Source organism: Sturnira hondurensis, unplaced genomic scaffold (genome assembly GCF_014824575.4).
Source record: "Sturnira hondurensis isolate 20B ecotype Veracruz unplaced genomic scaffold, ASM1482457v3 Scaffold0021143, whole genome shotgun sequence".
Lineage (NCBI taxonomy): Eukaryota > Metazoa > Chordata > Mammalia > Chiroptera > Phyllostomidae > Sturnira > Sturnira hondurensis.
Window position 1 is genome coordinate 31,581,518 of NW_028093774.1, and position 144,179 is coordinate 31,725,696.

Sequence of the window (144,179 nt, forward strand, 5' to 3'; positions counted from 1 at the left end):
ATGACAGAGCATCACCATACTTCCCCTGTACAGCTGATCCTCCATGGAGGGTGGAGGTTTGTGCTAAGTGGTCACAGCCAATCCTTGCAGCTGACTGGCCTAGGTAACTCCCTCCCATTGATCTGCCAACAGCAACCAAGGCTCAACTACAAGAGGAGGGTGTACTGAGCCCACATGAAGGGTGCACCTCGAGCACTCAGCTTGGGTGACAGGGGAGGTTGTGCAACGGGACTCTATAGGACACATACTACATTAGGCCATGCTACCAAGACATGGAGTCAAAGCAGCTCTACTTAAAACATACAAANGCCATGGGCGAAACACAGGTGAGGGGCTGACCGTGATCAGCACCGCCCAGGAAACCCCAGAACCAGCATATATAGAGGACAGCTACAGACCATGACAGAGCATCACCACACTTCCCCTGTACAGCTGATCCTCCATGGAGGGTGGAGGTTTGTGATAAGTGGTCACAGCCAATCCTTGCAGCTGACTGGCCTAGGTAACTCCCTCCCATTGATCTGCCAACAGCAACCAAGGCTCAACTACAAGAGGAGGGTGTACTGAGCCCACATGAAGGGTGCACCTCGAGCACTCAGCTTGGGTGACAGGGGAGGTTGTGCAACGGGACTCTATAGGACACATACTACATTAGGCCATGCTACCAAGACATGGAGTCAAAGCAGCTCTACTTAAAACATACAAACACAGGGAGGCTGATAAAATGGGGAGACAAAGAAACATGGCCCAAATGAAAGAACAGATCAAAACTCCAGAAAAAGAACTAAACAAAAGGGAGATAATCTATCAGATGCAACATTCAAAACACTGGTATAAGGATGCTCAAGGAACTTAGTGAGGACCTCAGCAACATAAAAAAGACTCAGTCAGAAACAAAGGATACACCAATTGAAATAAAGAACAATTTACAGGGAAACAGTAAAGTGAATAAAGCCAAGGATCAAATCAATGATTTGAAACATAAGGAAGCAAAAAACAACCAATCAGAACAAGAAGAAAAAGGAATCCAAAAAGACAAGGATGGTATAAGCAGCCTCTGGGATAACCTCAAGCATTTCAACAGTTGCATCATAGGGGTGCCAAAAGAACAAGAGAAAAAGCAAGAAACTGGAAATTTGTTTGAAAAAATAATGAAAGAAAACTCCCCTAATTTGGTGAAGGAAATAGACATGCAAGTACAGGAAGCAGAGTCCCAAACAAGATGGCAAGAGGCTTACTCTAAGACACATCATCATTAAAATGCCAAAGGTTAAAGATAAAGAGAGAATCTTTTTTTAAGTTTGTGCTTTCTTACTTAATTATTGTTGAAGTACAGTTTTCTGTCTTATATTCCCAGCGCTGCCCACCCCCCCTAAAGAGAGAATCTTAAAAGCAGCAAGGGAAAAGTAGTTACCTGCCTACAGGGCAGTTCCCATAAGACTGTCAGCTGATTTCTCAAAAGAAACTGCAGGCTAGAAGGGATTGGCAAGAAATATTCAAAGTCAAGAAAAGCAGGGCCCTACAGCCAAGATGGCTCTACCCAGCAAAGCTATCATTTAGAATTGAAGGGAAAATAAAGAGCTTCCCAGACAAAAAAAAAACTAAAGGAGTTCATCACCAAACCATCATTATATGAAATGTTAAAGGGACTTATTTAAGAAAAAGATGATAATCAAAACTATGAAGAGTGAAAGGGCAATAAATACTTATCAACAACTGAATCTAAAAAACCAACTAACTCAGTAAGAACAGAGAGAATCATGGATATGCAGAGCATTTGATGGATGGTTGCCAGATAGAAGGGGAATCTGGGGGGATGGGTGAAGAGGTGAGGGGATTAAGAAGTACAAATAGGCAGCTAGAGAATAGCTATGGGGATGTAACAGAGTATAGGAAATGCAGTAGCCAAAGAATTTCTAAGTATGACCCATGGGCACGAACAATGGTAGGAGGGTATTGCCTGAATGAGTGGGGGTGCTGGGTGGAGGGGGGCAAAAGGGGAAAATCAGGACAACTATAATAGCATAATCAATAAAATATAATTTAAAGAGGTACATTCTTAAGGTTAGAACCAAATGTATTTTCTTTGAACTAGGAAATAGTACATAACACAAAACATACACTTATGTAATTTCTTTAAAAGTCTGAATCACATAAACTTCAAAGAATGGTGAATTACTCTAGCGAATTTTGTTAGACACTGTTTAGAAAAAATATTTCTGCAGTTGTATTAGTTTTATACTTACAAATTAAAAAAGATCAATATATGTATAATGCAACATGCTTTTAATATGTACATGGTCTCTCCACTCATCATGTTGATACAAATTAAGAGAAAAGTAACTTCAGTAGTGAAATCAACCAGAACAGAGAATATAACTACAAACCAGGTATTTTCCTATGAGTGCATACAATGGTGACTTAGTTAAGGAGTAATCAACTAAGACAATGAATGGTTTCTGTTTCAAAATTTCCACAAATGGTAATTAAATAAGCTGTAACTGAACATCTAATTGTGGTAACAACTGCAACAAGCTAATGAATTTTCTCATGGTAGTTATATTTTAGTAGAAATCTCATAAATCCTGTACATTGGTGGCTGCCATGTTATTTCATCTTACTTTTAATATTCTCTATCAGTACTCAAATATCTACTTCTTTGGAATCTGAAGCGAATTAAACATTTAATGAAATCTAACACCAGGAAGCTCAAAATCTTACAACCTGAGTGAGTCCTGACAATTAAACATGCTGAATGTAGTGTGTTGCAATGTGCAGATTTGCATCTGCACCACGCAGGTCAGAAACATTCTAGAAACACTCAATTTGTGTTTTACCTCTTTTCTGTTGACTTTTTAAAAAGTGACAAAATCAGAGAACGTTATCTTCCAAAACTATACTATTTTTTTCATCTTTAATCACTCTCCCATTCCCCCAAAACACAACCTTTAAAAAGATATTTTAGCACTGGCATGGTGGCTTAGTCGGTTGGAGCATCATACTGTACAGCAAAAGGTTGTGGGTTCGCTCCCTGATCAGGGCACATACCTAGTTTGTGGGTTTGATCCCTTGGTTGGGGCAACCAGTTGATGTTTCTCTCTCTCTCAAATCAATAAACATATCCTTGGGCAGATTCCTGCCTAGGCCCACACCTACCTCCTCTGCCTTTAAAAAGGTTAAACGATTCTTTTGAGTCAAAATATTTTGATGCCCTTGAAATATTTCTTATGGCTTTGCAGGAAAAAAGCCGATGCCCTTTTATGCTATACTATAGTATGACATCTTAACCAGAAGCCCCTGAACCACTGCAATATTGTAAACTTTGGGGAGTTATGTCTATTCTCCTGGGTAAGGAAGTTCCTAGGATTCATTCATCTGAAAGTAACTCTAAAAGGTTAAAACACATTGCTATAGTGAATTTATGCCTACACTTAAATATAATCACTACCCAACCTCCTAAACAACTGTAACTTCAGATAGTACCATACAAATACAAACATTATTATATGTCCTTTACTGGGTCAGGAGGACTATGTATAGAGAAAGGAAAAACTATTGTATTTTTTAAACGTTTAGTTCAATGACAAAGCTACTAATGGAAAACTGGGTTTGGAACAGTAAAAAGAACTGAAAGGTTGGGTTTTGTGGTGAAGAAACACTGCATTCATTTTTCTTTGCTGTTTGTATGTTGAAGTAGCAATAATTTATCATTATTTCCCTTGGTGGAAAAATCAAAGTATCTGAAGAAGTAAAGGTTGTTTCTTGCTGGTTAATGTGATACAAAAGTTCTTAATACACAGCTGGGTCTAAGAAGACCTTCTGATGACTTTAAAAATAATTAATAATAATCTTCCTCTGTCATCCTCACTGGTATAACTTCAATCCTTCATCTCCCAAATTTTCTTATTTTTAGCCGTTTTACAATGTATTAATTGGCCTTGGTAAGGTAATACATTAAGTTTTCTTGCTAAAAAAAAAAAAAAAAAGAAGGAGAATTGGCCTGTTTTCATTTAAAAAAAAAAAAAGAATTGGCCTGTTTTCATCTGAAGAAAGGGAGAAAACACCAAGAGGCTAGTACAGGAAATGAAGCAACATTTCATGCAGGATAATCGGAGCGGGAAAGTCACTTTGTTATTATATCAATTTAACCACCACCACCCCCCCCCCCGCCAACTGATGAAAGTATAAGTTTTCAACTGTAATTTCAATACATTTTAGTTTTGCTAATTGGCACATTTCTACCTGTTGGTAATATACTTTGAAAAAGATGAGATCAGAAGCCACATGTTTAATATATACAGCAGGTAAAAGGGAAACCTGTGTTGAGGTGAATGAAAGTGGAAATGTTTATTTGTCAATGAAGTGGAGCCTAACGCCTCTCATCATTTCTGCATATAGCATCCTATCAGTAATAACTAACACCTGACTGACACATTATTCCAACAAAACAATAGGGTTATACTCATAACACTTAGAAAATGTATTCTTAAATATTTCAAGCATATTCTGAACTAATATTTAATTTAGAAGAAATATAATCCAAAACTCATGGCACATTACTAAAAGAAATAAAATTAGGCTTGTAAAATTTTAAACTATAAAGAAGTCTTTCTAAGTGCTCCAAAAAAAACAAAAAACAAAAAACAAAAAACCCCAAACAATTAGAAGACTAGATGGCTCAATTAAAAAATAGTCACCTCACCAGCAGGGTTTGCAAGCAAGAAGTATATGAAACTCTTTACAGTCCCTTCAAAGAAAAACCTCAAATGAGTGACATTTATACACAAATATTTACACAATATTTTCTAATACCAAATTCTAACATAAAACTGTACAAATAGCAATCAAAACATTAAAAGGCTTAGACCTCTCATTCAAACTTTATGAATTGAAAGTATACACATCATGAAATTCAAAATTAAAACAGAAAAAAACACCCTTAACCAATTTAATCATTTCTTTCAGAAATCACAAACTGAATTTCCATATGAATTTGTCCAGTCAAGGTAGGCAGTGAAATTATTTTGAAATATTAAAGCACATAGTAATCATTTAGCTAAAATTGGATATCAGCACTGGCAGTATGTTTTCAAGAACAGAACACACAGTTGTACTTACAAATAAGATAAATTTAGCCATATATATATATATATTTATTTACGTATATTTTTAAATGCCTTAAACTCAGAATACACCCAAATTTCGAGGGCTGCAGAATTCTAAGAAATCTATTACCTCTTTCTCTGACTTGCTTCTCTCATCAGGAGAGTAAAGGCCATTTGTTCAACATAATCAAGCCTGCTGAATTGACTTGAGCTTCATCAGTCCAACTTTACCCCTATGCTGAGCAAATTTATGGGATTTTCAACTTTGTGAAGAAAATAAACATTTTTAAGTGAATGAAAGAAATACAGACCAGTCTTTAAGGCAGATACCTGCCTTATTCAGGAAATTATCTGGCAGATAATATAACTATTAGGTGGACATTAACTATTTTTTTGGATGAGTGATCCAGTTATATTAGTAACGTACATTAGAATATAAATTCTACTCAAAATATAAACTCCTTGAGGGCAAGGACCTATTTATTCATTTCTTTATAGTCCAAGGTGCTTTGCCTAGAACAGTGTTTTGCAAATAGCTACTCAATACATTTTGTGGAAAAGCTGAGTTATTAGCTGGATTAATATATTGCCAAACGGATGATCACTAAAAGTACTGCTCTAACTCAGATTATTTGAATTACATTATTGATTTATTCTTTGACCCAAATTTCTTAATGTTAAGTTAGTAAAAAAAATTAAGTGGCTGAAGCAGTACACTAATTGCATAGTAGTCTAGAAGCAAGTTAATCCTTTATAATTAAAAATACATTTGAAATAGTTCTAAAGCTGAGTTAAGAAAAATACCTCTTGGAATCTTAAAAGTTAATGCTAATACTGAGAAATGCTTGTGTAATCTGTAAAAGTATATTCCCTAAGAAAGTAGAAATTATGAGTTTACCTTGCTAAAACAATTAGAGATCAGTGAAATTGTTTAATGTTAAGGTAACAAGAGCCTGCTATACAAAACGAATTTCCTATTAAAAGCAGCAAAGTGGGTTCATCCTATTAAAACATTTAAATGAAAGTACATTTTGAATAGTATGCTATCATCACACAAACTTTTTCCCTCCAAAGAAAATAACATACAACACATCAAAAAAATCTGAGGCATTGCCCTGAGATGCTAGTTAGCACACAAAAGGGGGTGGGACATCAAGAATTTAAGTGGTACAAAAATGAAGTGCACAAAAGAGGTGCAAAAGTGCCTTTTAAAAGTGTGGTTGGTTCCCTACCACCACCATTACCCCCAGAAATGAAGAACACACAGTCTGCTGTTACGATGTATACTTCCTGCATTTTTATAATGAAAACTGTCTCTAATGTGGCAATGCTGACTCATGTGGAAAAGATTTAGTCTTCTTAGATCACACTTATTACAGTATTTTCTCACCTCCCAACCTAATATTTCAGTACTAATAATTTTAACAGAGGAATATTTTAACCTCTTTTCTATTTAAAGACTCTCAAATTAAAAGAGTATATATGCTGTTACTAGTTTAAAATATAGCTTTCTACCATATATTTTACTTGTAATTTAAGATTTTCTTTCAAAAGTCTAATTCAAGGTTTTGAAATTTCTAGAACTAAAAACTCGAGTCTACTTAAAAAGTTAAGAACCTGGCTTCTCATAATAGGGACTTAGTTTTAAGGGCCAGTATATTTGGTAATTAACCTATATACTACGAAGGACTACTATTCATTAAATGCACATTTAGATGTTGCAAAGCCATAACTTAAAACATTATCATACTTCGCACTCTACCACAGATTTAGACATTAAGCATTTATTTGTAAGTTAAGTATGGAATTGGTTTTCTAGTTCCAACTGTTATGAATTTCTAAATATAAATAGTACTTGTTTTTTTCCACTCATGCTGGATTAAGATAAATTAAATACAATTAAGTTACATTTAATCACCTCACAAATAAGAGGGATAATGGAAAGATTTTGCTGGTATGTAACTACTTAAATCTGAGACATTTCACATGACTTTTCCCACTACTCCCCTAACTTTACATTAGTTTTAAGGCTATATATACAAATATGTATATTTCCAAGTTATGGAAAAAACAAATATAACAAAACTGATTATATTACCTTTTATACAAAAAAATTTGATTTTGTATTCCAATGTTATATTTTAATAGTTTTCTAGTGGGGAATCTGCCTGCTGAATGATTAATTAACATGGTGATAAATACAATATTCAACCTAGAGACAAAAATACAGAGGGGCACAGAACAGTAGTCTTTTCAATGTGACAGACTTTAAAATTACTTTCACATGCTTAATCAGAGTGATTTAAGCCTAAATTAAATTAGGTTATTTTTATATCTACAGTTCCTTAAATTTTGAAAGTTATTTTTCAAGGCCAACAGCTAAATATTATCAACATGCTATATTTCAGATCACAAATACATCTTAACTTGGATTCTAAAGACATGGGCCAATTAAAAATCACAGGCAAACACACACCTACAAACATACACACACCTATCATAAGAGTGTTAAGATTGTCAATTATTTTAATTAAACAGTAGGCAAATTTGAACTGATACAATCTTAATGAAATATAAGCAGCCAGAAAGAAACCCATTTAAAAAACAGATTAAGGAACAACAGACTTAAATCTTTTAGTCTTGCTAATGGAAGGGAAACAGTTCCATCTAGGCCTTGAGTAACAGGATTTTCCAATTAAAAGAGACTAAGATCTTTCCCAATGAGAAACTTCTCATTTACAATGGCATGATGTTTTAAAAGGGCAGGGTAAAGGAGGAATTACACATACATGATTTAATTTCTTGTTTGTTAAATCAAGCTTTATTGATAAAATGGAATTCAGAATATCTTACTAGGAACAGCAGCAGGCCCAGCCAATCATGATAGCAAAATGTGGCAGTCTCCTATTATATGTAGGAAGCTGCTGCTTATCAATTAATAATTAAATGTAAGGACTTGTAAAAGAGGTGCAAAGAATCAAGGCATTTTAAGCCCCAAGACTGATATTTTTATGAATATACTGCATGACCTGCAATACTCACGGCAACAAGTAGAGAACAACCTAAAAGACAGTTAAAAGAAAGGACCAGCTTTATCAATAATGCCAATCCTGCTGCCAAGAACATTAAGATAGTTTCCAATCAACTCTCTGGATGTTTGGCTTTATGAGATTTTGGAATTTTTCTCCATAATCAAGTGCACATTTGAATGTCTAGCTGACACGGCTGCTGCTCTCCCTGTCCCAACCCCGAGTCCAAATACATGACTTGAAAGATCTATATATCTGTTGCGTCACACAACAAGCCAAACATTTCTTGCAACTTTGATAGTGATTTAAAGCGGTTCATAATTAAATATGAGCATTTTGTACAAAGGACAATTACACTTTACAAAAAACAAAATCATACAACAAAAATTGCTGGAGTCTGATTTACAACATGAATTATGGTTTGAAATCACGTTTACATAAGTCTCAAATTTACAAAAAAAAAAAAAATCAGTTCTGGGCTAGCTGTTGTACTGCTGAAGTTCTCTGGTGTAACCACTCTCACCCATGTCATATGCCCTTCTTTAAAGTTGATGACAGATGTTTAAAAGGTTCAATGAAGATGAGCTGTACTCTCCTTTGGAGGTCAAGGTAAATTCCATGGCTAGATGAACAGTTTTACCACATATCATCAGTTGCTGTAGAGTCCTTTATAAAAGGAAACAAAGCAAAAGAAGGAACTAAATTAAACTTAAAGGTGCCAAAATAGATGACTTTCTGGATAATGCAGGAAGATAGGTTTTGTAAAGTGGACTTTCAGAATATAAATGTTTTTTAAAGTATATGTAAGTAAGTGTATGTGTGTATATGAAATATCAATATTTAATCTTTTAGAAAATTGTTAACCCTTTGTTTTGTTTTCGAATAAAATACTTAAAGTATTTTATTTGGTCAACCATGGTTGACTAAATGTACTTCTAAATGAATAAAACTACTAAAAATTTCATTTTTTCTTCAAAGAACACAATTTATTTTACTAAAAGATTACTTTTATAAACTTTTATTACATAAGAGATTAAGAACTCAAGTAATGAAATTCAAGGAGGCTTCATAAGGCAATATATAAAATATTTCAGAGCCTGTATGAATGATTTCAAGTTATCACTTTTCTATGCAAACCATAACAACAGAGCTGTAATAAGAAACTTAATTGAGAATGGCATTCTAATATCTATTTACATAAAACAGAATTCTCTACTTTAGTATTTAAATGAATGCTTCATTTAAATATTAAATGAAGTGTATACTTTAGAGGTCTGGCAAAGGTATTTATTTCTAACTATAAAAACTATTTGTGGAGATGGACACTGTGAAGTTCTACTACAGCTGCTGCTTACAAACTCAGAATTCAAGATTCGGAGTAACGATATTATTTCCAACTTCAAAAAAATGTTTAATGGAGGCAAATCTTTAGTTGATTGCTTGTAGAGGCTTAAAAAACCCATGATAATTCAAAGGGACTTTCTTCTTTTTTGAGAGGTGGCCACTCACCATGACTATGTCCTCAATTCCTAGAACTGTGGTGCAGGCAGAGTTCAGAGCAATCAATCAGGTGTGTGTGTAAGAGAATGGGTGCAGTGAACAGCTCTGCAAAAACAGGTAGGAAGGATATGCACTTAGAGTGGAGGGGAAGGGAAAGCAGAGAGAACTAAAATGCTACTTACAGTGTCATCATTTTTGTAAGGATTCAGTCTATTGTAAACGGCTTCAATCACATTCCGCCTAAATTTTTAAAAAATGCAGAAAGTTAATTCTTCTTCAGAGCACAAAACTGTTTGATAACTCACAGCCAAGTGTTCATTAAAATGTCAAAGATAATCATACACTTAAAAATTATTTTAGTTCTGTTTCCTACTGTTAATAAGTGAGCCTCACTTGAAGATAGTTGGGGCTCCAATTAAAAAAGAGGTAAACTTACTCTAAAATGTAACTTTCCGCCAACCCAATTAATGCAAAAACTCACTAATTAAAAAAAATAATCAGCCTATACAGTCTACTTCTATTTGAACTGGTTCAAGCGGTTATGAGTCAGCAATGATGATGCAGGTTTATTTTTATTTTTATCCTCATCCAAGGACATGCTTATTGATTTTAGAGAGGGGGAAAGGGGGGGAGAGAAACATCAACTCAAGAGAGAAATATCAATTAGCTGCCTCTTGTACATGCCCTGACCAGGGACTGAATTCACAACTGAGACGTGCCCTCACTGGGAATTGAACCCATGACGCTCTGGTCTACCAGATGATGATGCTCTAATCAACTGAGTCACACTGGCCAGGGTGAGCAATGATGATGCAGGTCTTAAGATATAATACTAATATGTTCTGATTAATAGTTGAATGTTGTAGTAAAATAATTTACAGATGTTTTACATTTAAGTTTGTGCTTTTTGTAATGCCCCTTTAAAACAGCTTTATTAAAACTGAAATGTGAAATATGACACTTTCCTGACAAGTCTAGGAATTAGTTTTAGAATTGTTATGTTAAAAAAACCTGTAGTGGTATTTGTAAGTTATGGCCTCTCTACTTCTAAAATCAATTTTAAGTAATTTTATAGACAATCATCACATTTGGAAGGAAAGATTTTCAAAAAATAAAAGCTTCAAACAGGAAGCTTTATACTATTCAGTGAAAGAATAAAAAAGAACACAGCTACACTTACAGAACACAGTGGAGAATAAAAAATTAATATATCGTTGTAGGTCAATTATATGGATATCTGAGGTAAAAATGTTTTAAGCCTTATATTATAAAATGGCTTAAAATGTACACTTTAGTTTATAAAGATGAAAGCTTAATATTTAACACCGTATGTCCAGCTCTGAAATAAAGTATAAGGAGAAAAAGGCAAGAAATGCAACCCCTACACCAAAACCCAACCTACCAGCAATTGACAACCAAAACCACTGGGAAAAGTCAAATGTAAAAAAGGGGCCCCAGTGGAGAAGGAGGAAATGCTCATCTCTGGGGTGAATTATTCAGGACTTGACCAGATCAAATTATAATAGGAGTAGGAATAATGACACTTAGAATTTTGTAGTGCTATGTAACTTAATTTAAAAAATTAGGCCTGGCTGGTGTAGCTCAGTGGATTGAGCGCAGGCCTGCAAACCACACGATCGCAGTTCGATTCTGTCAGGCCACATGCCTGGGTTGCAGGCCAGTTCCCAGCAGGGGACTCACAAGAAGCAACCATACAATGATATTTCTCTCCTTCTCTCCTTCCCTTCCTCTCCAAAGACAAATAAATAAAATCTAAAAAAAAAATATTTTACTATATTATCTCATTTATGGTATATGAGGAAATTAGTATAACCCAAACCTCCACTAAGGACAGCTTTCAGTGTCAACACTCTGATACTTATTCTTAACAAATACCATATATCATTGATACTGAGAAACAGTGAACCACAAATTAAATATTCTGAAGATATAGATAATTGCATCACTTTAGAAATTAGGTAAATATACAATCAACAAACACCTAAAATGTACTGAGATAAATCATTAAGAGTATGCAGAATGTAACTTACTTGCTTGCCAATTCACCCCCTGGTGGGAGGCTGGGGATGTTCTCACTTGCTAATGTGCGCATCACATGGACTAAGTCAGGGACGCCTTCCCCCTGCTTCTTTATGATTTCTGGGAATCAGAAGTACTTTTTTTGTAAATGTTATCCAAATTTAATTAAAAAAAAACTGAAACAAAGATAACTTAGGTTTTTAAAGATGGCATTTACCACATGAGATTTTCTAAACTGGTATAAAAAAAATCAAGTTGACCTTTGAACATTTATGACAAAGGATGTACAAAAGGACATAAAAGATATTTTCCATAATTAACTGCAAAGAACAAAAATAAACAAGACAAAAATGTGAAAATAAAATTTCATATTAAAAATCAATATATTACATAAGCAGAAATACATGTGTACAAATGAGAATATTCTCAAGATGCCAACTAGTTATTCCTGATATCAACTTCTCTCTTCAGACTGAAAACATGTTTCCTGAACTTTGCCCTGAAAATACACTGCATAAATTTTTTTAAAAATAGACACTTTAGTATACTGACTATACTAAAGCAAATTATTTTTACACATAATTTTATATTTGCAAAATGATACTTAAGTAGCACTGCAGATTAGGTTATGTACTCAAAACACCATTTTCAGTTTAATTTTTTTGTCTAATGTATTTTTAAGAAATAGATATATAATAGCTTTTCCTTAGTTGATTATTTGAACAAAGCATATAGAATGGGGAAAAAGTCTAAGTTTGATGACAAAATAAAAAAAAACGTTAATACATCACATCACTGTACTTAAAATCATTAATTTCAAACCATTCAGTTACTAAATGGATATATTAATTTGGTCTGCAGTCTTGCTGTGCAGATGCATATTGTTATTCATACCACAGAACATGAAGAATTATGTACAAGCAACTTAAAGAACTCTCCTCTATTCACTTTAAGTACAAGAAGTCTTTACTTGCAGTTTTAGCATATTTGTTCTAAATGCAAGATCATGCCAAAGGTGTCTGTGTAAGTTTAATGTTGAAGTTTTATTTTTTGTTTTTTAATGTTTATATACTAAGATATTTTCTTTGTCACCGCTGGGGGAAGAATATTATCATTCTGGTACTCAATTTGTAAATACCTTTGAAAATACCAATGCATGTAAAGATCTTTCATCCTCTGACCAAATCTCAAAGTATTAATCCATCCTTAAAGCCACATATTAAAAGACAGACAATACTACCCATATTTCTTTAAATGGCTCAAACTATCCTTTGAGAATTAAGGCCAATTTTACCACCTATTATATTTTGCCTTAAAAAAAAACACAGTCTTAAATCTGAATAAAAAGCAAGGATCTCAGATTTGGTTTGCCAAGTTCCTTTATTGTGTAATCTTTAACATCTAGTATATTTATTCTACATGGTTCTAATGCTGAAAATCTGCTGTACAAAAATAAAAGAATTGGATGTTTACCTAAACTGCACAATTTCACAATCTAAAGCTGTGTTACACTTAACATACACAGTCTCTGCTAAGCCAATACAATTATTGGATAGATAACTAGACATAATAGAAACGAACACTGATGATAAAGTCAGTCAATGATAGTTTCAGGTCTAAAAAACATTACTTTTAATTGACTATAATTGATGTATCTGACATCTCTGTTAAAATATAAATTAGGATGTTTTAATTGTGAAGAAAATTACAGTAAGACAAATCCTTAAAAAGAATAATGTAAGACTTTAAAAACTGTTACTATCTCCTATTCCACATGGGACAATATGTTTAAACTATCTGACAATACATACTATAGTAGCCTTGCTTCTTTCTGTTTTTAAAAATAAAAAGAAATGAATTTTAATAAATATTCCTTTAACTATTTTTGGACTATACATTTTAATTAGAATTGTAAAAAGACTGTCTTTCATTGAAGAACACATATGTTTAGAAGATCTATGTTTCGCATACCCACATAGAAACACATTCTGCTCCTCCATACCTCCCTCCACCAAGTCTGAGGGATTCTAGCAGTTATCTCCAAATTAGCAACTTTAAAGCCTGGGCAGTCAGTAGCAAAGATTTTAAAAATATGTACGTACAAGTATAATTTCAAATTGGCTTAGAAGGACCACAACATTAGGCAGTAGGGTTTAAATTACGAGCTAAATCTTTTCACAATCTGAAAGTCAAGTTTTAGAAGGACACAGATTATAGGAGAAGAGCTGAAAACCCTCTGTCCTTTTCTGTGATATAAATGGAAAAGTCAAAAGTATTCAAAACAAATGAGATTTAGAAGCTCATAGCAATTTAGTGAATGTATGTATTTAAAAGAAAAAAAGGAAAGAAAAAGGTACTCAAAGCCTCTTTTGGAAGATAAATGTACTATTTTTCACTTTTAAGACATACCTTTTATACTACAAATAGTTATATTCTGTCTATATTTTTAAATATAATAGTGACTTTAATTAATGAAATATTTATTCTCTAGTTGCAGTCTCATCAAATTTACCTCAGTAAAGGGTATGGTATTTAATTTATGACATAATCTCCAACTGAATGGTACAAGTATAGTAACACTACAACATATTAAAATATTTAGTATTAATGTAAACTGTTCAGGTAGCAATTCTTGCTCAATAGTAAGCAATATAAAACTTAATAGTATACCATAAAATTATGCTCCTAAAGCATATTTAGAATTGCATCAAAAACTTGTGAGCACACACTAAAAAAGAAAAGTAGCAACTTATTTCTAAAATTTGATCCCATTTCATAGTAATAAGTACTACAGTACTTATTCTTGTTTCTTTAAATCAGTGAGAAAACATGTATGCCCAGGTTAAAGAGCCAATAAATTAAACATCAACTTATCCCAATACATATTCTTCTTATGTCTTCATACTTGTCCACTCACCAGCAGTTTGAACCAATGTGATATGATTTGGTACCATTCTAAATATTTTACTGGATTATAAATAAATAACTTACATTGAAATGACTCACTTAAAATATAAAAATTCTAAGACCCTTGGCAATAGTGAGGAAACAAACTCATTGAATAATATATGCAATGAATGAAATACTAAATAGTACATACACACAGTACTAAATGTATCACTATCAAGTGGGGGACAACTATAAAAACATAACAGCACCTCCAAACAGTACTGCAAATCAAAACGAATCACGATTCTAATATCAGATTGATTATAACTGATATTAAACAGAAAAGGGGAAAAAATTAAAGTGCAGACTGATTTTAATAAAGCAGGCACAGCAAGATATAATAGTGTGTAGGTCAATGCTTACATGCTATTAGAGGCCTTTAACGTGCAAATTAATGACATTAGAAACCCCAAATGCATTTCAACACTATTATAGACATGCCAAGTTTTTCTGCTTAAAAAACAAAAACAAAAAACCCCCAAAAAACCCCCAAAACTGCATAACTTACATGCTTAGTGCATATATGCAGTAAACTGGAATTCTCTGGGGAGATTTAGTATTTATACCAAGTAGTATCTGCATTGAAGATCATTTAAATTTTTCACATATTTAAAGGCATTACACTTGAGAGTTACAAACACCTTTCTAATGGTCTCAAAGTAATTTGCAGAATTTTAACAAGTATGCTCCTAGAATTCCAAACTTATTTCTTGATTTCGTCAGCATTTACATTCTGCCAGGTAGAGACCTAGCATGTCTTTCTATTCAGGCCTATGTTTTCTAGGTAAGGCAGTTTATGACTTAGGCAAGAAAGCCTTAAACAGTTTTAAAAAGCTGTGGCACATGAAAGTTGTTAATAACCAGGCTGTGATCTTCAAGTTATTTATAAACACAACAAAACAAAACTTAAAAACTCAGATCTTAAATTCATATACACAGCTTTACAGAAAAAGATGGTAATCAAATTATCACCATCATAAATAATGTTTATAATTAAATAAAGAACAAATCAGACTTTCCTGGCATAAAATTCTTCATGCCAGTGAATTCATCTAGAATTTCAAAGCATACAATCACTTAAGCCTTTTTAAACAAAAATATCCTGAACAGACATACAGGGTCATACTGGTTGTTATTTCTAATATAACTGATAAAAACATTACAAGCATCTAAACAGCTACTACAGAAATGCCCTTTCCCACTTTTGTACACTAAACACTAGATGTCACAGGCATGTAAATATCTAAAAGCTAAAATATTAAAGTCTGATTGTGTTGAGGTTTTTCTTTAATAAAGCTACTTATTTTTTGTTAAATGATCCACCTTCTACTCTGCTTTCCAGGTACTTGTCCAACTCTGCCTCCTTCTTCACTGCTTCTGGCGATACTTTGGGTGCATTTGGAAAACAGATCAATATCACACTCATGTTGTCTCGACTTCCCTGGGAAGAAAAAAGTTTGAGAAAATATTTTGGTTTTCTTTTTGCTCTTGGAAGCCTTGAGAACCTTTACAGCCATGCCAATTATATTTGTTTTAGTAAAAATATATAGTTTTTAAGGAGGAAATAATATATACATATGTGGAAGGGGTACCCCTCCATACACATATAGTATATATAGTACACAGTGTATAATCAACACTAAAAAGACAGGAAAGAAACACTGCAGGTTAAATTCTACTGCAACAATCATTTAAAAAATCCTATGAAACAAAATCACTTCTGAACACTTATTGGTGGCCTACTTAACTTGAAGTGATACCTAAAGACAAATACACAATACACAGACATTAATTTACTTCAACAAAATAGAAAATTCTAGTGGTATTCCTTAAACAGTATTCGACCTGTGGTTACACTATACTTGACAAATTTGCATTTAAAATAAATTATAGTAAACTGTGGGGCTAATTAATTTGCTTAAATACACATATGGAATTAGAAAACTACATACATAAAATTTATAAATCAGCTTTTACCTTCCATAATTCAAAACAATGACGTTTGGAAAACACATTCATTTTTAAAGACACCTCAGTATTCAAAATGCTATAATTAAAATACTTGAATAGATGCTGGACTCCCCATACCCCCCTTTCTATTAGTAATTAGAGTTAACTTCCACATTTTAAATATTTAATCTCACCATATGGGAAAATCAATGTTATATTCTTAGTTTGAGCAAATAATACAAAGAATTTAATAATAAAATACCTTGAGGGAAAACTGCATAAAATGTGGCATACAAAAAAGTATTGAGTAATTTTGAAAATAGAGATACAGAAGAGAAAAAGTGGAATCTGAACCATAATTTACTAATATCTGAATCAGACAATCCTCTTAAGAAAACACCTTTTAATGTAGCTAACAAGTATTTAATATTCAAGTACTACAGAATAAACCCATCAAATAGATGCTACTTTTATGCATATACTAAGAGACAAAGAACATACGCATCACTGTTTGGGTCTCCTCAAATTCAGAAATTAACAGTGTATACTATTAAGTTGTGGCTCTACTGATCTATTGATTTTTTTAACTTAAGTGTTGAATGTTACGTAAATTTGGTTTGGATGTCACATAAAGCTGGTTTCTTTCTTTTCTTTTAAGATTTTATTTATTTATCTTTAGAGGGGAAGGGAAGGAGAGAGGGAGAGAAATATCAATGTGTGGTTGCCTCTGGTGCATCGAACCCTGACAAAAAGTGGCCTGCAACCCAGGCACATGCCCTGACTGGGAATCGAACCGTGATCCTTTGGTTCGCAGGTCCATGCTAATCCACTGAGCTGCACCGGCCAGGGCAAAACTGGTTTCTAAGTATGATCAGATTTAAAGTAGAGCTGGCACTGTACATATAAAAACTACAATTATGTTGACTTTCTCCTTCTGCATGTTAAAAGAAAGGCAAATATATAGCCTGAGAAGAGTTGTACATAATCAACATTTGCTTAAAACAATCAAAGAATTAGTTAAGTGTTACTGACAAAAGAGAACACTAAACTTAAGACTTAGGTTCTAACCTTAGTGCTACCGAATAAGTAAATTATATAAACGTATAGAAGTCATTTTTAACTTCTCTAGGATAGGGAGCAGTTTGTTCCCAGCACACACTATTTGCTAAACTAGGCACTTCGTATGTACACATTAGTTCATTAATTTAGTTCCTTAACAATCCTGAGTTAGAACTATCCTGAGTTCAACACTTTAGAGTACAAAAGTAATAGCAGTCAGCCTTGATTCCAGGGCTATATGACTCTTAAGTTACAGAGCCTTCTCTGGCTTCAACTTCCTCTGTAAAATAAAGGTGGTGATCTGGCTCATCTACATATACAATCCCATTTGATCATCCCAACAACCACATGAGGCAGGGTATTATTTCTTACCTTTTTTACAAATAAATTGACTTTCCGTATCAATAGCTTACCTTAAGTCATACACAGCCACATACCAAGTTATTCTGACTCCAGGTCCCAGACTATTTCTATTACATCACACCAACTGATCACTAATTCTCTTTGTTGGTGCTAGTTTCATGAGACCACCGTCTCAAAGTACTAAATGTACTGAGATACCACATGGTAAGAATAAAATATTAAAATTCTAAAATACTTTTTACTTATAAATACTGAGGCCTAACCTCTCACTATCCTCTTTTAAAAAAGATTGTACATTATATAATAATCTTTTTACCTTTGACAATCTACCACAATATTAAAATACCTTGAGGGAAAAGTAGTCATGCTTAATAAAAGACTAATCATTCAGATTATAACTCCTGCATATTTGGTAACTGGGTAATTTATTTATAAAACATGTTCCTATAGTTTCATAACAGGTGAAGAGTATCTGCAATTATGCCAAAATCTTATTTCTGAGAACTACAGGTCTAAGATGATTAAATACTAGAGTAGTAATTAAGATGGCATAAAATAATTTTATCTTAAAAAGAAAAAGTCTAGCTACCTTATATAAACAGGTGTCGACTACTTCATTGCAAACTTTCTCAAGGTCATCAGTGACTTCAAGTCTGGATCTTACAAAATCACAGAGCTCTTCATTTCCCATAACATCCCAAATACCATCACATGCAAGGATAATGAACTGATCATCTTCTTCAGATCTTTCAATATCATGGACTTCAGGCTCTGGTGAGACAAGCTGCTCTGTAGGACCTTTTCCATGGACACATTTGTAATCAAAGTCCCCCAGGGCCCTCGATACAGCCAGAGAGCCATTCACACGCTGAATCATTACAGAACCACCTGCATTCTGAATTCGTTCTTTTTCCAGCGGATTACTTGGTTTGTGATCTTGTGTAAAGAAGTGAACTTTCCTGTTCCTACAAAGTAAACCCCTCGAGTCTCCACAGTTAATGAAATAAGTATGTTGAGGAGAAATTAAGACACCCACAGCTGTTGACCCACTTCTATCTGCACCATGTTTCTTCTCTGACATAACTCTCATGTGTTCATCAATCTCCAGAAAACCTGTTCTGATTCCATTCTTTACATTTTCCACAGAAGGTGCTCCTGCAGACCCTTTAAAATCCTGGTTATTGGTGATGTGATCTAACAAATGCTCACAGCAGTATTTGGCAACCTGAGAACCAGCATGCCCGTCATATACAGCAAAGAATGACCATGTTTCAAGTCCACTTGGCAAACCAATGACAGCTGTATGTGCATCCTCCATTTCAACTCGCCAGCCCTGCATGCTGCTTAGCCCATATCGCAACCCATTACCCTGCCCCTGGGCATTATGTTTTTCCATCTTTGGCTTGTCTAAAAATGCTCCCATTATGTCTTGATCCTTTAGGTCTGCAAAAAAAGAGAAACAACTAAGTTAATAACTACTTTATAAACAAAATACATATCCAACCACCTTTTTAAGAGTGAAGGAGACAAAGAAAGCTTTCAATAAAAATTCACAACTCTTGTGATAAGCAGTCACTCACTGTATTGCTGACTTGTAATCTGGAGATTAGTAAGGAATAAGCGGAGAAAGACCGATCAGGAACAGCTAAGAGTGGACCACAGGCAGAAAGAACCAAAGCACCAAGATAAAAGTGGCAGATCTGGCACTCTCTTCAAGGCACAACCACTTAAGGTAAAAAGATGACTTGGCAGTGGTCATCAACTTACACAAACTAGGCCATGCATTTAAGGATGCATTGAATGTGTGACTCTTTTGGGGAATCTCGGAAGTTGTATGTGTATATATCAAGAAAAGCCCAATGAATTCACAGGACATACCCAAAGCCTACTAATTCAAAAGTCTTAGTGGAACATTAAAACTTTCTAAAATTTGACTCCAAATTACCTACTCCATTAACCCTCAGAAAAAGTAAAAAGTGACTTAGTCACAAAGATCCAAATCTGCACACTCTTTTCTTTAAGCCTTTGCTCATATCAGTCCCTGTTACTGGAGTCACTTGCCTCTCCTCCCTACTTATAAAAAAGCAAACCTGCACTGACCCATGTGGCTCAGTTGGTTTGACATTGATTGATTAGTCTGCATGTATGCTATATACACCTACACATACCATTCCCAATAAAAGCCATTGGGAGATGGGCTCAAGGCATTACCCACTACAGGGAATCACCACCTCCTTTCCTGCCAGAACAAGATTGTGTCCAGGATGATTTATTTCTTATCTGCAGCAGCCAGGAGGAGCTCCGCTGGCCAGATTTCCTCCCACGGGGCATCATTCTGCAAAGCGAAAGGTCATTGGATCGATTCCTGGTCAGGGCACATGCCTGGGTTGTGGGCCTGGTCTCTGACTGGGGCATGTTCAAGAGGCAACCAACTGATGTTTCTCTCACACATCGATGTTTCTCTCCTCTTTCTCTCCCCCCTCCCCTCTCTAAAAGTAAACAAAATCTTTTTTAAAAAGCATGCCCATCCTTTAAAGTCTAGTTCAAATTTTAATCCTTTCCATGGGTTTTCAGTCTTTGATACAGGCAGTAAGATACTAAATTACCCTAAGTGGTCCAGCTTCAATTTTCTAGTTGTAAAGCAATTATACATACGAAGTCTGTCCAGAAGGTATCCAGCCATGTAATATGAAAAAGGGACATTTTTTGAGTAAGATACAAAATATAAGAAACATTGTACATAGGACAATGACATCTCAGCCCCCTTCAAAGTAGGCATCTAGGGACCTCACACAGTTCTCTCAATCACCATCAGTTGCCCCATTGTATTTTCCTGAACCTCACTGGCAGTCTGAAATATCTCCCCTTTCAAAGGTGATTTTAGTTTTGGAAAACTGTAAGTTGCAGGGTACCAAACCTGGGCTATAGGGGGGCTAAGTCACCAGGGTGATTTGATGTTTTGCAAAAAAACTTTGCATGAGATGTAATGCATGAGCAGGTGCACTGTCATGATGAAATTGCCAATCACTGGTTGCCCATAGCGGTGGCCTTCTAAATTATCTGAATAGTTTCCATGAAGGACTGTTCAAGCTTAACACAAAATTTGATGCAGATTTGTTGCTCTATTTGATCATTTTGAATGCCATGGCCATACAGTACAAATGTTCACTCAAAGGTGTCTTACTGCCCCCACTGACTAGTACAATGAAGTTGTCACTATTCATGCATGCACATTCCAGTCCACTCTCCTTGGCTGCCAGGTTACACTGATGTCATGCAAACCATTCTCATTTTATTAACAATGGCCGGACTTTCCCCGGACAGACCTCATACCTATAACAAAGCTTATATATAACAAAATTAATCTACTATAATCTACTGATATTCTATCAATCTGATGGAATATGTATCATTATCATTGCACTACTCTATGACCACTAGGTATAAATTGTAAAAGAGATAAAAGGGTCTGTGGACAAGCCTGAACGCTTAGCTAATCTAATCCTTTCCAATAATCAAAAGCCAAAACCCCTGGTCTGGAATGGGCCCACATAAGGCAGGGAGACAGCTGGTCGGGATTTAGGTTGGTGTTTAATAAGTAATAGCCTAGGAATGGAGAGACTTGGGGTCCAAGTCACCAAAAGGGTGAAGAACTGACTACAAAGCAATCTAAAAAAAAAAAGATAGAATGACATTGAATAGAGGTAAAGGGGAGATGGATTTTCAGGGGTAGGGAACAGAAAAAAGTACCTCAATAAATCAGGATCGTGATGAGACTAGGGGACCAATGATGCTGGTGATGCTAAGCTGTGAGCTGCTAGGAGAAAAAGTGGAAGAAGAAAAACCCCTAGGAAATGAAGTAGTTTACCTACAACCTCTCCATGTTCTTTTTCCTACTGTGGTCAACCTAATACACAGGCAGAGAAATCTGGCTGGTTGGTGCGATAAAATAATCTCCTGCGTATTCCTGTGACCCTGTTCTAATTCCACTGAGGAAAGGTAAATGATGAAAACCAGCCATCATTCATTCCTTATGCTGGTATTCATCAGATTACCATTCTGACACCAAGTTGATACACATTATGGCAAAGGTGTTTTGACTGGATGATGATTAATATGATACACCTTAATGGTAGACAACATTTAAGAATTCTAAAAAAAATTCTCAGTATTTTATAAGCACTACCTCACTCATTCTCCTCAAAAACCCTATACTCGATGATGAAGATGTCATAGAATACAGAACTCTGGAGCAGGCAAAATATGCCAAACAAATACAACCAAAAATAAATCAAGAATTTGCTATTTTAATTTCAAACAAAGAAAACATAAGAAATAAAACAATAAACAGGATGACTGTCTTTACAAGTTGATATGGGTATAGTCTAAAGTAATAATTTAACTTATGTGCTAAAAATTTTATGCCAAATAACTCATGGAAAATCTATCAAATATACCATATGCTGAAATCAAAATATATTTTGTTCAAATATGCTTAAAACATTAACTAAAAATCAAGTGTTTATTAGACTTTATACTGGAAAACAAAAGCTTTAGAGTTTCCTAACACTCCCACCCACACTGCCCTGGGGACCAAAAAACCCAGAAAACAGACCATATTATCTGACTGTAATAGAATAACAGTAGATACTAGTAACAATGAAAAAAGAAAACTTCAAACATCTGAAAACTGCTCTAAAAGCCATGCTTTTAATCAACTATGCATCAAGTTTCTATATTTTTATAATTACAAAATATTTAGAAACAATAATAATGAGAAAAACCTCATATCAAATTCTAATCAAATATTTTTCAGGAACTTACATTCTTTTAGTAAAAAGTGAAAATCAGTATATTAAATATTCAAGAAGTAAAACAGTACAACCACATATACACACACAAAACCTAAGGAAAGCTAAAGGAGTGTACTATGAAAGATTAAGGTGAAAACTATGAGTTACATGAGAAAAAACGGAGCAAAACAGGTAAACCAATAGTTAGCCTAACTGAGAAAAACTATTATGAAAATTAGAAACCAAATAAGCTGTACTTCTCTCACAGATAGGAGCATGTTTTATTTTTTTATAAAACACAGTGTACAATTAATTCTTTGCTAATAAGTTTGAAAATATAAAGGAAAATGACAATGTTCTTGGAAACAAATTACCAATTTTTTTCCAAGAACTGATAGCCTATAATCTGTCCCTTTGGAACAAAATGAGAAAATTGTTAAAGAACTATCCCTCAGAAAACCCTCCAGAGCTCATTAAAAACAAAAACCAAAAAGAATGAAGAACCATTCTAGGTTTAAGAAGACCAAAGAGATATTACAACAAAGTGTCATGTGTGATTGTGCACTGCCTTATATATATTTGTGTGTGTAAAGAGAATATGCACATGTACACACAAAGAGGGGGAAAATGTTTATCAATGCTAACAATAGCTGGTCATTTAGGTAAATACGGATGTTCATTGTACTTTTTTCATTCTAATTTTCTGTAAATTTCAATTGCTTTCAAAATAATTAAAAATAAAAGTGCACTGGGCAAGACAATTTCATAACCAAGATCTTTCAAGCCTTAAAAAGAACATATAACCCCAAATTATCTAAATTACCTAAAGAACAGAGAAAAAAACTTCCCACTTCTTTTCATAAACCTTCCATAATCCAGATATAAAAACTGACAGCACTAAAAAACTTATAAACACACTCATTAATATAGATGCAAAAAACCTGAAGTAAAACATAAGCATTTATTACAAATCACTAAGAAGGGTTCATTTTAGGAATTTAACTGTGAGCCAACATTCAGCAACCTATGAACACAATATTCATCTTTTAAAAAGTTAAAGGAGAAAAACCTTATGATCATCTCTTCATATGCCAAGAGGTATCTGATAAGATTCATCGGTAATAGGATAACATATATTTCAAGCCAAACAGGAAGCACAGTGATTAGAACAATTCTAAGTGCAATACCTGCTCTTATCCCTATCATTTAGCAGTATCTAGAAATGTGATCAATGCAGTTGTTTTAAGTCCAGATTTTTTTAAAGAGGCATACAATTATGAGGCAAGATCAAACTGTTATTTGCAGATAATAACCAAACGGACGGCAAACTCAAAATCTAAAACATTATTGGGGAAAAAAGTTCAATAAGGTTACCTGGCTATAGAAATAATAACCATCACTTACAAACACAAGTATATCTAATTACAAAATTAACAAGAAATATTCAGTACCTTTAAGAAGAGAGCCTCAGGCCCTGGCCAGGTAACTCAATTGGTTAGAGAATCATCCCGACAGACCCAAGTTGAAGGTTCAGTCCCCAGTCAGGGCACATACAAGAATCAACCAGATGAATGCATAAACAAGTGGAACAACAAATTGATGTTCCTCTCCCCCTACCCCAAAATCAATTAAAATTTTTTTTTGAAAAAGAGAGCCTCAGGATAAAAGACAGAAAGAGTCAATATCATAAAAATGTTTATTCTACTTTTATTAATCAATAAATTCAATATAATCACAACTGGATCTTCTTGTTCCCAGACCTTGATTCCAAAATTCAAATGAAAAAAATTTTGAGAATAGCCAAGAGTTAAAAAAAACACACAAGAATTTGCCATGCCTAATACTAAAACAATTCCAATTACGGTATTTGAATTGATCAGTGGATTATAACTGAGAATCGAGAAAGATAGCTGGAGAACAAAATTTCAATAAATGGTGTTAAAACAGCTAGCCTATTATTTCACTCCTGCCATCCTGTGGAGGGTAGCTGAATCCTGACTGCACATCTTAAAATAAGTACCAGGAGATTAAAGTACCAGCAAAGTAATGGTACCTTAATTCCATATAGTAATGCTGAATCTCATTTAATAAATGCTCCTGTGGTATTTCTCCCCCCTCCAACTATACTTAAGTCATAGCACCTTTAAATTCTCACATCTTACTTTAGTAAAAGGTAGAAATTTCCTGTAAGATCCATTAGTTTGCAGTTCATGGGATCACAGTCTACATTTCTCCAATCTCTCTCAGGAGTAAATTTTTACAGGTTTTTCTGGTTAAATATATTTTTAATAAAGCTCAATCCTAGATTACTCAGTTAAATCAACAATTATTCTGAAGCTTTTCCTTCTACAATGTAACTAATCTATGAAAGACCTACAGTTGACCCTTGAACCACACAGGAGTTGGTGTCACAAGCCATGGACACGAACTAAAGTGGGGGGATTGCTGGAGGGAAGCGGGATACTGGGCGGAGGTGGACAAAGGGGAAAAAACTGGGACAGCTGTTAATAGCATAATCAATAAAATATACTTAAGAAAAAAAGCCCCCCCAAAAGAATATGATCTATAGCATTTATTGAAAAAATCTGTATATAAATGGACCCATGCACAGTTCAAACCCATGTTGTTCAACGGTCAAATGTATAAGGTAGACAAAAGAAGGTTTATAGTTGTGAGTACACAAAACACAGTTTATCCTTGCACTATTATTATTGTGTTATTTTCCATAGACACAACTGTAAACTTACTTTTTGCCTACCCCTGTATATAGAGTTCTTTTGTAAACAAAGGAATACTTGCTATTGAAACAAAATATATACAGACATTTGGTTAACTTGGTTTCCAATACTAAAAACATTAATTTAAATCAGGTATTACACTTTATCTATTATGTAACAATTCTCAGTTGTTCTAAAAAAATAGTAAAAGGTAGCCTATTGTTCTTTTTAAAAAAAGTAACCTATCTGCATCACCAGCTCCTTAAAAAACTTATATACAAAATACCGTAGGCAATATTGCTGGATCAAGGAACTGAATACGGGGTTTGAAACATATCACCTAAGTGGTCAAGTACAGATAATAACAGTTCTTATTAATTTGTACTCCTCTTTTCCCAAATTTCCAGTTTGCTTATTATAGGACTTGAATCAACTTTAAAGCTAAATGTGGGATTCTGGCTCTCTTGAGGCACTTTTACTGACTATCCCTAAAATCCTGCTAATTCTAATCCCACCAGAAGGCCCTTGATTTTTCAAATTGAGTAAGATTTTCTTTGGCCTTGGCTAGTGTAGCTCAGTGGATTGAGCGCGGGCCTGCGAACCACACAATCGCGGTTCGATTCCCAGTCAGGGCACATGCCTGGGTTGCAAGCCTGTTCCCGGTTCCCGGCAGGGAATGCACGAGAGGCAACCATACATTGATATTTCTCTCCCTCTCTCCTTCCCTTCCCCTATAAAAATAAATAAAATATTTAAAAAAAGATTTTCTTTGGCAGTGGCAACTTCTCAATTAGCAGTCATACTTGGGGTAATTCTAGACCTCTGAAGCAACCCATTGAATATGGGGGCACCCAGAAGAGGATTCTGCCCTTCCAGTTAGGAAACTCCAAGGGGGACAGTGCCTATAATTCTGTGGGACTTTTCTGAATAATCCCAAGGTGAAATGGGTTTCCCATTCTATACTGATTCAAACCTGAAGATTTCTGAACAATCCAAAAGACAACTCATGACTATAGTTCAGCTTATAAATGCCTACACAAAGTTCTAGAAAGAAAAAAGGTCAAGGGTACTAATCCTCATCAGAAAATGAAATTATCGTTTACGATTCACTGACATATTACTGAGATTCAAAATTTAGAACTGAAAATTTAAGAAATTTCACCTCTTATCTTTTATTACATTATAATATCTCTGCCTTCTTTGTCTTCATTGTTGTATTCTCTCCTAAGCAGCAGCCAAGTTTTATTCTCCCCACAAATTGTGTTTCTGCAAACTTTATACCATTTCCATTCCTGCTTACTACCTTGCCCCTCCGCAGTCTGAATAGTCTCTTCTATTTTTCTTTTCTTGCTTTTAATTATTCCTTACTCTTGGGTTTAGGGGAATGAGAAGGTAATGTTCTGGGAGCCAGCTGCAAAGGGAAACACTTCAATGAATGCATGCAAACCTGAGTTTGAGAGGTACAAGAGGAGTGGCTGCCACAGCAACATCTTAAAGAAAGCTGGGGGCACCGAGCACAAATCACAGGGAAAAGCACCGCTACAAGTGAGGATGGATGGTATATGTCAGCTGAAGTTTTAATACTCGTGGAAAGCCTGAATCTTGGTTTAAATTTGGATAGTTTTCCAATTATTGAATAATTTTTCCTGGTCAGAGGAGAAAACAGCCATTATTTAAGCTATAAAAGGAGGCTAAATTATTCCTAGCAGCCTGCCTCATGAGATATATAAGATTTTGATTAAGTCCAGAAACCACTGATCAGAAAGTTATCTGCATTCTACTTATAGGAAATACCCAAAAGACAAAAACCTATAGAGACAGAAAGTACAAGAGTGGTTGACAAGGGCTAGGGGGAAAGGAGAATAGGGAGTGACTACTAATGAATACAAGATTTTTGGGGGGGGTATAATGAAAATGATCTAAAAATGAAATTGTAGTAATGGTTGCAAAATTCTGTAAATACACTAAAAACTACTGAACTATAAATTTTAAATGGGTAAATTTTATGCTATGTGAGTTTTATTTCAATGATGCCACTTAAAAAGATTACTATGGCTTTGTATGGTGTTCTGTAGTTTTTTACACAAGGTTTAAAAAGATGGTTATCAATATATGTAGTAATACAGAAAACACTATAGCAATATATATATATATTTCTTTTATATATATATATATAAAAGATATATATATCTTAAAAGAAATATTTATATATATAAAAAAAGATATATATATATATGTATATATATATATTATTTATCTTTAGAGAGGAAGGGAAGGAGAGAGGGAGAGAAGTATCAATGTATGGTTGCCTCTCATGCATCCCCTGCAGGGAACTGGCCTACAACCCAGGCATGTGCCCTGACTGGGAATCAAACCACGATCCTCTGGTTTGCAGGCCTGTGCTCAATCCACTGAGCCGCACCAGCCAGGGCTATAGCAAAATATTTTTAAAGATCAAAAAGTTACCTAAAAACTTCCCAGCAGCCCAATATTTCTTCAGCTTATAACTTCAATTAAGTATTTACTGCCCTCTTCCAATTTAGTATTTACTTAACCTCCTCCAACAAACCAAATTTCATTGAAATGAGTTCTAATGCAAGACTGATACTGAGTTAAGCAATACCCTAATTTAAATGCCCTAAATTAAAACCTTAAAAAATGAAATTTCAAAAAGCAGACCAAAACCGACCAATTGAACCAACCAAACTAAATCATATGAATCTCTTCTATTCTAAACAATATTTCCATAAAGCATGACAGGTCATTTTTTTCTACCAGATTATTATTAAAAAATAATTAGTCTTTGCTGAATTAGGTAAAAACTTACAAGTACCTAAACCAGAGTCCATTTTTACAGATATTAGCTAGTTTCGGTTACACAAAATGTCTGAGACAGAGCTACCACTTTTGATGTCTCATTCATGTTTCATGATTTGTAATGTATCACTATCTTCTAGACATGTGCTGTGACCTGAATTAAATACTCCATAAGGTAGTCTTCTTAAATTTCTACACAGGTATATACTGTACAATTTTTTTTAAATATTTATTTTTAGAGAGAGGGAAAGAGAGGAAAAGAAACAGAAACATCAATGTGTGGTTGCCTCTCCTCTGCCCCCCACTGGCGGCCTGGCCCACAACCCAGGCATGTGCCCAGACTGGGAATCAAACCGGCGACCTTTTGGTTCTCAGGCCAGGGCTTAATCCACTGAGCCACATCATCCAGGGCTCAGTCTGCTATTTTTTAATATGTGAAGCTTCAGACTCAGACTAACCCAGAAAATAACTGATTTCCCCAGGCAATTCATCTTTTTCTTTTGCTTAAAAACAAAACCCCTCACACAGATCATTTAGAAGTGTTTGCTGATAACCTTGTATAATCAAGATGAAAGAAGGGAAAAGTAAAACATTAAATATTTAAGATAGTAAAATGTCATTCACTCACAAAATACGAGATTCTAAATATCTGACACACATGAAATGTCCCCACTTTGAAAAGGATCAAAAAATATGTCTCTAAGAGACAGACTTCTGTCCATATAAGCTAACATTCTTTTTTTCTTAATTTTTTTTAGACAAAGGGAAGGGAGGGAGAAAAAGACGGAGAGAAGCATCAACGTGTGGTTGTCTCTTATGTACCCCTACTGGGGACCTGGCCCGCAATCCAGGCATGTGCCCTGATTGGGAATTGAACCAGCAACCCTCTGGTTCAAAGGCCAGCTCTCAATCCACTGAGCCACATCAGCCAGAGCATATAAACTAATATCTTAAAAGAGAATCATTTGCTGAGTCCATCCATGAGAGGCTTTGTGTATATGGAAAAGGGTGCTGAGAAAGTAACAAAAAAAGGGTTTTTTAAGTGAAAATTTTATCTATTAGCTTTAAAAAATTATATACACACACACACACAGCCCTGGCTTGGTGGTTCAGTTGGTTGGAGTGTTGTCCTATGCACCAAAAGGTTGCAGTGGTTCCACCCCCTGTCTGGCACATAGGAGAGACAACCAGTCAATGTTTCTCTCTTTCATCTCTCTCTATCTCAAATCAATAGACATACCCTCGGGTGAATATTTTTAAAAATACACAGAAACACAAACTACCTCCTACACTTAATTAGCCACACCTCAAATGATATGGCCCAAATGAATTTCTCAACTCTACCTCTTCTGCTACTCTGTTCCCTGTCTCAGGAAATAGATCTACCATTAATCATGGGCTCACAGAATCCTGTGAATGAATTATCTCTCATTTTATATTTTAAGATCCATGAGGGGAGGAATCACACCTTTTTATTCATAGTACTTACCACATCATGACATTTGATTAATATGTAAAACAAATGAATGACAGCCATCATTATGACTTCTCCCTTATCAACAGAAATTCTTTTCCACCCAGGTAATCCCATAGAAGTTAACCAGCAAACAAACTGTATCCTGCCATTTCCACTTTGTCGTTCTATAGACTACAGATCACAGTAGATGGCTCAGTATTCATTGAAGTACTTGTTTATAGAATCAGGAAGCATTTCTACAGATGGAGAAAATGAAGACAACAGATATGGAGTAACATAGCATTAAGCTGTCCATTCTGAGATTGGCCTCTTGGTGTTCAAAACAGCTTTACAGACTGTGCAAGGATAATATTCTGCTGCTTTATAAAAAGTGAAAACTTTATTTACTGCTATATTCTAAAGCATGATGACATACCTCAAAGACGTTTTTTAAAGCCTGTTTAAGTTTTATCACCCTGTTTGCAAAACAAAACCAAAAAATAATATACAGCTTTTCCTTGCTTATCACTATTAATATTTTCATATCTAAATTTTGATAACAAAAGCAAGCTTCATCTCCTAAGCAAGTTTCATCTCCTATAGATAGAATGCCAATTTAATGCAATTTTTACCACTCATTCTAAAGAATAAAGGAGCAATGCTATGAAGCCAAGATATTCATTCAAACTTGCCAATGATTTATAGTTATAATTGTTTGAAACAGCACGACAGTTCTTGACCATATTCTTTAAATAAAAATTAAACCACATATACCATGACTCAAAACAAAACGAAAAAAACCCTGTTTATCTACACCTCTGCCTGAGACATTCATATCTCTGATGAATACAAAGCACCAGCCTAAACTTAAACTGGATTATACATGACCTATGTGCTCTCATAATCTGCTATATTTCTGGCTCACATTCAATTTTGTCATGTGATCACCAGAAAATGAGCAGGGAGGCTAAGATTAACTAGTCATATGTTGAGCACCTATTTAAAACAAATAAAACTTGGTCCCTGCTTTCAAGGAATTTATTTTTCATAAATCTTAATGTAACATGTTCCATTTATAGTATAATCTCTATCATAAGACCAATTAGGTAGCTTGCATTTAAGACTATCTTCTTAAACTCACTGAACATTTCATTTGAATAAAGGACTTAATGAAACCATTTACGTCAGTGGGTTGCAAAGAAATGAACATGAATAAAACAAAACTGTATATGGCTTGTAGTCCTAGTTATATTAGTTATGACTGTATCTTATCCGCTTTTTTAATATTAAAAATGTTAAGTTCTTGTTGAAAAATTCTAAAGGTAGGTGACATGACATGCAATACTGTACTTTTCAAATTTAGTGTACACTTCTACCTCAGAGCCCAATTCAATTACAAGATTCACTTTTTGGGTACAATGGAACTATAGTTGTATCCTCCCTACACAAACATTTTCTAATCCATCACAACTACCAGTTCATTTTCTTTTAGTAGTGGCAAAAAAACTGCAGTGACCTGCATATAATTACTCTGAACAGTCCAATGACATGTGTTAACCTCTGTCCCAATTTCCTCATCTATTAACATACAGGTAATTATAGTATATATCCCATACAGATGTGAATATTTAATAAGATAGTACTTGAAAATTTCTATAATGATGCCTGGCATATAAGTGCTCAATAATGCTAATTGTTATTACTAGCTAATGTCAAAGCTAAAAAAAACGAAGAGGCACACACAAAAAAATCAAATTCATGATTCTGGTTTCCTTAGTAGCATACTCCAATAAATGGATCTAAGCAGCCACAGACTGCCTATATGAAATTATTCATTTAAAAAGTAAATAAAGAAAAATTTATATGTATTTTCTAACTACTAGAAATAGTTTAATAGTTTTGATAAGTTTTAAAGTTTAGCTTAGAGGTTCTAATGAACAGACTATTTACATATTAGACATTTGGCCTTGGCTCATGTAGTTCAGTGGACTGAGTGCCAGCCTGCAAACCGAAGGATTCCAGTTCAATTCCAGGGCACACGCCTGGATTGAGGGCCAGGTCTCCAGTTGGGGGTGCTGAGAGGCAACCACACATATATTAGACATTGGTTTGGTTCACATTAAAATCAGTTGGTAGTTGCTAATACAATGTCTCGTTACTGTGATTCCACAATTCCTCTGTTTAAAAAATGTATAGTTCATTATAATTACAAATGGAAAGAGATGCATGATTATGAATGTCATGTTAAGCTTCAACGCCCAAACACAGGAAATTAACATGAAACCTTTAGATCCAGAATCCATCAACCTAATTTTCTATACCAACATAAACTCTGTCACATTTCAGATTTATATAATCTTCACTCTTAAATACCCAGGTCCAGCCAAAATAAGTAATACAGTAAATATCTGCTCCCAGAAAGCTCTTAAATTCCTCCACCACTTCCTATTGCTATCACTCCCACTTAGGTAGAGTTTGCCTAATACTAACAAAATATCTGAATACCTACTATACTCAAGGCACTGTGATAGGCTTTGGGTATAATAAAAAGTTATGACATTTTGCCCTTCGGAATTTTATAATTAGGTTGAACACAAAATTAGAATTAAAATACAAGTACTTGATTGTCAATGATATGATTCAAGTTCTACAAATAATATAATAGATACTGCTAGGAAGTAGAGAAAAGGAGAGAGAAAATACTCTGGTGATCAGGGAAGGTTTTGTGGAAGAGGAAATATTAGAAATGAGCTTTGATACAGGAGAAAACAAAAGGTGAAGAAGGAAGGGCAAGAATTCCAAGCTACCAATTACCACGAAATAGGATCCACTGAAAGTGTGTGTGTTCCACAGATACAAGTGTACCAGTCTGGTTGAAACAGATCAGTCCTGAGGTCCAATCATGGAAAATGTCAAAAGCCAAACCAAGAATTCTAAACTTTATTTTAGAGGCAAAAGAGTCACTAAGTACAATATATTGAACAGATAAGTAATATGATAAAAATGATATTTTAGGACTAATTTTGTAATGTTTATAAAGAGGTGCAGTACAAGATGCTAGTGGTAAAGCCTGTTAGAGTTCTGAAACCAGGGTTTGGGTATAAGGTAAGACGGAAATTGCTCCAATACAATTCTTCAACTTTAAGTAACCCAGGACCCACATATAAAGCTATAATACCTTTTATAAAAACTCTCTATTTCCTTTTACTGCCCTGGTTGGTGTGGCTCAATGTATTGAGTGCTGGCCTGCAAATGAAAAGGTCCCCCATTGGATTCCCAGTCAAGGCATGTGCCTGGATTGCAGGCCAGGTACCCAGGTGGGGCATGAGAGAGGCAACCACACATTGATGTTTCTCTCCTTCTCCTTCCCTTCTCCTCTCTCTAGAAATAAATAAAATCTAAAAAAAACCACAACTCCCTATTTCTTTTTACAGAAAGAATTAGAATAATTTTTTTCTTATTCTTCCATCTTTTTCTGTAGCAATTATTTTCTTGCCCATTTCTAACCTTGAACTGTTAACTGCTTTTCAAAATACCAACCCTTGTATTTCCTTTACTTACTAAGCATTCTAGTCTGAACATTCACCTTTCCTTTACTGTTTGCTTTTTATACTCTATTTAACCATCTACTCCCATCTAATAATTAACTCCAAACCCCTAACATTTCTGCAGCTTCATAAAGTCCAATAAACCTACTCATACTCTACTTTGTCTTACCTCTTAACTTTTAGTCTATTCATATGTAAGTTCTATATACCCACAACCTTTACAAGCTCTTCTAAAGTCTCTACTCTCTTTCTTATAGTTCTAATAGCTTCCAGACTCACATTTAAATTTATACTCAAAGACAATCCTGTCGCACACACTAAGTCACTACTCTCCCAGGTATCTGACGATTTCATATACTCAATAATAGCAGCTAGCATATTCCTTTGGTAATTTCTTCATGGTAGAAAATATGTCAACTGCTTTACATAATTATCTCATTTAATCTTCAAGATTACACTGTGAGAAAGGCTTTTGCATTTGACAGATAAAGAAAACTGAGGCCTAATGAAATCAAGCAGTTTGCCCAAGATCTGCCCACTGAGAAGTGTTACCTTCTCCTCTCTATAGGCTCCAATGTGGCTCTACAGTATGTGTGTACTCAAAAACATTTCCCTTAGTCCTTCATCAAGGATATCAACACGTGAGAACATGATTCCATTCCTCAACCTGAACAATGAGAGCTGAAGACAAAAAATTAGCTCTGCTGATTTCTGAAATTTGGGAATAAAGAAATGCATTTAATTTCTTAAGTCTTTTCTGAATGTTTTAATAGGGACCCTTGCATTGAAAGGCTTAATTAAATTTATACCCTTAATTCTAGGAATCTGGATCAGAAGTACTAACATTTAACTTCTCAAATTTTAACTGGTAGGAACAAGAAGGCTCATCTAACTGGGCTCATCTAAGCCACTCAAATATTTTGGAAATCATTTTGTATCTGATAATAATTTTAGATAAATCTTGGCATGTAACTTTGATACTCTGAGCCTATGAGTATCTTCATTTGTGCAAGAGATAACACCACATGTTTTACAAGGTTGTGGTAAAAATTATAGCCCAACATAAATAAATGGTAATAAATTATGGCTTTTATTATTCACTTTCTTCTGATCTAAAAGTAGCTTCTTCAGTCTCATAGGATTTTAAGTCAAATGGTAATAGCCACAAAAGCTCTGACTTTAAATCTAGATCCTAAATATGAAAGCATTTGGTCAATAGATAACAAACATATTAATAATTATAAAAACTCAAGCTCCCTTCTTTATTGCACATTTTACTCAAGGAACATTTAAAACACCTCTAATTTTATAAACACAGTACCAAGTCCACTTTATTAACATACAATATCCAGTGCCTTTCCCTCAGTTTCTCACAAAAACTCCAAAGTCTATTACATTTTAGATAAAGGTATACTGAATCTCACTTCTCTTAACTATTCATTTTCTCTAGCTCCTCCTACCTGCCTCAGCAAAACAAAAGCTGGGTAAAGAGATTATTGAGGCAGTACAGAGATAGCTAAGACAAGCAAAGGTCAAAATCATAAGTAATATATTCTGGAGATTCATAATAAAATATAAAATTATTTCTTGAGTAATATGGAGTATATTAGATATAGAAAGAGGAAAAAAGAATATAATCAATCTTTTGATTTTTATATACTTAACCCAAACTCCTTTCATATAAGATGGAAGTAATCCCAGGTGGAAATTCAGAGAATTTATACATCAAGGCTAATAGTGAAATAATAAATGAAGAACATGAGTTTTTAAAATTTTGCCATCAATATTATCTCACATGGAGAACAACATATTCTGGCATAAACTTACTACCCAAGGTATAGGAAGACACAAATTTTTAATCTAGATGCCTCATAACACCTTCCCCCTTCCCCAAAGTCCTTATATTTTACAGGGCCACACCTTGTTTTATCTTCTTGCTTAACCCTTACAGGACTCCTCTTGAGCTTTCTTACATGGCTGCCTTCTTCCTCTGATTCTATTAAGGATGGAAAGTAGTCAACAGTAGCATTTGTTATCAAATTTGTTCATTTGTTATCAAATGTTATCATCTGTTCATGCCCTAATTTTATATACTTGTATCTATCCAATAAACATTGCGACACCTGGGGTGATGGGGAGAAAAAAAAAGTAACATTTAGGGTCAGGTGCCCATGCAAGAGTTAGTCATTTGGGGTGGTCATCAAAATATCAATTTATAATTATTTCTACATGATCACAGACTTACACCTTAAGAAATTAAGCCAGCTGTTATGGCTGAGAATTCCTGGGATAACAGGCTACCTGTGGACATACTATATTTGGCCATGTATAATGTGCAATTTTTTGCCCAAATATTTGAGGGAAAAACAAGGATGCACATTATACATGGGTAATACCTGCGATACCTTGTATTTGTTCTTATGTTTTGCAATTATTCGTCACTTAAAATTTCTTGTACCATGCCCTGGCTGGTGTGGCTCAGTAGATTGCACAGCAAACTGTGAACCAAAGGGTCACCAGTTCAAGCCCCAGTAGAGGCACACACCTGGGGTGCTGGCCAGTCCCGGGTTGGGGGCCTGTGAAAGGCAACTGTTTCTCTTTCACATAGAGATGTTTCTCTCCCTTTCTGTCTCCTTCCCTTTCCCCCTCTCTAAAATTATGTAAAACCTTAAAGAAAAATTTCTTGTACCCTACCGTGTTCAAAAATACATGATAAAATTCCTTTATAATATAAAAAACAAGTATCTAAATATAAATTTTAAAAAACTGAATTAAAAAATCAGAACAAGATTTTTTCCCCCTGAAAGTTTGGGTCAAAAACATGGGTGCACATTACACACAGGAGTGCATTATGTACGGGAGCATGTTATACATGGCAAAATATGGGTATATTAGTCTTTACTTTTAAATTATTAAGTAAATTAACATTGATAAATGTTAAACTAGAATCAGCTACTGTTAGCTATTATAAATAAGTAGTCTAGGTGTAATGTGAACAAATTCAAAGACTAGATTTTTGGTAACTGATCAGCAATATTTGCCATGTGATAACATGATGTTACTATAGATTTCTTTGGGGGAAAAAATAGGTATTAGGGAACAAATTTTCAAATGAAAGTTTATTAACAAGATAAGCAAGACTCAACCAGAACTGACAAAAAAAGCTTCATAATGTGTTCTTGTAATACCCTTCACTTCAAACTATCAAGGGCCACAAGATTGTTGCAACCTGTAGTCTCAACCACCCTTTGTCTACAGGGCAATTTCCACCCCCCTTCCTCCCAAGAGTTTTTCTAGACTTCCCAATCCTAATAGAAAAGTCAATAAAGGACACCTACTGGAATGTTTTTCCTAAAGAACGATCACCAACTTAAAAATTTTTTAAAGACAAAATCCAGACAGAAAATCAGCTCTATAATGCTGAAACATCTAAAGTACATACCAGGCATTTTTACTATACTGAACAATATAGTAAAAAATTTTAACTGGTCAGTACATTCAATAATACATCCATTCCTTTGGCTTTACTGATTTGTGAGCTGAGACTGAAAAGGTTAAAGAACTTGTCCACAGACACAGATATTTTGGAGCACAGCCATGACTAAACAATTCTTGTCTCCTAGTGCAGTGTTCCCTTCAACAGTTTACACTGTAATTATGGTCATCACTCAGCCTTTCAAACTAAAATATAAACATACACAATCAGTGTTAAAATATATATGTACACACATATATATATTAATACTTATGCCATGTAAAAAAATTGTGATGACTACAGCATTCAACCGTGTTATTTCTCAAATATATAAGGTACCCAGCAAACGTTACCAGTTTTAATATACCTCTCCCAAAATGACTTCATTGATGTGAAAAATGTTTAATATTAAATCAAAAAATGTCTTAAGCAACTTCCATGTGCAGTTCATTAAGTTAAAAAGCAATCATCTCTACATGATTGAATGTTAATCGGATACAATGTGAGTTATATTTCATTGGCCAATGACTTAGTTTTTTTCCATATGATGGCCCTAGTAGTGATTAGTTGTCTTTTTCATTTGAAACAATTTTGTTACATTATATTGTGATAGCTGTCACATCAACATGCATTTAAAAAAACATCAAAATTGGTGAATTTTTGTGCAGCCATTTTAATATTGAAGATGGAAGAAAATATGCCACACTATCTGTATATTATGCTTTATTGTATCAAAAAAGGTAAAAACACAATTGAAATGCAAAAAAAGACTTGTGCAGTGTGTGGAGAAGGTACTGTGACTGATCCAACATGTCAAAAGTGGTTTGTGAAGTTTCAAACTTACTAGCAAGTTTTGGCCAAATAATTCTTTGCTTGCGGGGCTGTCTTATGCACTGGAAGACGTTTAGCAGCCGTCCTGGCCTCTCCCCACTAGTAGCCAACTGCAGGGGATAGTTGACCTACTCAGAATATCCAAATCAATAGTCATTGGTGAAAATGAAAAATGCGTTACTTTATGGAAAAACTAAATGGACTTTTTGGCCAACCTAATACATAGGAACAGGACCATAACACAAGGCAAGGAATGTCTGTGCTTCAATTTATGGGCAAAGGAAATATTAAATTAATGAACATAGCATTTATGTTTAGAAAACTGGCAGTGGAGAGGGTCACTATTTTTCTTTCTAATCAGTAAATAGTTACAGAAATACAATCTTTCGCAAAGACCCCAATAGTAAAAAAAGTATAAAAATGAGGGTCTTCCAATTAAGGAGTAGGAGAGCAAGCCCTGCTGGACTTCTGAGGGCTCTGTAACTCCTAAGGTTCAGCAGAATACTGTTTAAAAATAAATACTCTGTCTCTTCATAGCTCTTTGCATCTGAAAAGTGGTTGTGTTTAAGATTTCAAAGTGCAAATTTGAAAAGATTAAGCGTTATTGCTCAGAACGATTTTTAAAATTTCTAATTTCTTCTGTCAAAATCACTTACTGCGGGAAAATAATACCTATCACAGATTTTGAGACCTTCAGAGTAGGAAGACCTACCCCTCCAATCACTCCTTAGAATGCATTCGGCTCAATAATACTCCAGTTAGCAGAGAACTTAAGGTTGGGGGTGGGGCATAGATTTCTTGGCCCGAACAACTTAAGTATGACCTCTGTAGATTTCTAAGTACCATGTGGTGCTTGAGAAAAGGGGAAAATATCTCAGGTGATGAAATTCTCAAAACGTATCTAAAACTACGGTTGGTAGAAGGCTCTCCACAGCCAGAAAATATTTCAAATCTACAAGCAGAACAAAACCATACCTCAACCAAACGCTAACAGCAATAACTTACATAATTTACATGGTTAAAAAGATGACAAGAAATCAGTGTGATTTACTTCAATGGATCTGTTCGATACCTTAATAATGAATGAATCGGAGGCATCGCTGACTTGAGTTCTGAAGGAGCCTCACTTTCACCTCTGCCCCCTATAAAACCTGAAGCAAATGCTACAGAATTTGGTGTTTTGAGGGCAAGTCCGGTCCAAAGGAAGCCCCTCCCCTTCTTTCTCCCGGCCTCCCTCCCTGGGGTTGGAGCCCAGGGAGGGCGGATGGGGGCTGCCGGCGCCCCCTCGCCGCCCCGGAGAAGTTTGGCGGGCCGCTCTCCGTCCGCGCCAGGCCGGCCCACGGCCATCACCCGCGCCGCGGCGTTAACACCCAACCCGCCCGAGGGTCGCGCCCCCTCTCCGGGCCGCTGCCACAAACACTCCGCCCCCGCCTCCCTGCCACCGCCCTCGCGGAGGGTTAACCCCTCGCTGCCCGCCACCCGGCTCGGAGGAGGCCGGCCAGGGGGTGGAGTTGTCGCGTCTCCTCCCGGGAGCGCCCGGGCAGACGCCCGGCTTGTTTACAGGCCCCAGGCCCCAGGCCTGGTCGCCACCGCCGTCGTGCAGGCCCCGCGCCGCCCCCCCCGCCCGCCGGCCCTCGGCCCGACTTCACGCTTACCCGGAGCAGCCGCGGGCAGGCAGGTCCCTGGTCGGCCGAGGCGGCGGCAGCGACGGCGGCCGGGGAGGGGGCGGGAAGGGGGTCACCACGGCTGCCGCCGACCAGGTCAGGCAGGGGAGGGGGCAGAGGAGGGGAGGAGCCGGGCTGCGTCCGGGACCCCGGCTCTCGGTGCCCTCGCGGCTCAGATCATCCGGGCGTTGGAGCGGGAGGCGGAGAGCGGGTCCCTGAGGAGGAGGAGGAAGAGCCGGAGATTCATCGCTATCACGCCCCACCTGTCTGGAGCCCCCCCACCCCCCCTCCCCAACCACCCGTTCCTGAGCTGCAGCCGCCCGAGCACCCGAAGCTGCGGGCCGGGCCGCCCCGAGACCACTGCTCCCTCGCTCCCGCGCGCGCTCCCGCCCCTAGAGCCGCCGCCGCCTCAAGCGCGTCCCCGCGCAGGCGCGCCCACGACGGAGCCGTGCTGCCCCTCCCCCACTCCTCCGCCAGCCCCGCCCCACCTCGCCCCGCCGGCTCAGCCGCCGCTACCGCTGCGGCGCGGCCGAGCCTTCTGGAGAGACCCGGATGTCGTTGGGCAGGAACTGCGGCGAAGGCCGGCCTGCGGGCGGGGGAGGGGCAGCCGTAGGTGACGCCACTCTCCTCCTTAGCTTTTCTCTCCTCCCAGGCCAGGGCCCCAGACCGAAGTTGGAAGGAGGATCCGAATCCCGGATCGGAACTGGGCACCGGAGCTGGACAGTGTGTGGGACTGTTAGAGCAGTGAGAAACCGACTGCCTTTCCAACGCAGGCAGTCTGCGGTGCCGGGACTCAGAAGCTCTCCCTAGGGCGTCCTCGTCTCCCGCGTCGGCACTTGTACCTGTTTGCAAATACACACCCACTCCCCGACCAGAAGCGGTCCACAGAGCCCAGGGGACCGACCCTGCCCTTTTGACCTTTCTCGGGAGCTGTTGCGGCCTGATCGCCGCCAGGCTGCTGTAGATCTAATGCTCCCTAGGTTCCAGGCCGCCGCCAGACCCCCCTGCCTCAGGCTCTACGTCTCTGGAGCCATTCTACCCCAGTCCCCCCCCCCCCGCCCCCCGCCTCCCGGGAAGTCCACGCAAGTGCCCCAGGCACACACTTCGAGTCCCGAAGGGCAGCGTTACACCCACCCTACCACCAGCCACGCACATACAAGCGCTGGGCACGTGCTCTGAGTTATTGGAAGATTTTCTGTCTAGCTCGTGGGATCCCACATTTTATTTAGTTGCACATGTAAGACAGTCACACGATTCTGTCAGTGGGGACCTCCAGCGACCTCCAGAGAGGTTAAATGAAAGGAAGACTTCTCAAAATCTAGAGGATAATCATAAATGTAAGTGCTGCTTCTACGAAGAATTGGAGATCAGCTATACCTAGTTGAAACTGCACGTGCAGGCGGCCAAAATCCAGTTTAGCTAGCTAGACTACGGAAAACCCGACCCACGCTGTTTGCAGACGCCAAGGATAGAATGACAAACCCTACCCGGCCAATGAATCAGAACTTGGGAGCAGTGCATCACCAGCATGGGTTCCCATTGGCTGGGGTGCCGTTCCCTCTCTTGTCAGCAGCTTAACCTGTTCATGGATTTGACCTACACCACATTTGCAGAAACAGAAGATTAAAAGAAATATTTATTTTATAATGCTCTGCTATATTCAAAGACAAAACAAATATGTACTACTTCATTGTAGGAGCCAGGTACTTTAGAAAGAACACTGAAATTGGGTTAGCCAGATTGGGTTCTGGGCAATAAAATGGTACATTTGTAATGAGGCCTCTCCATTTCATCTCAGGAGCTTTCTGTAGAGAACAAGTTGTATCTGCTAAAGACTTTTTGTTGCCCCAACTCTTATTCTGTCTTTTTCTTGTCATCTAGCTGCTTTTAAAGCTGTAAAATCCATCTCCAATTTCTTCAACATTACTTTTTTGGGGAAGGTTCTATTCCTTTCCGTTTTAGGCCTGGAACCTAATAACAGGATCAAACAGTATTACCAAATAGGCACTGGCAGGCCACATCTTTAAGGAACCCCAAATCATTCTACCCAATATTTTAGGGGTTAAAATTGCTTAGAGTAAGGTGAAGATAGATCATTTCCAGGTATATGAAGTAAAAATAAAATTCTGCCCTTAGTCCCTGTATCATGTGAGAATACATTTCCTAATTACTTCTTCACACACTTAAAAAAGAAGGAGAATTAGATCAAAGATCTTTGTTACTCTGCCTTATTGCAATCCTTAATACTTTAGACAAGTAATAGCACGATTAGCATGTTAATGGACTCATTACCATTCTGAAATAGAATTGCTCATGTGGCAATCACTTTTTGGAGTATCTTAGAAGACAAATTTTCTAGTAAAGCAGAACCAGGGCTGCCAATGTCAGTAGTGGCATTGAACTTGAAGGTCTTGCCTGTCTTTTTGCTTCCTTCTTTTGGTCACCCATACCTTTATTCTCTCTGCTCTGTAATTGTAGGAGAATCTGGGTCAATTGTAGCAGAAGACGTAGAAAAAGACAAAATATGAACATAAATTTTTAAGCAGTCTGCACAGTGTCCCACAGACTGCTGATAAAACTGTACGTTCCTTTTTTTAAAAAAATATTCCTTTAACTTTTTTTTAGATTTTATTTATTCATCTTTAGAGGGAGAAGGGAAGGAGAGAGGGAGAGAAACATCAATGTATGGTTGGCTCTTGTGCATTCCTGCTGGGAACTGGCCTGCAACCCAGGCACATGCCCCGGCTGGGAATCGAACCATGATCCCTTGGTCCGCAGGCCCATGCTACACCAGCCAGGGCCCTTCCTCTATTTCTTATTTCTTGTATAGCATGCAGGGGCATTTTGGTATGAACTAGGAAACTCATGGGTTGTAAGATTAACATTTTAAAATTTGGGACAAAGTTATCTTAATATTGTCTGAATAAATATGCTTGATATTATAATATCTCCTTCCTTATATTAAATATTATAATAAATATTCCCTGAATACAATACTAAGGGCAAAACACTTGCCAGTAACTATTTAGAAAGGGGCAAAAGCACATTGAAAAAAAGTGTTAAAAGTTTGCTTTTCTTTTCAAAGTATGTAATAATTAATAGATTAAATGGTTTTTTTTTTAGATTTTATTTACTTTTTAGAGAATGGGGAAGGGAGGGAGAGAGAGAAACATCAGTACTTCAATCAGGTGACCTTTTGACTTGCAGGCCAGTGTTCAGTCCAATGAGCCACACCAGCCTGGGCAAAAGTTCCCTTTCCTTTCCAACTATGAGACTTTGCTTGGGCCTATACATGTTAGGATGTTTACAGTTTTTTAGAAATAGTAGAAAAATGCTGCCATGACTGTTTGGGAGTAATTTGTATAGGTATATTTTTAAAAGTATCCTACTCTGCTTTGAGAATCTATTTGTATTTCAATTATCAAAGAGGAAAAGGATTTTTCAGAAAGATTGGTTTTCAAGTCCTGAATTTAAATGCATGCCATTAGTCTAGTAATTGGGAGGCTTGGGGTGAGGGCAGGGGCTGCAGTGAGGAGTCTAAACTGTACACTCTAAAATGTAGCATGATCAGTAATACTCTCTGCTCTTTTCTTCCACAGTCATGATTTAAAGAAAGGGTTAACATGCCTGGTTCTGAAATTATTACTGCGAATCCACCCAGAAGAGTCACCCCTGAGACAGCCTTGCTTGGGCCTCTCAAAATAAATCTCAGCAATTTAAGTGACGTGCTGCCAAGGGAATTCCTGAGAATTCCCCTCACCTAACCCAGTCATCCTTTCACACTGAAGGCAATCACTATCCAAGAGTTACAAAGCCAAGCAGAACATAGATTCCGATCTTCCTTCCTCCACCTCCTTCACTACCTGTTTCATGTTTTTCCCTCACACATGTCCTCTTCATTTGTCCTCTTCTCTCTTTTCTTATTCCTTTTCTCCTTTTCTGTTTTCTTTCTATCTCCTTTACTTCTTTCCCCATTCTTCTTTTCTTTTTTTTCTTTAGCTTAGTCCAAATTACAGCTTCTGCTACCCAGTTTCCGCCGGAGCAATACATATGAGCAAATATTGCCCCTGAACTAACTTTGTTGGAGGGTGTGTACCCCTCACCCCAGTCTTCCTTCCTTCACCCCTCTGCCCTCCACCATATCAGGTCATGAAAAATTTAGCTGTTTAAAGGACTGTCACAGAATGAAAAGGATTAGAGAATTCCGTCCTGTGACATCACTGGGGCAGCCCCATTAGGGTGGGGCAGAAGGAAGTCAGCAGTCTTCTGCTGCCACTGGGCTCCCTTTGTGCTCTGAGAGAAATGTGGGCACTGTGAGCAACACAGGCCAAGCCCTGGATAGTCTTTAGAATAGGTTCTTGCCTCAGGAGAAGTGTATATGGCCATAGTCTTACAACATTGGTGTGGCTCTTGTCAGACAAGTTCATCTGTTCAACAGATAGTTATTGTGTGCTGTGTGCTAGACACCATGTTGGGTGTGAGGGGTAGATAATGGCATCAATGGGCAAACACCCAGCTCCCAAGGAGTTGATATAATGAAGCATATAGATGAAGAAGTAAATAAAAAATAAGAAAACTGCAGATTGTGATCAGTGCTATAAGGAAATAAATAAGGAACTATATCAGGGAAGTGGTCTTGAAAGTGATCTATATCAGAAAAGCAACTTCTTAGAAAGGTCTCCTTCATTTGAACTGAAGGATGAAAAAAAAGGAGTCAGCTTTGCAAAGAGTCCCGGGAGAGCTTTCCAGGCAGCGGGATCAGCATGGGCAAAAGGCTTTACGGGGGGGAAAGAGCTTTGGCAGAAAAAGGGTTGTCTACAGACCCAAGAGAAGTTTGGCAAACTCAAGGCAAATGTATTATAAGATCATTCAACTGTGGAATTTCACTTTGGAATGTTTGGGATACATAACTAGTTTACAGTTGGGAAACTGCCTTGAGCAGAAGGGCATGATCCATACCAGGTAACCGAGTGAATTGGTCTGGACCAAAAAGCAAAGCATCTTGAAAAATCGAAATTAAAAGTCAAAGGATCTTTATGAAACTATTGAAATCAAGAAGCATTCCACAGCCCCAGGGAGAGTTCTTTTCAGATAATCCAACAGCAGCTAAAAATGAGTAAAACTATAAGCTTTGAAAAAATTGTTTTTCTCCTAGTACAGATAGCTGTGTTAGTGAGTAAAAACTAGCAAAAATTTGGATTTCTAGGGAGTACCCTCCCCTCCCCTGGATTTTTACTGCCTAGTGAGGGCATCATGGAAGATCTTAACTAAACCATACCTTTGAAAGCTGCAACCCATTTTGCATCCTTAACAATAGTGGCCTGGTTGAAAACCAGTGATGAAATGACTATCCTCATAAAGGCTTTTTTCTATATCTGGCTCTGCACTGCTAATTAGACCAACCCAATTTAATTCTCACAACAACTCTTGTGGGCGGTCAGGGTCAAAATTGTTGTTCTCATCCTTTACAGAAAAGAAAACTGAGTGTGGGAGGAAGAGCAACTACCCAGAGTTACCAAAAGTAATTACGGGTAACCAGGTTGTTCCCAGTAGCCTGTGGACCATCCCCAGCTTTTGTATGCGGGTAACAAAGGCAGCAAGGAGAGTCAAGGAGTGGAAAGAGCTTGTCATGGTATGTGGAGCTGGCTTGTACTAGCTCAGGAGAGCTGGCTGTTAAATTTTTAGGAATCTTGCCAGCCGTAAACTTCCAATCAAGTAAATTTTTTAAAAAGATTTTTTACTTATTTATTTATTTATCTTTAGAAGGGAAGGGAAGGAGAAAGGGAGAGAAATAGCAATGTATGGTTGCCTCTCATGCGTCCCCTGCAGGGAACTGGCCTGCAACCCAGGCATGTGCCCTGACTGGGATTCAAACCGGGATGCTTTGGTCCCCAGGCCTGTGCTCAATCCACTGAGCTACACCAGCTACACCAATCCAGTGAGCTACACTACCCAATCAAGTAAATTTTAAACAAAGATAGTACACACTTAAAACTCATCCTCAAATTATTTTAATGTATTTTACTATTACCTATACTTGAGATTACTTATACGTATGTGTATGGTAAAAATTCTCTGTAATGTGTTACTTCACATCTCTCCCCGACATTGTATTCAGTGACTTTACTTTAGTAGCTCGAAATTGACTGTGGAGGGAGTATTTACACCATGCAAGTCAGCAAATGACACAAATCAGGGCTTGACTTCTTGCTTTGTTGATTGTCTAGACTGAAGAAAATGATGGAGAAAATATTAATAATGCAGATTAAACTTAAAAAGCACCTTGTGTGTATAGCTGTTAACACAAACATCCAATTCAGGGAAGAAGTCACTCTTACATATGTAAGTCACACTTACATAGATAAGTATGTTTCTGTATAGTACATTTTTGTAGTTTTATTTTCATCTTAAATGAAAACATTAGCCAACAGGCACGAGAAACTCCATTTGAAGGGTTGGTTGTTGGACATTTACCAGCATGGTGGATCTGTATCCACCATGCCAGGGGGGCTACTTACTGGCTCTATGACTTTAAGGAAGTCACTTAGATTATTAGTCCCAGTTTTATTCTTCACAGAATACTTCCTCTCTTGATGTATTGTGAGAATGAGAATAGATGGGGTATCCTTGACCACCGTGTCCTTCTTCCTCCTTACTGGTAGGCCCCCCTCTAACAGTGGTTTGTATAGGGGCACATATTCTCTCAATCTCCCTTGCAGCCTAGAGCAGAGTCTTCTGGATCTACAAGTCAGCACACACTGCTATGTCTTGAATGGGTTATAGACATGACAAGATATCGACTCTTTAAGCCCTTAGAATGTATTTTTTAAAGGTTTTTAGACAGAGGGGAAGGGAAGGAGAAAGAGAGGGAGAGAAATATCAATGTGTGGTTGCCTCTTGAATACCCCATACTAGGGACCTGGCCCACAACCAAGGCATGTGCTCTGACTGGGAATCAAACCATCAACCCTTTGGTTGGCAAGCTGGCACTTAATCCACTGAGCCACACCAGCCAGGTTTAAACACTTACAACATTCAAATGAGGTTCGGCTTCTGAAGCCCTGAGATGGCCCCATCCAGATATAAGTCAGCCTCATCCACGTAACCCTTTGTGTCAAAAAACATTATCTATTTGTATCATGATGCGAAAAGAAGTTGGGAAGCACTGGCTTTAGGCATGGGTAATGGGATGCAATTCTGATGATGGAACCTGAGGGGAAAGTCCTGGGGAGATAGATGTGGGAAACATTTTTCTACCTAATAAAGAGAGTCGCAAGAGAGAAAGCACCTTCTTCGGCAATATATTGTCATGCTTATATGTGAACCTGGAACTTCTGGGTCATCTTGCAAAGAACCCATGTAATATGGAGGAGGGGAGTGAGGGCAAGAGTCTGGGTCACATTTTTGAGCTATTGAGCCCCATCCCTGAAATTGTCTATCTTGGGAACTTTTGGGTGCAGGGGTGGATAATAAATGTTTCTCATTGATTAAGCCACTTTTATTTTTGTATTTGGTCATTTGCATCTAAATGCACCCACACATGGAAGAAGAGCTGGTGTAACCCTGACCCCCTGTGAGTGCTCAGAAAGTTTAAACACTAAAACAGACCCTTTGCCTTTAGAAAAGCCGCTGTGGTCAGATTCTATTGATCTTTAAATATTGAAGGGATTTTTTTTCCAGCACTTAGATTCACTTTTAATCTTTATCTTGATTGTTACTTTGTCAACGTAAGAAATGCCCAAACCTATAAGAGTTTTTTATGAGTTTATCTGAGTCAACTGCTGACAACTGCCAGGAAGCAAAACCTCAACGAATTGAAAAAATGCTCCTGAAAATGGAATTTTGCAACTTATTTTATACATTACAACAAAAAGAGGAGGCATAAGTGGGTTACCTGAAATCCACTGGTGATAGATCAGGGAGGTGGGAGAGAGCAAAACAGGGAAACCTCTGGCGTTGGATAAGTAAAGCAATAGACATACTTCTTCTATACAGGTGAGGGTAAGATGGTTAACAGTCAATTAATACAATCATAATAACAATGAGGGAATTTGTGGTCTCCCTTTGCAGCCCTGCCTGTGACTGAGGGGTCCAGAAAAAGGAAATTACTTTCACATTCCAAAGGTATGTTATCACAGATACAAAAAGACAATAGGCAGGCTTATTTATGGTAAAGACTGACTTTTGTGGGGGAAAATTCTAGCCCAGGACATGGCTACTTGCCCATAAACTGCTTTTAGTTAGTAGGTTTTAATTTCAGCCCACCCTCTGTGGTTACTTTAGGTCTCCGAGTTTGTAAGTCTGCCATGCAGTTCCCCTGAGCTTGTTGGGTTGGGTCTGTGGCCCCTCTTTAGTCACCAGTTTTAGGAAAGAATAGTAAAAATGATCATTTAAAAGTGAAGCCAAGGCCCTGGCTGGCGTAGCTCAGTGGATTGACCGCGGCCTGTGAACCACACAATCGCAGTTCAATTCCCAGTCAGGGCACATGCCTGGGTTGCAGGCAGGCCAGTTCCCAGCAGGGGACTCACGAGAGGCAACCATACATTGATACTTCTCTCCTTCTCTCCCTCCCTTCCCCTCTAAAGATAAGTAAATAAAATCTTAAAAAAATAAAAATGAAGCCATTTTAAGCTTGAGAGCAATTAAATACAGAGATACAAACAATCCATATTTTTTCTCTTGTAGGATGTAGAGCTCCATCACAGAAAAAGGTTGAATGACATCTTTGTGTGTTCCACAGAGTAGAACTAGACCAATTCACAGGAATTGCAGAGAAGATAATTTTAGTTCAATATAATTTTAGTTTAGATGGGAATGACCTAGAACAGCAATTATCAACCAGTGTGCATAAGAACTTTAAAAAATATTTTATTTATTTATTTTTTAGAGAGAGAGAAAAGGAGGGAGAAAGAAAGGGAGAGAAACATTAATGGGTGGTTGCCTCTCACATGGCCCCCACTGGGACCTGGCCCATAATCCAGGCATGTGCCCTGACTGGGAATCGATCTGGCAACCTTTTGGTTCACAGCCCATGCTCAATCCACTGAGGAACACCAGCTAGGGCTTCATAAGAATTTTTAATACATGGCATACCTGACTATTTAGTCTGGGGCACCGACCTCTGCTCCCTTTCAGAGATGTCCAAACTTTTGGCATCTCTGGGCCACACTGGAAGAAGAAGAGTTGTCTTAGACCACACATTAAATACACAAACACTAATAAAAAACTGATAAGCACACACACACACAAAGGTTTGTGCATAATTTTCCTGATATCTGCCACCACAGAAAAGCAAAAGTCTTCCCATGATAACCCTAATTATGAAGTGGCTCTTTTGATAATCTTTTAAAATCGTCGAGCAGGTCCCACGTTTGTGATGACTAATATAGAAAATGTACATATCTTAGTAGTAAAACTTAGTATAAAACTTAGTAATACAACTAAGTAATGTTTTAGTAAATTTATGATTGTGTGTTGGGCCGCACTGATAGCCATCCTGAGCCGCATGCAGCCTGCAGGTCGCAGGTTGGACATCCTGCCTTAGATTGTCAAAAACAACAACAACAAAAAAAAAACAGCCAACAGCCAACACAACAATAGTTATCCAGTGTGAATGAATCAAAATTATACCTATTTTTGTCAATCAGCAAAAAGTATGATTTTTGGTGTGCCACAGAATTTTAGTAAATAGTTTCCATGTGCCATGAGATGAAAATGTTGAAAATTGCTGACCTAGAATGTGCCAAGCTTCATATCAGGCCCCTCCCTTACGGGTATTATTTAATTCTCATAATACCTTTGCAAAGAAGACACTGTTTTTCTATTTCACAAAAGAGAAAACTGAGGAACGGAGAAGAACTGCTTTGCAGACTTAGGAGCACCCAATTTCAAAATCCCTGCTTTTTCTGTTGCAGAAGCTGACTGGCCTTGTCGATAACTTGCTCTCTCCCTAAGGCCCTTTCCGGTGCATTTTCACATCCAAGAAAAAAGAACAGTTCCAACAATGGTTTCTTTACTGAAGGTGTCTCGGTGCAATGGGAAAGGAGTTATAATGCACATCACACAGAAAAATATTTCTCAAGTTCTATGTCAAATCACTTTTCCTAGAGTTTTGCTTCCAGCTATCACCTCCTCTGTTCTCTGGCTCTCTCCCCGGAAGGAAAATTTCTCTCTTCCCTTTGAACACAATCTTCTTTCCTTTTAACACGCTCCTTAAAGATCCCACTTAGCAAGACAAATGCTAACACAACACTTACTGACCCCCAGCCCACACATCATTGCAGAGCCTATCAACCTGCCGATAGTACCAACATGGCAGAGCAGCAGGTAGTGGGGAAAATTCAGATTAGCAACAGAGACTGAATACTTAATCGCCTGTGGTAGGGACCAGACAGGTCACTGTAAGGTGAGATGAGGCTGGGTGTGGGGGAAGAGTGGGCAGTAAGAACCAAGGCCTGGTATGGGGTGGGGGGAGGAAAAATGGCATGTCAAGTGACAGACAGAACTCTGGGAGGTCCGGGGCACAATAAGGAAGGAGGAGAGTGTTATGTAGGCAGGGTATCTGCAGTCCACAGTAAAAATTTGGTTTCAAGCGTTGTAGAAGAGCACTGGAGACGAGGGGGAGTGACATGATTCATTTATATTTTGCTCTTGATGCAGTATAGAGAAGAGATTATAGGAAAGCAAAAGTGGAAGTAGAATGATCCTTTCATGTCAGTTTCATAAATCCTTACAAAGGAGGCAAAATTAGCTTTCAGCACTAAATGGCATAGAGTGATTACGTTTTCATGGTACAAATGTGGTCTTTTCCCCAGATAATGTGTTCATTATCTGGGAACTATACTTAATAGATATCGTTGCCAATGACTCATCAAGTAACCTTTCTTGGTAAGTTTTGTAAAATGTAGCAAGGTGTAAGTCATAGGAAAAGGCCAAGAGTCATTAATATCCATTTAAGTGATTTAATGTAGGTGAATACTTACTGCCCTCAAAAATATGCTCTAAGAACCTTATTACGCTCTTCCTCATCACTCACTACTCTCCCAACACACATTTGAAGGTTGAAGGCTAAAATTCTACTAATTAATTTATGTCTTGTGTATCCAGTGAGGATGATAATTTAGTCATTCTTACCTAAGGCAGACATTTACATCTTAATATGAAAGCCTTTGGATCTTCTAAAGTCAAGTTTTGATACTTGGTAAGCAAGTTGCTTTAACATGCATTGGTGAGAAGGGGTAAAATAAATTTAAGAAGGGGCCTTGGCTCATTGGATTGAGTGCCAGCCTGCAAACCAAAGGGTCGCTGGTTCAATTTCCAGTCAGGACACACACCTGGGTTGCGGACCAGGTCCCCAGTGGGGGCCACGTGAGAGACAACCACACATTGGTGTTTCTCTCCCTCTCTTTCTCCCTCCCAACCCCTCTCTCTAAAAATAAATAAACAAAATCTTTAAAAAACTTAAGAGGGGGGTTAGTGAAGACTTCAATAACATCAAAGATGACTTCTACTTCATCCACAACCATGCTTAGGTCCAGTCTTGCTCATGAGTCTTTGAAATAAATACCTATACTTTATGTATTCAGTCTTATTTGCTACTGGGTTTTCTTCATTTAATCTAATGGTCATATATTGGTGGCCTCCAAAGCAAACCTGGAATAGGTCTTTGGCAAAAGACCATGACAAGTTTTATGTTTTATTTTATAACTAGTACATTATAGATAATCTAATAAATATTTTGTAATAAAATTATATGGCTCTTATATTACAATTATAGAATCTATAGTTTCTACAATGAGGAGTCAAACAATCATTCCTGCCTATGGGCCAAATTCATCCTATGCATTAGATGGTGTAAATTGTAAGCACCTACCACTGGAAAAGAATCCATCAATCAGAACCAAGCACTCATCAAGAACCTACCATGTATCAAACACCACTAAACGCGAAGAGGGATGCAAATAATAGCTGCTGTGATATATTAAGCCTCCCATTTACCAGACTCTTAAATATGTCCTACCAATTCTATTCAAAATATCTATTAGAAATAATTTCTTAAAATTTCATTTTATGACAATCATAAGTTCTTAAAGGAAATATTTAATAAAAGGATGCATCTGTACCTTTGAAGACCCACATATAAATCTCTTGGGGGTGAGTAAAAGTAGCGACCTTTGTTTAAGTAGACAAGACATACAGAACTCTTTTGTGTTGTCAATCACAACAAAAGCATGGGAAGGGTAAAGGAAACGTTATGAGTACTTGAAACTTGCGATGCCAACAGAGAAAATTTTGAGTTGATATAAAATGCCAGTGATTTGTAAGGCCTGGAGAGCCATGTGTCATCTCTGGATTACGTACCGTAAACACTGCTGTAAAAGCAGTGGTCAGACTGTGTAGAGTCATCGCTCAACTGGTCAGCACATGGCAGTTCCGCCTGAGTCTGAAAGCAAAAACTAAAACACAGAAATGCATGGAGTTGGCAATATAAAATTGCTACTGTCCTACACATGGATTCCCAAAGGCAATGTTACAAAAGGGTGTTCAAAAGCCCATAAATACTCCTTGTAATTTTATCTACTTTGGATTGGCTAGATCCTTCTTGGTTATTTAATATTTTTTGAAGCCTATTAAAGGTAAGAACTTTCAATGACTTAGCACTAAAATGCTCTAGATGATGTAAATCTTAACCTCCACCTATGAAAAGAATTAAATTAGTTAACCACCCAGTATGAAATATATGTCAAACCCTATTAAACATTGCAAGAGGTGTAAAGCATAGTTACAATTTATTGAGCATTTCCTGTTTGCTAGAATCTTAATTTGTACAGCATCTAATGTGATCCTGACAATATCCCTTCAGGTAACTCATATCACTATATTTCCCATGTGTGAAATGGAGGCTCAGAGAAGATAAGCCACTTGTCCAAATAGAGCAAGTGGATAGAATTTAAAGCCCATGTGATTCTAATCCGTGGTGTTTTTTTATAACACAAAACTGAAGTTTAAAATACAATCTTGGTGTCAATTAAAACATTAGGTTATGCAATAAAGGAGTAAGAATACGGGCTTTTAGTATTGGCTCTGATGCTGTGCCACTGTGCGCAACTTGGGAACATGGTTCCATGTTTTTGAATTTTAAGTTTCCACATACATGAAATAAACATCTTGAACCAAACGATTTCACAGTCCCTTCCAGCTTCAACATCCCACCACTCTATAAAAAAAAATAAAAAAAAATCCCTGGCCCTGAAATTGAACACCAATTTCCCCTGTATTTGGGTAACAGTAATCCACATATCTTTAGGGGGGACCACCCCTTCCTCTCTCTCAGCATAATTTCTACTTCTGACCTCAGAATCTGATGCAAGGTTGAACACATGACTTAAGTGGACAAATTAGAATAAAGTCCAGGAGTTGTTTGTGATTCATTAGAAGAAATTATCCATGATTGCTAACAGTAAGGATAGTGAGTTAGTTCCATGCTTAATGTCAGATCTTCCTCTGAAGTGTTCAGTTTCTTGAGGCAATATATTCTCTGTTCTGCTAAGCCAGTTTAAATAAGTGTTGGGTTGGCCAAAAAGTTCATGTGGTTTTTTTTCCATAAAATAAAAGACACACCAATAACTTTATTGATTTGGATATTTTGAGTATATAGGCTATTTCCCAAAAGGTATAACATTGATTATTCTCAGTTAATGTCTGGATTTGATCGCTATCAACTTCAACTGGTCTACCTGACCATACAGCATCATCTAGCAAGCAAACTCTAGCACGAAACGTTGTAAACTACTTTTGACATATTCAATCAGTTGCAGCACCCTCTGTGTACACCACACAAATCTGTTTTTGCATTTCAGTTCTGTTTTTACCTTTCTTAAAATAATAAAGCATAATTGCCAAAATGCCCCTTATTTTCTTCAGCCTTCAATATTAAAAAAGCTGTAAAAATCCACCAGTTTTAATAAGTTTTTTTAAAAATGCACGTCAATATGACAGCTGTCACAATGCAATCTAACAAAATTGTTTCATATAAAGTTAAAGAAAACTACGCACAGAGACTTCCAGTCAAGATAGTAGCATAGTTAAACATGGCATGTCTCCTCACACAACCACATCAAAATTACGACTAAATTATAGAACAACCATCGCTCAGAACCGTCAGAAATCAAGTTGAATGGAAGTCTGACAACTATAAAATTAAAGAAACCACATCCATCCAGACTGGTAGGAGGGGCAGGGACGTGGAATGGGCTGGTCCCACACCTATGTGTGGCAGATAAAAATTTAGGAGGGATATTCCAGGAGTGAGGAGCCCCAGCCCAATGCCAGGGTTGGGATTCCAGTACCAAGAAGATTAGTTCCCACAACTCCTGGCTGCAAAAACCAGTGGGTACTGAGTTTGTGGAAGAAAATTCTAGAGTCCCAAGCAGTTCCTCGTAAAGAACCCATACACAGACTTACTCATACTCACTCCCTCTGAGCTCCAGCACCAGGGTAGCAGTTTGAAAGGCACCAGTGGCATAGAGGGAGAGACTGAGTGGCATCAAGGTGAGAGACGGGGGACAGCTTTCTTCCAGAGAGAAAGGTGGGCAGGGGCCACTGTCCCTTTTCTGAGCCCCCCCACCTCTCCGGACCCACCGAGCTAACAGGTAGGTGCCATATATGAGATTCCATCAAAGTGGCTAACTAACACTGTTTGCCCCACCCTGGAGATACCCTGAGGTTCCATCCCACCCAGTTCAGGGGCCTACCTAAGTTCTTAACAGAGGCTTTTCCAAAGATTGGTTGGTCTTGGCTCAAGCTTCACAACTTCCTAAACCCACTTATACAAACAACAGATGGCCTCAGTGAGTCCTCAGCCCCATTACCTTTTGCTAAGTGGCCCCAGGCCCAATACTAGCAGCGGCCAGCCTGGGTTCACAGCTTGGCTTTGCCTGGGAATCTTTAAGCCCAGCATAAGAAGCAGTGATCTTAGATTGCTTTATAGCCAGGTTAGGGTGGCCACAGGCAAAACACAGGTGGGGGCTGACCAGGGCCCGCACCACCTGGGGAAACCCCATGGCCAGGGCAGCCAGTGGACAGCTACAGACCACATTGGAGGACACCCCCCGCCCCCGGCCTCCTGCACAGCTGATCCTCAACAGAGGGTGGAGATTGGTGGCCAGTGATCACAGCCAGACCCTGCAGCTGACTGGCCTGGGTAAATTCCTCCTAATGACCTGCCAATAGCAATCAAGGCTCAACTATAAGATGAGGGCATACTCAGCCCACACAAAGGGTATACCTCAAGTACCCAGCCTGGGTGATAGAGGAGGCTGTGCCACTAGACTCTACAGGACACCTACTACATTAGGCAATCCTACTAAGACAGGGCATCATAGCAACTTTACCTAATACATAGAAACAAACATAGGGAGGCTGCCAAAATGAAGAGACAAGGAAACATGGTCAAAATGGATGAATAGATCAAAATTACAGAAAAAGAACTAAACAAAAGAGAAATAAGCATTCCATCAGATGTACAGTTCAAAATACTGGTTATAAGGGTGCTCAAGGAATGTAGTGAGGACCTCAACAGCATAAAAAAGATCCAGTCAGACACGAAGGATATGCTAATTGAAATAAAGTACAATTTACAGGGAAACAACAGTAAAGTAGATGAAGCCAAGGATCAAATCAATGATTTGGAACAAAGAAACAAAAAACAACCAGAACAAGAAAAAAAAAGAATCTAAAAAATGGGATAGTGTAAGTAGCCTATGGGACAGCTTCAAGCATTCCAACATTTGCATCATAGAGGTACCAGAAAGATAAGAGAAAAAAAAAACAGGAAACTGGTAATCTATTTGAAAAGATAGTGAAAGAATACTTCCCTAATTTGGTGAAAGAAATAGACATGCAAGTCCAGGAAGCACAGAGAGTCCCAAACAAGATGGCTGCAAAGAGGCCCACTCCAAAAACATCATCATTAAAATGCCAAAGGTTAAAGATAAAAGAGAGAATCTTAAAAGCAGCAAGGGAAAAATAGTTACCTACCTACAGGACAGTTCCCATAAGACTGTCAGCTCATTTCTCAAAAGAAACTTTACAAGCTAGAAGGAATTGGCAAGAAATATTCAAAGTCATGAAAAGCAGGGGCCTACAGCCAAGATGGCTCTACCCAGCAAAGCTATCATTTAGAATTGAAGAGCAGAAAAAGAGTTTCCCAGACAAGAAAAAACTAGGAGTTTAGCATCACCAAACCATTACTATATACAATGTTAAAGGTACTTATTTAAGAAAAAGAAGATAAAAACTATGAACAATAAAATGGCAATAAATATATGTATGTAGACAACTGAATCTAAAACACCAACTAAGCAAACAAGAAGAAAAGAGACAGAATCATGGGTATCCAGAGTATTTTGATGGTTGCCAGAGGGGAGGGGTTGCAGGAGAATGGGTGAAGAGGTGAAGGGATTATGAAGTACGAATAGGTAGTTACAGAATCACCATGCGGATGTAGAAAGTACAATATAGGAAATGGATTAGCCAAAGAATTTATATGCATGACCCATGGACATTAACAATGGTAGGGATTGCCTGAGGTAGTGGGGGGTGTTGGATGGAGAGGCAGCAAAGGGAGAAAATCAGGACAACGGTAACAGTGTAATTAATAAAATGTAATTTTAAAAAACACAACTAGGCACTACTAAGCACTATGTTACAGATGAACTTTTTGGCCAATAAAGTTTCGGTCTATTGGTTCATAGCTGCTAATAAGGATATGAAGAAATGGGCTGGGTTTGCATTAGGAGAAGACTTTTGTGAGAAAAAAAAAAGCTATGCCCCAAATCTGTGAGTTGGAAATAACTCCCTTAGCTGGATTGGAAGCAAAGTATGAAGCTGCAATCAGATATCAGGAAGGAAAAGCTGTGTAGGACCTAATTGTCGCAGATTTTGAAAGCCTCCAGGAAGATTTTAGACTTGATGGTTATGTCAGATTTATTTTCCAAAAAATACCTTTATGATGTTTTCTTTTTTACCTCTCCTCTTCCCAATCTTGCCATTTTTGGACCTTTTCCCATTGATTTTGGGTGAGGTTTTGGAACTTCCTCAACAAATAGAATGCGATTAAAGTAACACTATATTACTTCCAAGGTTAGATCAATAAAAAGCATTATAGCTTCTACCTGATTCTTTCTCTTTTAGGACATTTACCCTTGGAACTACACTCCATGTTGTTCTGAAGCCCAGGTAGCATGGCATGGCCATGTGTAGGCATTCTAGTTGACAGCCTATGTAATAAAAAAATTATCTTTGTCCCTACCTCCCTACCTCTAAAACCTTGGAATTTCCTAAGTGTTATGAGTATCTTTGTTACTTGTTTTGTTCCCTGATAGGTGACTAAGGATGGGCCCTTAGATAGTTTAAATAAAGAAGATGGCTCAGGACCAAAGGTGACCACTCCAGAAAAACCACCTATCTGACTAGAGGGTTTGGCTTTTGAGATTTGACCAACCTACGAGGAGGATCGGGGAGCTGGAGATTGAGTCACATGGCCAATGATTTAATTAACGATGCTCCTGTAATGAAACCCTGATGAAAACTCTGCACACTAAACTTTGGCTAGATTTGCACAGTTGGTAATACTCTGCATGTTGCCACACAATGACACACTGGGAGAGGAGGCCCAGTGTAAGCACAGGAAGGGCCGAGTCAGAGATTGAGATGTGAAGATGGAAGCAGAGCTCAGAGTGACATGAGGGGTCACAAGCTAAAGATTATAGAAGTCGGGAAAGGCAAGGAGACTGATTGTTCCCTAGCGCCTCCAGACGGGAGATGGCACTATAGACAAATCTTATTACTTCTGACCTCCAGAATTATAAGACAGTGAATTTGTATATTGTAGACTGCTAAGTTTATGATAATTTTCGCTACAGCAGTATTAGGAAACCAATGCAAATACAGTAGCCTCCCTTATATGCAGGGAGTAAATTCCAAGATCCCCAGTGGATGCCTGTAACAGTGGATACTACTGAACCCTATATACTATGTTTTTTCTTATAGGTACATATATAATCTTTCGCTTAAAGGAAGAACTTTATGGCTTCTCTTTGGTATGTCTGAGTTGCCAGAATCACTACTCTTGTTCTTTAAGGCCATTATTAAGTAAAGTAAGGTTTACTTGAACACAAAAACTGTGAGACTGTGACAGTCGATCTGATAACCTAGACAGCTATTAAGTGACTAATGGGCGGGTAGCATATACAGTGTGGGTACAGTGGACAAAGCAATGACTCACACTGAAGGTGGAACCAAATGGAATGGCATACGATTTCATCACATTACTCAGAATGGTGTGCAGTTTAAAACTTAATCACTTGCTTACTTCTGAAATCTTCCATTTAATATTTTCAAACTGCTTTTCTAGGGTTACCATGACAAGGTACCAGAAACTGGCTGGCTTAAACAACAGAAATTTGTTGTTTTACAATTTGGGGGCCAGAGGTCCTAAATCAAGGTGTCAGCAGGGGGCCATGCTCCCTCAAAGGCAGTGGGGAAGGATCTGTTTCAGGCCTGTTCGAGCTTCTGATAGGTCCTTGGTTTGTGGCAGCATGGTTAAAATCTTCCCAGGACATTCTCCCTGTGTGTGTCTGTCTTCAAATTTCTGCTCTTTTTGAGGACAACAGTCATATAGGATGAGGGGCCCACCCTTCTTCAATATGACCTTGTTTAAACTCATTACCTCTTCAAAGACTCTATTTTCAAATAAGGTCACATTCTGAGGTGCTGGGTTAGGACTTCGACACATGAATTTTAGGACAACACAATTCTACCCATAACAGGGTTGTAGGTCCCAAGAGACTAAAAACAAGGCTTGTCCAGAAGATGGGCAGGGTAGTGATAACAGCTACTTTTATTCTCACAGGGACTCTCTAAGGTGGGGGGTTTTATTTTCTGCTCGAAGATGAGCAATCTGAGGCTGAGAGGGGGTAGGCAATTTCTCCAGGTTAACGCAGTTCCGCGGGACGGAGCTGGGAGCACACCCAGATTTGTCTGGCTCTAAAGCCCACGCTTTTCATTACCTCCTGGAATTGTGAAAAGAACAGAAGACCTGGTTTGTAAGCCCAGTTCTGCAACATAAGAAGCATGAGACATTCAATAAATCACTTAACTTCTCTAGGGCTTCATTTTCTCTTCAGCAAAATGAGTCTAATAATAATATGTGCAGAAGTACAAGCACTTCATGAACTGTAAAGCATCCTACCACTGTAATGTGTTATTAAGAGTGGCATCAGCATAAGGCAAAGACAATTAACTTGTTCTCAGTGGAGAATGATGAAATATTTGTGTTCCCTGGGTTTTTCAGAGTTTGTGTTCCTTTTACGACTCTCTACCTTCCTTGTGGGAGCCTTTCCATGAGCCCGTACACCTATCTCCTGATCTTCTCCCCAATGTAGACCTGGATTTTGTTAACTGCTTGCTGTGAGTGGACAAATAATTTTCAGGTTACTTTTTTAAAAACAAGTTTTCTAACTTAAAACCATTGTTTTATTGAGATGGTCTTTGGGTAGCTGTGGGGGAAAAAAAAGTGTCCTAGTTCAGACTGCTATAACAAAGTACAATAGACTGGGTGGCTTATAAACAACTGAAATTTATTTCTCTGAGTTCTGGAGGCTAGAAGTCCAAGACCAAGGTTCCAGCCGATTACCTGTCTGGTGAGGGCCCGCCTCTTGGTTTATAGATGGCAGAAGGAATAAGAGAGCTCTCTGAGGTCTTTTTTTTATAAGGATGCTAATCCCATTCAGAAAGGTTCTACTCTCATGACCTAATCACCCCAAAGGCCCCATTTCCAAATACCATTATTTGGGGGCTTAGGATTCAACATATGACTTTTGGGGGGGCATGCAAAGACTCAGTCTGCAGCATACAGAAAATGGACCGCTGGATCTCTTCAGAAGCTTGTTACATCTCTGTCCTTTGCCAGCTGGTCTGTTGTCAAACTGCAAAAGGGCAAACACACAACCAAACAAAAGACCCATCGAGTCATCTGACAACTTCACATAAATCTATTTTTTAACTTAGCTTTTATTTACTTTTTAATATTGACAAGAATACATGTTTATTATGAAGAATTTAAAGATATACAGTAAGTACAAAGAAAATAAACCCCATCAGGAATCCCACATCTCATATCTGCTCCCCTAGAGAAAGCAACTGTTAATCTTTTGGTTATTTATGAAAAATTGAACTTCTATGAACACTTTCTTTTTTAAAATTATTATTATTGTTGTTCAATTACAGTCACCTGCATTTTCTCTCCACCACTTTCCTCCACGAATATTTTGCTTCCTAAATTCATTATTGTATTTTGAGTGTTTCCATTAAAAATCAATGACTTGATTTTTAATTATTACATAATAACCTGGGCTATAAATATATTCCAATCCATTTAACCAATTCTCTGTGAGAGAAGATTCAGATCATTTCTATGTTTTTTCTACTCTAACCAGAGCTTAGAAAAATATCCTTTTACTTGAATATATACACTCTAAGGATATACCCTGAAAAGCGAAAATACTGGGTTAGAGCATTCTTTATATATTATTGTATCACTCAGGCAACAGAAAACGTTGCAGGAGTTTACTGCAAGGCGTTGGGCATCCCACAAATTTGTCAGGCAAGCTAGAGCCTCAGGCTGAGAAGAGGGGCAGGAATGAAGGAAGGCTGTGCAGCAAGAGACCCAGCCGAGGCCACACCACAGATCCGTGCAGTGAGGATTCTCCTGCCGTTGTCACTGAGGCTGAATGGGAGCCGCACTTGCTTTGCTACCACTGCTGCTGCTGAGCCTGGACATTGAACACTGGACATCAGACTCCGTGCGGAAACCACAGCCTTCAGGTCCTCAAAGCTGGATGAGGCCACTGCAGCCAGACAGAGTTCTGTTGTCTCCCTGCGTGACAGCATGACAGGCAGCAGACATACAGTCTTGGGTCATCAAGGACCCAAGTCAAGGGGATGGCAATGAAAGTAATTGTGGGTTGCACTTGGGGACAGAGAGTACCCTGGTGGTTATACCTCCCATAGAGAGAGATGAGCTCTGCCTTCTTCCAAGATGGACAACATGGGAGAGTCCACTCACTGTCAATTTGATAGGCAAACAAATAGTACCTTAATATTATCTTAATTTGTACTTATTTATTTGCTAGAGGTGATGGACCTTTGTTTTGTTTTGTTTTGTTTTTGTTTGTGAACTATATAATTGTGTCTTTTGGTGACTTTTCTTTTCTTTTTAATTTTATTTTAATTGTTGTTCAAGTACAGTTTTCTTTTACTCCCATCCCAGACTACCCCCCCAGATCCTCCCCACCTCCCTCTCATTTCCACCCCACCTTAGTTTTTGTCCATGTGTCCTTTATACTTGTTCCTGTAAACTCCTCCCCTTTTCCCCTGAAATTCCCTCCCCTCTTGATGACTTTTCTATTTGAATAATTAGCTTTCTATTGAAGTACTTACTTGTCTTTTTTATAAGTGCTCCTTTAACTGTGAGATTATGAACACTTGGACAGCTATATATGTTTCATCTTTCCTCCAATTTGAACTTTAACTTCATTTAGAAATTTTTAATTTTAGCCTGTAGAAGTTTGCCAATTTCATAGAGTTAAGTCTATCATCTTTTTTCCATTATGTTTTCTTACTTTGCTTTTAAATCAAGAGTTAGATAAACATTCACCTACATTTTTTGGTCAGTCCAAGTTAATCTAATTTCTAAATCTTTAGGTGAACTAGTCAAACTGTTATACATTTGCAGAAGGCAGATCTACATTCTAGATCAGGAGAGAAATCCAACAAAATCTGGAAGAAGCCACACAGGATTCCCTTTAAGGAAAGGTGTTTTAGTTGTTTTAATTGCCTCCTTCTGACCCCATCAGTGAGAGAGGGGTTCCTGCTTCAGGATTATGGGGATGGCCAAACACCTGACACCTGATACTGGACAGACAAGATAAACAGGAGTTTATTGATCATAAATCCTTACAGGATGGGGGAGGTGCACAGTGAACGGCATGCCAGGCCATATGGGGCTTACACGTGGCTGACCAAGCAGGGGCCATGGAAGGTAGACTTTATAGTATTAAGAAGGAGTGGTACACCCCGATTCCCACAGGAGGATGTGATTGGCTTGTATGAATAATTTTGTGAGCTGGCATGGAACTGAATCCCCTTACTCAGGCATGGCAGGCACTGGGCCCGGTCCCTTTGATAAGAAGTGTTGTTTGCCTAGGAGACCTTATCTACAAGAACAGAGTAGGGAGGGGAACTTGCATTTAGGCCATCAAGGGCCTCTGGATTTTACAAGATATCAAGGCAGCATATAATACTGAGCCCTAATTTTAAGACTTACACAGTAACAGCACTTCAGGACATTGGTTGATGACGGACTCCAACGGTTAGAAGGAGAGAAAATTCTGGGAGAGAAACTCAGGTCCCACACAAAAGTTATTTTATACCTTCAGAAATTAGAGATTTCAAAGCAAAATGGCAGAAGGAAAACAAATTATCAAGTCAGGTTGGGGGCTGGGGGGTGGGCCAAATGGGGGAGGCAGGTCACAAGGTACAAACTTCCAGTTACAAAATAAATAAGTCTTGGGGGTGTAATTACAGCCTGGGGACTGTAGTTAATAATACTGTATTGCATATTTGAAAGTTGCTAAGAGAATAGATCTTAAAAATTCTCATTACAAGAACAAATTAATAACTATATACAGTGGTAGATGTTAACTAGACTTATCACGGTAATCATTTTCATATATATACAAATATCAGATTGTTATGTCGTACACCTGAAACTAACAAAACGTTATGTGTCAATTCTACTTCAGTAAAAAGAAATAAGAGAAGAAAGGGTGGAGACAGACACGGTGAGAGTCAGAGGGTTGAGCTAAGAAGGATCCCATCCATGGAGTCTCTCAGGAGACTGCCCGACTCATGCCCAGTGAATTCAGTAACAGAGATAGTGTATATCTGTAACTTAATCTGCCCTCTACAAAAAGTATGTGCCCTTCGGTCAATGCTGCACTGTGCGGAAAGGAAATGAGAGAGTGAATCCCACAGTCCCGGGCTCTAGAGACCCACATATCCTGTCACTCAGGTGATGACAGCTGGAGGAAGCAGCCCGAGAGACTTCTGGGGGCTTCCCAGGGATGTTTTGTCTAGGCTGACATAAGGTGCTGGGTGGTGCTTTCCAAACAAACCCAGGGTCGACAGCAGAAGGTTCAAGGTCACGTATTATTCGCTTTTCATCAAGTATTTGATGAGCACCTATCAAACACTCAGAGTTTTGTGTGAAGTTGCATAGGACAGAATCCCTCCCCTCAAGGAGCTCCTAATATGCTAGGGGAAAATAGTACAATTTTATATAAAATGGCAATGTAAGAAAGTGTATTAATATGTTTTAAGAAGAAGAGCGTAGAAAAAGAATGTTATAATAGGAGTCAGTATATTTCCCTTATATTGCTTACATTCTATGCTTTAAATCACTTACTATTCAAAACATATGTGGTAAGACAATTTTTTGTTAATTTTATGAAATTTATTGGGGTGACATTTGTTAATAAGATTATATAAGTTTCAACTATTTAATTCTATAATGCATTATCTGTATATTGCATTTTGTGTTCACCACCCAAAGTCAAGTTTACTTTTATCACCATATAGTCGACTCCCTTTATTCTCTTCTACCCTCCCCCCCACCCGCCCGCAGGCCTCTTCCCTTCTGGAAACCACCATACTGTTGCCTGTATCTATGAGTGTTTTTGTTTGTTTGTTGTTTTCTGTTTTACATCCTGTATATGAGTGAGATCATATGGTCCTTGTTTTTTCCAGCGGGACACTTTCTTTACCTCTGAGCTGAATCTCTCGCATACCCACAACCGAACGATGGCTGAAGTTTTTACTGCTTTAGAATGTGTACATGTTAGTCCAAGTGTGTACAGGCACCGTTAAGGGGGGTGGGGTACAGTAGAGAAGTCCCCTCACCCACTTCTCACTTTGTTCTGAGAAAAATGGCAGCCCCCGAGCCTGTCAGTGTTCAGGCTCTCCAGTCCTTCAGCCACCCTTGCTGTGGCCATTCCTCTTGCTCCCTTCTGACCCCACCCCAAGACCCTTTGGAGCACCCCAGGGCAACACCTAGAGAAATAAATTAGGCTTTGGTCCCTTGGAGAATAAGCCAGATAAACCCAGAGGGTCTAAGCCAGCTGGAGGGTTTCCTAATATACCTTTTTTCACTCCAGCCAAATTCCCGTCCAAGGGTAGAGTTTGAATCACACTGGGTAGGTTTCTGTCCTTCCTGTCCACGGCACTTGATCGTATCAGCATTGGCTCAAGAGTTCTGCCCCAGTTTCATGTCGTTCTTGGTCCCTAGGTCAGTGAGGGGCAGTCGTGGCTGTCCCTGTCACCTGTGGGGATTTTAACTAGACAAGCCCAGGTCCTGTCCACAGGCATTGTGGGTTAGAGAGTCTGGGTCTTGTCCTACAAAATCTATGTGTCAGAGTTCAGATGAAGAACAGGCATTTACTTAACATGAAGGGAAAACTTTAAACAATCATAGCTGAAATCATAGCTGATCAATAATGTCATCGTCCTTTCTGTGAACTCACTGTTACTGGAAGACTTCCAGCAGAGGCCAAATTTATGAATCATTACTCCTCTTTCTCCATCATAAAGCATAACTATTCCCTAATGCAGCTTTTCTACATTATCTCATTAATCTGCATAAGTGCCCTATGGGATAGATGTCATTATCACTCTCATTTTGCAAATGAGAGAAGTGAGACCTAGGGAGTGTAAATAATTTGCCTAAGATCAAATAGTTAAGAAAAAATGAAAGCAGGGCTATTGTAGGGATAATTCCTGATCTGCTACCCCATGTGTCCTCAATTTGAAGGCATGTGCTGACCTAGGAAGATGGCTGGGAGCCAAGGCCATTTGTCAGTTTATTCAGGGATCCTTAGATCTAATGGAGATCAGAGTGGGGTGAAGTGGGGTCACCAAAGCCAGAGATTTTGCTGCTGCAGATTTTTCTTTGATAGTCCCTCTTACCCATCTCAGGCACTCAACTTCTGCTTGGTAATCACAGAGGAAATAATTGCTACTGTTTCCTAAAGCCTTCCCATGTGCCCAGGACTTTTGTGAACTGAGTTCCATGAGCTCATTTAATCATTACAGCCATCCCAGCAGAAAGGTATTAGATTCGTTTTACAAATGCAGAAACTGAGGTTGAATGTTACATAGCAAGGGTCACATAGCAAGCCATGAATCAAAGGCAGGTGGTCAAAGCCTGTGCTTTGCAAAGAGGTCTCTTTTGGGGCAGTGATGTTCTGAAGGGAAGGTAGGATCTAAAGGAATTATTTGCACACTGGGTGTCTCCCACTATCTCTGTGTAGACAATTGTGTAAGCCCAAGGGAGCACTGCGAGGACTATTTCAAACCCAAAGGTAACATTTCATCGGCGAATTTGCAACCAGAACAGTTAATACATGTAAGAGGCTTTAAGATTCCTGAAATTCAACTGGATATTAGAGCCACTGCAGGTACATAAAACATGCTGAGATGGAAAGAATTGTGTGTATGTGTATGCATGTGTGCATGCACGTATACATGCACATTTATATGATTGCATGATGTACATCAGGAGCATGGGGTGTGGCCCTGTCTGCCACTGTACATTTAAGAAAGTCCAAAGAAAAACTAGGCAGACCGAGGGCTCTTTGAGGACATGCTTTTACTTTACAGATGAAGCAGGTTGACTGAAACTTAGGTCTTCTAAAAAGCCTTGAAACCAACTCCCCTTTCCTCATCCTCCAACCTCAAGCCCTCTTTGATAGCTATGAATCTCCTCAGGCTACAGTCATATCACCACCCCTGTCCCCCACCCCTGTCCCCGAGGGCCCCTGAGTTTCCCAGAAAGGTTTGAGGTCTGCAGTGCTGGCCTGGAGACCCAGGGGAGGCCACAAGCTCACGCTCCTGGGGTCTCTAAATACCACTGCCACCTTTCAGGGCTTAGAACCACAGAAAAATCAAGGCTTCCAAAGGGCACACTGGTTTTCCTTTCTGCGCTTAGGAGTACAGCCTTGTTTAAAGCATGAAATAGAAAATTGTGTCCACTTTGCTTAGAATCGTACTTTCAGTCCTAAAGGGTGCCTCTTGATGTCCTCCTCTTATGCTTCCTAACACTGAATGTGCCACCTGTGTTTGTACTCCTCTGGCCGTACCCTCCCCAGTGCTGAGGGTCTGGAAGTGCACAGAAGCCTTTAAGTACTAGGTACTATGGGGAGGGAATGCCTGATGGCACAGGCCTTTTGAGTAGGCAGCCTTTTTCAGGAAGTTGTTAATTTGGCACATGACTTTGGACTCAGAGAAACTTGAGTTTAGATCTTGACTCTGCCCCTGAATCACTGTATGCTCTTGAGAAGGTCACATGCTTCTCTGACTTTTGTTTTCTCCTCTGGAAAAGGAAGGCACCAATGCCTGCTATGCATTATATGCTAATATATATTATATGCTAATATATATTATATGCTAATGAGCACTATGTATTTCCAGAAGGAGGATGATAAAAACTGAACAAGGAACCACATTTGTCATTTATAGCTCATTGTGAGTGAGTTTAATCAAAACCTTGCCAGAAAATATGTGATAGGGAATTAGAAGTTGAGGGCTCTGGAGGTGACCAAGTCTGTCTCTGTCCAGTCTGCCTCCAAACAGAGTATCTGCACAGCTTGGAGCAAAATTGGGCCACGTCTCATATATCTGAGGCAGGTGGACTGATCACAACTCGAGCCTCACAACTGATGGTTGGCCCAGAGATCTCAACCTTCCACTGAGTTCTCTTTACCGCTCTTACTGAGAGACTTCTTACTTGTATCAGCCACGGAAGGATTTTATCTGTTTGTCATCTTCAATAAAAAGTGACTCCAACAACGCAGTGTAAGGTTAATGTGTCCCAAGAAGCAGACCTGTTCTCTGTCTGGGTTTGTTTCCCTTTATTGCTTTTGAAATCCAGCATTCCTCTTTTTGTTGCTGGTTTGAGTTTCAGGGCAGTACTGGTTTCTCTCAAATGGATTATTATTTGGAGTTAATTGAAAAAAGAAGCTGGCTAAAGAAGGGTCAAGCTAGTCCTAAAGATAATTACAATAGGAATAAAAGGGTCACACATAAGTCAGACGGGTACCCAAACCTGGTTTGGATATTCCAAATATTGACTTCTGAGCACCTGTGTTTCAAGGTACGCATAAGGCAATGCCTAAAATCTTACAATGGGTGCAGTGTGTCAATGAGGTTGAATAGAACAGAGCTGAAATGTTGGCTGTGATTCCTGGTGCTTCCAAGATATCCCCACAGTGTATCAGGAATAGTGTTTACAGTCAGGGCAAAGCCGTGAATCATACAGAGTTTGTCTCGAGCCCGTCTTTTCCATATCCAGCTGGGAAACTCGGACCACCCCCTCACTAAAATCACCATTGTGGCTTTCCACCTCAGCCTGCCAGAGGATCTAACTTATTCGCATCCCATTTATTCAAGCCCCGATTCTGTTTTTAAAACTAATGCTTTAACATATGACTTCTTCCTATGTAAAATATTTGGATTTTAACGAGGGTCTTCTGTTGAAACCAAACAAGTCATCCTAATGGTGGAAAGCCAGGCAGTAGGATAGACACTTCAGGACAGATTGTCCTTCAGTTCCCTTCAAGTCCTGCACGTAGGCAGCTGTCCGTTCTGGCTGGGCGGGGCTGGTGCAGATTTTTGCTGTGGAGTCAAGGTAGGTCAAAGGGCAGCAGTGCACCAAATGGAACCGAGAATAGAAAACAGCACATGGAGATGGTATTTTGTCCATGGATTGGGGATTACTATCCTAAGCAGCCAGGATTTTTCCAGTAGAGTTTTATACAGTAAAACAAATGTGTTCTGCACTTTTAGTGTTTAAATAAACATGGGGGATTTATTTCTGGCCATAATGTAAATTGGTGATGTAGAAAGTTATGAAAAAAGAATGCATGCTAAAACTTCAGGCCTCCTGGTTTCTGTCAGTGTGCAGTGTGCTTAAATACCACTGGTTTCTATATAAATAACTAACCTCTTAAACAATATTTGTAAGATATTTTACTTTAAGAATTCCCCCCCTTAAAAAAGGTACTGTTAATTCAAACAGAAGTTTATGGAAACTAACATGAGTAAACCAAGGGTAAAGTGCAATATATTCCCATTTGAGCTTTTAATTTGCTGTATTTGTGTTTAGAATTACAATTGAACACATGACCCAAGATGTCCCTTCCTAAAATGTACCCTGGAATAGTGGCTTTCCAACCTGTTTTAACTTTGACCTTCAGTAATAAATCTCTTTTACCATGTGATCCAATACACACATATACACACACAATAGAAGTTTCATAAAACAAAGCTTACACTTGTTACATGCAATATACCCTGGTGTTTCCATTCTATTCTCTTTTATTTATTTTTCTTTTTTTTAATTGCTATTACTACCCACCAGCAAGTTGAGTCCCACAGTCTGAAAAACATTGCCTTAGAGAAACTTGTGTGCACATATATAAACATGTTCTTTGCAGCATTGTTTGAAATAGCAAAAAAGTGGGAAATGCATAAGGTTAATGATAAACATGTGCAAAAAATAACTGTAGGGGTATAACTTGCATGGGGTATTAGAAAAGGACTTTCATAAGAAATGACATTTGGATTTAGACTAGAAGGCAAAGCCTGAAAAAGAGTATATTGTACACTGAACAAGCCTTGAATAAGCAAAGAACTTGGAAGCTTCAAGTAACTGAAGGAGGCTAATGTGGCTGTGTTACAGTGAGCCAAGAGGAGAGAAACATGATGAGATTAGGATGGTAGGTGGGAGATAAATTCTGTAATACTTTGAAGGCAATGTTAAAGATAGTAAATTTTTATCCGGGTGTGATGGGTTGCCATTGAACCATTTTAAGCTGGGAAATGATGTGATTAAATTTATTTTTTCAACCATTGCCCTGGCTCCTATATGAAGAATGGATTTTAAAAAAGGATGGATACTCTGGTTTCTCTTCAGATTATATAAATCTTTTGCCTTTTAAAAAAGGATGGAGAATTGGGGCCTGGGTGGAGGGGTGGTGGGTTTGAGAAGAGAAAAGAGAAAAAAACTCATGGATGCAGACAACAAACAGTGTGGTGATTGTGGAAGTGGGGGGATGGGGGAGGGGAGGATGGGAGGTGGAGGAGGGTGTAGGGGGATAAATGGTGATGGGAGGAGACTTAACTTGGGGTGCTGAACACACAATACAGTGCACAGATGATGTTTGTGGAATGGTGCACCTGAAACCTGTGTAATTTTGTTAACCAGTGTCATCCCAATAAATTCAATAGAAGGAGGGAAGAAGGATGGAGGAAAACCTGTTAAGGAACTGTTCTAAAAGTCTTTGGTGATTTGGTTAGAGTGTAAACAAGGAGAAGTGGATTAATGCAGGGAATATTCTACAGGTATAATCTATAGGACTTGTTGATGGTTTATTTGGGACTGAATTGGTGATTAAAGGAGAAAGATGAGATTGAAGATAAGGACTATGTCAAGGATAATATACGTAGTATTCCAGCAAGAACATCTGGGTAGATGAAGATATCATTTAGTGATGAAGAACACCAAAGGGGAGCACATTTGAGTGGGTAAAAATTAAGAGTCTGATTTTGTAAGTCTTAAGTAAGAGGTACCTGTGAGCCATTTGAATATAGAAGCCAAGTTAGCGACTATGTATGAAAAGCTGAATCTTGGCAAGGAGGTCAGACTTAAGATACACATTTGAGAGTCAGCAGCCTATATAGATGATAGAACACAACAGAAGAGAGGAGAGAGAGAGACCAGGCTAGAGCCATGAGGAGGCTTGAGGAGGAGGAATCTGACCAAGAGTATGGCCATGAGCGACAGTAAGCCGGGAGTGTGAACTCTCAGAGGAGCCAACAGGGGAGCGTGGTTTAAGAATTAGTCAGTAGTCAACAGTTAGACATGAGGAGACAGAGAAGTGTCTTTTGAATTTAGTGACATGAATGTCACAGTGACCTTAGCAAGAGCTGTTTTTTAAAGATCAGTGGGGATAGAAGAATACAAGGAAGAGACAGTGAGTGCAGATAACTCTTGTGAACTTTGGCTGGAAAGGAGAGAGGAGTGATAGCAATACAAGCAGAGGAAAGCGTATCATCAAGGGAGGCCTATTTGTTTGTTGTTTGTTTGAGACTAGGAGATAGAAGCGGATGTTTGAATGGTGTTTGGAAGGTTGAACTGGAGAATAAGAGGCCAAAGATACAAAACTGAGAAGATAACAACCAGAGCAAGGTCCTTGGAGGGCAGGAAGATCATGTGTGGCAGAATGACTTTCGATCTGCGGAGGGAGGTCTCCTCCGTTGCGGCAAAAGGAGAGGAAGAGGGCCTGTTGGTGGGGAGTTCCTGTCTGCCGAATGCAATATTCACTCTCAAATGAGTTCAGAAGGTGAGTCAGTTTAAATGATTTAGCTACAAGTAACAAATATCCAACCAAAAGTGGCTTAAACAAATAAAGTTTTATTTTTCTCCCTTAATGTGAAGACCAGGGCTGAGTAGTTCCAGGGATGGGTCAGTAGCTCAGCAAGGTCATCAAGGACACAAGCCTTTCTAGTCTTCCATCCCATCATCCTGCATGTGATGACAATACCTCTCCCAAGCCTGCAGAATGGCTGCATCTGTAAAAAGAGTTGCATTCTCAGAAGAAAGCATCAAAGCAAAAAGATGGAAAGGAGATTTTTTTCTAAGGAAACCCTCTGCCAAATTCCTCTGAGGCCTCACTGGCTAGGACTTGGTCACATACTCACTCCTCGACTAATCTCTAGCAAAGGGAAGTGGAAATACTATAATTGGCTTACCAACCACTCATTTAGCTCTGCCTTGTTTATGGAGTTTAAACTAGCCCAAACCTGTGAAAACACTCTGTAACAATAGAAATCTAAAATATTTAGATATTTTCCTTTTTGTCTATAAACAAAAACATAGACATTCACACCAAACTTTATTTTTTTAGGTCCAATCAAAGGAAGGTGAAACAAGTATACCAAGAAGCAGATACTTGGGAATTATAATTTATAGATAAATATATTTATTTTATGATTGAAAATGATTTAAGTTTATAGCTATGTATTTGGCATAGTTAGAATTAAATATCTTCATCCAGAGGATGAAGCCAGCCTTACACCCTGGTTGCATTTAGAGAACTTATTGTTCTACACTTCAACATTAATAGAAATTCTACTTTTTATAGTACAGTTGAATCTACTTTATGAAAAGCTACAGGAAATGAGAAAGAGGGGCAGGAAGTAATCCATTTGTCAGGCTTACAAAAGGATTGTTAATGATGGTTATCATGGGGCTGCCTGGAAAGTGCCCCCTGGAGTTGTGCACGATGTTGCAGTGTTAGTTGTTGAGTGTATAGTGGAATCTGGTACATACTCTCATTGGGCTAGTCCAACATTTTATAAGGATGCTAGGTATAAACACAGTAGAGGAGAAGTGTTTGATGTGACAGCCAGTAAGAGATGTTCACTTGAGGAAAAATGGATGTTAATTTACAATATTCAATAATGTTTTGGTAAATATTAGTGAAAATGTTTTTCTACCAGCCTAACGAATGAATAAAACATGAGTGCTGATCCTTTTAATCTAAGCTATACTGTTTACCCTTTGAGGTCAGCATGAAAGTTTTCACCTCTTTGTCCTTGAAATCCAACAAAATATGTAACTGAGGCACAATTGTAGACACAGATAAAGGAAATTACTCATTCGAAAGCGACTTCTCACTACTGTGAATGGCAAAGATTCAGAGGGAATAGCTTTGATACCAACTGGTGTTTGCCATCATGCATTTTACCGTCTTAAATATATGAATTTCAAGGTAAAGAGGAGAAATCCGGGAGCCTTGCCATGGAGAAAGTCAGGTATGCCATCTTCCTCATTTTCAAGTCATTAAATGACTGTTGTCATTACTCCCACTGCCACATTCTACAAAATGACTTAATTCAAAGCATCTCGGACTTCCGGCCAAGATGGAGGCGTAGGTGGAAACACTGTGCCTCCTCCCACAACTAAGTTTAAAGACAACAAAGTTTTAGTAACAAAAACGCAGCCAAAACACAGAAAATTGAACTGTACAGAAGTCCGACAACAATGAGCCAGTCAGCCAGACCTGTAAGAGGGGCGGAGCCAGCGGCGGAGCAGGGTCGGCTGAAAAGGTCCGTTGGTTGGACGGGACCCAGGAGCATCGGTGGGGGCGGTTGGTGGGTTCCAGACGTGGGGTGGCAACGGCGGACCCAGTGAGGGTGAAAGGCGGCTGGCTAACTGGGGTCACACATTCGCATGCAGATAAACCAAGCGAAGGAGCGAACAGTGAGACAGACCCCTCAGGCCAGGGCCCCAGCGATGGGAAATAAAGCCTAAAAGCACCAACTGGAACAACTTTCGAGGTCGAGGTGCCGGGAGAGGCTCCCAGGCTCACAGAAAGTTCGCTGGAGAGACCCATGGGGTCCTGGAGAGTACACGGGCCCACACACCTGGGAACCAGCACCAGAGGGGCCCAGTTTGCTTGTGGGAAGCCGCAGAGGGGACAGAAATCTGAGAGCGCGCAGAGCAGAGCAAAGCACCATTTTTTTCCCCTCTCTGACCCCGCCCCCAAATATAGTGTCACAACCCAGAGACTGGGTCACCCCGCCCTGGTAAACACCTAAGGCTCCACCCCTCAAACATAACAGGTGCGAACAGACTCAAGAACAGCTCAAAGCCCCAGAGCCTACAATTCTAAGGCAACTTATCAGATGCACAGTTCAAAATACTGGTGATCAGGATGCTCACAGAATTGGTTGATTTTAGCCACAAATTGGTTGATTTTAGCCACAAATTAGTGAAGGCTAAACTGATTGAAATGAAGGGAAATGCACAGGAAACCAGTAGCGATGGAAAGGAAACTGGGACTCAAATCAATCTAGTGGACCAGAAGGAAGAAAGAACCAAATGGAAGACAATAAAGAAACAAGAACTCAAAAAAATGAGGTGAGGTTTAGGAACCTCCAGGACATCTTTAAACATTCCAACATGTGAATTATAGGGATAGCAGAAGGGGAAAAGAAACAGCCACAAGTGGAAAACTTATTTGAACAAATAATAAAGGAGAACTTCCCCAGTTGTCAAGTTGGACTCAAGAAGGAACACACCAAGGCACATCATGATTACATTAGGCAAGGTTAAAATGAAGGAGAGAATCCTAGAAGCAGCAAGAGATAAGGGGACAGTCACCTGCAAAGGAGTACCCATCAGACTGTCAGTGGATTTCTCAAAAGAGACCTTACAGGCAAGAAGGGGCTGGAAAGAAGTATTCCAAGTCATGAAATCCAAAGACCTAGAGCCAAGATTGCTCTACCCAGCAAAGCTTTCATTTAGAATGGAAGGGCAGATAAAGTGCTTCTCAGAGAAGGTCAAATTCTAGGAGTTCATCATCACCAAGCCCTTATTATATGCAATGTTAAAGGGACTCATCTAAGAAAAAGAAGATAAAAACTATGAACAGTGAAAGGACAGCAAACTCCCAGTTACTAACAACCACAGCTAAAACAAAAGCAAACTAAGAGGACAGCTAGATTGGGAGCAGAAACATAGAAATGGAGATCACATGGAGGGTTAGCAACAGGGGAGTGGGAGGAGGAGAAGGGGGGAGAAGGTACAGAGAATAAGTAGCATAGACGGTAAGTAGAAAATAGACGGGGGGAGGGCAGGAATAGTATGGGAAATATAGAATCTAAAGAACTTGTGACACATAGACATGAATGAAAGGGGGGGATGGTGGGGGAGGGGTGTGCAGTATGAAGGGGAGTGAAGGGGGGAATGGGACAACTGTAATGCCATAATCAATAAAATATAATTTTTTAAAAAGCACCCCAATACAGGCCAAATGCCCCCTTTCTAAAACTATACTTAATTCTTTTTAAAGATTTTATTTATTTATCTTTAGAGTGGAAGAGAAGGAGAGAAGGAGAGAAGCATCAACATATGGTTGCCTCTTGTGAGTCCCCAGCTGGGAACAGGCCTGAAACCCAGGCATGCGCCCTGACTGGGAATAGAACCACGATCATGTGGTTCGCAGGCCCGTGCTCAATCCACTGAGCTACACCAGCCAGGGGACTATATTTAACTCTTAATGGAACTATGTTATGAAGGCAAGAATTCTTATCAGGAGTTTATGGTGTCTTCGTTAAAAAAGCTTCTCTGATATCAATATTTTGAAGCATCTCTTGATTTAGAATATTATAGCTTACATCAGTGTAAAACACCCCACAGTAAGATTTATGAAAGGTGAAATGTATTAATTTCTTCCATAAAGCCAAAGACAGGTAATTGCGAGGTGAAAACAGAGGACCAGTCAGGCATTTTGAGGTGGATCAGTTCAGAAAAATTTAGTAAAGGTAGTTGAGAATCTGTGTTCATATTTCCTTGGGAAGTCTTTGGGTTTCCCTGAAGATGCACATAACACAGGTTAAAAACTGTCAGCTTAGCCCAACTGTGGTGCCATCTCACGGATACAAAATTAGGATTCTGTAAACATGGACAGAACCTACAATGTCTGCAGTAGGTGTTCTTCTGGGAGTGAAGAGGGAGAGGGAATCAGAGAAATAGTCAATAATAGTTGCAGAGAATGGAGACCCAAGCTTTCTAGAGAACAAAAGTAAGATTGCTGGGCCATGTAGACCGCTTGCTGAAATCTGTAATTGAGATTTTGCTGCAATACCAATCTGGATTGCTTTTGTTATATTTATGACAACACTTAGTCGCTGAGGTATAGGCACTAAGATGTTGTTGCATTTAGAGTCTTCAAAAAAAAAAAAAGGAGAACACAGTTGAAGAAGAAATCCGTTTGAATGGGGAAAACCTGAGATCGGTTGCAGGCAAGGGAGAAGGCATTCAGAGAAAGAAGTGACAGAGGTCTTATTTTCCACTGGGTTTTCGGCACCCAGGACAGAAAGAATGAAGGAAAGAAGGGGAGGGAGCAAAAAGGAGACAGAGAAAGAGAAGGAAGCAAGAGAACAAAGACACACAGATTTACAAAGTCTGTTGGAGAGGAGAGAAGATTCAGTTGATGTTAGGCACATATTTTGGGGGGTTCCTATCAACTGTATTTTTTCTCTTTTCAGTGCCAGCTACACCCTGGCACTGTCATGGGTGACGACGGACGGGCTTAACCCGAGAGATTTTGAAGACTGTCCTCCCTTGACTCTGTACATTTCCTATTTTTTTCTTTTTGTCATTAATCTTAACAATAGGCACATAGCCTGATTCTCAGTCCAGTCCAGCTCAGCTTGCAGTGCACGAATGAAGTATAATGCTTTCTAATTTGCTCAGATGTTCTGCTGCTACTTTTCGAGTGCGAACCAGTAGATCTGACCTAGTGCCATCCATGTGGTCGTGCTTAGGCTTCTAGTCACCTCCGACTCGCATTTGTTAAGACGGTCAGTTTAATGGTGTAATAGGCACAGGAAGGAAATACTGCTAAGTGGCCCAGGAAGAGATTACACCCACGACTTTGATCTTTTTACACAGTGTTCAGCACAAAGGGAAAGGGGCAGTCATTGGTCTCAGTGGCTCCTTTTCCAGATCTCTTACGCAGTTCAAGAAAACCAAGCCTAAAAAGTGCAATTTTCTCCCTAACTCATTTCCACCACAACGCTCATGAGAAGATTTAATTATATGACAGTGAATGGTGAGAACACAGAGCCTCACTCTTTTCAAGTAGACTTTTCATTTGCCAGCGGCTTGATGGCTGGCACTTCTAGAAAGATCTCTTTAAAATCTAAAGAATAAAAGATGTCCTAAATTTGAGAATCTGTGAGTTTCCTGTTCACCTAACCAATGTCCTACCAATTGTGAAATGGAACAAGGAACAATAGGACAAGTTTAAAATGATTTCTGAAAAAAAGCTGAACACTGTTAAAAGACATGACAAAGGATACAGATGAGCAGTGGAGGGCTGAAAATGTCTAGTAAAATTTAATGTACGAGTATGGGTCGTTTGGCTCCACAGTTCTTTTCTTAGGAAATTAATGCTTTGGGAGTAATTACTACAAATATAATGTATAAGAGAGAGGGATTGTAATGACCTAAATATCCACCAACTAGATTTGCTGAATACATTGTGGTACAGAAAATATAGTTGATTACTATGGAGCCATCAGTAGAGACGGTGGAGTGCTCCATTTGTCGATGAAATAGGCGTCCCTAATGTTATGTTAAGTAAAAATGCTGATGGTAGAAGAGTGTGACGCCATTGTAAAGAACGTGGACGAGACGTACCACACCACAGCGCAGCAGGGTAAGGGGGGAGCTCACTTTCTTCTTTCTCTATATTGTTGATTTTTTTTTACAATAAACATTCATTGCTTTAAAAATCAGCAGAACCGCTAAAGCTATTTAAACTTCCATCAAACACAAAGAAATGAAAGTATTTGTGTGAGCTAGTAAGAATTTACATAAAAGGTAATGCTGTTGAAGCTCCCCCCACACCCTTTTCCCTTCTGGTATTGGAATCCAAGGTCAGCATCCCTGTGGCAGTGACGCTAAAGGTTGGATGTTTTAAGAACTTTGTTGAAGAAATTCACAGGCCTGAGGATTTTGAGAAAGTCTGAAAAGCTGCCTCCTTTTATGGTGCTGTGTGTGTATGTTTGCACGCCCTTAGCCATAGCTTCTCACGCATCTTTTCCAATGAACCTCAGAGCCTCTGGGTGAATGTCAAGGGTGTGGACTCTTTTCACATTCTCTCCCTCCCTCCCTCCCTGACCCCCAGATCCCCAGAGGAAGTCCTCCTTTTAGAATGTGCACTCAGCAGCAATCCTGGGAAAACATCCCGTAGAGGAGGCTCTCCCTTCCTCTTGCCCGGGACACTCTCCCTCCTCACCATCTTCTGTCACCTGAGGCTAGTGTCCAACTGCTTGCTTTTGTGGATTGTTGTCTCCCACGATGACTACCTTCCTCTCACGACCTTCCCCTCATGACCCCAGAAAAACATTGCCTTCTGTTCCCATGGCCCCGTGGAACCACACTACCATTGTGGCAGGGCTGCTTTCTCAGTTAGGAGGAAGCAAAACCATACCATGGTATAGATGATCAATACCCTGACAAGTACTATGTCACTGAGGCCAGTCACATCTTAGAGAATTCACCTGGAATAAACAGTCTGTGATAGTGTAATTTTAGCCAGAGTTACAGACTAATAAGGAAGATATTTTGGGTGGGAGGAAGCCAGTTATCACCAATATAAGGACTAGAAGCCTTGTTTCCTGGTTGCCCAGTCCAGGGTTCTTCTAGTAATAATACACTGCCTCTTGTTTTCTTCTTGATTGAGATTCACCATTCTCAGCACCATTTTATAATGTAATGAAAATTCCAACCCTCATCACTCTAAAAGGAAAATATATGTTGCCAAAGAATGTACATATATTGTATATATGTACACAAAGATGATTTGAACAGGGTTTTTTGTCATTGCGGTGTCTCAAAGGCCTATTCCATTAAAGGCCATTCCATTCCATTAAGGCCTATTCCATTCCTTAAACAGTATTTCCTGTTTAAGGCAAAAAAAATATCAAGATACTTTAACCCCATCTATACTGTTTGACAGATAGCAAGATAGCGAGCTTCGGAGCCAGACTCCCTGGATTTAGTGAGCGTATTACTGCAAAAGTCAGCTCAGCTCCATGTTAACTATGTGACCTTGGGCAAGTTTACTTAACCCCTTCCTGTTTCCATTTCTTTTTCTGTAAAGCACAGACAGACAGTGAAAGTACCCACCATAATTATAGGGTTACTGCTAGCATTAAATGAGTTGATGCACATAAAATCAGTTAGAACAGTGCCCGGCACAAAGTACTTAATAGATATTCCCTATTATAATTTGCAGTTGGAGAAAAGAAAGGATAGGCCATAATTTACATGTACATTTAGTTGGATGCTCATCAGCAAACAATATGTCAAATATATTGGTGAGAATAATCAATTAGAAAAGCTTAAAAAAACTATAACAAAGGCTTGCATTTCTGGGCATTACAATATGCAAATACAATCATTCAGTGCAATCACTAAAACAAAGTAAGACTATTGCAACAGTAAACAACAATGGAAGAGAATAGAAATTCTTGAAGACAATTCTAAAATAAACATGAATTTAGTATCTTACAAAATTGACATTTAAAATTCGAGAAATTGAGCTGCCCAGTAAATAGCAGTGAAACAAATGGTGAACAATTAAGGAAAGTTGTCAGATCAATGTTTTATAATTTACACCATAATCTAGATGAATTAAAGAGTTAAATTTAAAAACAAAATTGAAAATACAAAAAGATAAAAAATAAATATGGATAATAAAGATAACATTCAGTCATCAGGGTGATAAAGGGCTTAATAAGCTTGAAGTTAAAAGAAGCTAAAAAGAAGCAGCTTAATTTAAATACACAAACATTAAAATAAAGATTTGGAAAAAAGTTGCATATGGGGTTAAGAGCTTTAATATATAAAGATTCTTAAAATTTATCTAAGAGAAGTCATCAGGGATAGTGGCCAAAAGTTCATCTGCTGAAGTACACATTGGACATTTTTTCATAACAGAGAAAAAGAGAACAAAACACAGGATTGGGTAAATAGATTGTGTTTTTTCCATATGAAGGGATAATATGTAGTCATTGGAAATGACATCTGAAGAAACTATATAGTGATACGGAAAACTGCTCACAGTGTAGTAAATGAGAATACGAGCTTATACAACAGAGCAATACCAACATTTTAATACGAATTTTTAAAAGGCTAAAAATGTACTTTAAATTGTTAACAGTTATTTCTGAGGACAAAATTGAGGATTATTTTCTTTTTCTCATTTAAAATTTTAACTTTCTACAGAGAGCATGTATTATTTTAGTTGAAATGTTGATCGAAATAATTGTGCACCCACATGCAATTTGTAAGAAACAGTACAGAGATCCCAGGCACTCCTGACCCTTTGCCCCTCAATGGTAACCTCTTGCAAAACTGTAGTAAATATCACAACAGGGATATTAACATTGATACAATTAGTTCATCTTGTACAGTTTCTTATCTTATTGCACTCATCTGTGTGTGTGTTTAGCTCTATGCCATTTTATCACATCTGTAGGTTTTGTGTATTCACCGTCACAGGCAAGATACAGAACAGTTCCTTTGCCATAGAAGCACCCCTCCTGTTCTCTCTCATACCCACACCTACCTGCTTTTCCTCCTACCTCCCTCCTAATCCTTAGCCCTGGAAGCCACTAATCTGTTCTCTATTCCTAAAATTTTATATTAAATAGGTTAAATAAATGTTTAAATTTGTTAAATGGCCCTGGCTGGTGTGGCTCAGTGGATTGAGTGCCAGCCTGCAAAGCAAAGGTTGCTTGCTGGTTTGATTCCCAGTCAGGGCACATGCCTGGATTGTGGGCCAGGTCCCCAGAAGGGGGTATGTGAGAGGCAACCACACATTGATGTTTCTCTTTCTGTTTCTCCCTCCTTGCCCCTCTAAAAAATAAAAAAATTCTTTAAATTTGTTATATAATTTAAAAATTGGAGTGTTAAATAAATAGAACATTAAATGTTCAAAATGTTAAAATGTATTAAAGATCGGAATGTAAATGTTAATATTTAAAAGAAATAGAATAATACAGTAGGACTGGCTTTTTAAAAATGCAGCATAATTCCCTGTAGAGTAATCCAAGCTGTTGCATGGGTCAATAGTTCCTCTCTCTCCTCTCTCTCTCCTCAGCAGTATCTCAGGGTATGGCTGTATCACACACAGTGTGTCGAACCATTCAGCTGTTGAAGGACCTCTGGGTTATTTCCAGTTTGGGGCTATTAGGAATAAAGTTGCCATGAACATTTGTGTATAGGTTTTCATTTGGACATAAGTACTCATTTCTCTGGGATAAATGCCCGAGAGTGCAATCACTACATTTTATGGTATTTCTGTTTCATTTTCAGAGAAGCTACCAAACTGTTTCCATAGTAGCTGCACTACTTTACAGTCTCACCAGCAATGCACGAGTGCTTCAGTTTCTCTCCATTGCTTGCCAGTGTTTAGCGTTGTCACTAATTTTTATTTCAGCATTCTGATAGGTGTGCAGTGATATCTCACTGTGGTTTAAATCTGATTTACCTGATAGCTAATGATGGTGAACATCTTTTCATGCACTTATTTACCATCTTCATTGAAATATCTATTTATGACTCTGACTCATTTTAAATTATTTGGGTTTTTCCAGTGTTGAATTTTTATTTTTTATATATTATAGCTACCAGTCCTTTGTTGCATATGTAGTATGCAAATATTTTCTCAGTCAGAGTTGGCAGTTTGTCTATTGATGAAATACCTGTTCACCTGGTATTTCATCAAGCAAAACTCTATTTCTTTTTTTTTTTTTTTTTGGCCTATGGATGTCCACTTGATTTAAAAATTTGTACAAGGAGCATTTGAGAAATTAGGTATTCTTGACAGTGTAAGATGGCTGGGTTATGCACAAAGTTAGTAGATGTCCAAAGGCCCATACTCCAACCTTTGGGTTATCTGTTGCACCAAACAGAAATAAATTATTTGCATTTCTGTCAGATGAGAATCTGTAAGTTCACCTCTACTCCTACAGAGCTGTAAATAGCCCAGAAAACAGAAAGTCAAGCTCAGCATTACATTGCTTCTTCCCAAGTTCAGTAGTGTGCCAGGAACACGAAACTAAACTCTAGGCAGTGAGAATGCTCAGGTCTCGAGCTTTAAATGATAATTTTCAAAGGCACAGGTAATGATACAAACTTCTGGCTCATGGTAGAATGCTTGGCATAGGGGAAACCATTCATGCTGACCAGTCAGCTGAACAAGTTCCTCAGTATTTTATGTTCCAAGTGGATGTGAGGAATGCTCAATAGGCTTAAGTGAAATCTTCCTGGGCAGCAGTTTATAACCAGGGAACTAGCTCAGGTGGCCTCATTGGTCACGGCAAAATGCAGGGACAACTCTCTACTCCTCACTACTGGCATTCTAGGTTCCCTTTTAAATTGCTGGAGTCCTGCCTCCTGGCCGATAGTTCCTGGAATGCTTTCTTCTTCATCTCAGAGCACATTCATGGGCCACCAAACCCCATGGGGACTGGCCAGTTAATAAACATGCCTGTGTTCATGACTTTTCATGATGGACAACCCTAATTTGGATCCAGGAGCTGCAGCCTTGACTTCTTGGTTGGCAGGAGAAGGTTCTGGCGTGAACTAAAAAGAGGACTCTTTTTCCTGGTGCACCAGCCTCCAAGGATATGTGGGGAGCTCTCATTTCTACTGCTTGGAGCCTTTCAAAGGCATAATTCCTGATGGTGTATCTATTACCTTGCTCTGAGGAATTCAAAAGAGCCCATTTATTCATTAAGTAGTGCTTCTGAACCGTGCTCCAGGATAACCCAATCCTGCAGGTGGCTCTGTTCATCCATCAAGGTCTCAACTAACTTCTCTACCCTTCAGCTCCCCTTCAATGACCTGAAGGTGGTTTCTGTTTCTGGAAGATGTGATTTCTCCACCTCCTCATCCCTCATACACAGATCTTTTCATTAGAGTCTCCTTTTTCTTTTTGCAAAATATAAACTATAACACCACAATAAAAGAAGCATCAAACACAAATGTACCACTGTTTAACACAAAATTATAAAGTGAAAAATCTGCAAAACCGCTGAAGCAAGAAAGAACATTGCCAGCCCAGAAGTCCCAGTGTGGCCTTTTCCAAGTTCATCTCCTTCTTCCCTTCTCCCTGTGGAGGGAACTGCTATCTTGACATTTAAATTAATCATTTCTTTATTTTACTTTGTAGCTTTACCAATTTTGTGCAAATCCCAAAATAGTGTAGTTTAATTTTGCCTGCTTTTAAACTTATAATGAATGGAGTTATGGATCTTGCTTCTTTTATTAACAATTATGTTTATGAGCGTCATTCATTTTATTGAGCCTAAATTTAGTTTGCATCCACTCATTGTTATATAATATTAGGTGATTATAACATTTATTTATCCAATTTTTTATCCATTCCACTGTTGTTGATCACTTAAGTTGTTTCCAGTCTTAGGTGGATAGGAATAGTACTACTATGTTACTATAAACATTCTTGTACATATTTTCTGGCTCAGATGTGTCAATAGTTTGTCCAGGGTGAATATCTAGGAGAGGACTTGCTGAGTCATAGTGTGTAGATATCTCCAGCCTTGTTAGATTATGTCAAAGAGGTTTGTCCACTTCCTCTCTCGCCAGCAGTCCCTGTCACTCCGTGTGGGTAGGCATGCTCTTAGAGTTCCGGTGGAATGGCCTATGGTGGTTTCCTAGAGTGAGGCCTTTCTTCTTTGTGCCTGTGGGTCCTTGAACACCAAAAACAGCCCAGTTACTTAGAGCTCATGTTAGGTCTTTGAATGCTTAGAATAACTTTGTAAAGCATAAATGTATTTGTTGCACTCAATGACATTAGAAAACAGGAACTGAATCTTTATGGACGATCCTTTATGCAACAAATCGTATTGTTCTTTTGGGCTTCTTACAGACTTGGCTCAATTTATTATTTCAGTATTTCACATAACTGTAGTCACAACGTAGACATAATCTTGTGTTTTGCTCAATTCCCTTAAGATATTATGAACATTATTTTCTTTTTTTTAATATATTTTATTGATTATACCATTACAGTTGTTCTACTCCCCCCCTTCTTTCCCCTCCACCCGCACACTCCCTCCCCCACCCTTCTCCCCCCCTTAGTTTATAACCACATGTCTCAAGTTCTTTAGGTTCTATATTTCCCCCACTATTCTCACCCTCCCCCCTATCTATTTTCTACCTACCATCTATGCTATTTTCTGTGCCTTCTCCCCCCTTCTCCTCCTCCCACCCCCCTGTTTCTAACCCTCCATGTGTTCTTCATTTCTATGGTTCCACTCCTGATCTAGCTGTCCTCTTGGTTTGCTTTTGTTTTAGGTGTGGTTGTTAATAACTGTGAGTTTGCTGTCCTTTCACTGTTCATATTTTTCATCATCTCTTTCTTATATAAGTCCCTTTAACATTTCATATAATAAGGGCTTGGTGATGATGAACTCCTTGAACTTGACCTTATCTGAGAAGCACTTTATCTGTCCTTCCATTCTAAATGAAAGTTTTGCTGGATAAAGCAATCTTGGCTGTAGGTCTTTGGATTTCATGACTTGGAATACTTCTTTCCAGCCCCTTCTTGCCTGTAAGGTCTCTTTTGAGAAATCCGCTGACAGTCTGATGGGTACTCCTTTGTAGGTGACTGTCCCCTTATCCCTTGCTGCTTCTAGGATTCTCTCCTTCATTTTAGTCTTGGCTAATGTAATGATGATGTGCCTTGGTGTGTTCCTTCTTGGGTCCAACTTCTTTGGCACTCTCTGAGCTTCCTGGATTTCCTGGAAGTCTATTTCCTTTGCCAGACTGGGGAAGTTCTCCTTTATTATTTGTTCAAATACGTTTTCCACTCGTGGCTGTTTCTTTCCCCCTTCTGGTACCCCTATAATCCGGATGTTGGAACGTTTAAAGATGTCCTGGAGGTTCCTAAGCCTCTCCTCATTTTTTTGAATTCTCATTTCTTCATTCCTTTCTGGTGGGATGTTTTGTTCTTCCTTCTGGTCCATTCCATTGATTTGAGTCCCAGTTTCCTTTCCATCACTATTGGTTTCCTGTGCATCTCCCTTCATTTCAATTAGTTTAGCCTTCATATGTTCCTCTAATTTGTGACTATATTCCTCTAATTTGTGACTATAATCTACCAGTTCTGTGAGCATCCTGATAAATAGTGTCTTGAATTGTGCTTCTGAGAGGCTGGCAATTTCTCGGTCGCTTAGAGTTATTGGCTCTGGGACTTTGAGTTCTTCTTGCGCCATCTTTTGGGCTGTTCGTGCCTGTTCCATAGCAGGATCAGAGCCCTAAAGTGTTCACTAGAACAGGGCAACTAAGTCGCTGGGTTGTGACGTTGTATGTGGGGGCGGGGTCAAAGAGGGACAATGGCTTCTCTCCAGCGCCCGCAGCCGCAGTCGCCGCCGCAGTCGCCGCCGCAGCCGCCGCCGCCGCTGCGACCCCCACCAGCACCGCAGCCACCACCGTCACCAGGGCCACGCGCCCCGCTCCTCGGCACGCGGGTGTGCCACCACTGTCAGCCCTCCACCACTGGGTTTGCCCCCTGGGGCCTGTGTGGTCTGTCTCACTGTGCGAGAGTGTGCGACCTTGGTCAGTCTGTTCCGCACCCCGACTAGGTCCGGGCTGCCTGCGCTCCTAGATCTGCCCTGGCTGACCCAGCTCTGCTGCTGGTTCTGCCTCTTACCGTCCTCGTTGAACGGTTCGTAGCTGTCGGACTTCCGTATAATTCGGTTTTCTGGCTTCTGGATGTGTGGTAGTTCACCAAAACTTTTGTTGTATCCAAACTTGGTTGTGGGAGAAGGCACAGTGTTTCCACCTATGCCTCCATCTTGGCGGAAGTCCTCTGAACATTATTTTCTTACCTGCTACATAAGATTACTAATAATTATCGAACACTGTGTAATATTTTGCCAATAGTGGTAGTTCAGGGGGTGATAATTCAGGGGGCAGGTTTCATGCCCTTCAATCCCATTCTTCACTTACCACAAGCAACCCCAAATATTCAGTGTAGGGAAAAAGAACATTTACTCTGTTTAAATTCAGCTGTAAGACCCCTGGCCGCCCTGCAACACAATCATGTATTCCCCTCTCCCCCGCCACTGTGTGGGAATGCTGGCAGGCCACTGACTGCCAAGGGCGTGTAACTGACTTGCTCCTTCCCCTGTTGGTGAGCCTTCAACGTGTGTCCAATCCTTTGAAATTTTAAGTGATGCTCATTCATATGTCCATTTTTCTGCCGGTGGACTATTTCCTTAGCATAACTTCTTGGAAGAGGGTTAATGAGTCAGACAGGAATGTTTTCTGAACCTTGATATAAAATACTAACACATGCTACAAAAGTGGTGTTCCAATTTATAGTTGTCCCAGGGATGAATGAATGTACATACTATACGCATCAGTGTCCTTAGTTACAGACTAAGAAATGTATTGGTCCTTCCAGAGGTCCAAGGGGTGCGTCTTGGAGGCTCCACCGCCACAAAGGATGTCCACACCACACTATGGGGTTGCTCCAGAAAAGACAGTGTTGCTGTCATCAGGAGACGCCGCTGCAGCTCACCTGCTGCGTCTGGGCACTGGCTGATGCGAGAAAGTTTGCTGACCCCCCAATTTCTGCTGCCATCTCCATCAGAAAAAGAATTCTGTGCATCATTTGCTTCCTCCGGTTTCCCTCTTGTATAACAAATGCTTAACTGGATATAGTTGTAGGTGACCTGTCTACGTTCCTGTTGCAAAGAAGCATGGGAAAATGAGTTGTGTATTTTCCTTAAGCATCAGGACTTATAATTTGACAACTTCCTCAAATATAAGAAGGTTGTTCAAAAGATGATGGTGGCTACCGACATGATATATGTCTGCCTCACCTTGCTAACTGCCAGCATTGGATAACTAAGTTGTTTTTGCTAATAAGAAGAAGATAATTCTTCATTTGTCTGATGACTAATTAAATTTCCTTCCAAGTTTCTGTGTGCTGATTTTACACCCACTCAGATGAACCATCAGTCCACCTTCTTCATCTATTAGAAATCTTATAAATATTTCTATTAGAGATATCTAGAATATATTTATTAATATATTTATCAATGTATTTCTCACAGATGTATAGGAATATTTACATACCATAGGAATTAACTTTAGTTGTTGATTTTTCACCTTTCAACATCTAAATGTCACAATCATTTCTATGCAAAGTGAAGGTCAAGTAGGCTCAGCTTTACCTGGCCTTTGTGCCCTTTCATTGCCACAATATCGTTTATTCTAAGAAGCAGCTAGTCTATTGACATATACCCAAAGAATTCTAAGTAACTCTAAAAGAAGAAAAAAAACGAATCCAAGATTTCAGATATTTGTTTGATGTCTTCCCACATCTCATGAACTCAGTTATTTTAGGAAGCATAAAAACATTATGCCTTTAAGTGGCTAAAGATATTCATGTCTCAGGTGGTATATTTTGAAAAAAAAAAGATAGACTTGACCTTGACATTTTCTCCTATCTTCAATAAGGAGTGATTGATGAAAGAGGCAAGGGAAATAATATTTGTTCTTTATGTCTAATCTTTATCCAAAAGATCATTAGTTTATAAACATGGACCTCAAATGAGACCCAAACCTAATTCTACATTTTATAAATGGCCATTTTTAGGTAGGGGGTGGGGGATAGCTAAGTTATTTTATTAAGGTTGTAAATACTTTAGCAACAGAGTCAGAAATTGGATATTTCTTAATTTTGTCCCTTACTGTTAGTATCTCACATGACCTTTACACAGAATTGTACAACTGCCAAGTCATATTCTCAGAGCCAGGGCACCAGGGTAACATTCTTTGGGGCACCGGGCCACGCTCTTTTCTCCTCCACCAATAACAGTGAAAAAGGTGCAGGTTACCTCATAGACCTTTGGGCAAATGCCTAAATCCTTCTGGATCAATCTGCCCATGCTTTCTGACACACAGAACTTTGCCCTTGTTAATGCTGCCCATGATTGCGAATGTCTGTGGAGGGCTTTGATGGATGAGTGGCATTTTCCACCACTTGGTGAATTGCGTGCTCCCATAGATAATAAAAACAAATCCAGCCGACTTGATTGCATTTTAGAGAAGGGGTGATAGAGCAGGGAGCAACCAATCAGAAGTATCTAAAGCACCAAATTACGCCCTAGAGGAGTCATCTTGTGTATCCTCGGTTCTGTTTCCATGGTAGTAAGGATTGCTTAGGATATTCAAAGGCAATTTAAATGCATTTAGGCCGCAGCATTCAAGGGGATAATCTTAGAAAAATCAGAGGTGAGTAAACATTAACAGCTAGTAAAATAAACAGTATTAAACACCACACTCCATCTTGCTTGCTTTTTTTAGTGAAAAACAAATTTTTTTTGACATCTGGAAATTATGTCTGCTTCTAAGTTGGGCTTAGAATGACTCATTTCAAGATAGTGCCACAGTTGCCATATGCTAAAATACAGAAATTCAGGCTCTTTATTTTTTAAGTTTAATTTTTCAGCTCAAAGACATGAATTCACATTACCATTCTCCCCAGGGCTAGCCTCAACAGTGTGCAAACAAGGCTTGCAAGGATGCCCCCACCTGAAAACACAGCTCCTTAATGATGTGATAGCACCGGGGGTTCATTTTTTTGAAAGTGCTGGTGACTTTTCAGCCTTTCATACTCTCCAGGGAGAATTCAAAGTCCCCTTGGAGAAGGAAGCTTAGAATGGCACCCTAAACATCACCAGCTGTGATCTGCTAATGCCCTGGCAGAACCCTGGAAAGAGAGGTCAAGATAAACAGAAAGAGAAAAGGAAAGAAGGGACTGAACACAGGAAGGGTAGGTAGGAAAGACAGAAAGCCCATTCACTAATTTTCCCTTTGGGCATTTCTTGAATTGCAATAATGAGGCAAAAGCCTCCTGTTGCTTTATTTATTTTATAATGTTATCTAACAAATATTTTATGGCACTTGCTAGATGTGAGACACCATTCTCTGTACTTTACAAATATTAAATAACTTATTCCTCATAACAACTTTAAGAAGTAGGCACTTGTATTATCTCTGCTGGATAGGTGAGGAAACAGGCACACAGCAGATGGTATGAGGGGCCCGAGGTCACCAGCTAGTAAGTGGCAGAACTGAGATTCTGCATGCAGGTCCAGATGTGGCTCCAGAATCCCACGTTTTAACTGCTCCATTCTGCAGTTAAATGGACTGCAGCACAGACCACCAGGAGGTGGATGTTTTCACCTCTCTTTGAAAGCTTTGGTATTTGGGGATGTGTTGAGAAGAGAGGTCCGTTTAACAGTACCAGCTGGCTCCTAAAATTCAGCTTCCAGGTGAGAAGAGAGGTCCGTTTAACAGTACCAGCTAGCTCCTAAAATTCAGCTTCCAGGTGAGAATATCAGAAAATGCCTGCAGAAGATTCAGGAGGCTGTCTGCTTTGTGGAACATTTAGAGAGCGACAGCAGCTTGCTACCTCTATGTTCATCTTTCAGTGGATATTTTTTTAAACGCTTTTATTTATTTATCTTTAGAGGGGAAGGGAAGGAGAGAAGGAGAGAAATATCAATGTATGGTTGCCTCTCGCGAGTCCCCTGCTGGGAACTGGCCTGCAACCCAGGCATGGGCCCTGACTGGGAATCAAACCGCGATCGTGTGGTTCACAGGCCCACGCTCAATCCACTGAGCTATACCAGCCAGGGCTCAGTGGACATTTTGAAGTTGATCAGATAAGAATTTTAGTTTTTATATAAAAGAGAGGTTGAACGCCCCCAGAGGGCAGTTGGGCATTTGCTTGATGACCCATGATGGAAAATTCACATTTTGTTCATTTGAAAACAGAGAATAGTGGGATGGGGAAAAAAAAGTAGGGAACTCAAAGTCCTTTGTAGAATCTGAAACTCTTCTATGTGGCTCAGCATCATGGGAATTTTCTTGGCCTGTGCTGTGAAGGTAGCATGACCCTCTCTCAGTGAGGGGTGTGAGTTAGTCACTATTTCCAGCCATACAATTGCTTCATTATGTCCACACCCACATTTTTCTGTTTACAGCCAAAGAAAAGGCCCATTGTTGATGTCAAATCACCATCTGAAAACAAGAGTATCATAATTCACCTAAAATATCTTAGACTGTTCTGGGGAACAGTATATTTTATTTGAGATTGGAATGCAGTTTTTAGTTATCCCTTATTTAAGAAAATGGTGTTAAATCTTTATAAGTATTAAAAATACCTAGATTTTTAAGGTATTAAAAATTATTCTTCACAACCCTCAGAACATGTGTTTTACTTTTCAAAAATGTTGTGTGTTTCGCATGTTAGTAGTTTATCCACGAGAACCTGGGTTTGGGTTTCTGGGCTTTGAGAGCTGAAAGGTCTGAAATGGTCATGAGCCATTGTTCAGAGACCATTGCATCTCAAAGTTTCAGCAGAGGGATTTGCGCCACCGCCTTCCAAACTTTCCTGTAAATAAAAAACTGGTGGTGGAATGTTGTTACTAGCATCTTGTGGAGTGAGGCTAGAGATGCTGCTAAATATGCTACAAAGCACAAAATAGGCCCCTGCAGCAATGAATCACTTGGCCCAAAATGTTAATAGTAATGGGGCTGAGAAACCCTGCAAGAGAAATTTTCAAAATTGTAGTTGTAGGACTTTTTACATAGATGCTTTGTTTTATGTTGCTTGTCTTATAAGTCATTTGTATACACAGTCAGTCCATCGTGGTTGTTAACCAGCTCATGATAGTGCCCTGTTGGGATTGATGTTCAGAGAAGCTCTATATCTATCAGGACTGTAGGTTCCAAACTACACTAAAAACAATTTTGTGAGCTAACCCATGAATCCAACCTCTTTTTAGAACTTGAAAAATATTTGCTGAGTTCTAGGCTTGGAACGAACTTTTGGAATGCTCCTTATTGAAACCTTGGTGCTGCCTGGATGGCATCTCTCAGTTCAGAACATTGGCATAAGAGTTTGTGTCTGCACCGGCCAACTTCATGTTCCTGAGCACCTAGGCATTCTGAAGAATAGGTCACTGCTAGGAGGACGTTCTGTTGGCCGAGTACAGAGTATCCTGGAGGTGGTGGTTAGGATGATGGGCTTTGGGTCCAAGTGTCATCACTTTTGGATGTGTGGTCTTCCAGCTCTTATAAATTTATAGATACTCGTCTGAAGATAGTGATTTTTACAGCCTTGCTTGAATGATATGAAATGGTTTATCCAAATCATGTGCTTCAGTACCTGGCACCTAATAGGTGTTCAATTAACAGTAAATCTCTTCTCCCCATGTATTTTTCTTAGGGAAAAGTATTCCTTTCTTCGCCAACTCATGAAAACAAAACATCTAGCCTTTTGGAAGGGTTGGGAAGGGAGCTTCTGTCCTTACTTCCATCTGTTTTATTCTTTTCCAAGGGAGGAAGGAAGACCCATCTGATGAGTGAGTTTTGAGGAAAGCATGTTTAATATTTGTACAAATGGAGCATTTGTACAAATGAGACAAAGGTTTCCCTCCCAGTGGACACAGCCCTCTGACCACAGGGCTTCATTAGAAGACAGTATTTTTATATAACACAGACTCAAGCCAGCTGGCTTGGCTAGTGGAGTGTGGGCTGGGCTTCCGCTCCCACCTGCCCCTCAGCTGGCACCCTGTGCAGGATACAGCTTACATTCGTGTGTGCGTTCTCATCTTTAGAACTGCCTTGCCTGCAAATAGCATCCATTTTCCTCTGCCCCTGGTTCTGTGGGTAGGCTCGCATGGGTCAAGGCCCAAGGGCAGGCTTCTAGAGGCAGGCCTGACTCTACTTTGTGCTTGACAGGTGTGAGGCTGGTGGCTATTTCCCCTGTGGAAAAGTTGCTGTTCAGCAAGTCTTGTCTGACTTTGAGGGTCTAGAAATCTCAACCTTGGGGAAGCCTCATCCCGACTTCAGGGCCACATGGCGTTCTCCACCTGCCTGCTAGCTCTATTGCTCTATAGAGGAAAGGGGTGGGATTAGCATTTCAGAAAGTCCAAAAACACAGTCATCTCTGCATCCATTTATTCATTTATTCCAGAAATGGTTTTCAGCATTTTCATGTGGCAGGTACAATGCTAGAATTTGGGGGTAAAACTTTGAAAAGACACAATCTCTGCTGTAAAAATGCTCACAGCCCAGTGGGGAAGAGAATCGAGTGACAATAACTCAGTGCAACCAGTTCCCTAGCAAACACGTATGTGAGGTGCTTCGGAACACGGGATCAGACTTGATCAAAACTCACTAATCTTAACTTGACAACTTTTTTCAAAAGTTAACTTAACTCAGTCTGCAAGGAGCAGAAAAAGCCAGGCTCCTCCCAGGAGAGGCGACGTCTGAACTGAGCGCTGAAGGCTTCGAGGGAGCCTTCCAGGCACGGTGGAAGTCAGTGGGAGAGCTGCACGTCAGTGGACAACTGAAGGCAGCATTCCAGGGACGGCGGACAACTGGATGAATGACAGTGGCACTAATTAGGGAAGAGGGTGAGAGGGAGGACTGTTTTTGACTTGTTGCTTGACAGTGATGTCCTGTGTGTCGCCTTTAGTTGTCTAGTAACTGGGAGGATATAGAGGTTTGAAGGGAAGGAAGAAAAAGAAAACCATATCTTCTACTGAAAACTAATACATGCCAGATACTATATTAAATGATTTGTATGCTTTCTTTCATTTAACTTTCTCAGGCCCCATGAGTTGTGTATTATTATCCCCACTGTACAGGTAAGGGAAGCAAGGCCTTTCTCAAGGCCACACCGTGGTAGAGGTGGAGTCCAGGTTGCTTGTGCCAAAGCCCACGTTCTTTCCAGGATCTGAGACTGCTTCTGGGCGAGGTGGTGGAGCCTGGGGTTGCAGAACCCGCTTTGGGAGGCTCCACCCACAATGACAGCGCGGTCTGCAATTGCATTTGTCTTATTAAGATTGTATCCAGGTCTGCTTGTCACCGCAATATATGGCATACGGTTTAATTGATATTAGGTTTTCCATCTGTCTTTCCTTACAAGTCGAAATTGGGGCTAGATTTCAGTCGGTTTTAATGCCGTTACTATGTCGGGTACAACAGTTTGCTGGCTGACTCTCAACCAATCACAATTTAATCTGCTTTGATAGAAGCATAACATTTTCACAGCAGGTGGACTAATAGCTGACCACGCTCACAGCTTAAATTTTGTTTCAAGAAGACAAAACGTTTATCCCATGAGCTAGAATTAGTATGTGCACAATAAGAACTGCAGCTGCTGATGTCACAAAGAAACCAGTTACCTGAATTTATTTTTGAGGTTGCTGAAGTTGGTAGGCAGTCCCCGTTTACTCGGATGGGAGTTGTCTCTGTCTGTCTGTATCTCTCTCTCTCATCTCTGCCTCCATTTGTCTTTTGTCTGACTGTTTGTCAATGCATTGGAATTCATCTGTTAAACTTATATTCTCAAAACAGAAAATGAAGGCTTCCTTTGAGGAACATTTTATCTCACCATATCAATAGGCATGGAGGACTATCCGGACAGCTCAGGTGTCCTGATTTCTATGCATCTTTTATTGAAATTAAGGAGGAAAAAAATTCTATTTAAGTAATCTTGGACACAACCATTGAGTAATAAACACAGTTCTTCCAGTAGAGGGCAGTGCTGACTTATTCATGGACACTTTCCATAGACGATGCAAAAGTTAGTAAAGAAAGCCTTTTCTTCCTCCCTCCCTCCCTCCCTTCCTTCCTTTCTTCTTTTCCTCTTTAAAAAAATCCTCGCCCAAGGACATGCTTATTGGTTTTAGAGAGGGGAAGAAAGGGAGAAAGAGGGGGAGAGAAACCTCAATGTGAGAGAGAAACCTTGATGCAAGAGAGAAACATTGACTGGCTGACCCTTGTAGGCATCCTGACTGGATACCAAACCTGCAACCTAGGCATCTAAGCATGTGCTCTGACCAGGAATCCAACCAGCAATGCTTCACTTTGTGGGATGACACCCAATCAACTGAGCCATGCTGGTCAGGGCTATTTTTAATTTTTTGAGGAGCTTCTTGCTTATGAGGGAGAATATTTTTCCCCCCAGACTTCTGCAGTCTGTCTTTTCCCTCATGGAGTCTTGCTCATCCCCCCTCCCCACCCCCTGCCCCCGAAACTGCCGACCTTGGAGGATCTGGATTTTTAAAGTTATTTTAATAGATGCTTTCATTATGGAAGTTGACAATATTCTTACACACAACTGCCTTCATCTTGGCTGATCTATGCTGATTGATCTTGAGCCCATACCATCAAAAGTGACTATTGTGATAAGGTCATTATCTCTCCAAAACATGTTGTAGAGAAAGGAGTGGGGAAGGGGGAGCGAAGGTTTGCAATGGCATGGAAGGAGAGAAGGAAAAGCTTTTTAAGGAAATTTAATCACTTCAAGTAACAGTCTCAAAAGCATTTCCAGATAAAAGGAAAGTTTTGTAGGCAAGCCTGGAAAGTAAAACACTGAGGAGGAAAGCTGTGGTCTTTTTCACTTGCATTCTTGTTTTAAAATGATATTTGACTTCTGCCAAGGATAGCAGGCATCAGAGCATGCAAGGTATTCCAGGAATTAGAGAGGCTAGACGTTCTGCTGCATCACCTCCTAGAACTTTCTCCATTTGACAATCCATTGTTCTCAGCCATGACCTAGTTTCTGTGTACTCTAACTGGGGCCCTGTGAGGCTTGTGAATCGAAAACCCTCTTGCTTTTAAATGCTTAAGAATAAGAAAATTGCTGCCATTGGTGCCTGTCCAATACATGTAAGTGTTAAGTCGGAAGCAATTCAACGTTTTGAAGCTCATTTCTAGTGTAATGAATCAAGAATAGCATCGGAATATTTTGTGTAATTAGACCGTGATGTCTTGTTTTTGTTCTATTTTCAGCCTTATTTTTAGAGTGTTGTTTACTATGAGGATGTGAATCATTGCTTGGGTAGGGGAGGATTTAGCCTCAGACTAGGATTTGGTTGACCAAAACAGATACTTTAGGTGAGAGTAAGTTTGCGTGTCGCCAGAATCATGTTGCAGGGTGTTGACGTAGAGTATATGATCCCAGTCTTTTTTCTCTAATTGTGAAAGGACCCTGTCTTAACCGATGGACCGTTGTCTTGGTTTGTGGGGCCTTGCGTGATGGCCACATTCTTTAGCACCGTCCTGGTGTCATTACAAAAACACTGAGACTTGAGGAGAGAGAGCTGCCAATGCTCCTTCCAAATGGAAAGAGAGAAAGGGCACTAAAGCCATAGTGATTCTCTCCGTGTCTCCTGGCAATTGCTTGTTTCCCTGTTCGAAAGGAAATAATGCAGCTTATGTTTCAATCAGCTTTCTTTAATTACTGAAATTTTATATTTAAGCGGTTAAAAGTCTGTCAGCTCATGAGTGGACTGATCCAGGAGAGACTGGGGTTCTACTGCTCCACCAGCCTTCAAATAAAGGGGGGATCCTTTATTTGTTTTTCTGTCCTTTGTTTGCTCTGAGCACTTTGGCTCCAAGTTCTGTGCAGAGTAGGAAGAGGCAATTCTGACGCCATTTGTGAAAAGAACTTGTTGAGCACCCTTCCCAGGGGCAGCAGATTTAGAGGCTGGATTTTTCTTACCAGTGAAGAGAACAGATGAGGACAATTTTGCACTATAAAGATATTAGTTATAATAGTTGCTTTTCTGATGAGAGTAAGGGATTATTTAAACATAATTGAATCACAAAATGAATTATGCCTTTATTCAGGTAAATTGAAATTTCTGCTGTTAAAATTTGTGTATTACTTAGTTGTTTTCATTTTCCAGTGTATGAACTGCCATTGAGGTGAAATGACCATGTAGTTTTATTATAGTTTGTGTATGTCAGGGTTCTCCACAGAAACAGAACCAATAGGAAACACAAACACACACATACATATACATATGCAAATATGTACAGAGAGACTGATTTTAAGGAATTGGCTCATTTGATTGTGGGGGCCAGCAAGTCTGAAATTTGCAGGGTAGGCCAGGATACTGAGACTGAAGGGAGAGTTGATGTTGCAGTTCAAGTTTAAAGGCAGCCTGAAGCCAGAACTCCTTCTTTGGGGTAACTTGGTCTTGTTTTAATTTAAGGCCTTCAATTGATTGGATGAGAACCACCCACATTATGGAGCCTAATTAGCTTTTCTTAAAGTGTACTAATTTAAATGTTAATTACATTTAAAAATCCATTCATGATCTCACCTATAAGAGGAACCTAATGAACAAAACAAACAAAGGAGCAAACTAGAACCAGAGGCATGGAAACAAGGAACAGACGGACAGAGACCAGAGGGGAGCGGGGAGGGGGATAAGGTGAAAAGAAGGGGAAAAGCCTACTTAAAGGACAAGTATAAATGACCCATGGACAGGACAGCAGGATGGGCATTGACTGTGGGGGGAGGCTGCATGGAGGAGAGCAAAGGTAGAAAAACTGGGACAACTGTAATAGAACAACAATAAAATATTTAATAAAAAAGTCCAAGTTAGACAAAAATAAAAGATAGAAATATAAAAACACAAAAAATACATTTATAATAACAACTAGACAGGTGCTTGACCCAAAACTGGATACCATAGCATGGCCAAGTCAACATATAAAATTAACCATTACAGCATATAAGTTAATAAATGCATGTACATAAAATTATATACATAAATTTATGGTAAGTACATACATGGGAATGGATGAGACATTTGTACTGAACCAAGTCATCAGATTAAAAAGCAAAGACATATTTTTGAGACATTCAGAGCTCACAGAGAGTTCTTTTAAAAATTTATTTTTAAAATATTTTTATTTATTAAATTGTACTGATTTTATTTTATTGATTATGTTCCTACAATTGTCCTGATTTTTCTGCCTTTGTCCCCCTCTACCCAATACTCCCCACTCCCTTAGGCAGTCCTCCCACCATTGTTCATTTCCATGAGTCATGCATATAAGTTCTTTGGCTACTCCATCTCCTGTACTGTACTTTACATCCCCATGGCTGTTCTATAACTACCTATTTGTACTTCTTAATCTTCTCACCTCTCACCCATCTCCCCATACTCCCTTCCCCTCTAGCAACCATCAAAATGTTCTCTGTAACCATGATTCTGTCTCTCACAGAGACTCCTTAATCTCTAGAGCTGACAGATCAGGGGATCATATTGTTTGGGTGGGTTTCCCCCAGTCCTGGCCTGCTGTTCCACCTCCCACTGCCATGGTTGCCCTTTGCAGCTCTGTTCCCCTCTCACCCTTGCAGCAACTGGAGTTTGTGATGGAGAGTCCAGTCTACCCATGGTATGGTCTGGCTTGCGCCACCAAATCTAACTCACCTCTTATAAATTTTACAGAAGGGGAAACAGGCTCAGAGGAAACTCTTAAGAGTTTTTGCACTGTGGTGAGATTTAGAGTGGTCTTTTTAAGGACCTGATTTTAAAAGTCATTCATCATAAAGTAAATAAAACCCTTATTGCAAAGGTGACAATCCAGTGAAGGTGACTCTTGAGCAGTATCATTCCAAGTTGTAAGGTTAGCTAGCTCACAGCTTCCTCAAGGATTCCCAAGCCATAACAATTCGGTTCATTACAATTTAACATTCTTATTGCTTTCACGTGTGAGGGGAACTCTATGGGTATAGAATATACAAGTTTATAAACAAACTCCCTTTCAGGTTGACATTTAAGAAATTATAATTATGGGAACAAAAAATAATAATGATAATAGTAATAATTACAAAAGAATGAACCACTGTGTACCAGCCTCTGTCCCATCACATGCACCTTCTCATTTAAATCCTCCTCCATATTCTTTGTGGGGACAGACAATGAAATAATTTAATCAGGCTCACTGGGGGGTACAGTTACTAAGTCCCGCTGGGTGGGCAAAGGTCCCCCACATCCGAGCTCCTAGCGCTAGTGCTCGTGGACAGTTACGGCCCAAACTGCACTTTCCCCTCCAGCAACTAGGCAAATGTGATTTGCACGGCGCTTCCGAATTTTAGTGGACATGGGGCCAATTTGACTCAGAAAGACTGGGTTAATTCGGCGGGGGTTGGGTGAGGTGAAAAACAATTTGGTTTGCTCGATTCCTGTAGTTAAAGAAGGATAACAAGAGGAGCCCGCGTCTTTCGGTTGAAATATTTGTGCTCTTTCTGTTGACACAACCAGAGCCTAGAAACCTATCCTCAAAACAACTGCTAAAGAATCGTTTTTTGATATTACGAATCCATGCCTTTTGTTCCAACTGCAACCCTTTACTGGACGCACACGCAGGAGGAACCAGTGTAGCAACTGCGGGGCGGGTGCTCTAGGCGCGACCTTCGGGCGCACCCCACGCCCACGCGAGCAGTCCGACTCCCAGAGGTGGCGCGGGACTGGGCGGAGCCTGGCGGCACCGCTCCCGAACGGGCGTGGAGGCGGCAGCATCCATCGTCTAGCGCCGCCGGTCTTCCTCCCGCGGAGCCGGGCGCGCGCGGCCGCCATGAGCTGGGACTTTCTGCTCTCGCTGCTGGCGCTGTTCGCGCTGCTGGCGTTCGTGGTGCAGCTGCTGCGCTTCCTGCGGGCTGATGGCGACCTGACCCTGCTGTGGGCCGAGTGGCAGGGGCGACGTCCAGGTGAGGACCCGCAGCCATCCCTCCAGTGTGGGAGGCCGGGCCCCCTGCGGCGGAGTCTGCGCTGCCGTCGCGTCTCTCTGGGTGGCGTGCAGCTTCCGAGTCGCAAGGCTGAGCCTTTTCCAGGGGCTGCGGGTGCGGGAGGAAGTGGTGATGCTGCCTTTAATCTGCTGTGCTGGTCGGCTGGACTTGCTTTGTCGCCAAAGTAATAGAATACTGGAATGGGCGGGCTCCCTCAGGGCCCTCGGTTCTTACCTGGCTCTCAGGGGTTCTGATGCGGTGTCGGAGGACGGTACTTGGAGTAGTGCGCGCGTTCCCCTGGTTTGTAAGGGAAACCCCTTTTGATGACAGGAGCTCCGTGTTTCTACTTGATGAAATTGTTTATCCACCACTTTTCACTCTCCTGGGGTTTTGAAATGGCAAAAGTTGAAATTCTCGAGAAAAAGAAGACCTAAACCTCTGTAAATTTAAGAAAAGGTTTTTATTTGGGCCAAATTGAGGACATGCCCGAGAGCAGAACTCCAAGAAGCCTTGAAACAGTTGACTTGGAAGAGTGTGGGCTGCTTATACAGGTAGAGGGGTAAGCGGGAAGTACACACATTTCAAAGATTAACAGTTTTACATCAGGTGGAAAGGATGTACAGGTAAGGCTGGGCTGTCCCCTGCTGGCACAGAGGAATCTGAAAATAGAGTTTGGAAACATTTATTCTTCAACGCAAACTTTTATCAGGATGCAGAAAGAGCAGGCAGTGCTTTCGATAATCATTTCTTTTTCATGTTGAAAAGTATACATGATTATGCCCATGACATGTATCCAGCAAAGAGTTTGAAAGGCTCTCTGGCTCCTTTAGTTACTGAGTTTTAGAGTAGTTAAAACATTCTTCCTTTCTCCATGTGACCTGGGCTTACCTACTTACTCATTGGAGTAGGTAAAAGTATATTCCTGAAAAGACCTGGACTGTGTTTTGATGGGAGTAAGAAAATTATTGTCATACTAGGGGTGTTCCTCCTGTCCCACGTGTGTCTGTGCCCTGTTTAATATTTGCTGGTGGTTAACTAACACATTCTCTGTACTCAGTATGTGTTACAAGGACTCATACAAAGTAGTCTTTGTTAATTTTACTTTCCAGGTAGAGAAACTAATATTCAGAGAAATTTAATGACCTGCCCAAAGATGTGCTTTGGATCCATAAGGGCTGGGGGAAGTAGGGTTTTGCTGGACCAAGTTTCCTGAAGGAAAAGACTCATCATGAAGAGGTTTGCTTGGGAGCGAGGTTATGCTTTTAAAATGGAGCCAGGAGAGAAGGGAAATGGTATTGCTTCTGTGGGTTGAGAATTGGTTCTTGGGGACCCAAAAGGAACCTGCAGGGATGTCCAAACTTTTGGCATCTCTGGGCTACACTGGAAGAAGAGTTGTCTTGGGCCACATTAAATACATTATGACATATAATCACAAACAAATCTAAATGTTTTAAGTAAAACTACGATTTTGTATTGGGCTGAATTCATAGCCATCCTGAGCTGCATGCGGCCCGTGGGCCACAGACTGGACACCCCTGAGAAGGTACAGTGTTTTGTGTCCCTAGAAAGCTGAACCCTACTTAACGAAATCTTTCCCCTTAGTTTTTCATTTTTGGTGGGACATGTGCAACACCGGCATTATTGACTTCATGGAAAATACAATACACATATGCAAGGTCAATGCTACAAAACCATGGCAAATTGATGGCTGTGATTGGCAGACTTTCTCTTGATGGTTTGCTCCATTTCAGCAAATAGAATGCACGTGCCTACTGGCTGCTTTGTGGAAGTTTGTGTTTGATCCTCAGTGCTTCTGGGTTAACTTGGATTTTGAGAATGACATGCAAATAGTTTGTATTTTATTATTTAGTTCTATACAAATTATTCAACCCACTAATTATGCCAAGCTCTGAAAAGGAAAAAGGTTTGTAATATCTAGCAGCCAGTTAAATTAAAAGTTATTTTCACATAGTAAGCAAATGTTAAAAGTTAAGGGGACTAAACATGAATTTTAACAAATTTATTTAATTTTTTTCAATGTTTTACTTTTGCTGGAAAAATAACAATTTTGGAGGATTTCTGAATAGATTTAATTACATTGCTATTATGTAGTTATGATTTGTTAACTTTCATATGTAGTTTAATACATTACTATTTATCTGAGTAATCACATTACATTAAAAGTTATTCAGCAAATACAGACATAAAGTTAAGTTAAATGCTAATAGTGTTTCATTTTTAACTTTTAATTTTTGAATTTAGCCATTCTTGCTGAAGAGTAAACTTTATAGAACATCTTAAATATAAGGCACAGATATATGTATAAACAGAGTGTATCAGCGGAATTACAATTCCATGGGGGGGTTGTTAGGGAAAAAAATAACAGGACCGCTGGGAGTGAGGGGTAGTGAAAAAAAGTGAAAAGACCACGAGGACAGACTCTGGTCCCAAAGTAGCTCAGATTGGAAAGATGGACAAACTCTTATCAAGATGATAAAAAATTATCCTCCTCATCTTCTCTAAAGGTTTATTATTTTTGTCACTTAAAATATAAATAATATGCTCACATAATTGAAAATTAAAAATATAAAAGATATACAGTGAAAAATAAAACTGTTTCCAGGTCTTGCCCCACCTCCTCAGTATGCCTCTCTGGAGACAACCACCATGTCCCACCGTTTATATGTTCTTCCAGAGAAGTTCTCCGCATTTCTAAGCATATATCTCACATGGTGACATTTAAGGGTGACTAATTTTAGATATTGCACGTTGATCCAGAAAAAATATCTGGCACAAGTCCAGAGCAGGGCAACTCTCAACAGCAGCCCGGGTGAGGAACATCAGGTTTTACTTGACAGGAAGCTCAAAATGAGGCAACTGTGAAGTGAGTGCCAGAAAATTTAGGCAAGCCTGGGAAACATTTAGTGTCTTGAAACAGCAAACTGCCAACAACAACAGATGTCTTCTGTAACCTGGGTCAGCCTTTGTGCTGGGCATTGGGGACACGGCAGCGACTGGTCCAGCCACTGTCCAGGCCCTCACACAGGCTGTCTTCTGGGGAACAAGGGAAGCAATTTAGTCACCTCACCCTGCTCTGAACCGTACAGACCCTGTGGGAATCCTGTGTCCTGCTCTGGCCAACTCCCTTCAATAGGGACATTGACCAGCTAGAGCCTGAGCAGAGGGGTGGGAGCAGAAGAGTGAAGGAGAAACCTGATGCCATGTCATCTGCGGGAAGGTAGCAGCAATTGGAGGTGTTTATGTACCCTTAGAGAAGCAAGAGAGGAGAGAACTTAGGACAACGGTAACACCTGTCTTCAAGTGAATGAGGGGTTGTCATGTGCAAGGCAGGCTCCATCTATTCTTTCTGGTGTCACAAGGCGTCAGATGCTGGCGGGGAGAAGTTAAAGGCATAGCGCATCCGGGTAAGAATCTTTGAATGCCTTGAAGGATTAGACTGGTCCAAAAAAAGGAGTGAGTAATTGCCTCAGAGGTCACTAGCTTCCTCATCCTGTGAGGGAATTAAGTAGAGACTAGTCGACCTGAGGAGAGAATTCTCACACTGAGCTTGGAATTGAACTGTAAGTTTCTTTGAACTTCAAGAATGTGCTTTCAGAGGCTTTTTAAGGGAGGCCGTTGTATATACCAGATTCTGTGCAATTTGTAAATGTTGGTGCAAAAAAAAGTTTTCTTCCCCAGGAAGGTGCCAGAACTATAGGTGTACTAAGGTAAATGTGAGCCTGGGGATTTTCATGGTCGAATTTAAATAATATTTGCATTTGGGGGCAAAAATGAAATCTTTGTTAGTTCTATGCTGGTTAGTAAAGAGCTACAAACTCTATTTACCCCAGAGTCCAAGTTTTGCAGAACTGTGGATCAATGAGTGATGCAGACTTTGACCAGCAGTGTCCACAGTGTTGTGGATGAGATGGACAAATTCACACAGACCGCAGAAGTCCTGGGGAGAAAAAGGGACGGCACAGCTGCTCTCTGAGAAAGCATGTCTCGACCCTTGCCGGGACAGACTTTTATTGCTTTCTAATAGTGTACATCAAAGAAGGTTTTCATTCATTATGCTCAGGTTTGCTTTTGGTGATTACTTTTTACAGATAACAAAGGAAAGGATGTTACTGATTACTTCTTACAGATTAACAAGGAAAAAATGTTGCAAATGCAAGGGAATGACAAGAGTGATTGGTAAGGCTACACTCGTCCTTGGAAGAATTAGCACAGACTTCAGGAAGTTACTTTAAAGATATGCAGTAAACATTTCTGCTTCAACTCAGGGTGAACGAGTTTTAGCAAGAGCAAGCCTCAAAGCAGCCTGGGTACAATGCAGGCCTGGTTTCCCACGGGAAAGCTGATCTGTGGGTCTGGCTCCTATGTGCTGACCTGCGCCTGTCGATTTTCTGATAGGGCTGGGCTACATTTGCCATTCTACACGGATAGGTTCCCTATAATGAGTAGTTGATGAATGAAGAAATGACTCTTTGAATATACTCGTAGTTTTCTATTCCTGAGAAAATCCTTCAGGAAGGTGGCCCAGTTGTGCTCTTTCCATGATGTGAAAGCACATCATGTGATGGGAAAGCATCATAGCCCAGACATTGTAACAGGGATGTTTCCATCCTTGGTTCAGATTATTTACATGAAACCTCCTTTCCTGAGGACAAGTTGCTTTTTCTTGAATGGCTAAAAAAACAGTTGGGTTTTAAAACATTGGTTTTAAAATATGGGCATCATATGCTAGTGGTCAGAGTGTGGCCTTTGGAGTGAGATATACCTGGGCTCATATCTCAGCTCTGCTAGGGATCTTGGGTGTTTATTCAGTGGTTATTTGTGGAGTCCCATCTATATCACAGTGTGCTAGGCACTGAGGACATAGTAGGAACAAGGAACAAGGCAGGCAGAACAAGGCAGCCATAAGGAAGTTTGTAGTCTAATGGGATAAATTAATTTCTGTAACCTTCAGTTTCCTTTTTTATAAAATTGAGATAATCCATAGTTCATAAGGTTCTTGTGAGGGTTTCAATAAGATAATGTTTTTAAAAACACATAGGAAGTAATGGAAAAATGTTAAGCCATTATAGTTAGTAACCTCATTGCCCCTGGCTGGAGAAATTGAAACACACAAATTAGTGAGTGAATATCTTACGTTTTGCTGCCAAAAGTCATCTGTTGAAGATTTTTAGCAACGATTCTTAGTTGACATTTTATTAAGCACTGAGTATGTGTCAGACCCTGCTGTGAGAACCCTGCCCGTTTTAACCTGTTCCTCTCAACAATTCTGTGGCAGACTTTCTACTATTTTCTAGTTGTAGGAAGTTGAGGTTCTGAGTTCTCACATAGGTGTATGTCACTGCTATGTACTGGAGCTGGGTTTTGAACCCCGGGCCGCTTCTGGAGCCCATACCGTCAACCTGACAGGTTCCAGGATCACTTGACTAAGTAGTAAACCAGTCTCCTGATTTTTTTTTTTTCATTGGTTTAAAGTTTCCTGGTAGGTTAGGGTGGACATATAGCTGTTGTATATGGAAATTATCTTTCATTTATTTTACAAGTAAGACTTTTTGAAGATCTTCTTTCTTTTTTAAAGATTTTATTTATTTACTTTTAGAGAGAGGGGAAGAGAGGGAGAAAGAGGGAGAGAAACATCAATGTTGGAGGCATCTATGCACTGCCTCTCCATCACCCCGGACTGTGGACCTGGCGCACAACCCAGGTCAAACTCATTTTCCTGGTTTTTAACTTCCCTAATTGAAAACCAGAAATGTGTATGTTAAGTGACACCTGGTTTGCTATTTTTGACAAATGACAGGTATTTTAATAAACAAGGCACACAGGAACATTGCATCATAGTGACTCACGTTATACCCTCATTAATTGGTGGTATTGCTTAAAACACTTCTTTTTCTTTGCTAGTCTTTGGATATGGGTGGTAATTCACAGCTTATTTTCTTCCTTCCACCCTCACTCTTTTCTCAACAGAATGGGAGCTGACGGACATGGTGGTGTGGGTGACTGGAGCATCGAGTGGGATTGGTGAGGAGCTGGCTTACCAGCTGTCTAAACTAGGAGTGTCCTTGGTGCTGTCGGCCAGGAGAGTGCAGGAGCTGGAAAGGGTGAAAAGAAGGTGCCTTGGTAAGTAGATCTAAATACAGCAGCTGTGCTTCCTGGAAATAAATCAGAATCCACATTCTGAATACAGTTTGGGGAATTTCAGCAGGGAGAGTGGGATTTTCTCAGACAGCACAGCCTGGGTCCAAATGTTCTGAGTGTTTGACCTGAGTCCTCTTCCTTTCATCATCTCTTAATTGGCAGCCCTGGCCTTTCTCTTCTCTTTTCCTGACACATTTCTACTTTTTAATTTTTTTTTAAAGATTTTATTTATTTTTCTTTAGAGGGGAAGGGAAGGAGAGAGAGGGAGAGAAATATCAATGTATGGTTGCCTCTCATGCGTCCCCTGCTGGGAACTGGCCTGCAACCCAGGCGTGTGCCCTGACTGGGAATCGAACTGCGATCGTCTGGTTCGCAGGCCCGTGCTCAATCCACTGAGCTACACCAGCCAGGGCTACTTTTTAATTTTTTTAAATTGCACTGCCTCTTGGTGTTTGGGAGTGACCACCAATTCTCTCAAATGTTGGTGGGTTTTTAGAAACCAAATAAATGCCTTATATTTTTGTCTTAAAGAAGGAATAGTTTGATTCTTATGTATGACATACAGGTATGTAACCATAGAAATTGAATTAGAAAGGATCCTGACTCATTTAGGTAAAATGTCAGATACTGTAGTCATGTGGGATGGCATAAGATTTCTGTTATAAAGAATGAAAGAATAGGTAGTGAATTAAGCTTAAAAAAGGCAACTTGAGATAGTATTTTTCATGTCAATATATAGTGCAACAAAGTTTATTTTTGTTCCAGTTTTAGTGTGGTTATGTTCACATTGAAAGCAGCCGGAGGTATATAAAGTTATTATTTAGTATCTAAACTGAGATAATTTTGAATTTTCCAGCAGACCATTTTTTTGGTCATCTACCTGTCATTCAGTAGAAATCTTTCTTTCACTTTGCTGATGGGACTAACTATCCAGGAATGAATGTTAGTTCCCAAAGTCCTAAGGGCTGTTGCGTTCTTCCCTGGGCTGTTCCTTGCAGCAGTTGCCCTGCTGGGAAGACCTGCACGGGCAGAGGTGAACCATGTCAGCATTTCCGAGGTGGAACGAGGCTGGATGTTTTCCTTGTATCTGCCAGACAACTGGTACAAACTTTTTTCTTTCTTTTAAAACTGTTAATGTTTCACAGTTTACTCCTTTGTCCATCAGCCTTTATACATCTGATGTTTTCTCTACTTGCTTGTTTTCTTATTGGCATTACTTGTACTCCAAGGTTAGAGTTCAAGACAATTAATTTCAGTGTTTTTTTCTTTTTTAATGGACAGAAATAGAGAGGGCCATTACAGCCCAGCATGATTCTTGGTTGGGAATTCCAGGATTCTCTACGTCCCCATGTTTGCCTCCTGGAATCCTCAGCCTCCGGAAGGAAAGCTGTCATGCCAGTCGGGCTTGAGCTTCTCACTGGTCTTAAGCATAAAGTTTGTTTTTCAATATGTGAAAAAGAGCAACTGATGCTGTGAACCTGTCATAATACAAAAGTATTTCTGTACTTTAAAGAAATTGCTTCAAAACTTGTGCTTTTTTTTTTTTTACCATGTAGTATAGTCTTGATTTCCTCTAGCCTGTTCCAATGTTAGACTGTTTATATAGACTACTATATGAACAGTCTGACTTTCATAGTCTACTCTAGCTACTTCCCATGAAGAGACACCTAACTCTAGGTGAGTGGAGGAGAGCCCTTCTCCTTCCCGTGTCCCCAGCCAGCTTGTTGTCTGATACGATGTTGCCGTATGGCCACCAGTCCTCTTGATCACTGAGAGACTCTCCTGCAGGGCCACTCAGAAGTGAGTTTGTTGCCAAGTCTGATTGTAAGGATGGGTGTTAGATTTAATGTGAGTGGCAGGGAGCTTGAATGAACTATTGCGTGACTTCCACACTAATTTTTAAGTGTCTTTATTTAGAGAATGGGAATTTAAAAGAAAAAGATATACTTGTTTTGCCCCTTGACCTGACTGATGTAAGTTCACACGAAGTGGCTACCAAAACCGTTCTCCAGGAGTTTGGTAAAGTAAGTAGCATTTTGAATTGATAAGTCTTGCTTTGAAGTAGTTGCAAGAGTGATTCCCATCTGTGGTGCTGTCATTAAAAGGGCTTTAGGCAAATGGGTCCATGCAGTGAGATCAGGGCTTGTGAGTTGGGCCTCTTAATTTCTGAGTCTTTGGCTTTGTGTAATTACTACTTTTCATAATTTAACAAGTACTAACCCCTCCATAAAGAACAAAAGAAGCTAGAACCTCAGTGCCTTTTATTTTTATAACACTCGCTACTTTCCATAAAGAGTCACCTAAAATAGGAATTAATTCCACAGGTGAATCCTGTTTTTTTTAAAAATATTTTTATTTCTGACTTTTGGAAATACACCATTCTGATTCAGTGATTCTTCAAGTTAACAATATAAGTAGTCAGCCCTAGGTATTCCATCAATCTCCATTACAGGTCATCCCCAAAGTGTCCCTTTTCTGATTTTATTTAACTAGATCGACATTCTGGTCAACAATGGTGGAAGATCCCAGCGTTCTCTCTTTGTGGAAACCAGCCTGGATGTCTACAAGGAGCTCATAATGCTTAACTACTTAGGGACAGTGTCCTTGACAATGTGCGTTCTGCCTCACATGATCGAGAGGAAGCAAGGAAAGATCGTTACTGTGAATAGCTTCATGGGTATCCTATCTGTGCCCGTTTCTACTGGGTACTGTGCCAGCAAACACGCTCTTCGGGTAAGGCTGCTCAAACTGACTTGCACAGAACTGACCTCAATGTACACAGGGGATATGGCCCCCACTGTAAGAGGTTATTGGAACTATGCAGTGATGCAGAGAGACAGAGACTCAAGGAGGTCTTTGATAGAGGACATTCCCAGAAGATGCCTAAAAAGACTTGAACCTCACATGCCTTTTTCTAATTCAACAAACATGTACTGAGTACCTGCAACTATGCCATGCGCTGCAGCAGATCCTGGGGATAGAAAAATGACGAGATACGGTCCCCACCCTCAAGAATTGTATAGTCTAGTCAACATATCACCCTTTGCTTTTTCCTCATTTCTACCACATCTTCATGGCACATTTGGGGTCTGCCCCTGATTTCTTCATATACTTTGGGGTGTAGTATTCCTCCCTACTCCTGGGACTTCTTTTTCCTCCCCCCTTCTACCCCTTTTAGGTGGGGTTTATTTTACCTGGCCTAAATGTATAAGCACATCAGAAACAGGAACCACCCACTAGAGGATCTGCCTTGTGCTTCATAGCCCTGCTGGGACCAGCTTTGACTGTCTTTACCCTGGGTTTATTGGAAGAAGACAGTCCAGTCAATGCAGAGGATAGGAGAGAAGCTTGATTTGGTTTGCTTAACTTTTGAGTTGTCAGTATTAGAAATGAGTGAATTTTTAATGTTGGGTAAGAGTGGATGTGAAGAAATGTTTTTAAACTGTAACATGGAAAAAATTAAGTCATATGGCCAAGAGGAGAAGAATGATTAAAGACTTCTAATTTGTAGTTAATGCCGTTGAAGGTCAGTTCACAGAGAATGTTTCGCTGTTGGAATAATGAGACGGATAGGTGAATGATCATCAATTTCAGGAAAATGTGAAGATTTGGTTCCTTGGGACATCCTTTCTGTTATGAAAAGCAGACAGTGAGGAAAGGGACTGCTACGTGATGATTTCCTCATATTTGGCAACAGGGCATCAGTCCCTTCCTGCAGAGCAGCTGGGCAACTCGGAGGCTGGTAGGTGAGGGAAGGCGGCTCCCCCTTCTGTTTGGCACCAAGTGTGTCGTACGTAAGACGTGCAGGAGGCCCTCAGACACAATGTGAGTTGTCTGGCCTGCCCTCCAGGACTCACCGTTCTATTGCTGGCTTTGATCCTCTGACACAATGTGTCAGATAAAGGCTCTTTGAAGAGCATATTTCCTTGTCAGATGCCCAGTGAGCTATAGAGGGAACTTGTTTATCAATGAAAAGTTCACACTATCACGTTATACTAGATGTGACTTCAAACAGGAAGAGATTTTAGTGTCTCGTGTACTGGCTCTTATGGTGTCTCTCCTCTCTCCTCTTTGCTAAAGAGTGGCAGAAAGTTAAGGGTATGGGAGTTCCTTCCTTTAGAAAGCCTTTTTCCTGTCCATCAGAGTTAGACACTGGCAGCATGAATCTTCATAGGCCCTGTGTTTTTGTTAGGGGTCAGAGTTAAGGGCTGATACCTATTTAACGTTGTTAGATCATAAATAAATGTACCCTGCGGGTTAGCTCTTCAGGCTTTTCAATAGTTAACTCAGTTTATAACAATGTAATCTTGGGCCATTTCCCAAATTAGGAAAAGAGATTAGGGAAAGTAGATGTTTACTCCCTGTTTGGTTTAGAAGTGGCAAGTGTATTTAAGTCTAGAAGGTCTTACTGTCCAGAAAAGATGAATGTTGGCTGAAACTAATTGTTAAACTAGTAATAAATAGAAAAGGTTGATTGATTGATGGATTGATTCATTCCTCCCTCCCTCCTTCCCTCCCCCCTCCTTCCCTCCCTCCCTTCCTTCCCTCCTTCCTTATCTGAGGACATGTTCACTGATTTTAGAGAGAGAGGAAAGGGGGCAGAGAGGAAGAGAGACAGACAGACAGACACTGATGTGAAACAGAAACATCAATTGGTTGCCTCCTGTACATGCCCCAACTAGGGATCAGACCTGCAACCTTTCTATGTCTGGGATGACCCTCCAACCAACTGAGCCACCTGGCTAGGGCTGAATTCTTTCTCCACGAGAGTTTCTGTTAAGTACTAATCATGCCCCCCCCCCCCCGACCACCCGACCCAATGCTGGCACCATTAGACCACTTTGAGAAATAAGAAGAAACCAAACCTGAGTGATTCTCAGTGGAGAACACGCACCCCTTTTGGAGTGAGATACGGGGATTGGTGTAAAGCGTGTGTATCAGAATCTCCAGGGGGTATTTTTTCACCTATCCAGTGCTTGCCCACCTTAAAAATCACTGATGGTATGATCCACCACTACCAAACAGGTGAACCATTCATACCTGGAAAGAGCTGAAAATGCTATTCTAGATGGCCTCCAGTTTTATGGTTAAAAATACCTAATAAAGTTGCACAATCACATTTCCCGTTAGTCGCGCATTTCAGAACGTGTTTTGATAATGTGTTGCCATTGTCCTTCATAGTTGAAGAACTATGTAGGTATTAATTTGCTTAAACATGAGATGTATGTCTGTAATTATCTGCTTTTTTATTTTGTCTACTAGGGTTTTTTTAATAGCCTTCGAGCTGAACTTGTCGAATACTCAGGCATAGTAGTGTCTAACGTGTTCCCAGGACCTGTGCAATCGAATATTGTGAAGAATGCCCTAACTAATGATGTCACACAGGTAAAAAATTCTAGTTGGGATATAGTTTGAATGCTTTAGTAGTTATGTATTGGTGTTACATCACTATGTCTCAGGGTTTTGTGACTTATTTCCAAACTATAAATCATGGCATAAGGAAAATTGTGAAAGTTAGCTGATAGTGTTTTGATAGCCAGTTTTAATAAAGGCTAAAGAAATTGTTGGATAAGTAATCCACTGTTATGGGATTAAAAAAAACCATTTTCTACCCATTCACAAAGTATAGCAATACCGAAAGGCTCTGTGTGGCCGAATTTTAGTATATTAAACATACTGTGCTTTTAAAGAGGAATTGCATGAAGGAGCTTAGAGAAAGCCTTGTTCTGTTATGGTAATTTTAGGTTAGCTTCACCCCGGCCGGTGCTGCCCTCAGCTCAGATTGCACAGCGTGATTTTTCAATGAATAGCAAATGTCTGACAAAGACTCCAGTCCCTCAGTAATACAAAATCCCTCTAAAGGCCACGAAACTTTCCTTTTTCTCCATTAAGGTCTATTTCTACTGCGACATCAATCTGTATATGTTGCTATGTAAATGATCCTAGATATAATTTATATTTTCCACACTTCCTGTGGAGGCTCTAAGGCAAATTGAATGATCATCCAACCGTAGCAATCAAGGGACTTAGAATGTAGATGTGGTTATTTTAATGATCTGTGTGAGTGCAGATGAGTTACTATCTTTCTGGGCCTCAGTTTATTTATTTATAGAATGATAGTGGGTTGACTAACCGTAGTGGATATGCCCAGTATGGAGAAACCACTTTTATCTTTTTCCTCCATTTCAACCTCATGGACTCTTATGGAGTTTTTTTAAAGATTTTTTTTTGAGGATGTGTTTATTGTTTTTAGAGAGAGGAAGGGGGAGAGAGAGAGGGCGAGACAGCCACAGACAGCAGCGTGAGAGAGAAACATTGATTGGTTGCTTCCTGTATGCACCTCGACCTGGGGATCAAACCCGAAACCTAGGTGTGTGCCCCGACTGACAACCTTTTGTGCATGGGACCGCACTCAACCAAGTGAGCCATCCAGCCAGGGCTGGACTCTTTACGTGTTAATAGAATTTAATTTGTTAAATGTATGTACGAATTTGCTTAAAGATTTTTATTGCTAAAGTGATATATGATTATCCTAAAGTACATTAAGATGATACAATTCTCATTAAAAGCAGAGAACCTTCATCTTTTAGTTAGCCTGCACAGTCTTATCTGGTAAGTGTATACGATTCCTGTTAGGCTTTTTGAAATATTGTACACACCTGTTAGTACCTATGGGAGACTCCTAGGCAGTATGAGGTCACATAAAAGAGTCACTCAACTAGATGACTTCTGGGTCCTTTCTAGCTTTAAAGTTTTATGAAATGCCTTAGATAAACACTCAGCATTCACTTCATCTTTAAAATGTTTCTTAGTCTGTAGGTAGCGACCCAGACCAGCCCAACAAGATGGCCACCAGCCGTTGTGCACGGCTGATGCTGGTCAGCATGGCCAATGACCTGAAAGAAGTTTGGATCGGAGAGCAGCCTTTTCTGTTGGTGGTATATTTGTGGCAATATATGCCAACTTGGGGCATATGGCTAATGAACAGACTGGGAAAGAAAATCATTGCGAACTTTAAGGGTGGTCTGGTAAGAACAATTTACACATTTCTTAATACATATCAAACTTGTAGGGAAGCATGACATTTTCTAGTGCTTAAAAACTTTTCTTAATCCTCTACTAATCTCATGGTATCAATACAAAAGATATAAAGAGTATTCTATCCCTCATGCTTATCTGTTGGCTTATTATAAATTACTCCTGGTCTTGGAGAAAGAAGTTTACTTCAAGGTAAAGTCAAAACAAAGATTGTCATTTTTTTCTTTTACACGTACTGTTTGACCAGCTGTCTGCCGAATGCCCTTCTCACAAACTCCCACTCACCCTACGGAACAGCTCTGGTGCCGCCTCCCCGGGTTGATACCTGGCCTCCCGTCCCATTTCTCCCCAGAACTGTGTGCGTGCCAGCCCCGTGCTTACCTCTGTTGAAGCGCTCGTGCTGTTAAAGCTGATGCAGCCTCACCGGGCCGTACTGGCTCCTTTGCACTGATGCAGAAACGCTCTGCACATCCGAGATGTGCCTGTGCCTGTGTCTAAAAATAGGCGGATCGTTCATTCTCTCAACACTCCTCCTTGTAGAAAAGCGAAGAATATTATGAACTATTTCTGAGAAAATTCAGACCATCCAAGGAATTTAATGTGTATAAACAGCACAGGAAAGGTTAAGGAATGAAGCCAAAAATTGTAGAGATGATTACACAAAGAAAGGTTACTTTTGTGGATGGTTTTTATTGTTGAAGCGTTTCTTCCAGTGATACTACCTTCTTACAGAAGTAGTAGGAAACAGAATTGTAAGGTGGGATTACCATGTGTATAACCTACCACTAGTTAAGCAATCCATGAATTGTTGGATGTTTAATTTGCTCCAACTTTCTGCAGGACAGTAAAAATGAATTAGTGAAAAAGGCAAAAATGCTTAAAACAAAATGCTGCACTAACCCATCCAGAGCTTGAAAAATCATGAAGGTGGTGGGGAAGAGGGCATGGCTATACATTTGCTCCCAACTTGTACTGTGGACCCGTTTGCTTTGGGCCAAATCATGTGTAAGTGTTTGGGTAATACTGGGGCTTGGTAGTGTGGGATGGTTCCAAAGGTAGATCTTCATCAATGATTACATCTGAGTTTTAAGTTTGGAATATAGGTGACATGGTTGTGTTGTGCCCACTGATGGGTAAGAGTCGAGAGGGACATGCCACCTTACTAGTGAGGTGACACAGCATCCTGAAGCCAGGCCGCATGGGTTGAAATCCCAGTTTTGCCCTGTTCAGTCCCATGACCTCAGGCCAGTTAGTTCTCTGTCAGTAATGTCCCCATCTACAAAATGGAGATTAATGATGACAACAGCACCTAGTAATAGAATTGTCACAGGATTGAATGAGTTAATATGTGGAAAACTCTTAAAACACACTGTGGACTATTGTACTTATTAAGGATTAGCTGTTAATACTTTCATTTTGATGGTAAAAGGATATTGAACTAATAGATAGTGTGAACATTAAAGAGTTAAATAATATGGCAGAGAGACACATATAGAAATAATTGTTTCAGAGGGGAAAGAAGGACCAGGGTCTAGAGCTTCAGTCCCACTGTCACAGATGTTACAATGTTTTATTTTACACAATATTTAACTGTAAAATCTAAATGTTATTCAGTAAATCTAGCACTTGATGGTCTTTCTCTCCTTACCACTGTTTTGAATGTATTGCTTATTATGTGGTCTTACTGCTTTATCACTTTTTTAAATGATGCACTGGGCATCATTTCATTTCTCAGTACTATTTCTGAGACATCATACCTCATTCTTTATACAAAACCATTGGAACTTTTAAACACTGTTTCTCATTTTTTTAACTCAATTCTCTCCTCCCTGCTTCTTTCTTCCACATTGTTATTTCTATTTTATATACCCATCCCCTTATTGCAATTTGTTTATAACCTAACTTAAGAGAATACCAATATCGCTTTATGCCAGACTAAATGTACTTGGGAATAATACTTGAATTTGTTTCTGTCCTTTAGGCTAGGAACAGTATGTCTGGAACTTTGTTTTGGTAAATGTTTATTATTTTTAGAGATTAAGAACAATAGCTATATTCAATTTTATATTTTATTCTTCTGTCTTAGTGCAAATTCTTGGAAGTAGTAAATGCATGTGTTCCCAAATGAAATGTTACATCTTAGGGATGGTTGAGTTGCCTTGTTTAAAAGCAAAATACTCAAAAGTTCACAAATCATTTGAGAGTTATCTGTCAAATATTTCAATTCTAAATATTCTGATTCTTTGTAATTATTACGGCAAGTCAGTGTACGTATGATAGGCTGCTTCAGGAGAGTGATCAACAAAATGCATTAACAGAATGTTAATGTTCAGCATTAACAAAATGACATGAGCAGATGCTTATCCGTGATAGAAGAGATAACGATTCCAAGCTTATTCTGTAGATCTAGCATTAACTATGATTTTTATTCTAATTTAAGCATTTGCCCAGATTTTATCAATAAAAATTCTCAACAGTGAGTCATAATGATACAGTTCCTTAAAACAGAAGCAATTGTCAAAAACTGGGGTAAATACAGGGAGGGACTGATTCGTATTACTATCACTCTGTTACAGGGCACATTTTCTTTTAAAACCCAGAAGACAAAACATGACTGATGGAGTACTTGCATTTTCAAGCCACTGGAGGAAGAACCAGAAAACGTGAAAACAGCCATCTTCTCTTGAACAGAAGAATAACTTGTGATTTTACTTCTTAATAGATACGACTTTTTTTTCAACATGTAATAAACAACAAATAAAAGATTGCCATGAATCTTGCAATAAAGAGTAATACATACTACATTCTTGAAAAAAAAAGAGAGCATTTTAACATCCTGTAGCATTTATCCTTAAAATCTAGGTTATCGGAATGATAATCAAAGAATTACAGTAACCCATTTAACGTAAATGTATGGAATATTACACAAAGCTGAGTACTGAGTAATAAGCAGATATAAACACCTGTTATATGCCATTTGCTGTACTGAGGTGTTTTGTATTCATTTATTCCTTGTAACAGCACACTAAGGTAGGTGGTCATATCCACCTTTATAGATTAAAAATGAGGTGCCCAAAGCAAGTAGGTGTTGCTTTCCCAAGGTCACAAGGCTGGTAAGGGGTAAAGTCAAGATTAAACACCAGGAAGACTCCATCGGCAACTCCGTACTCTAATTTTACTTTAATTTTTAGCACCTTGCAGTAGCGAACGTGCATAGACCACAATAGAAAATCAACAAATATTCCCTAATTATCCACTGTCAAAGGGGGCTTCACAGAAGAAAATCGTGGTTCTTTATAAGCACTGACAGTTTAGCTATAGGCAAGGTAATGCACATAACTGTAGAACAGTTGTTGAGAAAGTTGGAGGCCACCCTGGTGGCTGTCCTGGGGAAAGGGGAGAGATGATGTGTGGTGAAGGCGCACCATGGGGCACAGCAAGTAAAAGCAATGCGATAAATGCACACACAGCGATGTGGATGTGTCTTAGAAGCTTGGTGATGCATGAATAAAATGAAAAAACTATGACAACTGTGCTAATACACACTGAAATTTATGTGCATAGAAGGTAGTGCTCATTTTGTAAGAATACAATGAAAGGATAAACACTTAGATATAATGGTTGCTCAGGATGGGGAGAAAAATGGGGGTGTAGGATGGGGATAAAATGTAATGAGAGAGGGCTGTTGTACCACAAGTGGTGAAAACTGATTAATCAACACTGCGCCTGAGGTAAAAACAAAAGATGGATTGTTGGAACAACTCTAGAATGCTACAGAGTAACACCATGTGGCATGGTACAGACTGTAAGTGCAAGTTCAGAAAAGGGTGAGATTTGCAGATTAGGTTAGTGTTGAAGCTCCTTGTTTTGTTTAAAATTTTTAAAAATAATTTTATTAATTATTTAGATTTTATTTATCTTTAGAAGGGAAGGGAAAGAAAGAGGGAGAGAAATATCAATGTAGGGTTGCTCCTCCTGTGTCCCCTGCTGGGAACTGGCTTGCAACCCAGGCATGTGCCCTGACTAGGAATCGAACCGCAATCCTTTGGTTCGCAGGCCCATGCTCAATCCACTGAGCTATACCAGCTAGGGCTAAAGAAGTTTTTTTATATAGGACTTCCGGCCAAGATGGAGGTGTAGGTGGAAACACTGTGCCCCCTCTCACAACTAAATTTAAAGACAGCAAAGTTTTAGAAACAAAAATGCAGCCATAACAGTGAAAATTGAACTGTACAGAAGTTTACGACGACAAACCACTCAGCCAGACTGGTAAGAGGGGCGGAGTCAGTGGCGGAGCGGGTTGGGCTGGAAAGACCGTTGAGTCCAACCAGGTGTGGGGTGGCGATGGGTGGATCCAGTGAGGGCACAGGGTGGTGGGTTGACTTTGTCTCACAGTCGCACGCAGATAAACCAGGCAGAGGAGCGAGCAGTGAGACAGCGCAAACCAGGGCCCCAGCGATGGGAAATAAAGCCTAAAAGCACCGATTGAAAAAACTATCGGGGTCGAGGTGCCAGGAGAAGCTCCCAGGCTCACAGAGAGTTCGTTGGAGAGACCCACAGGGTCCTGGAGGGTACATGGGCCCACACACCTGGGAAGCACCAGAGGGGCCCAGTCTGCTTGTGGGAAGCTGCACAGGGGACAGAAATCGGAGAGAGAGCAGAGTAAAGCGCCATTTTTTTCCCTCTCTGACCCCACCCCCACATGTAGCGTCACTACCCAGCAACTGGGTTGCCCCGCCCTGGTGAAACCTAAGGCTCCACCCCTCATACATAACAGGTTCGAACAGACCAAACATTAGGACTCAAGAACAGCTCAAAGCCCCAGAGCCTATAATTCTAAGTGACCAAGAAATAGCCAGCCTTTCAGATACACAGTTCAAAATACTAGTGATCAGGATGCTCACAGAACTGGTTGATTTTGGTTGCAAATTAGATGAAAAAATGAGGATTACACTAAGTGAAATGAAGGAAAATGCACAGGGAACCAATAGTGATGGAAAGAAAATTGGGACTCAAATCAATGGAGTGGACCAGAAGGAAGAAAGAAACAACCAAACAAACAAAAGAATGAAGAAACAAGAATTCAAAAAAGTGAGGAGAGGCTTAGGAACCTCCAAGACATCTTTAAACGTTCCAACATCCGAATTATAGGGGTACCAGAAGGGGAAGAGGAACAGCCACGAGTGGAAAACTTATTTGAACAAATAATAAAGGAGAACTTCCCCAGTTGTCAAAGGAACTAGACTTCCAGGAAATCCAGGAAGCTCAGGGAGTCCCAAAGAAGTTGCACCCAAGAAGGAATACACCAAGGCACATCATAATTACATTAGCCAAGATTAAAATGAAGGAGAGAATTCTAGGAGCAGCAAGAGATAAGGGGACAGTCACCTGCAAAGGAGTTCCCATCAGACTGTCAGTGGATTTCTCAAAAGAGACCTTACAGGCAAGAAGGGGCTGGAAAGAAGTATTCCAAGTCATGAAATCCAAAGACCTACAGCCAAGATTGCTCTACCCAGCAAAGCTTTCATTTAGAATGGAAGAGCAGATAAAGTGCTTCTCAGAGAAGGTCAAATTCAAGGAGTTCATCATCACCAAGCCCTTATTATATGCAATGTTAAAGGGACTTATCTAAGAAAAAGAAGATAAAAACTATGAACAGTGAAAGGACAGCAAACTCCCAGTTACTAACAACCACAGCTAAAACAAAAGCAAACTAAGTGGACAGCTAGATCAGGAGCAGAAACACAGAAATAGAGATCACATGGAGGGTTAGCAACAGGGGAGTGGGAGGAGGAGAAGGGGGGAGAAGGTACAGAGAATAAGTAGCATAGATGGTAGGTAGAAAATAGACAGAGGGGAGGGCAAGAATAGTATGGGAAATATAGAATCTAGAGAACTTATGACACATGGACATGAACGAAAGGGGGGAATGGTGGGGGAGGGGTGTGCAGGGTGGAGAGAAGTGAAGGGGGGAATGGGACAACTGTAATGTCATAATCAATAAATTATATTAAACCATACAATTAAAAATTTTTTTAATAGAGGGGGAGTGAGAAAGGGAAACATCAATGTGAGAGAAACATTGATTGGTTGCCTTCTGTACACACCCAGACCAAGGATCAAACCCGTAACCTAGGCACATGCCCTGACTGGTAATTGAACCCATGGCCTTTTGGATTGTGGGAAGACGCCCAACCAACTGAGTCACACTGGCCAGGGCACTGTGGAAGTTGTTTGTAGTGAAGGTGTGACTTGAACTGAGCCTTGAAAGGGTACACTTTAAGGGAGGCTTCAGGAGATCGGGGTCCAGGTCAATCTTGTTTTCCTTGTCATCGAACCTGCGGTTGGCAGGTTGTGCATTGTGCTTGCCCACGTTCTGGGTTTGTTGTGAGCATGTAGGCTAGGCTGAGGACAGCTGAGGACATTCTAATCTTCAGCTGAGGACATTATTTTCATTGCTTTTTTAGAGAGAGAAGGGAGGGAGAGAAACATTGATGTGAGACAGAAGCATTGACTGGTTGCCTCCCATACACACCCGGGCTGGGGATTGGACATGGATCCTACATGCCTAGACTGGGGATTGGAACCTGCAACCTAGGCATGTGCCCTGACCGGGGATCGGTCCCACAACCCTTCAGTTACAGGAGGACACTCCAACTAAGCCACACCAGCCAGGTCAGCCAGGCATTCTTTGCCTCCAGAATGTCATGTATGAAAACTCAGACTGAAATTAGCATGGTATGAGGATAAAGGAAAAATGAATTCAGTGTGCTTAATTACATCAGCCAATGAATGAATGGTAGCAAAGGTATAATTTTAAATGATTTTTAGAAATTCACCTATGGTGTTTTTTATAGCATGTCATTACTATCTGTATAAGCCCTCTGTCATTCTCAGGCTATTTTGCCAGCAGCCCAAGATGGAAAGGTAGATTTTTGTCAAAGTTCATTTTCTCAAATACAGTCAAGAAAAGTGAAACAAAGTGTTCATATATTGACTTTAAAAAGTATTATTTTGCACTGACATCTCATTTCCTGATTATTATCTCCAATGGTCCTTTGAAATAAGAAGGAGATGATATGTTCCATTCTACCAGTGCTGAAAGTGAGGCATAAATGGGTTTGTGCAAGAGGATGGCTGGTGAGTTGGTAGAAAAGTCACCAGGAGAAGCTATGGCTTTAGGGTTTGTCTGCTATAGTACTGGGTGCACAAATAAAATCACATGAGACCTTAGTTACAGTCAATTATTGACAGGCAGGTTTAATAAACATCCTATAATTTTTAACACCTTTACTGAAATATAATTGATGTACAATAAATTGCATATAAAAAGTCTGTCCAGAAGATATCCAGCCATATGATATGAAAAACAGAAATATTTATTGAAGAAGACACAAGAAACATTGTACATGAGACAACTGACCTTTCAGTCCCCTTCAAAGCAGGCATCTTGGAACCTCACACAGTTTCCCAATTGCCGTCAGCTACTCCATTGTATTTTCCTGAATCTCATTGACAGTGTGAAATCTATTCTCTTTCAAAGGTGATTTTAGTTTTGGGGAAAGCCAGAAGTCGCAGGGTGCCAAATGTGGACTGTAGAGGGGTTGAGTCACCTGGGTAACTTGATGTTTTGCCAAAAAACTGCATGAGAAGTGATGTCATGATGAAGCTGCCAATCAGTCACCAATAGCTGTGGCCTTCTGAATCACTGAGTTTCTAGAGAGGAATGTTCAAGCTTAATGCAAAATTTGATGCAGATTTGCTGCTCTAGTTGCTCAGTGATTTTGAATGTGACCACCACACAGTACTCACATAATGTCTTCTACTTAGGACATTATGACTTATGAAATCATCAATGCACATCACTGATGTGCAGTCCAGTCCACTCTCCTTGGCTGCCAGGTTACATCAATGACACACAAACTGTTACACTAACAATGGCTTTTTTTGGACAGACCTCATATTTTAAGTGTACAATTTGATTAATTTTATCTTTCTCCTTCCCCTTATTACACTTTCCTCCTCAGCTTAGTAATTACATACTTTCTTTTTCTATTTTTTAGTGGTTATGCTATAGGTGATACAGCAAAAATCTAATTACTTGATACTTTAAAATTCTTTCTGAATAATACAAGGATCTAGAACTCTTTTAACTGTTAATTCCTGCACCAATTTATATACTGCTATTGTTATATATTTTGACATTTATTTTAACCTCAAACTATTTTATATCATCATCAATATAGGACTAACCATATATTTATCTTATTACTATTCATGCTGTCCTGTATCTCTGACCTACTTCAGGATCATTTTTCTTCTGAAAATATGTTTCCTTTTATGAGAATCTGCTGTTGAACATGTCTTTCTGAATCTGCTGTTTGAAAGTGTCTTTCTCCTCATCCTTAGAGTTGTTTTCAGCAAAAGGCTGAGTATAGTGTCTGCAGTTACTATCTTTTAGCAAATTGAAGTTATTCCACTGATTTCTGGTTTCCACATTTTCTATTGAGAAGTTGTCAGTTTGCTAATATTGCTGTTGCTTTGATAGCAATGTCTGTTATGTCCTTCTGGCTGCTTTTATGATTTCCTTTTCATATATTTTTTTCTTATGATGTGCTGTGGTGTGGTTTTATCATGCTTTGCTCTTACAGGGATTGATGGCTCTTAACAATATGATAAATTCTCAAGTCATTATCTCCTAAAATGTTGCTCCAGCTAGATTCTCCTCTCCTGGAATTCGAGTGACTTGTATGTCAAATCTCATGGCAACCCTATGTCTCTTAATCCTCTCATTGTATTTTCCATTCTTTTGTGTCATTTTTCATATCAGTTACTGGGTTGGCCAAAAAGTCCATTTAGTTTCTTCCATAAAATAAAAGACACATTTTCCATTTTCACCAATAACTTTATAATAGATTTGGATTTTGAGTATGTCGGCTATGACTTGCTATTGGCTTCTAGTGGGCAGAGGCCAAGGATGCTGCTAAACATCTTCCAATGCATAAGACAGCCCCACAGCAAAGGATTATTGGGACAAAATGTCAATAGTACCAAGAAACTCCACAAACCACTTCTGACACATTTGATCAGTCACAACACATTCTCCATAAATTGCACAAACTGTTTTTTGCATTTCAGTTGTTTTTACCTTTCTTGAAACAAGAAAGTATGGTATGTCCAAAATGTTGCATGTTTAAAAATGCACACTGTTATGACAGTTGTCACAATGCAATCTAACAAAATTGTTTTGAATGACGTTAAAGACAACTAAGCACTACTAGAGTTATTGTTTGGAAAAAACAAAACAAACTTTTTGGCCAAGCCAATATTTATTTCTGACCTAACTTTTAGTTCACTAATTCATACTTTAGGTGTATCCAATTTCTATCAATTTCTATCACTGAGTTTGTAAACTTGATTAATGTATTTTTCAGTTTGGGACTTGTCAATTCCTCTGTATTATTTTTAATTTTCTGCAGAAACTTTAAGTTTGGTGTTTTATATCTTTGTACCAAACATCATAATTACCAAGCCTGTGTTTAAAAACTCATTATCTGGATGCCCTGTGGGTCTGTTCATATTGTCTATCATTTCTCTTGGGTTTTGATCATGTTGTTTTACCTCCTCAGGTGCTTTAGATTGTCCAATATCAAATACGAAAATTTATAAAAAATAACTTGAAAGGTCAGTCCAGAGAACATTTACATTTGCTCTGGGTAGTGGCTAGCTTTGCAGGGTCACCTTAGTCCAGTTTTAGGGATTGCAGAGATTCAAATAGCATCTATTTTTTGCTCCCCCTTAAAATTAGGATGTAGTCCTTGAGGTCCCAATCCAAAGTGTGGTCAGTTTCTAAAGTCTCTCCCTCCTTCGTAAAAGAACCTTGGACTCCAATTTTTATCTCTCTAACTCTGCAGTGAGGCTATAAAATTGTTTAGCTTCTCAGGCTCTCAACCATTTCCTCTTAAATGGCAAATGCTCCCAGAAAAAAAAAAGCAGCCCAAATGCTGAGCTCAGGTCTCTAAATTTTATTCTTTGGATCTTGTTGATGGAATTCTTCATTATCTTCTTATTTCTCCAATTCCTTTAAGTAGGTTTAAAAATGTTATTTTTGCCCAGTTTTGCTAGTTGTTCTTTGTGAGATCATTGCTGTGAATTACCTATGCACTACTAAAGTAGAAGTCAGAAAAATAGGTTTTTAGGGAAATTCAGTAAGGTCACTTTGTCACCCTATAAATACATCAGATGGAAATACAAGTTACTTATATGTGATCAGTGCTAAGGAGAGAGGTTGAGGGGGGTATATATGGAATGGGGCAAAAGTATGTTTGCAGTTGTTCACAACAGCAACACAATAGTAAACTCTGTTTTGCATACTGACAACTGTAAGCCTACAGGGGATTACATTGTTCATGGCAGGGTGTCAAACTCATTTTCACCAGGGGCCACATCAGCCTCGCAGTTGCCTTCAAAGGGCCGAATGTAATTTCAACTCCTTCACAGTTAGGGAGTAGTTACATTTATACAGTCCTAAAATTATTTCACCCCTTTGAAGGCAACTGCGAGGCTGATGTGGTCCCTGGTGAAAATGAGTTTGACACCCCTGGTTTATGGTGACTACAGATTAAGAAGAGGGGGCCTGGAACCAACTGGTGAGAAGTTCCAAAATTTAGAGGTCTGCTAGAAAAAGGAAAGCAGCAAAAGAGATCAAGCCGTCAGGGAGACAGGAAGAAAACGAAGATAATGTGGTATCACAGGGGTCCCAAAAGAAAAAATAAATGTAAATCGAGGAGGGCTCAGATGTGTCAAATGCTACTTAGAGGGCAAATAAGATGAGAACATGGAAGTGACTAGTTGATTTGATAATCCGAAGGTAAATAGTGACCTTACTTAAAACTGTCTTTGGGGAAATAGTAGAAATGAAATCCAGACTGAAATGGTTTTATAATGGGGTGCATAGTGAGGGTCCTCTAAAATAGGAGAAACGGCCCCTACCACCCTTCACCCGGGGCAAGGAAGAAGTGGATGATACGTTTAAGATGCTCTGGATAACAGTGGCAAGTCCATGGTGGTACCTTTCTTAAATGGTAAGAGTGTATAGTGACTTGTGACATAACCAGGGAAGGTGGATGCCCACCCCAGCTGTCTGTGCACCACAGGGAACTCTTGCCCTGAGTAAAGATGGCAGGTGAAAGAAGGTGGAAAATACCGGGGAACTGGCAAAAATGGTGCATCATAGGAGGGGCCAGACATGGGGTCACACAGGAAGTTCTCTGCCAAGCATTTATAAGGGCATGAGGCCTGGAGATGCCGTAAGGACTGGAGGAAGAGCAAGCTACACGGCCTGGGGTAAGAAAGAGAAGACCCGCTGGGAAGCTTGCCTGAAGATGGTGGCAGAGCTGATGGAGCCATGCAGGGACTTGACCACACAAGCATATACTCGTGGGAGATGCTTGGAGCTGAACCGTGACTGGGAATGCTGAGCTACTTCTGCTCCCACTCTCTTGGGATGTGTGCCTCCTTGGACTCCACCATGACCCAGTGCAACGGGCACATGTTTCCCTCAACCACACTACATGGAGGGTGAGAAGACTATACCCGAGATCCTGAAGGAGAGCTGCTGTTGAGAGGATGCCAACTGTGAAACCCACAAAAGGGACGGAGACATGTTTGTGCAGCCGGCTTAAGAACAGATAAGGATAGGGGGAACTTCTGGTCATGCTTTTGCTTACAACCTGGTGGGGAGCACGGAAAGTGCTGGGTCTCGTGGGAGAACAGGACTCTGAGCAGGAGCGCTCTTGGCCCCCTCAGAGGTTGGAAAGAGGTTAATAAAAACCCATTTCTTTCAACACTAATTGTTGAGTTATGTGTTAAGGTGACATGTGGTGGAACCCCAGTTTAATCGGTCACAGTTAGACAAGGGAAAGATGAAGAAACCTGGCTATAAATGAATAAGGACATGGAGCAATTTGAGGAGCAGGTAAGGTAAAGAAAAAGCATGGCTTATCGTTATGATAACAATGAAAACCTTAAAACAGCTTAAAATGTCCATTAATTGGGGGGTTGCTGTACCTATCAATGTTATACAGTCATTAAAACTAATAATTACATAGAGTGTTTTTAATAAGAAAACTTTCACAGGTGACAAAAAATACATAAAACTGTCTAGCTAGTAAATCTCAATTATGTAAATCATAAACCCAAAATCTGAATTCAGCTGTAACATCAAGCCCTGTCTTCTATATAATTATACTGCTTCTCCAAAATTGGCTAAGATACAAAACTCATAAATTCATTATTTAAAAACTAGTCCGAAAGTTATCCTTTAACATTGCTGGATCAAACTGTTCCACATACGAAATAAATGGAATAGTAGTAATAATAAACTAATCATTACATTTCAAATTATTTCAAACATTTATAAAAAGAATGTATTACTGTATTACCAACTTAGGAGGCTATTATACATTTAGGTGAAAATAAAGTAACAGGTAGAGGAAATTAATGTCTCAAGTAATTCAGATTCATTGTTTATCCTCATTATAAGTACCTGCAAAAAGTTTCTAAGGAGCTAGAGAAGGAAAGTAAAATCCTGATGACATGAAAAATTTTCTCCCAAGATCTCTTTCTGTCTTTAGTTCAATACCTTAAAGGCACTAGTAACTGCTAGTCCTGTGGGTCATTTTTCAGGAGTACATTCAGTTGAAAAAAAATGCGTAAAAAAGTCTACAGAATGGCCCCCAGGAATCATACACAAATTACCCTAACTTTGCTGGTCCGGGGAGTATTAAATGATAAATGGGATAAATCCCTTTCCTTTCACATATATGAAAAAGATACTGGGAATAAAAAGGTTTTATTGGAAAAGATTTTATTAAAAATTATAAAGGTTTCTGAATTGAAGTATATGAAAAGAAGATAATTATATAAAAACATTCAGACCATGCTAAATGTTAAAATAAAATGGCACAAAGTTTGAAAATACTATAAAATTTAGCTGTATTTCAAATAAATAAATATACTTTATATAACCTTGAATAGCTTCTGTTATCATTACTTAAAAACAGTAATGTGTCTTTTAAGTATGTAAAAATTACATAGTTGTTGGCTTTATAAGGCAAGTCATCTATCACACATTTAAGAAAGCCTTAAACAATTCATTATCTAATTTTATACTAATGTTTCATAATTAACAAAGCCTACCATAATCCATAGGACAGAAAAATTGGCCCATAGTTTTAACTTTCATGTAAGACACACAGTTTTTCCTTCTGGGCCATTAAGATAGCTAAGAGAGTCAACTTTATAGAGCTTAGCTTAGCTTTTCCCCAGGCATCTGACTTGCGGGAGGAGAGAGAGGTCCATGAAGTTTGAGAAATCATCCTCACTCTCCGAGAAAGAAAAGATAAAGATGTTTCATTTGGTGACAACACACGCGCAGGTCAAAATGAGCTCTAATACAAGTGTATATGGAGAGGTTTTGATGAGTAAACTGGATATCCCAGGGGAGGATCAGCTGCTTGTACTGTAAGGTTTCTTAAAAGTAGCGGATGAGCTTGTATACTATAGCGTTCCTCGTCATCGTTTGTGGCATAAAGCAACTCCCATGAAAGATTGGCCCACTGACCTCTGACAGCTTCGGCATTTAACTTCCCAACTTGGATCAATAGTTCTTGAAGGGTAAGTACTCTCCCAGTGTAAACTCCCTTTAAGTATGAAAGGGGTGGGAAGAAAAAAAACAAGGTTATGTTCAGGCCTTTATATTTTACTTATAAATGTAGAAAAGATTCCATTGTACTGAGACAAACTTAAACAGAAAGTGGTATGTTAAAATGTATACACAAGTTGCTTGTCTTCAGAACTAAGAGTCACCTGATAGCATTTCACTCAATGAAGAGAAGAGCAAAATCTCACTGTTTCTCTTTCCTTTCTTTAATATACTTTACTGATTATGCTATTATAGCTGTTCCATTTCCCCCCCCCTTTATTCCCCTCTGCCCTGTACAGCCCCTCCCACCTGTGTTCCCCTGCTTTAGTTCATGTCCATGGGTCATACATATAAGTTTTTTGGCTTCTACATTTCCTACACTGTTCTTAACCTCCCCCTGTCTATTTTCTACCTACCATCTATGCTACTTATTCTCTGTACCTTTTTCCTCCTCTCTCCCCCTCCCACTACCCCACTGATAACCCTCCATGTGATCTTCATTTCTGTGGTTCTGTTCCTGTTCTATTGATTGCTTAGTTTGTTTTTGTTTAGGTTCAGTTGTTAATAACTGTTTGTTGTCATTTTACTGTTCATACTTTTATCTTTTTTTCTTAGGTAAGTCTCTTTACCATTTCATATAATAAGGACTGGGTGATGATGAGCTCCTTTAACTTGACATTATCTGGGAAGCACTTTATCTGCCCTTCCAATTTAAATGATAGCTGTGATGGATAGAGCAATCTTGGATGGAGGTCCTTGCCTTTCATGACTTGGAATACTTCTTTCCAGCCCCTTCTTGCCTGCAAGGTCTCTTTTGAGAAATCAGATGACAGTCTTATGGGCACTCCTTTGTAAGTAACTATCTCCTTTTCTCTCACTGCTTTTAAGATTCTCCCCTTATCTTCAATCTTGACTAAAGTAATTATGATGTGCCTTGGTGTGTTCCTCCTTGGGTCCATCTTCTTTGGGACTCTCTGAGCTTCCCAGACTCCCTGGAAGTCTATTTCCTTTGCTGGATTTGGGAAGTCCTCCATTATTTGCTCAAATAAGTTTTCAAATTCTTGCTCTTCTTCTTCTCCTTCTGGCACCCCTATGACTCAGATGTTGGAACGTTTAAAGATGTCTTGGAAGTTCCTAAGCCTTTCCTCAATTTTTTAAATTCTTGTTTCTTCATTCTGTTTTGGTTGAATGTTTGTTTCTTCCTTCTGGTCCACACTGTTGATTTGAGTCCTGGTGTCCTTCCCATCAGTGTTGGTTCCCTGTACATTTTCCTTTATTTCACTTAACATAGCCTTCACTTTTTCCTCTAATTTGTGACCATATTCAACCAATTCTATGATTATCCTGATTACCAGTGTTTTGAACTGTGCATCTGATAGGTTGGCTATCTCTTCATCACTTAGCTGTACTTTTGCTGGAACCTTGATCTGTTGTTTCATTTGGGCCATTTTTTTTTGTCTCAGTTTACTTGTAGCTCAACCCCCACAGGTGTTTTCAGTCGGAGGCTTTGAGGTTTTATTTCCCTGTACTGGTACCCTGGGTTGTGCAGTCTCTCTTGCTCCCCAGTTGTTCCTCCCAGTTTATCTGCACATGAATGTGAGACCTGGTTTGCCAGCTGCAGCCCTGCTGAGAGTCCTCTCTATCTGGCTGCACATCTCTGCCCAGCTGCACATCTCCGCCCCTCCTACTGGTCTGGATGAATGTGTCTACTTTAACTCCTTGGTTGTTGGATTTCCATACAGTTCAATTTTCTGTTGGTACTGGTTGTTTTTTGTTTCTAAATTGCTGTTGTCCTTCTTTTGGCTGTGCAAGGGGGCACAGTGTGTCTACCTATGCCTCCATCTTGGCCGTAACTCCTCCTTCTCTTTATTTTTTTTCTCTATTCCTTCGTCCCACCTGGCCTCAGCAATGCATGTCATATACACTAGTCAGTGGGCAATCATACAATGGGCTCTTTCCCAAAACAGTTTCACTAAAGATATAATTTACAGCCCATACAATTTACTTAATGTAAAGTGTACATTTCAACCATTTTTAAAATGGTTTTTTCAGATATGTACAACTATCACCAGGCAGTTTTAGAACATTTGCATGACCTCAGAAAGAAACCTTGTACGCTTTAGCTATTACCCTCCTATCTCTTCATTCCCCTAGGCCTAAGCAACCAATAATGCACTTTGTCACTCCAGAGGATTGCCTATTCTGAAAATTTCATATGAATGGAATCATATAATATGTGCTCTTTTATGACTGGCATCTGTAACTCAGCATGTTTTCAAGGTTCATTCATGTTGAGCATTTAATAGCACTTTATTAGTTTTTTTATAGTCAAATAACATTCCACTGTATGGAAATACCACAATTTGTGTATTCATCAGTTGATGGACAATTGGGTTATTTCTACCTTTTGGCAATTACGAATAACACTGCTATCAACATGCACATATGTATTTTTATTTGTAGTGATGTTTTTGTTTCTCTTGGTTATATCAGGGAGGACCCCTCCCAAAACTGGAATTATCTTTTGGAGGGCAGGCCCCTTGTAGTACAGGTTTCCCCTACTAGATAAGTGCTCTAGAAACCCATCTGTACCAGTGTACCAACTGGCATAGTTGTGAGAGGCTATGTTTGGCTTCAGTGAATTTTTTCTGAAGACTCTTTCCATGTGCTTGCCCATTTCATGATGGGTGATTTACGAGCACACCTGCCTACACTGTGCTGAGTGTTCAGTGTTTTTTGACCCCAAATGGCATGACCCCCCATGCCCTACCCTCCCTATTCACCTGATCTCACCTCGAGTGACTTTGTTTTGTTTCTCTGGATGAAAACTGTCCTCAAGGGAAACGTTTTGCTAATGTGGAAGAGGTGAAACAAAAAATGGCAGAAGTGCTAAAAGGCATCAAAATCGATGAATTAAAAAACTGTTTTCAGCAGTGGTAAAAACCTCCTGAAGGTGTATTGTATCAAATGAAGAGTACTTTGAAGATGACTGAAGTTTTAACATGTAAGAATACACAATTTTTTATAAATACCAGTTTTTTAGGGTCCTTTTTCATTTACCTAGGAGTAGTATAACTGGGTCAGAGGTAATTCTATATTTAATTATTTAAGAAACTGCCAGGATGCTTTTGAAGGTGATTGCACAATTTTACATTTGTGCCAGCACTGTATTAGAGTTCCAATTTCTCCACATCCTTGCCATCACTACTATGTGACTTTTTCATTTTAGCCATCCTGGTGTGCATGAAGTGATATTTCATTGTAATTTTGATTTGCATTTCTCTGATGAGTCCCGGACTAGGGATTGTATGCACCTGAACTGGGGATCGAACACACAACCTAAGTATGTGCCCTGAACAGGAATCAAACCAGCAAACTTTCGGTTACAGGAGGACACTCCAACCCACTGAGCCACACTGGCAATTTCTTTTTTTTTCTTTTTGAAAAATATATTTTATTGATTATGCCATTACAGTTGTCCCATTTCTCCCCCCTTCATTCCCCTCCACCCTGCACACCCCCCCACCACTCCCCCCTTTCGTTCATGTCCACGTGTCTCAAGTTCTTTTAGATTCTATATTTCCCCTACTACTCTTGCCCTCCCCTCTGTCTATTTTCTACCTACCATCTATGCTACTTATTCTCTGTACCTTCTCCCCCCTTCTCCTCCTCCCACTCCCCTGTTGCTAACCCTCCATGTGATCTCCATTTCTATGTTTCTGCTCCTGATCTAGCTGTCCTCTTGGTTTGCTTCTGTTTTAACTGTCATTGTTAATAACTATGAGTTTGCTGTCCTTTCACTGTTCATATTTTTTATCCTCTTTTTCTTAGATAAGTCTCTTTAACATTTCATATAATAAGGGCTTGGTGATGATGAACTCCTTGAATTTGACCTTATCTGAGAAGCACTTTATCTGCTCTTCCATTCTAAATGAAAGCTTTGCTGGGTAGAGCAATCTTGGCTATAGGTCTTTGGATTTCACGACTTGGAATACTTCTTTCTAGCTCCTTCTTGCCTGTAAGATCTCTTTTGAGAGATCAGTTGACAGTCTGATGGGCACTCCTTTGTAGGTGACTGTCCCCTTATCTCTTGCTGCTTCTAGGATTCTCTCCTTCATTTTAATCTTGGCTAATGTAATTATGATGTGCCTTGGTGTGTTCCTTCTTGGGTCCAACTTCTTTGGGACTTGGAGCTTCCTAGATTTCCTGGAAGTCTATTTTCCTTGCCAGATTGGGGAAGTTCTCCTTTATTAGTTGTTCAAATAAGTTTTCTACTTGTTGCTCTTCCTCTTTCCCTCCTGGTACCCCTATAATTCTGATGTTGGAATGTTTAAAGATGTCCTGGAGGTTCCTAAGCCTCTCATTTTTTTGAATTTTTGTTTCTTCATTGTTTTCCATTTGGTCACTTTTTTCTTCCTTCTGGTCCACTCCCTTGATTTGAGTCCCAGTTTCCTTTCCATCACTATTGGTTTCCTGTGCATTTCCCTTCATTTCAATTAGTTTAGCCTTCATTTGTTCCTCTAATTTGTGACTAAAATCAACTAGTTGTGTGAGCATCCTGATTACCAGTGTTTTGAACTGTGCATCTGATAGGTTGGCTATCTCTTGGTCACTTAGAAGTATTGGTTCTGGGGCTTTGGGCTGTTCTTTTTGAGCCATAATGTTTTTGTCTGTTCGCGCCTGTTATGTATGAGGGGAGGAGCCTTAGGCGTTCACCAGGGTGGAACGACCCAGTTGCTGGGTTGTGACGCTGTATGTGGGGGTGGGGTCAGAGAGGGGCAACAGTACTTGTTCTGTTCTCTCTTGGATCTTGGGCCCCTCTGCTGCTTCTCACAAGCAAATTGGGCCCTTCTGGTGCTGGTTCCTGGGTGCATGGGCTTTTGCACCCTCCAGGACCCTGTGGGTCTCTCCAACAAACTCTCTGTGAGCCTGGTGGCTTCTCCCGGCACCTCAACTCCGATAGTTTTTCAATCGGTGCTTTTAGACTTTATTTCCTGTTGCTGGGGCCCTGGTTTGCACTGGCTGTCTCACTGCTCGCTCCTCTGCCTGGTTTATCTGCACGCAACTGTGTGATCGTATTCAGCCAGCTGCCCTGCGCCCTCACTGGGTCTGTCCGTTTCCACCCAGCACTTGGGATCCTCCAACCATCGCTTGTATGCTTGGGTCTGTCTAGCCACCTTTTCCAGTGTGACCCTGCTCCACCAGCCAACATCTCTCCACCAGCCGCTGGCTCCGCCCCTCTTACCAGTCTGGCTGAATGGTACGTTGTTGTCAGACTTCCGTACAGTTCCATTTTCTGTGTTTTGGTTGCATTTTTGTTACTAAAACTTTATTGTCTTTAAACCTGGTTGTGTGAGGAGGCACAGTGTTTCCATCTACCCCTCCATCTTGGCCGGAAGTCTCACACTGGCAATTTCTGATGTCTGTTTTTCTCCCCTGGTGTATGAGTCAGACTTTCCTATTTTTTTTTTTGTTTTTTCCCATGTCTCATAATTTTTGTTGAAAACTGGACATTCTAGTTAACACTGTAACAATTCTGGGTACTGATCCTCTCCTCCCCTTCAGTTAAGACTTGTTATTTGCTTAATAGTTTAATAAGTTTTTGGATGACTTCAGTGAAATTAATCCCTACGTCCCTGCCAGGTGTGAAGTCTTCGATGTTGCTCCTTTGGGAGTGCAGCCTTGTGAAGGACCACAGTTACACTGGGGTAACCGTGGTTTTGGCAGGGCTCTCTCTCTGTTAAGCATTCACACCCAGGTGTTCAACACCCCTGATGGATCTACATTTTCAAACCTGGGGCTCCATAGACTGATCCAATTAAATTTAGGATCCTTTGAAAGAATAGCTTTGGGGATAAATATTTGAGATTTGTTGTGACCCCAGGAGTGGCAGGGGTGGGGGAGGGGCTCTATTGTTTCTTTCTGGGTTCTCTCACTCAATCTATCCAACCTACAGTTTAGATTTTATCTTTAATGAATTTACCAACTGCCTCTTAATTACTGTTCACTACAACATCCATAGTTTTTGAGAGAATCTTAGGCTTCAATGTGTCCACACTGTTTTGCAACTAACATTGGTTCTTTTGGAAAGGGATTCATTTTGTTTGTCTGTTTGTTTAATGGTTTGCTTCTCTAACTGGGCAAACTTTTTGAGCCAGAGCTCTGAATCTGAAGGTGAGATAATGATGTACTTCTCTCTGAGTGATACCTCAGCTTTAGGAGATAACCGCTTGGTAGAGGAGGAGCAATAGCCTCGGGTCTTCTTTGTCCTATCTCTCCCAGCATGGAATCTCCACTGCACGGGGATGCAAGGGTGATGGGGCCACTAGTATTCTCAGTGACTCCATGTCCAGGTTAAAGTCTCCACACATTGAGCTGGACTGTCCAGAAAGGAGTTCTCACCTCCTGACTACACATGCTCAGAAGCTAGCCTCACAACAGGTTGCCGAGAGTAAGACGAGAACGGCTGAAGTCCTGCCTCTCAGGAAAAGTCCTCCGACTGGCAGCTGAGGGGGGTGGGGAACTCTGTGTTCTTGGCCATGCAGTCTGGACGAATGTTTCTATCTTACCGAGCTGGGGGGAAACAGGCCTTGGTGCAAATACTGCAGTCTCTTACTGTGCTTACTGGGTGTTAGTTGATTTTCTTGAATAAATATTTCTTCATTTGCTGTATGCTTTTAGAATAATTTGCAAAACTTTAAAGAACTGTTTTTAAAAATAATTTTCATTATTTTCATTTGGGAGTACATCTGCAGAGCTTCTTAGGCTCTAATGCCAGACAAGGAGCCCATAATAAGCTTGTAGCATTGAGTTTTTCATACTCTGCCCACTCAATGACATTTTAAATGCAATTAGAACCAGTACTATACTTTAAAAAGTTATTGACTATTTGGAGTGAATTTCTTCATTTTAACTTTCTTAATTTTCACAGGTCAGACATGCTTCAAATGAAGTAGAACTATCAGCAAAAAAAATATTTTGCCACTACAAATTAAGTTTTCTTCTGGAGTCAAATCCAAAGTGATAATTCATACAGTTGAATTTGGCAGACATACAATCCTTTTAGTCAAACATGCTATAGCAAACTGCATTTATTTGACTACCCTATAAGTCAGTTATTACACAATGACTGCACAACATTTTTAATTGGCTCCTATTAAGTTTGTAAAAGTAAATATTCAGTCATTTTACAACTGAAGTGATCTGGCCATAAAGTCATGATTACAAATGTCTTAAAACTGTAATTCATATGTAGAATGTCATATCTCTATCACCAGTTCAAATACTTTATAACCAATTTCTGCTCTTGAAAGTAATATACAAAAACTCAGTTTTAATCTTACCATATTTGGATCATACCCCAGAGAAAACAAGTATGGTTTTTCTTGTAAAACTGCTTCTTTCCACTTTTCATCAGATACCGAACCAATGTACCAGTCATTTTCATATTCTTCAAGGTAGTTAGTTAGCTCTTTAAAATCTTCTATTGGACCTAAACTTGCTTTATCAACCATCAGTTTCAGAGTATACCTAAAAAATGCAGAAGCAAAGAATTTTACACTTAAAAATTTTTTATCAACCTTATAAATGAAATAGATTTTGTTTTATCAATATTTTGAAGACATTAAACTGAAGTGATATATATTTCATATTAAAAGTGTGAAATGACAGAGTTAAGAAATCCAAATGAAAAATAAGTTACCCACCCAAAGAAAACAAAATTAATAAACTAAAGTGTATTCCTGATTACCACAATACATACTAGGCAATTTTTTCAGTTTTAAGAAAGTGATTACTTTTCAAAATTAGAAGTGATGGTGTATCTCCTTCCAGGTTACTAAAAAACTCAACAGTTTCCCGTCAGTGTTACAACCTGAATAGAATCAAAATGAATTACCTGAAAGCTTTCAGTGCTAGCTGGAACAGTTCTGGCTTTTCGGTCAGCCAATCAAAGGCAACAGACCAAGGCAAAACACCACTGTAAACTCTCAATATATGAGCAGGAGTAGGGTCCATATTGCACACTCCAAACAAACTAAAATAACAAGTCATTACTACATGAACATAAAAGTCTTTTAAAACTCTGTCATTTGCAATTTCTTCCAGCACATCTGGGACATTTTCTTCTGAAGGAAAACATTCCAACTGCTTTAACACAAACTGGTACCAGTCTTCTGGAAACAATAAGCTCATCTCCCTCATTTTGGACTTAGGCAAACAGTCAGACGTCCACTCTTCAGGTAAGCTTAACAGGTGAGAATGAGAACTGAACTCCATGAGTGGAATATAGGCCACTCCTTCTTGTTTTCCTTTGTCAGTAGCAGGGTATCCCAGTACAACTGCTTTGTAAAGACTATTTTCAGGAACTTTGCCTATAGAAGGATCACCAACCACCTGTGATTCTACTGATCCTGGAAGAGGCAAATTTATACGTTGCAAAACTTTTAATTGATCTTTTTCTTCATTTCCTTTTTTGGTAGTTGGTTCATCACCCAAAACATCATCAGACCAGTCATCTAAAGTTCCTGAATTTAAACTAACTGAGTCTTCTGGGGATTTGTTTTGTGGTGAAGTATTTAAAGTGGGCAGGATTATTAGAGATGTTTTTTCTTTATTGTCAGTTTTGTGAACATGTTCCTGCATGCTGGACCTTCTGGAGCAGTAATGAATGAGGATCCACACAAGTACTTTAATAAGGTCACTTTTAAATTCAATTAAGTTATCATTAGAATCTATTATGCCAGAGAGGACATTCCTGGCATCAGAATAGAGTTTCACAGGCAAAACAGTACAGGGTGTCAAGACATTTCCAAAGTGTCCATTAATGGAACATATTTTTGCATATTCTTCTTGTGCAAAGGCACCTTCAAAAACTTCATCAACTCTTCGAGCTTCAGCAGTATGACATGATGTCTCTTGCAATTCTAACCCCTGAGGAAATGAAAAAGTATGCAAATTTATGATCACTTATTACACATAGAAAAGCAATTAGTATTGTAAATGCCTATAAACTTGGTTCTCAAAATAAAAATATAAAAAATGTGAAAATTTTCTTTAACTCAAGAGCTACACCTTAACTCAAACTTAACAGTACTTAAGACATTTGCTGTTGAATACAGAGATAAAAATAATCCCACCATTTCAAAATAAATTATAGAAACTCTACTAGAAATCAACAAAACAATTTTACTGAACATGACTATAATTTTAAAAAACTGTATCTGTAATCAAGTTTGAACCACACTCAAAAAATTTTAAAATTACAGTAATTTTTTTAGGGAAAAAAGTAAAATTAGAATTATATAATGTGCACAGTAGTTTTGTGTCCTTTCCATCCTACTTTCTATGAGAGCATTATTCTCTTGTGTGGATAGACCATAATTTACTTAACCACCCTCATGTTCCAGTGTTTTACTATAATAACATAACAATAATAATAATAAAGATTTATGTATTTGATTACTGTCTGTCTCCTCCAACTACAATGTAAACTTCACGAGCAGCTCTCCTTTGGTTACTACTATATATGCAGTGCCTAAACCAGTACATGGTATGCAGTAGGTATACAACAAATATATGTTGAAAGAAATATTATGAATACATTTTTAGAACCTTTTTAAAAATTGATTTTAGAGAGAGAGGAAGAGAGAAGAAAGGGGGGAGAGAGAGAAAAGGAAACACTGATTTCTGGTTCCACTTATTTATGCATTTATTGGTTGATTCTTGTGTGTGTTGGGGATCGAACCTGCAGCCTTGGTGTATCAGAACAATGCTCTAACCAACTGAGCTACCAGGCCAGGACCTGAATACATTCTTATGTAAAGTTTAAATACATTTTGATTACTGCCCCAAAAGGAATCAAATAAAGAGGATGTTTTCAGGTCCTTGCTTTCTATTATTATTGCTGTTTATTTGTTTATACATTTTTACAAAACTATCAGTGCCTTTAATAAAAGGTAATTCTGTCAGAATTTATTATGATCCAAGGAGAAGACATGAAATGTGACATCAGAACCCATTTTTAAATCATGGACTACCAGATGCTAGCACACAATCCTGAGTAGGTCACCTAACCTCTCTGAGATTCTTTTTTCCTTCTCTTTCAAAGAAAAATAATACTAGCACATAGTGTTGTGAAGACTAAAGTAATGAAAGTACTTTGTAAACTTTAAAGCGTTAAACAAATGTTACTGGCCCTGGCTAGTGTGGCTCAGTGGATTGAGTGCCAGTTTGCAAACCAAAAAGTCACAGGTTTGATTCCCAGTTGGGGCGCGTGCCTGGGTTGTGGGCCAGGTCTCCAGTATGAGGCACGGGAAGGGCAACCACATATTGCTGTCTCTCTCCCTGTCTTTCTCCCTCCCTTCCCCCTCTCTAAAAATAAATAAAATCTTTTAAAAAAAGTACATGGTATATAGCTAAGCAAGCTCATGTCCGAAAACACTGAAAAAGAAAAAAAGACTGCCACCAAGAGGTATGTCTTATACCACATGTCATGGAGCACAAAAGGTCAGTAAAAGGACCCACTTTATTAGGTTCTATAAGCAACTCTAATAAGGCATTTTATTCTAAAAGGAAGAAGAAAAAAACATGGTATACCAGATAGAAGCAGTGGATCACAAAGTTTTTCTTAAATTGAGAAAGATATATGGTATAGGTATGAAAAAAATCTCACCGAGTCATATGTTTGAGATGCTCAACTAGACAGGGATAAAAAAGCAAGACTGGATGAAAATTAGGAATGTATATTTTATTATTGTGTTCTGTTACACAATCAGTACTAGTTTGTCTATTGATATGTGTGTATACTGAAATACACTTTAAAACCCCCAGGTGTTTTCAGAGGTTAACTAAAAGATACTCTTTCAAACTGAGTTATTAAGTATTTGATGTGTACATAACAAGTAAAATTTTTTACACATGTATTATAAAAATACATTTGTTGGCAAAAGTACACTTAACAGTTGTGAGTACACGAAACACAGAGTTTATTCTTAAATTATTTTTATTAATTATTATATTACTGATTTGTATTACAACTGTAAATCTACTTTTGCCCAGCCCTGGACTAGAGAGGTTTCACACGCACACTGACCTTAATGTTAATATAGCAGTAAGTATAGCCATGTTCTAGAATCATTATCCATATTAAACGATCCTGAAAACGGCCCAAGTAATGAGATCCAGGTAAGAGGAGACCTAAAAGAAATCCAAAAAAAAGGGAAAAATAAGTAATTATTCAAGCTTGTTTTATTTTGCCACATGCATCTTCAAAATTGATAATACACTTTCAACTAATTCATAATTCCTTCGACTGTCTCTTTATGTCAAAAATAGAAATGACTATTCATTGCATATTATAAGGCATTAAATTAATCTCTCTACAGGTAATAATACATAAAAAGTCAAGGATATAGTTTCCAGAAAAACAATAAATTAGAACCTGCCATATAAAACCCTAACTACATGTTAAAAAATACTAGGAAAGTATTAAACACTGTATAAAAGAGCCAACTTCACATTAATGACTTAAAACACTGTGGATATTTTTATATACATGCATAAAAATGTTCTGTGGTATTAAAATTTACATAAGATGCTGTCTACTACACTGTACAAATACTTTTAAAACTTAGTTTTCCTCTCACATTGTGCCTGCAATTTGCCCATATTGACTGCAAACAGCTCAATCATTCATTGTAACAGCATTAAGAATTCATGATATGAACACAGTTGAACTTAAATATTCATTTCCTATTTAATAAACATTTCAGATGCTTCCAATTTTTCACTATCTTAATAATACTACAGAAATTATTTCTGTGCAAATCTGCTTGTACAAGGTGTCGTGCAGGGAAGGGTTAACATAGCAAAACTAACTGCTATCCTTTGAAAGGCCTGCTTCCAAAGTTGTCTGACTGGCATCTGGCAACTTTTATTTCAGTGCAAACAACACAGTTTGGGCAGGATTATTAGAGATGGATTATTATCATCTCTAATAATCCCTCCCACTGGCTTTTCTTGTGGGACTCTGAAATTTTGCTATGCACTAGGCAGAGAGGGATGTCTCATGACCAGCCTCAATAAAAGACCTAGGAATTAAGTCTCAAATAAGAATCCCTGGTAGTGAAGATATAACAAATTATCACAACACACTGCTAAGGAATTCAGCATATTCTGTGTGACCACACCAGGGGAGGACTCCTGGAAGTTTGCATCTAATCTCTTACCCATGTGACCTTTCCCTTTGCTGATTTTGCGGTGCATCCTTTAGCTATAAAGTATCTCAGTAACACTGGATCCTGAATCCTCCTAGCAAATCATCAAAACTAGGAATGGTCTTGGGGACCCCAAAACAGATGTGTAAGAGCTCCTCTAGAATTGGAATCAAGGGATCATGGACTCTAAACCTGGAATCACTAGGCAATGGGATATGCACATCTTCACTACAGACTGTGAGTTTACTCTTCAATGTGGTTTTACAAATACGTACATTTCCTTCTAGCAGGGTTTGGGACTTCTTGTTCCCCATACCCAAGTCAATACTTGGTAATGTCAGACTTTGTACATTTTTGCTAATTAGATGTGTGTGAAATGTTACCTCATTTTTTCCCCAGGAAATACTTTATAACACACTTTTTGGTGGAGCGTAACTGATTTGATAATAAAGCATAATTTCTACTTTATTACTAAGGTATTTATTATTTCAGATATAAGTTTAATATTACAAGTATTTTAAAAAGTGGCACAGCATTGCATAATAAAAATTAATTGGAACTGGATAAAAGTATAGAATATTTCCTGTAAGAAAGGAAAATAATTATTCATAAAATATTTGTACCATAAAGTTTTTTCTAACACATCTAATATAATCATAGGTAAATAGAAAAGTTCAACCAAACTAAACATTTCATTCAAATTCAAATTTTAAATTGCTAGTCTGACTGGCATCAGTCTGCTAGGAAGTCACTGATCATTTCTAAAATGAGTATCAAGGGGTAAGGCCTATGCTAGGAGACACTACACCGGTGCCATCAGCTTATACCTTATCTAAAACCAACCCTGACAAGTATAACATAGTTGAATTTGCAGTTAGTGTACCATGAAATTATAAAAGTAACAAAATTATAATTATAAAATTAGTTCATTCTCATCAAAATCTAGCTAATTTACATGGTACTTCATTTTGGCAGGCAACCAATCAATGACCAGAGCCTTCACGTTATCGTGCCCTGTAACTCTGTATACACACTAATAACATATGAGCAAACATCCTTAAGCAATTCAGTCTGATATTATGTAAAGCTAGTGTTTGCTCTTTATGAGTCTGAATCTACTGCATATACTTGATATGAACTCACGGTAAGTACATAAAAATTTTGCGAGGTAAGTGTTTTCATGTTTCAATGATGAGGCTACAACCTGATTTTATTCAGAAAATGTTTTTTAAAAATTATCAAATCACCATAATAAAATTCTCCCTTAGTATTTTTATTTTATAACTTAATCTCAAAATAAGGAGCAGGACATATACATCTTTCACATTTAGTCTTTCTACCTGCCTTTCAGAGTATTAGGGTCTGTATAATGGTTGGCTCAAAAGACTGTTTTTCTGTATGTTCATGTCTTTGTACTTCAAATATTGGGCTGGCCAAAAGTCCATACGATTTTTTTCATAAAATAAAAGATTTTTCATTTTCATTAATAACTTTATTGATTTGAATATTCTGAGTATGTCAGCTGATCTTCTGCATGGTATAATGTTGACTGTTCTCAATTAATGTTTTGCTTTGATCACTGTTAATTTCAACTGGTCTACCTGACCATGGAGCATTGTCCAGTGAGAAATCTCCAGCATAAAACTTTGCAAACCACTTTTGACATGTTTAATCAGTCATAGCACCTTCTCTATACACTGCACAAATCTTTTTTTGTGTTCCAGTTCCATTTTTACCTTTCTTGAAATAATAAAACCATAATATGCCAAAATGTCGCATACTTCCTTCCACCTTCGACATTAAATTATGCAAAGATTCACTAATTTTTTTTTAAAGATTTTATTTATTTATTTACCTTTAGAGGGGAAGGAGGGAGGGAGAGAAACATCAATGTATGGTTGCCTTTTGTGCGTCCCCTTCTGGGAGTTGGCCTGCAGGGAACCGGCATGCAACCCAGGCATGTGCCCTGACTGGGAATTGAACCGCGATTCTCTGGTTCGCAGGCCTGTGTTCAATCCACTGAGCTATGCCAGCCAGGGCAAGATTCACTAATTTTTATAGGTTTTTAAAAAAATGCATGCTGAGCCCTGGCTGGTGTAGCTCAGTGGATCGAGCAGGGGCCTGGGAACCAGAGGATCGCGGTTCGATTCCCAGTCAGGGCACATGCCTGGGTTGCAGGCCGGTTCCCTGCAGGCCAACTCCCAGAAGGGGACGCACAAAAGGCAACCATACATTGATGTTTCTCTCCCTCTCTCCTTCCCCTCTAATGATAAATAAATAAATAAAATCTTTTTAAAAAATGCATGCTGATAGGACAGATATTATAATACTATCTAACAGAAATCGTTTTGAATGAAGTTCAAGACAATAAGCACTACTTGAGCTATCTTACAGAAAAAACCAAGTGAACTTTTTGGCCAACCCAATATATTAGTGAGAATTTAAGCATAATTTAAGCACAACCCATTTGCTTACCTAAACTTCCAGCTGCCATTGCAGACTGCAGTGCAGCGGTCAAACTTGGGACCATCTGGTAGTAGTACACCGTGTCTGCACACACGCAGGCTGCAGTGCCCGCCACTCCTGGCCAACTCTGAATAGGCCGGGGAAACCCCACCAAGAACAAAGGAAGGGTGAAGAGGGGGAGCAGAGGAGAAGAGAGTAGTGTACAAAAAACTACGAAGACCAACACGAATGGAGAGAAAACCATGTTGAGTATACATAAAGTGGTGGCTGATTTTCTACGTTTTTTGTCCGTCCATGATGCCAAAATTATAGCCACAGCAAATTGCAGTTTAGAGATAAACTGAATCAGACGATCACGNTTCTGGGAGTTGGCCTGCAGGGAACTGGCATGCAACCGAGGCATGTGCCCTGACTGGGAATTGAACCGCGATTCTCTGGTTCGCAGGCCTGTGTTCAATCCACTGAGCTATGCCAGCCAGGGCAAGATTCACCAATTTTTATAGGTTTTTAAAAAAATGCATGCTGAGACCTGGCTGGTGTAGCTCAGTGGATTGAACACGGGCCTGGGAACCAGAGGATCTAGGTCCAATTCCCAGTCAGGGCACATGCCTGGGCTGCAGGCCGGTTCCCTGCAGGCCAGCTCCCAGCAGGGGACGCCCGAAAGGCAACCATACATTGATGTTTCTCTCCCTCTCTCCTTCCCCTCTAAAGATAAATAAATAAATAGAATCTTTAAAAAAAATGCATGCTGATAGGACAGATATTATAATACTATCTAACAGAAATCGTTTTGAATGAAATTCAAGACAATAAGCACTACTTGAGCTATCTTACAGAAAAAACTAAGTGAACTTTTTGGCCAACCCAATATATTAGTGAGAATTTAAGCACAACCCATTTGCTTACCTAAACTTCCAGCTGCCATTGCAGACTGCAGTGCAGCGGTCAAACTTGGGACCATCTGGTAGTAGTACACCGTGTCTGCACACACGCAGGCTGCAGTGCCCGCCACTCCTGGCCAACTCTGAATAGGCCGGGGAAACCCCACCAAGAACAAAGGAAGGGTGAAGAGGGGGAGCAGAGGAGAAGAGAGTAGTGTACAAAAAACTACGAAGACCAACACGAATGGAGAGAAAACCATGTTGAGTATACATAAAGTGGTGGCTGATTTTCTACGTTTTTTGTCCGTCCATGATGCCAAAAGTATAGCCACAGCAAATTGCAGTTTAGAGATAAACTGAATCAGACGATCACGCATGATACCAACCTGTAGAGACATAAAAATAATTTTTATTCTTAAACAATCTTTAGTATTCCTTTTTTATTCTTAAAATATTTTTAATTCTTATTCTTTGTTCTATTCATTTCATGAATTTTAAAGGTCACAAAAGAAAAACTGTATAATTTTATTATTGCCCCCAATATTTTTGAGGATATAGCCTTTATCTGAGATTCTTTGTTATAATATTTTCCAACCTTATGATTAATAAATGAGACTCTTTTCTTTTTTAAAGTTTGGCCTCTCTTAAAAAAAGTAGTGCTAACAGTTCTCTTTAGTAATGTCTGTATCTCAAGGTTGACTAGGCTCTGCATTACACACTCATTAAGTCATGAGAACTAGAAATGATAAATATTCAAGCAACCATCTTTAATTTATCCTAATTTTAGAGAGCATTTTAAAGATGAAGAAACTGAAGTAATGCCACAAGACAAACCTCAGGAGATTGAAATCATACTAAGTATGGTCACAAAAATCACACAAAATATGTTTTTCAACCAAAACAAAATTAAATCAACAGTAGAAAGAAATCTGAAAATTAAAAAGACACATTCCTAAATAACCAACAAAAGATGAAATCACAAGATAAATAAGAAAATATGTTGAAATAAATGAAACAAAAAATACAACATACCAAAACCCGTGATACAGCTAAAATAGTTCTCAGAGGGAAATTTATGGCTTTAAATGCCTATATTAAAGAGAAGAATGCTCTTAAATCAATAACTTAATCTTCTATCTTAGGAAAATAGAGAAATCACAAAACAAAGAGCAAACTAAACCTCAAGTAAACAGAAAAAAGGAAATAAAGATTAGAGCACAAAATAATAAAATAGAGAAAAACAACAGAGAAAATCAATGAAACCAAAAGCTGGTTTCTTGAGATCAATAAAACTGACAACCCTTTAGCTAGACTGACCAAGAAAAAGAAGACTCAAATTACTAAAATCATGAAAGAGAGAGGTAATATTACTATCCTACAGAAAAAAATAAAAAAGACTGTAAGAATACCATGAACAACTGTATGCCAATAAATCAGAACACAAAGATGAAACTGTAAGTTCCTAGAAAGACATAAATTACCAAAACTGACTCAAGAATAGAAAATCAGCCCTGGCTGCTGTGGCTCAGTGGATTGAGCACTGGCCTGTGAACCAAAGGGTTGCTGGTTTGATTCCCACCCAGTCAGGGCACATGCCTGGGTCCCCAGTGGGGGGTGCATGAGAAGCAACCACCACACATTGATGAGATTTCTCTCCCTCTTTTTCTCTCTCCCTTCCTCACTGTCTAAAGATAAAATAAATAAAACATCTTTAAGAATAGAAAATCAAAATAGACCTGTAACAAGTAAAAATCTCTGAATTAGTAATTTTAAAGCTACCCACAAAGTTAGGTCCAGATAACTTCTATACTACAAAATACTACATATTACAAAATATTTAACATACATACTAAATACTATGAGGCATTTAAAAATAATATGAAATTTCCAACTCATTTTATGAGGTCAGTGCTATTATGATATCTAAACCAAAGACATGATAAGAAAAGAAAGAATTTCTTTGAGAATTTTATGAGAATCATAAAAATTCTCAACAAAATACTAGCAAATCAAATCCTGCAACATATAAATAGGATTATACACCATGACCTAGTGGGATTTATTCCAGGGATGCGAGGTTGGTTTAACACCACAAATCAATATTATATCATATATATTATATTATATCATGTTAAGTAGATTAAAGGACCCAAACCATATGACCATTTCAATAGACACAGAAAAAGCATTGGACAAAAGCCAACCACCTTACTTTTGATGATAAAAAGACAACTGGAACAGAAGGAAACTTCTCAATCTGGTAAAAAGTACCTGCATAAAACTAATAGCTGTTATCATTTTTAATGATAAAAGACTGACGTTAACATAATGGAGAAAGACTGAATGCTTTCATCATAGGACGTACATTCTTTCTTCTTCTTTCAACATTATACTAGAGGTTCTACCCAGGACAGGTAGGTAAAAGAAATGAAAGACATCTACATTGGAAAAGAGGAAGGTAAACTAACTTTACTATATCTAATTTGCAGGCAACATAATATATACAGAACATCCTAACAAATTCATTAAAAATCTATTATAATAAGAGTTCAGTGAGGTTTTAGGATACAAGAATAATATAAAAACAATCAGTTGTATTGTATATTATAGTAATAAACAAGCCAAAAATATGAATTAAGGAAACAATTTCATTCATAGTATCATCATAAAGAATATAATACTTGGGAATAAATTTAATAAAAGCATAACACTTGTACAGTGAAAACTACAAAACACTGGTGAAATAAATTTAAAGAACTAAATAAATTTAAGGATATCTCATGCTTATGAATGGAAAGAATTAATATTTTTAAGATGGAAATATTCTCCAAATTGATCTGCAGATTTGAGGCTCTTCCTATCAAAGTTCCAGATGCCTTTTTGCAAAAGAACGAAAGCTGAAACTAATATTTATATGGTGATGTAAATTACCATATAATTGGAAAGGGTACCAGAATAGTCAAAACAGTCCTGTAAAAGGACAAAGGTGAAGGACTCACCCTTTCCAATTTCAAAACCTACCGCAAAGCTATAGTGATCAAGACAGTGTGGTTAAGGATAGGTACATAAATGAATGGAAATAAACTGAGAACCCAGAAACAAACCCTTACTTTTGCCATTTGGTTTTTGACAACGGTGCCAAGAAAAGTCACTGAGGAAAGACTAGTTCTTCCAATAAATGGTACTGACACAATTGTACATCCAACACAAAAGAATGGTTTTGGAACCCTATCTCATATTGCATTTATAAATATCAACTCAAAGAGATCATAGGCCTACAAGTAAGAGCTAAAACTGCAAAATTCTTAGAAGAAATCATAGTAAGTATTTATAATCTTGGAGTAGGTAGTATTTATTAGATGTGACATAAAAATCAGTACAAAAGAAAATACTGATAAACTGAAATTAAGAACTTTTTCACTTCAAAGGACATTACTGAGAAAGTAAACGACTACCTACAGAATAAGAGAAAACTTTGGTTTATCATACTTTTGTCAAGGAACTTGTATCCAGAATACATAAAGAACACTTGCAACAATAACAAGGCAAATAAATGTAGGCAAAGTATTTGAATAGACATTTCTCCAAAAAACATGTATGAATGGCCAATAAACATGAAAAGATGCATTATTAGTATCCAGAGATATCAACTCAAAATCACAACATGGCAGTTATTACTCACTAGAATGTCTACAATAAAAAAGTCAGATAACAAGTGTTTCTGAGGATGTAGAAAAATTAGGATCTTCATGCGTTGCTGGTGGAAATGTAAAATGGTACAAACACTTTGAAAAAGTATTTGGCAATATTTTGAAGTGTTAAACAGAGAATTCCTACATGACTGAAGTTCTAGTCCTAGATACACATACCCAAGAGAAATGAAAATGTATGTCCATATAAAAAACTTGTACATGAATGTCCATAGCAGCATTATTCGTAATAGTCAGAAGTGAAAACAACCTAAATACCTATTTTCTGATGAAAGAAGCAACTAAATGTGTATATCCACACAAGAGAATATTATTCAGCAACAAAAAAGGTAAAATGCTGATACATGCTACAATATGGATGAACCTGGAAAACATACCTGAAAGAAGCCAGATGTAAAAAACCATTTGTGTGAAATATCCAGAATAGTCAAAGCAGAAACAGAAAGTAGATTTAATGGTGCCTGAGGCTGGAGTAGGGGATGGGTGTGATGAAGCGTAGGAACTGAGAAGTGACAAGGTATATGAGGTTTCTTTTGGGATATTGAAAATGTTCTAAAATTAGATTGTGGTGATGACTACAAATTTCTGAATATATATCACTGAACTACATACTTTAAATGGATGATTTTATGGTTTATGAACTACATTTCAATAAAATGCTAAAAAAATACACTTACCAGTAAGAGTCTGAGCCCTGTGTTCAGGCTTCTGTTCCACCACGTGTCTACGCTGGCAGTCAGCAAGTGCACTGCCGACACGATGACCGTCTCCAGTAAAGCAGTCTCTGTGTTCTGCCACACCTGCAGGGCACAGATCATCCACTTCATCAGGGAGAACTTGGTAATCGACGCAAACTCTCAGAACGAACAAAATCACAAACTTAGAAAAAAATTGTTCAGTGCACACTGGAATTACCATTCTGAAAGCTCTCGTGAATCCAATGGAGACAGACGCAGAGTGGGGCCCCTGTAAAGCGCTGTCCAGTGAAAGAAATGCTATCATAGCAAAAGGCGACACTAAGACGAACAACAACAAAGAAAGACTAATTAAGGCAAAGTAGCCCCTTCTACCATATTTTATTTTTGCCAATGTGAGTTTTTAAATGCACATTTAAACAATTAACTAAAAAAAAACCACAAATGAACAAACCAAAATGTGAGAGAATAAATGCTTATATGAAGAATATTACACAAATATGGGAATTCTATAATATTTCTGTACACTTTGTAAATAGAACACAAGATTAGATTTTTTACCTTCCTACCTAGATTTAGCAACACCCGTCTGACAAGACCAATCTTCATAAGCCTTGCTTGCTTCTCTAAGAATAACGGCACAGTATGCGCATCCTTTGGATAG

The 144,179-nt window shown here is 39.1% G+C and overlaps 3 protein-coding genes across 7 annotated transcripts in view; 1 reads left to right on the plus strand and 2 right to left on the minus strand.

The window, feature by feature from the left end:
* Window positions 1-4,934: 4,934 nt before the first annotated feature.
* PPM1A (protein phosphatase, Mg2+/Mn2+ dependent 1A) lies at window positions 4,935-39,379 on the minus strand. Of its 3 annotated transcripts, XM_037031647.1 has the most exons (7): window positions 39,288-39,379; window positions 35,247-35,322; window positions 18,585-19,438; window positions 15,947-16,064; window positions 11,686-11,794; window positions 9,817-9,874; window positions 4,943-8,800 (listed from the first exon to the last, which is right to left on the minus strand). In XM_037031647.1, the coding sequence occupies exons 3-7, from the start codon at window positions 19,416-19,418 to the stop codon at window positions 8,771-8,773; spliced, it is 1,149 nt and encodes a 382-aa protein (XP_036887542.1). In that variant the 5' UTR covers window positions 19,419-19,438; window positions 35,247-35,322; window positions 39,288-39,379; the 3' UTR covers window positions 4,943-8,770. The 3 variants fall into 3 exon arrangements, with proteins under 3 accessions (XP_036887543.1, XP_036887542.1, XP_036887541.1); XM_037031648.1 differs by lacking the exons at window positions 35,247-35,322; window positions 39,288-39,379 and adding an exon at window positions 20,602-20,655 and having other exon boundaries at window positions 4,935-8,800; XM_037031646.1 differs by lacking the exon at window positions 35,247-35,322 and having other exon boundaries at window positions 39,288-39,368.
* A 57,049-nt stretch (window positions 39,380-96,428) lies between these two features.
* On the plus strand, window positions 96,429-112,645 carry DHRS7 (dehydrogenase/reductase 7). Its single transcript, XM_037031292.1, has 7 exons — window positions 96,429-96,628; window positions 102,635-102,787; window positions 104,723-104,829; window positions 105,299-105,538; window positions 108,068-108,190; window positions 109,618-109,833; window positions 112,420-112,645. Exons 1-7 carry the CDS (start codon window positions 96,496-96,498, stop codon window positions 112,459-112,461), a joined length of 1,014 nt encoding a protein of 337 aa, XP_036887187.1. The 5' UTR covers window positions 96,429-96,495; the 3' UTR covers window positions 112,462-112,645.
* Window positions 112,646-123,108: 10,463 nt separating this feature from the next.
* The window catches only part of PCNX4 (pecanex 4), a 34,715-nt gene continuing 13,644 nt past the window's right edge, over window positions 123,109-144,179 (minus strand). For all 3 annotated transcript variants that reach the window (XM_037031768.1, XM_037031769.1, XM_037031770.1), the window contains 8 exons: window positions 144,085-144,179; window positions 143,736-143,836; window positions 143,498-143,620; window positions 139,136-139,496; window positions 134,641-134,744; window positions 131,446-132,479; window positions 130,892-131,078; window positions 123,109-123,546 (listed from right to left, as the gene is read on the minus strand). The exon at window positions 144,085-144,179 is cut by the window's right edge and continues 420 nt beyond it. In XM_037031768.1, coding sequence (XP_036887663.1) covers window positions 123,295-123,546; window positions 130,892-131,078; window positions 131,446-132,479; window positions 134,641-134,744; window positions 139,136-139,496; window positions 143,498-143,620; window positions 143,736-143,836; window positions 144,085-144,179 — 2,257 coding nt within the window. In that variant the 3' untranslated portion in view covers window positions 123,109-123,294. The remainder of the gene's footprint in view (window positions 123,547-130,891; window positions 131,079-131,445; window positions 132,480-134,640; window positions 134,745-139,135; window positions 139,497-143,497; window positions 143,621-143,735; window positions 143,837-144,084) is intronic.

Coding starts and splice junctions, on each gene's coding strand:
- PPM1A (XM_037031648.1), bottom strand. CDS start 19,418: ATGGGAGCATTTTTAGACAAGCCAAAGATGGAAAAACATAATGCCCAG. Junction 11,795..15,946: donor CCTGGAAAGCAGAGTAGAAG/GTGGATCATTTA, acceptor TCTGATTCCCAG/AAATCATAAAGAAGCAGGGG. Junction 9,875..11,685: donor GGGGGTGAATTGGCAAGCAA/GTAAGTTACATT, acceptor TTAAAAATTTAG/GCGGAATGTGATTGAAGCCG.
- DHRS7 (XM_037031292.1), top strand. CDS start 96,496: ATGAGCTGGGACTTTCTGCTCTCGCTGCTGGCGCTGTTCGCGCTGCTG. Junction 102,788..104,722: donor GGTGAAAAGAAGGTGCCTTG/GTAAGTAGATCT, acceptor GTCTTTATTTAG/AGAATGGGAATTTAAAAGAA. Junction 105,539..108,067: donor CCAGCAAACACGCTCTTCGG/GTAAGGCTGCTC, acceptor TTTGTCTACTAG/GGTTTTTTTAATAGCCTTCG.